The sequence below is a fragment of the Oncorhynchus keta genome, chromosome 30 (assembly GCF_023373465.1).
Source record: "Oncorhynchus keta strain PuntledgeMale-10-30-2019 chromosome 30, Oket_V2, whole genome shotgun sequence".
NCBI classification, from domain to species: domain Eukaryota; kingdom Metazoa; phylum Chordata; class Actinopteri; order Salmoniformes; family Salmonidae; genus Oncorhynchus; species Oncorhynchus keta.
Window position 1 is genome coordinate 45,304,046 of NC_068450.1, and position 139,585 is coordinate 45,443,630.

The following is a 139,585-nucleotide window of genomic DNA, read 5'->3' on the forward strand; positions in this document are numbered from 1 at the left end:
GTCGACACACCTTGCTGCTCTAGAAAATACAATTGTAAATCAAATCAAATGTTATTGGTCACATTCACATGGTTAGCAGATGTTAATGGGAGTGTACCGAAATGCTTGTGCTGCTAGTTCTGACCATGCAGTAATATCTAACAAGTAATCTAACAATTTCACAACAACAAATGAATGAATAAGAAAATGTACATATATATATGATGAGTGATGGCTGAACGGCATAGGCAAGATGCAGTAGATGGTATAGTATATACATATATGAGATGAGTACTGTATAGTATGTAAACATTATATGAAGTGGCAATGTTTAAAGTGACCAGTGATACATTTATTACATCCCATTTTTAATTATTAAAGTGGCTAGAGATTTGAGTCAGTATGTTGGCAGCAGCCACTCATTGTTAGTGATGGCTGCTTAACAGTCTGATGGCCTTGAGATAGAAGCTGTTTTTCAGTCTCTCAGTCCCTGCTTTGATGCACCTGCACTGACCTCGCCTTCTGGATAATAGCAGAGTGAACAGGCAGTGGCTCGTGTGGCTGTTGTCCTTGATTATCTGTTTGGCCTTCCTGTGACATTGGGTATTGTAGGTGTCCTAGAGGGTAGGTAGTTTGCCCCCGGTGATGCATTGTGTAGATCTCACTACGCTCTGGAGAGCCTTGCGGTTGTGTGCGGAGCAATTGCCGTACCAGGCGGTGATACAGCACGACAGGATGCTCTCGATTGTGCATCTGTAAAAGTTTGAGTGTTTTTGGTGTCAAGCCAAATTTCTTCAGCCTCCTGAAGCCTCTGTTGTAGTTATTGTTACATATAGAGACAGATATAATACTATTGAGCAAAGAAATGTGTACATGAGACCACACGAGGAAGAGAACACACTTAGTGTGCATTTGCCATTCTTGTAAAAACAGGAAACTTAGAAATAACAGACGTAATGGCCAAAGCCATAAAATGCATTATGTTTAGGGTAAAATGCATTGTCTATTGTACAGGACAGGAAACCAAAGTAAGGCCATGAGAGCATAGGACAGCTGGACATACCAAGGTCAGAGGGACACACAAAGAAGGGGGTCAGCCAACTGACCAACTAATGGAATATAGACATAGTACATATATTATTCTTAGGACAAGAAAGGGTCCTGCCACCATTGTAATCTAATCAAGAGCAGATACGGGCGTTATTGGGCATGAACAAATAGGAAGCCTGAACTGAAAGATAATGGTGGCAGATGACCTGAGGGAAGTAACTTCATAAACATATGGAATGGACTCATATGATGTGTGTGTATAAAGACAAGAGGGAGTGCTCTGGAAAAGTGTGTGTTCCGGGGACAATCTAGGCTTCTGATATGGTTGTATTAAAAGCCTAAATTGAATTCACAAGTTCTTGTAAGTTATATTTTGTAACGATACTCCACGACACCTCCAGCCTTCTTCACCACGCTGTCTGTGTGGGTGGACCATTTCAGATGTGTACACCTTCTCCACTACTGTCCCATCGATGTGGATAGGGGGGTGCTGCCTCTGCTGTTTCCTGAATTCCAAGATCATCTCCTTTGTTTTATTGACTTTGAGTGTGAGGTTTTTTTCCTGACACCACACTCCGAGGGCCCTCACCTCCTCCCTGTAGGCCATCTCGTCATTGTTGGTAATCAAGCCTAGCACTATAGTGCTGTCTGCAAACTTGATGATTGATTTGGAGGCGTGCATTGCCATGCAGTCATGGGTGAACAGGTAGTACAGGAGAGGGATGAGAACGCACCCTTGTGGGGCCCCAGTGTTGATGATCAGCGGGGAGGAGATGTTGTTTCCAAACCTCACCACCCGGGGGCGTCCCATCAGAATGTCCAAGACCCAGTTGCACAGGGCGGCAGGGTAGCCTAGTGGTTAGAGCATTGGACTAGTAGCCGGAAGGTTGCAAGTTCAATTCCATGAGCTGACAAGGTACAAATTCTCATTCTGCCCCTGAGCAGGCAGTTAACCCACTGTTCCTTGGCCGTCGTTGAAAATATGAATTTGTTCTTAACTGACTTGCCTAGTTAAACAAAGGTAAAAAAATATATATTTTAAAAAAGGGCGGGGTCGAGACCCAGTGTCTCGAGCTTAATGACGAGTTCGGAGGGTACTATGGTGTTAAATGCTGGGCTGTAGTCGATGAACTGTGTTCTTACATAGCTTTCCTCTTGTCCAGATGGGTTAGGGCAGTGTGATTGTGATTGCATTGTCAGTGGTCCTATTGGGGCTGTTAGCAAATTTGAGTGAGTCTAGGGTATCAGGTAAGGTGGAGGTGATCCTTAACTAGTCTCTCAAAGCACATCATGATGATGGAAGTGAGTGCTACTGGGTGATAGTTGTTTAGCTCAGTTACCTTAGCTTTCTTGGGAACAGGAGCAATGCTGGTCCTCTTGAAGCATGTTGGAACAGCAGACTGGGATAGGGATTGATTTAATATGTCTGTAAACACACCAGTCAGCTCGTCTTCGCATGCTCTGAGGACACGGCTGGGAATGCCATCTGGGCCGGCAGCCCTGCGAGGGTTAAAACGTTTAAATGTTTTACTCACGTTGGCTGCGGGGAAGGAGAGCCCGTAGGTTTTGGAAGCGGGCCATGCCGGTGACACTGTATTGTCCTCAAAGCGAGCAAAGTAGTTGTTTAGTTTGTCTGGGAGCAAGACATTGGGGTCCGTAACAGGGCTGGTTTTCTTTTTGTAGTCCGTGATTGATTGTAGACCCTGCCACATACCTTTTGTCTCTGAGCCGTTGAATTGCGACTCTACTTTGTCACTATACTGATTCTTAGCTTGTTTGATTGCCTTGCGGAGGGAATAGCTACACTGTTTGTATTCGGGTCATGTTTCTGGACGCCTTATCCTTGTTTAAAAAAATATACATTTTACCCCCTTTTCTCCCCAATTTCGTGGTATCCAATTGTTAGAACGGGCTCGGGAGAGACGAATGTGGAAAGCCATGCATCCTCCGAAATACAACCCAGCCAAGCCACACTGCTTCTTAGCACAGTGCGCATCCAACCCGGAAGCCAGCCGCACCAATGTGTCGGAGGAAACTCTGTGCACCTGGCGACCTTGGTTAGCGTGCACTGCGCCCGGCCTGCTACAGGAGTCGCTGGTGCGCGATGAGACAAGGATATCCCTACAGGCCTAACCCTCCCTAACCCGGACGACGCCGGACCTCCCGGTCGCGGCCGGCTGTGGAGGAGACCTAGACCACTGCGTCACCCGGGAGATCACCTTATCCTGATTTAAAGCAGTGGTTTGCTCTTTCAGTTTTGCACGAATGCTGCCATTCTGATTGGGGAAGGTTTTAATATTTGCCGTGGGTACAACATCACTGATGCACTTGCTAATAAACTCGCTCACCGAATCAGCGTATACATCAATGTTGTTGTTCGGCGCTATCTGGAACATATCCCAGTACACGTGATCGAAGCAATCTTGTCACGTTGAATCAGATTGGTCGGACCAGCGTTGAACAGACCTGAGCACGGGCGTTTCCTGTTTTAGTTTCTGTCTATAGGCTGGGAGCAACAAAATGGAGTCGTGGTCAGATTTTCCGAAAGGAGGGCGAGGGAGGGCTTGTATGCGTCGCGGAGGTTAGAGTAACAATGATCCAGGATCTTACGGCCCGGGTTGTGCATTCGATATGCTGATCAAATTTAGGGAGCATTGTTTTCAGATTAGTCTTGTTAAAATCCCAAGCTACAATAAATGCAGCCTCAAGACATGTGGTTTCCAGTTTACGTAGAGTCCAATGAAGTACTTTCAGGGTCATCTAGGTGTCTGCTTGGGGGGAATATACATGGTATAGTCGAAGAGAATTCTCTTGGTAGATAATGCGGTCGACATTTGATTGTAACGGATTCTAGGTCAGGTGAACAAAACGACTTGAGTTCCTGTATGTTGTTATGATCACACTACAACTTGTTAATCATGAGGCATACACTCCCGCCCTTCTTCTTACCAGAGAGATGTTTGTTTCTGTCGGAACGCATGAAGAAACCAGGTGGCTGTACCGACTCTGCTAACGTATCCCGAGTGAGCCATATTTCCGCGAAACAGAGAATGTTACAATCTCTGATCTCTCTCTGGAAGGCAACCCTTGCTCGGACTTCGTCTACCTTGTTGTCAAGAGACTGGACATTGGCAAGTAGTATACTCGGGAGCAAGATATCAGATTGTGGACTGTTGGCCACCATATCAACATTTGTCAATGACATCTTTGAGAGAATTACATAAAAATATACGCCATAATTCCAATAAAACCGGATTTATCTGGTTGAAATTTCTCTCATGTCCTCTTTACACATATAAAGGTTGCTAAAGGACTACATTGCAAGAAGCATGGGAGGTTTATTGGTGGTAGGAAATGAAATTGTCTAATATGTTGCTAGGGAGAACAGGCCTGTCCCTGTCCTGAGATTTACTTATAGGTACTTGAGTCTCAAATTACATTCAATAGGACAGAACACACTATAAGAGATATAGTCTGTAGTTATACAGCCAAGAGATTAATAATGATTGTTCCCTCATCTACCAATCAGCAAATCATCCACAGAAGGGAAATAAAACGGGAGCACTGCCACTTCCCGAATCCCGATCATCTAGCCGGCTCGCTCTTTAGCTCCCTCAGTAGATGCCTACTGGACAACTTGTTTGTATTGCTGTTCATCTTTTTAATGAATGTATCTAATTAACACTTTGTTCTAGCTAGCTATTAAGCAAATAGCACCCACCTAAGCAAATATTTAAAAAATGATGATGTGTTACAAATCTAACTAGGACAGGGTGGTGTGTGTGTGTGTGTGGCAGTAGGAGAGTCGGAGGAAACTGCTTGACATGCATTGCATAGATCTTTTGGACAGTGTTTCTTTGGCACCAGGGGGCTCATTTATTAAAGGTGCTTGCGCACCAAAAAATACTAAACCTTGCGTGCGCCAGTTGTTTTCCTCAAATGTTGATATTTACCCATTTTGAACTTGAAGGGAACGTGTGCGTATCACCACACAAATCTCAGACCATGCGTAAGCAAAATTTATTGTGGTTGATGAATTGTTCCGCAAGCAAATATTGTTATTTTTGGGGAAATGGAGGTGTTTGGACAGTATTTAGAATAATGGTAGGCTAATATAGACATTAAAACTTAGGCCTCTAGACCTAACCCTAATGATAGAACAGATGCATTTTCCGTTGGTAAGGAGATTGCATAGCAGCATGTCGCCTAATATATTTATTTTACTTTTATTATATATGTCACGACTCCTACCGAAGGTGGCTCGCCTTTCTGTTCAGGTGGTGCTCGGTGGTCGTTGTCACCGGCCTACTAGCTGCCACCGATCTCTTTTTCCCTTTTCTGTTGGTTTGGTCTGATTTGTTTCACCTGTTTCTTGTTTAGACTTTGGATAGTTAAGTCGGTAGGCCCGCCTGCTTTTCGTGCAGGCTTGTTTATTCCCACTTTGTATGTGTGGTAATGCGATCTTAGTTTGGTTCCTGTTTTGGGCACTTGTTTTATGAAGCTCAGTTTCGTTGTATAGACTATTTTGCCAGGCGCTGAATAAAGCGCTATTCAGAACTTTCTACCTCCTGCACCTGACTCCGCACCCACTACGCCTAAGATTGTTACAATATAGGCCTAAATCATAATAATTTTGCAGGGAATGTCTCTCCTTTTCTCAGTACTGGTTAATTTCTGCACAACAAATATTGGGCTAACATTTATCCATCGCTCATTCAATAGCCAACCATAATGAATGTAAATAGACCGGTAGCCTACAGTATGGATATGCTACAGTATTGCAATACTAAGGACAGCAACATGATAGCCTATTTAATCTCAGAACCTATACCAAGGCAGGAGATACACAATCATGTATTGATCAGCAAAAAAATTGAACAACAATTCATCTGTTGCATAAAAGTGTGGGCTGATGCAGTATTTACTTTTAAATTATAGAAACTGTCCTGGCCCAGTTCCAACATCTCCAAATCATACAGCAAGTTAGGGTGTTTTTGTAAAAGGGGAGTCCCATAATGCTGAGAAACTATAGCATCACCTCACAATGAGGTTATAGCCTGTGTCAGCAAATAGCTTTAGAGTTGTTATTCCCATTGTATCGGCAGGCTTATCAAACCCAACAAGCCAGCCCTTAGAGAGCTGGAAAGGTGAGATCATTCAGAGAGATCAGTGTGGGACAGAGAGGCAGAGACAAGGTGCAGTCTGCTGAGATCTGGCTCCCTGGGAAACACTCCACACTCCCCCCTCTCCTTAATGTTCTCATCCTTACCTGGCTGCTGAACTAAGCCTGTGGATGATTGCACTGAGACAGCACATCAACTACACTCTAATATTTTGTTTATTCTCAAACTACCAGAAACATCACATCTTCTCAACATCTAAGCTAGTTCATTCTCACAGCCACAAAAGTAAAGAACTTAAAATCAATGTTTAAATGATTCTCACACAAGAAGACACGTGTCCTTGAGTGGAGTTGTTACTGTAAGCCTGTTGCTATGCATTAGGGGCGCTATTACATTTTTGGGATGAAAAACGTTCCCGTTTTAAACAAGATATTTTGTCACGAAAAGATGCTTGACTATGCATATAATTGACAGCTTTGGAAAGAAAACACTCCGACGTTTCCAAAACTGTAAAGATATTGTCTGTGAGTGCCACAGAACTGATGTTACAGGCGAAACCCAGATAAAAATCCATTGTGACGTCTTTTTAGGCATTTCCATTGAAGAATGGCCGTAAGGGACCATATATAGCATGTGGTCACATGTTGTCTCCCGCAGAAAATCTCGCGTAAAATACTGAGGTAGCCATTTTTCCAATCGCTTCTTATGAGAAACCAATTGCCTCGACGGATATATTATTGAATATATATGTTAAAAACGCATTGAGGATGGATCCTAAACAACGTTTGCTGTGTTTCTGTCAATATTATGTAGCACATTTTGAAAAAGTTTGGCGTTATAGTTGTAGCATTTTCCGGTTGATTTCTCAGCCAAGCATGATAAAGAAACGGGAGCTATTTCGCCTACAAAAATAATCTTTTTGGAAAAAAGGAACATTTGCTATCCAATTGGGAGTCTCCTGAGTGAAAGCATCCGAAGTTCTTCAAAGGTAAATTATTTAATTTGGTTGCTTCTCTTATTTTCGTGAAAATGTTGCCTGCTGCCAGCAGAGCTAGCATAGCATTATGCCATGATAAACTTACACAAATGCTTGTCTAGCGTTGGCTGTAACGTATATTTAGAAAATCTGAGATGACAGTGTTGTTAACAAAAGACTAAGCTTGTGTTTGAATATATTTATTTCATTTCATTTGCGATTTTCATGAATAGGAAAAGTTTCTAGGGGTATTTATGTCCGCTGCGTTATGCTAATGCATTTGAGGCTATGATTACACTCCCGGATACGGGATTGCTCGTCGCAAGAGGTTAATTTAGCCCTGCTTACTGTTCTGTATGTCTGGAGCCGTACTGTAGCTGATATGCAGAGAGACCATGTCGGCTCCAAGTAACAAGCTTGCTCTCTGTGCAACACACCCCTCAAAGCTAAATAGGCAAAGCTATTTATTACTGTAAATGTCGACGAGAACAATAGCACATTACAAATCACTATAGAGGAGCAGAATAATAATTGTTTCAGGGGATTAAAAAGAGGGCATTATTTATTTATGGCATCAGCCAATGATGGCCCTGTCACTCCTCCACGTGATTTAGAGGCTCATCATGTAAATCAGGGCGGCACCATGCTGGGCAGAGAGAGAGAGAGAGGGGGGGGGGGGTGTATCAGTGTGGTACACCAGTCCCCTGCCCAGGGTCTGCACATCCTGTCCCTCCCAGCATCTCAGTCTGCACACCAGCCAACCAAACCAGCACCCAGGTGACTGTAGCAATTAAACTATTAAGGTTAATGAGAATCAATGGGGGTGTTAAAAGTATTTGCATTGCATCTTAGAAGGTGCTCCTGAGCTCTCGTTTTTTTTGCCTGTAAACAGAGTTCTGGGGCCTCATTTACAAAACTGTGCAGAGGATTCACGTCAAAAGGTGGCGTATGGACGAAACACAGAAAGTTCTTGCTTACGCACAAACATATTCTGATTTGTAACACAGTGCACATGCACGTCGGTTTCCCTTTAAAAATCACAAACAATTTGGCGCATGTGAGCGAGCGTCTTGTCCCACCCTTTTAACGCCCATAGTTGCCAAGTGCGTCTGCTAAACACTTTAACCTGTTACGACGAGCAATCCCGTATCCGGGACCTTAAATATAGCCTCAAGCTCATTAGCATAACACAACGTTAGCTATTCATGAAAATCGCAAATGAAATAAATATATTGGCTCTCAAGCTTAGCCTTTTGTTAACAACACTGTCATCTCAGATTTTCAAAATATGCTTTTCAACCATAGCAAAATAAGCATTTGTGTAAGAGTATTGATAGCTAGCATAGCATTAAGCCTAGCATTCAGCAGGCAACATTTTCACAAAAACAAGAAAAGCATTCAAATAAAATAATTTAGCTTTGAAGAACTTCAGATGTTTTCAATGAGGAGACTCTCAGTTAGATAGCAAATGTTCAGTTTTTCCCAAAATATTATTTGTGTAGGAGAAATCGCTCCGTTTTGTTCATCACGTTTTTAAATCCGTCATTGTATACCCAAAATGTCATTTGCTGAATACCGGTCTGATCCAGGAAAATGCCCCTTTGCAAGAGGCAACGTCACTTTTTAAAATGACAAAAGTTGCCTATGAACTTTTACAAATCACTTTTCTAAACCAACTTTAGGTATTAATAACAGTTAATAATCTATAAAATTGATCACGGGGCGATCTGTATTCGATAGCAGCAAGTCTTGAAATCATCGTCCATGTTTTCAATTTCACAACATCCTGTGGTGAGCCCCAAGAAAGGAAGTGCCTATACGTCATCTAACCAAGGATAAAGCAGCCAAAAAATGCCAGTACTGGCGACATCGTGTGGAAGCTGTAGGCATTGTAATGGTGGCCTCGTTTTTTTGTCTGTCACCTTAGACAATACATTGACTGGCGGATGAATATTTTTTTTGTGTTTTTGGAGAACAGTTTTCCCTGGGATTTTTACTCCTAAACACGTTCTGTTATAGCCACAGACACCAGTTTTAGAGACTTCAGAGTGTTTTCTATACACACATACTTATCATATGCATATACTATATTCCTGGCATGAGTAGCAGGATGTTGAAATGTTGCGCGATTTTTTACAAAAAGCTGCGAAAATTCGCATCATCCCTAACAGGTTTTAACAACCTTCAACACCACAGGTAGTATACTAATGGGCCTGTAGTTACTCGCGTCAGCAGGGTCGCCCAATTTAAATAATACTTATAACACACCAGTAGAGACGTTCTTCTGAAAGTAATATATGGGTTACTTGAAATAGTAGTTATGAGTAGTTATGAGTTATATTACTCATAAGATTAATATATTACTGTGAGCAAATATTATCCAAAACACTGGTCCCAAGTGAATATGTGAAATGTGTCTATTTTTCCACATTAAAACTTGGAAATTGAACTCTGTTGTGTATTGTTTTGGTATAACTGGAGCATCATCATTGCTTAAATGACAAATGTGAGAAAGTACATACATGCTGCTGTAAATATACTAATTTCTGAAATTCTGAGAATATGGTAATCATGTTCTGGGTATTTTTCTATCAGTAGCAACACTACCACTTGAGCCATGTTTTGGCAACATTTTAGGAATTTTACAGATAAAGCTGAGATGTGATTCCTTATAAGAGACGCATGTTTGTTCTACATGGTATAGATGGGTTGATTGTTCAGCAACACAACTGACGCCTGCGCAACTATGGGGAAAAACATACAGGGTTGGCTTAGATTGTTGACAACATATAAACTATATTTCTTCTCCAATGTTTATTCAAAGCATAAATACATTTGCACAATGAGTACTTTTCTCTAAAATACATTGTTACGGTTGAAATCAGTCTAAACACCTAAAAACACATGGTATCAGGAACAAGTTGAAACTAGCATAAACGAGTCACTTACGATTCCCCACATGGCAGTTTCTTATTATTGTTGGTAGTTACCTAGCCATTCAGAATCACAACGACTCACAGACTGCCCCATTTGAAGCGTGACAGTTACACTGAGTGTACAAAACATTAGAAACACCTGCTCCTTTCTACTACATCATAGACTGTAAGATACGTTAGGGAAGTCGAGAATTTAAGCAGCTTTTTGTTAAAAATCGCGCAACATTTCAGCGCCATGCTATTCATGCCAGGAATATAGTATATGCATTTGATTAGTATGTGTAGATAGAAAACACTCAGACATTTCTAAAACTGGTTAAATCACGGCTGTGACTATAACAGAACGTGCGTTTCATCGAAAAGTGCATGAAAATCTGATCACTGAAAATGGAAATAAATATCCATGCGCGACTTCAAGGAATTGTTCAAAGTGAACCGAATTAAATTAGGCCGAGGTTGCAGTACCTACAGCTTCCACACGTTGTCTAGAGTCTTGTCATTTGATTCAGCTTTGATTCTTGGTCTAACCGAATCAAGGGAACCGATTCCCTCCGGTCTCCGACCGGATGTTTTGGTTGAGCTCTATCCAAGACATTTTTTCGAGACGGACATCTATAGAATTTACATCGCCTCCTGATGAATTTTATCGCTTATTAACGTGTACTAATACCTAAAGTTGCATTACAAAAGTATTTCGAAGTGTTTTGTGAAAGTTTATCGTCGACTTTTTTAATTTAAAAAAAATTACGTTACGTTAGAAAAAGCTATTTTTTTCCGTTGATTCTTAGATCGATATCTAGGCTATATATGGACCTAATCGAAAAAATACCCTAAATGATGTTTATGGGACATCTAGGAGTGCCAAGAAAGAAGCTTGTCAAAGGTAATGAATGTTTTATATTTTATTTCTGCGTTTTGGTTTGCGCCGGCTAACGCAAAATCTGTCGTGTTAGGTGACGTTGCAGTATTTTGAGGGTGCATGGTATCAGATAGTAGCTTCTCATGCTTTCGCCGAAAAGCATTTTACAAATCTGACTTGGTGGATAGATTCACAACGAGTGTAGCTTTAATTCAGTACATTGTATGTCCATTTTAATGAAAGTTTGAGTTTTATCAACCTCTATAGGTGGCGCTCTTGAACATTTCCGCTGATTGATGTTCCCACCATGGGACCACGTCCCTAAATCTACTTCAATCAGTGTAGATGAAGAGGAGGAGACATGTTAGAGAAAGATTTTTAATAGGGGTGTGTCGAAGTTTGTCAAAACGAGCATCGTAACGGATATGGACAATTTTCCTGATACGATTATTATCAGACTATTTCAAGTTATTTTTGGGTGCCAGCGTGCAGCTTACAATCAAGTGTGAGGTGTATTATGGTCTAACTAACTCAACTGTCTAGAAAGGCTGGCTGTACATTGATCCTGCTGCTCTGATTGGATAAATTGAAGATGTATTTCTCCATCTACTCGCTATGCTCAATAATTTCACCCGATCATTTCTCCTCACATGTTTCGGTCTGATCATTTAGATTGCTACTGCCTCCTGTTACCATGATACTACGATAAATCAAAATTTGATGAGGACGTTTGCTAACCTAGTAAGCTATCAATGTGAATAATATCTATCAAGTGGGGTGAAGGTAGGGGGGGAAAAAATGAGCTGCTGATGCGCATTATGACAGTGACAGCAAACTTGTCATAAAAGCTGCTCCAAATCTGAAGATTATTTGGTCTATAAACACGCAGGGTGACAGGAATTTTGACAACATCTACTTAGGCATCTTAAAACACTTCAGATTTTTCCAGTCACGAGTATCATCCAATCTGATCTAACCATCAACCGTCGGATACGGATATTATTACAGTTTAGGCTACTACATGTTTAGGCTACTACTACTACATACATACATACATTTAGGCAACTAAATGTCCCCTATAAACATCATAAGGTTTCTACAACCTAGCCTATGACATTTTACAACGTAGGTGCACACAGGTCGAGAGACAAATTTGAAGTGACAGACAGTGACACATGGCCTGCATCTAGCCAATATAATAATGGCGCCGGAGGGGATGGCTGTTGTTTTACGGGCTCCTAACCAACTGTGCTATTTTGGATGGTGGACTTCTAGGTAGAGTCTGTCCAGTGTCTTTGTTCTTTTGCCCATCTTTTTATTGGCAGTCTGAGATATGGCCTTTTCTTTGCAACTCTGCCTAGAAGGACAGCATCCTGGAGTTGCCTCTTCAATGTTGATGTTGAAATTGGTGTTTTGCAGGTACTATTTAATGAAGCTGCCAGTTGAGGACTTGTGAGGCGTCTGTTTCTCAAACTAGACACTGTAATGTACTTGTCATCTTGCTCAGTTGTGCACCGGGGCCTCTCACTCCTCTTTCTATTCTGGTTAGAGCCAGTTTGCAGTTCTGTGAAGGGAGTAGTACACAGCGTTGTATGATATCTAAAGTTTCTTGGAAATATCTCGCATGGAATAGCCTTCATTTCTCAGAAGAAAGTTCTTTGTTTCTGGCCATTTGAGCGTGTAATCAAACACACAAATGCTGATGCTTCAGATACTCAACCAGTCTAAAGAAGGCCAGTTTATTGCCTATTTAATAAGCTCAGCTGTCCTAACATAATTGCAAAAGGGTTATCTAATGATCAATTAGCCTTTTAAAATGATAAACTTGGATTAGCTAACACAACGTGCCATTGGAACACAGGAATGATGGTTGCTGATAATGGGCATCTGTACGCATACAGTATGTATACATTCCATAAAACATCAGACATTTCCAGGTAAAATAGTTATTTACAACATTAACAATGTCTACACTGTATTTTTGAACAACCTGATGTTATTTTAATGGACCAAATATGTTCTTTACTTTAAAAAACTAGGACATTTCTAAGTGACCATAAACGTTTGAACAGTAGTGTACATATCCCAAACAGAAGCCATGGATTCCAAGCAACATCCAGACTGAGCTATAGGTTTGAGCTGATGCTTTTAAGGAGCGGGACACTATTATAAGAAATCCTGCTATGCCCACAGACAAACAATAAAACAAGCGAAGCATCAATACAGGACTAAGATTAAATCCCACTACACCGGCTCTGACGCTTGTCGGATGTGGCAGGGCTTGCAAACTTTTAACTACAAAGGAAAATCCAGCCGTGAGCTGCCCAGTGACACGAGCCTACCAGATGAGCTAAATGCCTTTTAGGCTCGCTTCAAGGCAAGCAACACTGAAGCATGCATGAGAGCACCAACTGTTCCGGACGAGAGTGTCATCATGTTCTCCGCAGCCGATGTGAGCAAGACCTTTAATCAGGTCAACATTCACAAGGCCGAGGGGCCAAAAGGATTACCAGGACGTGTACTTAAAGCATGCACGGACCAACTGGCAAGTGTCTTCACTGAAATTTTCAAACTCTCCCTGACCGAGTCTGTAATATCTACATGTTTCAAGCAGAGCACCGTAGTCCCTGTGCCCAAGAAAGCGAAGGTAACCTGCCTAAATGACTACCGCCCAATAGCCATCACGTCGGTAACCATGAAGTGCTTTGTAAGCCTGGTCATGGCTTACATCAACACCATCATCCCGGAAACCCCAGACCCAATCAAATTCACATACCGCCAACAGATCCACAGATGACGTAACCTCAATCGCACGTCACACTGCCCTTTCCCACCTGGACAAAAGGAACACCTTCTTTGCAGGTCCTCTCAAGCTCTGTCAGGTTGGATGGGGAGCGTTGCTGCACAGCTATTTTCAGGTCTTTCCAGAGATGTTTGATCGGGATCAAATCCGGGCTCTGGCTGGGCCACTCAAGGACACTCAGAGCCTTGTCCCGAAGCCACTCCTGCTTTGACTTGGCTGTGTGCTTAGGGTCGTTGTCTTGCTGGAAGGTGAACCTTCGCCCCAGTCTGAGGTCATGAGCACTCTGGATAAGATTTTCATCAAGGATCTCTCTGTTCTTTGCTCCATTCATCTTTCCCTCGATCCTGACTAGTCTTCCAGTCCCTGCCGCTGAAAGACATCCCCTCCGCATGCTGCCATCACCACCATCCCTAGGGATAGTGCCAGGTTTCACCCACACATGACGCTTGTCATTCAGGCCAAAGAGTTCAATCTTGGTTTCATCAGACCAGAGAATTTTGTTTCTCATGGTGTCTTTTGGCAAACTCCAAGCAGGCTGTCATGTGCATTTTACTGAGGAATGGCTTCCGTCTGGCCACTTTACCATAACGGCCTGATTGTCCCAAAGAAAAAAAATGGTCCCCCAAGAAAATTGTTGCACATCACCCCTTGTTACTGTTGACAAGCCAATCAAGGTCCTGATTGATAAACTACTGATCCCTGCACAGATCATTTTGTGTATTGGCAAGGTCAGGAATACTCACTCATGGTGCTTTTAACTTACATATTTGATACACTTTTAACTTACCTATTTAACACAGTTATCAGACCCCTTTACTTTGTCCACATTTTGTTACATTACAGCCATATTCTAAAATGGATTAAATAAGTACAAATCCTCAGCAATCTCCACACAATTCCCCATAATGACAAAGTGAAAGCAGGTTTTTATACATTTTTGCTCATGAAAATAAACGTATTTACATAAGTTTCAGACCCTTTGTATGAGACTCGAAATTGACGACTGCATTGACTGCATTGTCTGCAAAATGAAACAATCCTTAGTAATTTACTCTTTTGACGGACTGATTGTATTATTTGGTGTTAATAGACTGGTTTTACAGAGCACAAACTTTCTTTCCAAGCTGCAAGAGAGCTCGAGGACAACTAAAGTATGCTATTGGCCTACAGGACAGTTGTATTTAAAAAAAGTATATGTTTATTGGTTAATGATAAGTATGCTGTTGTATCAAAATTCATTTCACAATCTGCAATGTTTGAATTCCCCACTTGACTTTTTGAACAAGTAGGCTAAATAAATACATTATTGCCACCAGCCAGCATTCTAAATAACAGCTTTGCGACACTGTAGCTCTATAGCTTCGTGAAACATACACTTTAGGATTAGGGTGCTCATAGGGCGGCGCACAATTGGCCCAGCGCCATTCGGATTAGGGGAGGTTTTGGGCTGGGTGGGCTGTCAGTGTAAATACACATTTCCTAACTGATTTGCCTAGTTAAATAGACCCGCCACTAGAACGTAACTACGTGTTTTATGTTTTTTTTATGGTTTGAACCGAAGGCGTTGTGAATTTTGGGCCAGCTCTGAAGTATGTGATAGTTGGCTACTAAATTAGTTGGAAAAAGTGGGTTTGGTGTCAGTTTGTATCAGTTTGGTGTCAGAATGATATCTAATTGACTGATGGACTGTGACTTGCTGGTGACTCTTGTCCATTTGGAATATGTTTAAACAGTGAGGTACCATCACCAAAGTGACATTCTGAAATCAACCCTAACGAGCGATTGAGATGAACCAGAATCACTGCCCAGCCATCCCGAGTTCATCGGGCCAGTCAATTTCGCATTCCTGCAGGATTTTTATAGCATGACAAAATCGTGATGGTTCATGCCCATTGAACCATATTGCAAATGCACAGTGACTTTGCAAAAGTGAGAAAACATAAACAAATGGACATAATGAAATCAACACAACGAGCGATTGAGAAGACCCACTATCAATGCCCGGCCATCCCGAGTTCATCTGGCCAGTCAATTTTGCATTTCTGCAGGATTTTTGAGCATGTCAAATTTCTTATGGTAAATGCCAATTGAACCATATTGCAAATGCACGTGCACTTGCAATATGATTCAACAGTGAAAAAACATCACAAAATGGACATGATGAAGTCAACACAACGAGCGATAGAAAGGAGCAACTATCACTGCCAGGCCATCCTGTGTTCCCATAGCGGGCATTAATATCAGAATGACCTGTAAATGCATTTACAACCATATTTTTATTTTTGGGTTACCAGGTGCCTATTTTCAATCACCAGTTGCACAACAATGTGTATCGATCAGAATATTTTAAACAGTCCATAAAGCACTCAGGACGGCCCCCATAGATAGAGGGCCGTAGTAGGGTACTCCCGGAGCGGGCATGGACGATAGGAGTCCCGGTAAATGCATTTACAACCATATTTTTTATTTTTGGGTTACCAGGTGCCTATTTTCAATCACCAGTTGCACAACAATGCACGTGCATTTGCAATATGATTCTATAGTGAAAAAACATCACCAGGATTTTTATAGCATGACAAATTTGTGAGGGTACATGCCCATTGAACCATATTGCAAATGCAAAGTGACTTTGCAAAAGTGAGAAAACATAAACAAATGGACATGATGAAATCAACACAACGAGTGATGGATAGGTACAACTATCACTGCTCGGCCATCCTGTGTTCATCAGGCCAGTCAATTTTGCATTTCTGCAGGATTTTTGAGCATGTCAAATTTCTTATGGTAAATGCCCATTGAAACATATTGCAAATGCACGTGCATTTGCAATATGATTCTATAGTGAAAAAACATCACCAAATGGACATGATGAAGTCAACACAACGAGTGATGGAAAGGAACAACTATCTCTGCCCGGCCATCCCGAGTTCATCTGGCCAGTCAATTTTGCATTTCTGCAGGATTTCTGAGCATGTCAAATTCGTGATGGTAAATGATGTCAAATTTCTTATGGCATTTGGCCCCCAAAAAAGTGACTTTTGACTTCCTATGAAATCATATTGAAAATGGACAAAACATATTCCTTCTGCGCATGTAAAAAAAATAAAAAAATAATGATAATAAAATTTGACAAAAGTATATTCATACAGTTCTGTGTAATTGACAAAAAAATCGAAAGAATTTCGAAAAACGGTCCAGAAAGCACTTTTTTTGAAAATCATTTTTTCAAAATTTGGCTTTTGGATGTTGACTTGGGTTACATTTCCAATATGAAAAACCAAGGTGGAACGCATTCGCCACCTGTTGGATTTTTAAAGTGTTACAACCGGCAATTGCCATATGGCATTTGCAATACACTTTGCATGAATCAACGCCGAATTGGGTGGTATTGGACAATGTGTATATGGTTTCTCCGATGCCAATGACTTCCCATTCATTTTTGTCCAATACAGGGGGGTATTCCCTTACATACACTTAGGTTGGAGTCATTAAAGTTATTTTTTCACTCAACAAACTATAATTTTGGCAAGTCGGTTAGGACATCTACTTTTTGCACGGCGCAAGTAATTTTTTACAGACAGATTATTTCACTTATAATTCACTGTATCACAATTCCAGTGGGTCAGATGTTTACATACACTAAGTTGACTGTGCCTTTAAACAGCTTGGAAAATTCCAGAAAAGTATGTCATGATTTTAGAAGCTTCCTATAGGCTAATTGACATCATTTTAGTCAACTGGAGGTGCACCTGTGGATGTATTTCAAGGCCTACCTTCAAACACAGTGCCTCTTTGCTTGACATAATAATGGGAAGAAAAAAAAATCAGCCAAGACCTCAGAAACAAAATTTCCAAACTCCTGAAGGTACCACGTTGATCTGTACAAACAATAGTACGCAAGTACAAACACCATGGGGTACTGCAGCCAGAAAGGGGACCATACCGCTCAGAAAGGAGACGCATTCTGTCTCCTAGAGATTAACGTACTTTGGTGCGAAAAGTGCAAATCAATCCCAGAACAACAGCAAAGGACCTTGTGAAGAAGCTGGAGGAAACAGGTGCTAAAGTATCTATATCCATAGTAAAACGAGTCCTATATTGACATAATCTGGAAGGCCTCTCAGCAAGGAAGAAGCTCCAAACTAAAAGACTACGGTTTGCAACTGCACATGGGGACAAAGAATATACCTTTTGGAGAAATGTCCTCTGGTCTGATGAAACAAAAAAATAGAACTGTTTGGCAATAATGACCATCGTTATGTTTGGAGGAAAAAGGGAGACGCTTGCAAGCCAAAGAACACCATCCCAACTGTGAAGCACAGGGGGGGGCAGCATCATGTTGTGGGGGTGCTTTGCTGCAGGAGGGACTGGTGCACTTCACAAAATAGATGACATCATGAGGAGGAAAATTATGTGGATATATTGAAGTAACATCAGTCAGAAGTTAAATCTTGGTCCAAATGTACAATAACCCCAAGCATACCTCCAAAGTTGTGGCAAAATGGCTTAAGGACAACAAAGTCAAGGTATTGGAGTGGCCATCACAAAGCCCTGAGGTAAGTCCAAAAGAACATTTGTGGGCAGAACTGAAAAGCGTGTGTGAGCAAGGAGGCTTATTAACCTGACTAAGTTACACCAGCTCTGTCGGGAGGAATGGACCACAATGCACCCAACTTATTGTGGGATGCTTGTGGAAGGCTCAAAACGTTTGACCAAAGTTAAACAATTTAAAGTCAATGCAACCAAATACTAATTGAGTGTATGTAAACTTCTGACACAATGGGAATGCAATGAAATAAATAAAAGCTGAAATAAATCATTCTCTCTATTTTTCTGACATTTTACATTCTTAAAATATAAGGTGGGATCCTAACTCACCTACAACAGGGATTTTTTCCTAGGATTAAATGTCAGGAATTAAACTAAGTATGTAAACCTCCAACTTCAACTGTATATACACTGCTCAAAAAAATAAAGGGAACACTTAAACAACACAATGTAACTCCAAGTCAATCACACTTCTGTGAAATCAAACTGTCCACTTAGGAAGGAACACTGGAATAGACAACAGGTGGAAATTATAGGCAATTAGCAAGACACCCCCAATAAAGGAGTGGTTCTGCAGGTGGTGACCACAGACCACTTCTTAGTTCCTATGCTTCCTGGCTGATGTTTTGGTCACGTTTGAATGCTGGCGGTGCTTTCACTCTAGTGGTAGCATGAGACGGTGTCTACAACCCACACAAGTGGCTCAGGTAGTGCAGCTCATCCAGGATGACACATCAATGCGAGCTGTGGCAAGGTTTGCTGTGTCTGTCAGCGTAGTGTCCAGAGCATGGAGGCGCTACCAGGAGACAGGCCAGTACATCAGGAGACGTGGAGGAGGCCGTAGGAGAGCAACAACCCAGCAGCAGGACCGCTACCTCCGCCTTTGTGCAAGGAAGAGGAGGAGGAGCACAGCCAGAGCACTGCAAAATGACCTCCAGCAGGCCACAAATGTGCATGTGTCAGAAACAGACTCCATGAGGGTGGTATGAGGCCCGACGTCCACAGGTGGGGGTTGTGCTTACAGCCCAACACTGTGCAGGTGTTTGGCATTTGCCAGAGAACACCAAGATTGGCATATTCGCCACTGGCGCCCTGTGCTCTTCAGATGAAAGCAGGTTCACACTGAGCACGTGACAGACGTGCCAGAGTCTGGAGACGCCGTGGAGAACGTTCTGCTGCCTGCAACATCCTCCAGCATGACCGGTTTGGCGGTGGGTCAGTCATGGTGTGAGGTGGCATTTCTTTGGGGGGCCGCACAGCTCTCCATGTGCTCACCAGAGGTAGCCTGACTGCCATTAGGTACTGAGATGAGACCCTCAGACCCCTTGTGAGACCATATGCTGGTGCGGTTGGCCCTGAGTTCCTCCTAATGCAAGCCAATGCTAGACCTCATGTGGCTGGAGTGTGTCAGCAGTTCATGCAAGAGGAAGGCATTGATGCTATGGACTTGCTCGCCCGTTCCCCAGGCCTGAATCCAATTGAGCACATCTGGGACATCATGTCTCGCTCCATCCACCAACACCACGTTGCACCACAGACTGCCCAGGAGTTGGAGGATGCTTTAGTCCAGGTCTGGGAGGAGATCCCTCAGGAGACCATCCGCTACCTCATCAGGAGCATGCCCAGGCGTTGTAGGGAGGTCATACAGTCACATGGAGGCCACACACACTACTGAGCCTCATTTTGACTTGTTTTAAGGACATTACATCAAAGTTGGATCAGCCTGTAGTGTGGTTTTCCACTTTAATTTTGAGTGTGACTCATAAATCCAGACCTCCATGGGTTGATACATTTGATTTCCATTGATAATTTGTGTGATTTTGTTGTCAGCACATTCAACTATGTAAAGAAAAAAGTATTTAATAAGAATATTTCATTCATTCAGATGTGGATGTGTTATTTTAGTATTCCCTTTATTGTTTTGAGCAGTGTATATTTGTAAAGTAAATCTAGTACCTGATTTCGGGAACTGTCAGCTTGAGAAGTTTTTACGGACAGAAAGTGAGCATATTGATTCAGAGTTCCAGTATATTTTGCAGTTAATGAAACAAATGTGTATTGGAAATTCAGTCATCATGACATTGTTTTTCAGAGGGCAGAGATGGTGCATCTTCTCTGACAGAGAAGAACCGACTATAAAAGCTGCATATTGATTGGTCAGGATGGCATCTTCTCACATCTACATAAAGTATTTTTCTCATTTTGCAAAATGCCCTTGAGGGTCAACCAAGTGTCTTTGGTAATGAGATATGCCAAAACAAGGATTTACTCATTTTCAGCCAAAATGGGCAATAAATAGGGGTAATATTTCCAACATTGTATTTGCTAGCTAAGCATTGAATATGTTTGCCTGAGGCTGTGGAAATCTTGTTCCATTAAGGTCAGATCTGACCAAAACCCCAGAGTAGAGTGGAATATGACACAGACTAGAATAACACTGCAGTAAGGTTAATCCTACGATTGTGAAGAGAAGGAGGAGAACTCTGTAAATAACCCTCTCCAATAACAGTGACTTAAATAGTTTTGTTTTCATGAAAACTATAAAAAACTAATATGATTTGAAAACTTCAAGGTGGCAGAAAATTAGACCGTTAGCAACTGTGGCCTACCTGCTATTACATCAAATCAAGCATTATTTGTACAGCACATTTCAGACATAGAATGCAACGCAATGTGCTTCAAAGCATAAAACGAATATAAAACAATTAAAATAAAAACTGAAATATTTACTATACAACAAACACAAGATAAAAAAAGGAATGACAAACACTTATGACTAAAAAGCAGCCCAAAGGAAAAGCAAAGCTAAAAATCTAAGTTTTAAGATCTATTTGAAATATATTCATAGTTTCGGCCCTCCTCCGGTTCTCTGGCAGGCTGTTCTAGAGGCTGGAGGCGTAATAACTGAAGGCTGCCTCTCGATGCTCCTTGTTCTTAAAAGGCCAGTGCCAGAGGACCTGAGGGACCTACTGGGTACATAACTTAAAAGCATGTCTGACATATCGGGGTGCACAATCGTGGATTGATTTAAAACTCACAGGCAGCGAAGTGCAAAGACCTTCAAACCGATGTAATACGTGTTCTTCGTCTCGCCTTGGTCATTACCCATGCAGCAGAATTCTGTATGATTTGCAGTTGACCAATGGCTTTCTTGGGTAGACCAGACAAGAGGGCATTACAGTAGTCAAGCCTGCTTCTGAAACAAGCGTGGATGAGTCTCTCTGTATCAGCCTGAGAGAGAAACGACAAACGGACGCACCTTGGCAATGTTCCTGTTTTGGTCACATTCCTAATGTTTGAATTCAAATTTAATTCCGAATCTAAATGAACACCTAGGTTTTTACCTGGTGTTTTATCTTTATTGCCCTTGAATTAAAATGTGGGGTCAGATTTTCTTTCTGTGCTTTGGCTTCAAGAATAGGTACCTCGGTCTTGTATTGATTTAGCTGGACGAAGTTGTGAGCCACCCAAGTATTTACATTTACTAAAACAGTCTAATAATGTATCTGCGCACCTAAAATCCTCTGGTGATCCTATGATAAATCCTCTGGCTCTGCAATATGTTGTGTTTTGTACAATCACCAATGGCAGGTCAATAGTGCAGACGTCCACATCCTAGACTAATAATAAGACGCACGCTAACTGACACAGTCCTAATGGGTCAGCTGAGAAGTATCAGAGCTCTCTGTACAAGCCTCTCCATTACATATAAGTAACATGCATGGATTTCTGTGCTTGAGGAGACCCAGACCCACTGGAGTAGTTAGGGCTGCAGCACAAAGCAATATTCATCAGGGCTAATCCTCTGCTGCTGACAGTCTTACATCCCTCTATGAACTGACTTTAACTCACTGCATAATGCTACAGCGGCAGGCTAAATTTGTATGCAAAACTGACTGACATCCCACTTTCATCCCAATTTATAATGCTAATGCAAAGCCATCCACTACCTACTCTGAGAGAGAGTTACCTTACTCCTTTTGAACAGTGAGGATACCCAAACCAGTTGACAGAGCTGATATGCACTTCATATCCTAAATGTTAGAGTTGCTGAGAAGGACACAAATAAGTATCTTATCCAAATTTGATATCTAAATTCAGAAATTCCCCTTTCATTGATGCATGTCAGCATATCCTGGTTTAATAAATGAGAGAAGGGGTAATGCTTCTAATCCTGAAGGTCTGATTAAAATATTATGTTTATTCAGTCTCATATTGTCAGTTCAAACACAACCAGAGCTTTTGCGGAGTGACCTTTTGAAGTTGCAGAAGAAGTTATTCAGAACCTTGATTAAAATATTTTTCACTTCAATTTTATTGACAGTTAGGATGTGGAAAAGATAACAACAAAATGTACTGCATGTCGTTATGTCTCAAATCATTTTTAACAGGTTTGACAGCCTTTTTCATTATAAGTTTTACACCGACAATAGTAAAACTCAAGCACCGATTGTATTACTAGCTGCTAGTAAAGGTGAACAGAACTATGAAGGCCTAACCTTCCCATGGATACCTTAGGCATCACCCATAAGGGATCAAACATTTCCATGTTCTGAGCTGTCAATAAATTCATCCCATGCATCAACAAAGCAGTATATCCGGTGACATGCTGTCATGGATTCATGTGTTTTTCGTGCCGTATGAGGATTTTGGAGCCATCATTTAGAGAGATTCATGAAGCAGATCCTGCTGAAATGATGGATCCAGAGGCTCCCGTTACCTCCAGCTGCTGCAGTAACTGATCACTACTTAGCTCACATAGACATATTAAAATATACACATTTGAAACACTTGAAACATTACAGGACATTTTTCATGACGGAAACTTAAATATTCAATTTCTTGGGGGAACCATTTAAGAGCTAGAGTTATTTTACAGTCTGATAGCAGTGGGTAGAGTGGCGTTTCACAGGTTGTTTGAAATCGGCAGTTGTACAGGACAGTTTGTGGCTGTTTCTCAGGAGCCTGGTGGTGCAATTACCTCTTTTTGGAGGGAGCAGGTCATTAAGTGGATGGCCAAGAGTATGCATGTCCCAGCCTGCTCTGCAGTGAGGGGAGCTGTGGTTGGACTGCTCCACCTCTGGAGATGATACTCAAGCCCCTCCTCTGCACCCTGTCTAGTTGGGCCTACTGCCTTTTACTGCATCCAACTAACAACACTCCACTGTATTACAAATAAGACTTGGCCAGTTTAGTATAGACTGTGACCAGATCTTCATTTCTGTCAGGCGTTTTGAGGCCTTCCTCACTGACTGCTCCACATGTGTGGCACCACTGAGGTTAAGAGTCTAGATGAAAACCAAGATACTTAGTTGTTGTTACCACTGGTACTTCCTGTCCTCCTAGGATTAGTGGTGCAGGTTGTGGATGGTCTCTAGAAAAACATATCAGAATTTCAACAGACTTTTTCTCATTCTGGAGCATGTTGTTGGATGTGGCCCACTCTTCCAGCTGCTTTGCCTCCAAGCCCATGATACAGTGTCCTCTTTGATGCTGGTTAATGGTATGGCTCAGGACAGCCCTACATCATCTAAATACCCAGTGTCCAGAGTGTCACTGAAGACAACTTTTCGGGTGGACATGGTGCAGGTTGTGGATGGTCTCTAGAAAAACATATCAGAATTTCCACAGACTTTTTCTCATCCTGGAGCATGTTGTTGGAGGAGAAACAGATATGGTGAAACCACGCCCCCTTTTGGCACACCAGAGGTGACCTCTGACCAAGGGCTAAATGTGTCATTTGCCATCACACTATGCCTTCTTACGTTGGTGTAGCTGTGGTGCTAGGATAGTAACCTTGTACACAGTTCAATGTCAGATAGACGTTGCAGGAACTTTCAGTGATCTACTCAAAGGCTTTGGACATATTATCAAGTAACACCCTCAACATTGTCTATAGCTGTTAGACAGGAGAGTGTGGCTTTCACAAGGGCGGTATTCGTGCTGGGATTTAGTAGGTAGGCATATTGATATGTGCACTCAGATAAAACTGTAGGCATGAGTTTCTTTTTAATGAATTTTTTCCAAGGCATGAAGTTAGAGAGATGGGCCTTCTATCACTCATTGTACATGGTTTTGACACTTTAGGTATGGAACATTTACATTTACATTTACATTTAAGTCATTTAGCAGACGCTCTTATAGAGCGACTTACAAATTGGTGCATTCACCTTATGGCATCCAGTGGAACAGCCACTTTACAATAGTGCATCTAAATCTTTTAAGGGGGGTGAGAAGGATTACTTTATCCTATCCTAGGTATTCCTTAAAGAGGTGGGGTTTCAGGTGTCTCCGGAAGGTGGTGATTGACTCCGCTGTCCTGGCGTCGTGAGGGAGTTTGTTCCACCATTGGGGGCCAGAGCAGCGAACAGTTTTGACTGGGCTGAGCGAGAACTGTACTTCCTCAGTGGTAGGGAGACGAGCAGGCCAGAGGTGGATGAACGCAGTGCCCTTGTTTGGGTGTGGGGCCTGATCAGAGCCTGGAGGTACTGAGGTGCCGTTCCCCTCACAGCTCCGTAGGCAAGCACCATGGTCTTGTAGCGGATGCAAGCTTCAACTGGAAGCCAGTGGAGAGAGCGGAGGAGCGGGGTGACGTGAGAGAACTTGGGAAGGTTGAACACCAGACAGGCTGCGGCGTTCTGGATGAGTTGTAGGGGTTTAATGGCACAGGCAGGGAGCCCAGCCAACAGCGAGTTGCAGTAATCCAGACGGGAGATGACAAGTGCCTGAGTTCAAGACTACTGGGAACTTGGAAAAATTCGGGCCTCTTTCTAGAGCTCCGACCTGAAGATTACTGACGTCATCGTGATTTAACTTGTTTTCCCAGTTGTCTTGAAAGCACCATAAATCCAGAGAATCGGGCGACTTTGATGACAAAGTTTGATGACAAAATTTGCCCATGAAGGACCGCAGCGCCACCTTCCTGTTCAAGTGAGCACAGCACAACAATGTGAGTCTGAAAGTGTCTTGTATGCTGCTGCATAAATTATGTAATATGCCAGGGAGATAAGTATACTGTAACTAAGAAAGTAATACTAAATGTATGTTGTGCCTCACCCTTTTACTTCGGTCAATTTTCCCCTCATAATTTAGCCTACTATAGCCTGTTTTAGAGAAATGTTATCACGAATATTGGAAGAGCTTGTGGACGGAATTGCAGAAGACCTGAGACCTGGACGGAGTCTGAGGACAAAGTGAGGAAAATTATCTCTGAGAAATTGAAGATGGACCACAGGAAGATTGAGGTGGAGTGTGCCCACAGGACTGGAAAACCCACCACCGGCCCAGGTGGCCCGATAGTAGTCAAGTTCCTGAGTTTCAAGGACAAGGTAGCTGTTCTGGAAAGAGACAAGAACTTGAGAGGAATGTATATCTTTCCAAGGACTATCCTGAATCTGTGCGCCAGAAGAGGAAAGAACTGATCCCAGCCATGAAAGTTGCTAGAGCACGTGGGGACATTGCTTACATCCGCTATGACAGGCTCATTGTCAACCCTCCCTAAATGTACTACTGAATGAGAGAGGGTTCGTAGCTTCAACCCTGCAGCGCACACACACACACACCAATTGATTAAGGGATAGGCTTCCCGTGAGCAGGACACCAGCCGACAACATCCGGTGAAATTGGAGGGCGCGCAATTCAAATAAATAATCATAATATTAAACATTCATGAACATACAAATACTTCATATAATTTAAATTCTAAAATTATTGTTAATATAACTGCATTGTCCAATTTACAATAGGCTTTATGGCGAAGGCATACCATGCGATTGTCTGAGGACAGCGCCTCCACGCCAACGTATTTTTCAACCAGCACAGGCTTCATAAAATCACATATAGCGATTAAATAACTCATTAACTTTTGAAGATTCTCCTCTCTTTTCAATCCAATGGTCCCAGTTACAACATGAATGGTCAGTTCGTTAGATAAAATCCTTCTTTATATCCCAAAAAGTCAGTTTAGTTGGCGCCATCGATTTCAGTGATCCACTCGTTCAACAAGCTACCCCTAAACTTCATCCAATCAAGTCAAACAACGTTTCTATCCATACCTCATGTACTCTAAAATGTAAATAAACTATAACACTTCATACGGAAAATAGCATGTCCAATAGGAAAGCAAAATTAGTAAGCCCGCGCCCTCTCCCTCACTCGCCAAAATACTGATATTGTTCCGGTGCTCTCCACACCAAACCTTAAAATTCTTGCTTTTTTCAAAAAACAAGCCTGAAACCTTGAATAAAGACTGTTGACATCTAGTGGAAGCCATAGGAATTGCAATCTGCGAGACAGAATTACATAGGAACAACAGATTTCCATTATGAGCCCGGGACCTCAAAAAGGAAAGAAATGCTGGTTGGTTTCTCTCCGGCTTTGTGCCTGCCATATCAATTCTGGTATATTCTCAGAAACTTCAAAGTATTTTCATTCCAATGCTACCAATAACATGCATATCCTGGCTTCTGGGACTGAGTAACAGGCAATTTAATTTGGGCACGTCAGTCTGGCGGAAATTCAGGATTGGTTTGTAAGAAATTGATATTAAGAAGATAGTGGGAGCTGTACTGTTAGATTCCAGTGCAGCGTTTTATATTATTCACCATAACCTGTTGTTGAAAAAAAATGATGTTTTATGGCTTTTCAACCTCTGCCACATCGTGGATTCAGAGCTATCTATCTAATATAATTCAAAAGGTGTTCTTTAATAGAAGCTTCTCTAATGTCAAACATGTAGTGTGGTGTACCACAGGGCAGCTCTCTAGGGCCTCTGCTATTTTCTATTTTTACCAATGACCTACCACTGGCGTTAAAACAAAGTATGTGTGTCCATGTATGATGATGAATCAACTATATATGCATCAGCAACCACAGCTAATGAAGTCACTGAAACCCTTAACAAAGAGTTGCAGTCAGTTTTGGAATGCGGTCTCTAAAACTAAGAGCATTGTATTTGGTACAAATCATTCCCTAACTTATTGTCCTCAGCTGAATCTGGTAATGAATGGTGTGGCTGTTGAATAAGTTGAGGAGACTAAATTACTTTGCGTTACCTTAGATTGTAAACTGTCATGGTCAAAACATATAGATTCAATGGTTGTAAAGATGGGGAGAGGTCTGTCTGTAATAAAGAGATACTCTGCTTTTTAGACACCACACTCCAAAAAGCAACTTCTTCAGGCTCTAGTTTTGTATAATCTTGATTATTGTCCAGTCGTGTGGTCCAGTGCTGCAAGGAAAAACCTAGTTAAACTGTAGCTGGCACAGAACAGAGCGGCACGTCACTTACTTACTTACTGACCTCATTGTCTCCATTGGTAAATTTTGTTGCAGTGTCATGTACATGTTTAAAGTGGTGTTTAAATACAAAACAAAATTCACAATACAACTTTCATAACAGTTATATTCCAATAAAACATTTTTTATTAACTTCTTTGGGGTAGGGGGCAATATTGGGTTGATTGGATGAAAAACGTGCTCAAATTAACATGTAGTGACACCCTATCCCGTGAATGGGACCGTTATCATCATCTGACACTAATTAGCATAACGCAACGGACATAAATCTTCCTAGGAAATATTCCTATTCATGAAAATCACAAGTGAAATATATTGGAACAAAGCTTCGCCTTTTGTTAACTTCTTGTGTCGAGCCATCCCGGATCCGCGATCGTGACAACAGCCTCAAGCTCATTACCAAAACACAACGTTAACTATTCATGAAAATCGCAAATGAAATGAAATAAACATGCTAGCTCTCAAGCTTAGGCTTTTGTTAACAACACTGTCATCTCAGATTTTCAAAATAAGCTTTTCAACCATAGCAAAACAAGCATTTGTGTAACAGTATTGATAGCTAGCGTAGCATTTAGCATTAGCATTCAGCGGGCAACATTTTCACAAAAACAAGAAAAGCATTCAAATAAAATCATTTACCTTTGAAGAACTTCAGATGTTTTCAATGAGGAGACTCTCAGTTAGATAGCAAATGTTCAATTTTTCCAAAAAGATTATTTGTTTACGACAAATCACTCCGTTTTGTTCATCACGTTTAGCTACAAAAAAAACCTGTATCCCGGAGTGTAATTATCCCGCAAGCTCATTAGCATAACACAACGTTAACTATTCATGAAAATCGCAAATGAAATTAAATAAATATATTAGCTCTCAAGCTTAGCCTTTTGTTAACAACACTGTCATCTCAGATTTTCAAAATATGATTTTCAACCATAGCAAAACAAGCATTTGTGTAACAGTATTGCTAGCTAGCGTAGCATTTAGTGTTAGCATTCAGGGGGCAACATTTTCACAAAAACAAGAAAAGCATTCAAATAAAATCATTTACCTTTGAAGAACTTCGGATGTTTTCAATGAGGAGACTCTCAGTTAGATAGCAAATGTTCAGTTTTTCCTGAATGATTCTTTGTGTAGGAGAAATCGCTCCGTTTTATGCGTCACTTTTGGCTACCAAAAAAAAAAGAAAATTCAGTCATCAAAACGCTGAACTTTTTTCCAAATTAACTCCATAATATCGACTGAAACATGGTAAACGGTGTTTATAATCAATCCACAAGGTGTTTTTCACATATCTCTTCGATGATATGTCATTCGTGGAAGTCTCCTCTCTCCTCTCAATCACATGGAAGAATGCATGCAGCTGGAGATTACGCACCAATTTCGACAAAGGACACCGGGCGGACACCTGGTAAAAGTAGTCTCTTATGGCCAATCTTCCAATGATATGCCTACAAAAAAAGTCACAATGCTGCAGACACCTTGGGGGGAACGGCAGAATGTGTAGGCTAGTTCAGGGCGCATTCACAGCCATATAAGGAGACAACGGAAAACAGCGCCTCAAAAATTTTGCTCATTTCCTGTTTGAAGTTTCATCTTGGTTTCGCCTGTAGCATCAGTTCTGTGGCACTCACAGATAATATCTTTGCAGTTTTGGAAACGTCAATGTTTTCTCTCCAAAGCCGTCAATTATATGCATAGTCGAGCATCTTTTCATGACAAAATATATTGTTTAAAACGGGAACGTTTTTTATCCAAAAATTAAATACTGCCCCTAGAGCTCCAAGAGGTTAATCACCCTGTCATCTCAGATTTTCAAAATATGCTTTACAGCCAACGCTAGACAAGCATTTGTGTAAGTTTATCATAGCCTAGCATAGCATTATGCCTTGCTAGCAGCAGGCAAACTTGTCACGGAAATCAGAAAAGCAATCCAATTAAATCGTTTACCTTTGATGAACTTCGGATGTTTTAATCTTTTTGTTCCATAAAGATGATTTTTATACCCAAAATACCTCTGTTTGTTTGTCGCGTTATGTTCAGAAATCCACAGAAAAGAGCGATCACGACAACGCAGACATATATTACAAATGATATCCATATATCCACATGTCCACAGAAACATGTCAAATGTTGTTTTTTTATAATCAATCCTCAAGTTGTTTTTAAAATATATATTCGATAATATATCAACTGAGTGTGTAGCTTTTTCAATAACAGCGGGAGAAACAATGGCCGCTTACTCAGTTGCGCAAAACTCACTCTGAGAGCCCCCACATATCCACTTACGCAGTGTGATCCTTCACGCTCATTTTTCAAAATAAAATCCTGAAACTATGTCTAAAGACTGACACCTTAGGGAAGCCATAGAAAAGGGAATCTGGTTGATATCCCTTTAAATGGAGGATAGGCATGCATAGGAACAGAGTTTTCAAAATAAGAGGCACTTCCTGATTGGATTTTCCTCAGGCTTTCACCTGCAATATCAGTTATGTTATACTCACAGACAATATGTTTACTGTTTTGGAAACTTTAGTGTTTTCTATGCAAATCTAAAATTATATGCATATTCTAGTTTCTGGGGCTGAGAAATAGGCAGTTTCAAATGGCTACGTTTTTTTAGCCAAAAAATGAAAATACTGCCCCCTGCACGCAAAAGTTTAAAGTATTTGAGCTAATCACTTGTGTTGTGACTAGGTAGGAGTGGTATACAGAAGATAGCCCTATTTGGTAAAATTCCAAGTCCATATTATTGCAAGAACAGCTCAAACAAGCAAAGAGAAACGACAGTCCATCATTACTTTAAGACATGACGGTCAGTCAAGAACTTTGAAAGTTTCTTCAAGTGCAGTCGCAAAAACCATCAAGGGATGTGATGAAACTGGCTCTCATGAGGACTGCCACAGGAAAGGAAGACCCAGAGTTTCCTCTGCTGGAGAGGATATGAAACTGGCTCTCATGAGGACTGCCACAGGAAAGGAAGACCCAGAGTTTCCTCTGCTGGAGAGGATATGTTCATTAGAGTTACAAGCCTCAGAAATTGCAGCCCAAATTAATGCTTCACAGAGTTCAAATAAGAGACACATCTCAACATAAACTGTTCAGAGGAGACTTTGTGAATCAGGCCTTCATGGTCAAATTGCTGGAAAGAGACTTCTACTAAATTACAAAAATAAGAAGAAGAGACTTGCTTGGGTCAAGTAACACGAGCAATGGACATAAGACCGGTCGAAATCTGTTTTGGTTGCAACTGCTGTGTCTTTGTGAGATGCAGAGTAAGTGAATGGATGATCCCCACATATGTTGTTCCCACCGTGAAGCATGGAGGAGGACATGTGATGGTGCATTGTTGGTGACACTGTCAGTGATTTTATTTAGAATTCATGTTACAGTTAACCAGCACGGCTACCACAGCATTCTGCAGCGATATGTCATCCCATCTGGTTTGCGCTTAGTCCCACTATCATTTGTTTTTCAACAGGACAATGACCCAACACACCTCCAGGTTGTGTAAGGGCTATTTGACCAATAAGGAGAGTGATGGAGTGCTGCATCAGATGACTTGGCCTCCACAATCACCCGACCTCAACCCAATTGAGATGGTTTGGGATGAGTTGGACCGCAAAGTGAAATAAAATCAGCATAGGTGGGAACTCCTTCAAGATTGATGGAAAAGCATTCCAGGGAAAGCTGGTTGAGGGAATGCCAAGAGTGTGCATAGCTGTCAAGGCAAAGGGTGGCGACTTTGAAGAATCTCAAATAAAAAATATATTTTATTTAACACTTTTTTTCGTTGCTACATGATTCCATGTGTTATTTCATAGTTTTGATGTCTTCACTATTATTCTACAATGTAGAAAAAAAGTAAAAATAAAGAAAAACCCTGGAATGAGTAGGTGTCAACTTTTGATTGGTACTATATACTTAAACATTTTTCAATGAATCAATAAGTACTGTATGTAAAAAAAAAATACATTTTACATTTGACTCATTTAGCAGATGCTTTTATCCAGAGAGATTTACAGTTCATGCATTCATCTTAATTAAAATATTGTAGCTAATCCCAGGCTGTGTCATTACCAACCGTGACCGTGAGTCCAATAGGGAGGAGCACAATTGGCCCAGCGTTGTCCGGGTTAGGGGAGGGTTTGGCTGGGGTGCTTTGCTTGCCTCATCGTGCTCTAGCGACTCCTTTTGGAGGTCAGGTTGCCTGCAGGCAACCTGTTGAACCGTGTTTCCTATTAAATTACCAAAATATGAAATAGATATTGTAGCTAGGTGAGAACCACATCAGAGTAAAATACAGTCCATTCGGAAAATATTCAAACCCCTTCCCTTTTTCTACATTTTGTTGCGATACAGCCTCATTCTCAAATGGATTGAATACATTTTTTCCCTCAATCTACGCACAATACCCGATAATCACTATGTGAAAACAGGTTTTCAGACATTTTTGCACATATATTAAAAACATATTGGGGGGAAATTGATTGGACATGATTTGTAAAGGCACCCACATCTATATAAAGGTCCCACATTTGGCCAATTGAAAAATTGAGCAATTGAGGAGAAAGACCTTCGTCAGGGAGTTGACCAAGCACCCGATGGTCACTCTGACAAAGCTCCAGAGTTCCTCTGTGGAGATGGGAGAACCTTCCTGAAAGACAACCATCCTTGCAGCACCTATCAGGCCTTTATGGGAGAGTGGCCAGACAGAAGCCACTCGTCAGTAAAAGTCACAACAGTCTGCTTGTAGGCAAAAAGGCAGCTAAAGGAATGTAAAACCATGAGAAACAAGATTATCTGGTCTGATGAAACCAAGATTGAACACTTTGGCATGAATGCCAAGCGTCATGTCTGGAGGAAACCTGGCACCATCCATATAGTGAAGCAAGGTGGTGGCAGTATCATGCTGTGGGGATGTTTTTCAGTGGCAGGGACTGGGAGACTAGTCAGGATCGAGGGAAAGATTAACGGAGCAAAGTACAGAGATCTCCTTGATGAAAACCTGCTCCAGAGTGCTCAAGACCTCATACTGAGGCGAAGGTTCTCTTCCAACAGGACAACGACCCTAAGCACACAGCCAAGACAACGCAGGAGTGGCTTCGGGACAAGTCTCTGAATGTCCTTGAGTGGCCCAGCCAGAGCCCGGGATTGAACCCGATTTTACATCTCTAGAAAGACCTGAAAATAGCTGTGCAGCAATGCTCCTCATCCAACCTGACAGAGCTTGAGAGGATCTGCTGAGAAAAGTGGGAGAAACGCCCCAAATACAGGTGTACCAATCGTGTAGCGTCATACCCAAGAAGACTCAATGCTGTAATCGCTGCCAATGGTGCTTCAACAAAGTACTGAGTAAAGGGTCTGACTACTTATTGTAACAGTTTTCTTAGGGTGAAGGAGAGGCGGAGAGGTTATTCATTATCTTGAATATAGACACTATACATGAATAAACTAACAAAACAAAACATTTGAAAAAACCAAAACAGCCCTATCTGGTGCAAACACAGAGACAGGAACAATCACCCACAAACACACAGTGAAACCCAGGCTACCTAAGTATGATTCTCAATCAGACAACTAATGACACCTGCCTCTGATTGAGAACCATACTAGGCCGAAACATAGAAATACCCAAATCATAGAAAAGCAAACATAGACTGCCCACCCCAACTCACGCCCTGACCTTACTAAATAATGACAAAACAAAGGAAATAAAGGTCAGAACGTGACACTTATGTAAATGTGATATCAGTTTTTTTTGTTAAATACATTTGGCAAAAATGTCTAAAAACCTGTATTTGCTTTATCATATTGTGAGTAAATTGATGAGGGGGTAAAAACTATTTAATACATTTTATGCACTGCATACAGTAATCAAATGGTCCATTCCAGCAAAAAAGTTTGAGTTTTACAAAAAATATATATATGTAATAATACACGCACGCCTAAAATGTATGAATACATTTGTTTGGAACAGCAATATTTCACACACACACACACACACACACACACACACACACACACACACACACACACACACACACACACACACACACACGACCCATAAGCAATCTTGTATTGAAAAAGAAGAAAAAAGAGAAATTAGCGGACATAGCGTTTTGGAAATAAACTCTTAAAAGATTAACAAAGGGGTGAGAACAATTGGGATATAGAATTCTGATCATAAAAACTCATTTTGTGTGACTGAGCAAAGGAGCTCCGCCAAACACTGCTGTACTCAAACAGCATAGAGGCCATTTGAAATATACCCAGGAGGTTGCAGCAATGTAAATGGAACTGTTATATTGTCACTGAAAATATGCTATATTTAATGTTTGACATAATCAAACAAAATAATGACACTCTTTATTGATGCATGAATGACTGAATAACCTTCAAGTTTATTAGATTTTGCATTCTTATCTTCACTACTCAAAGAGCAGTGACCTAGTTTGTTTGAGATTACTCATTTGAAGGTAAACTCAGTTGACAAAAGCCTGCCTTCAGCCCTTCTGGCTGTCGTGAAAAAATAAAGAAACAGCGACAGTTGGAACAAGCTCCTGTTCTGTTTTTAGCAAGTGGGACTGAGGCAAAAACTAAGATAATTAACAGTGACAAAAACACTATTAAATAAGGAGATGGCACGAAGGGCTGTCAGGTTTGCACAGACTTTTGTTCAGAAATTATTTGGTTGTCCAAACACAGTTTCATCAGCTGTCCGGGTGGCTGGTCTCAGACGATCCCGCAGTTGAAGAAGCCGGATGTGGAGATCCTAGGCTGGCGTGGTTACACGTGGTCTGCTGTTGTGAGGCCAGTTGGACGTACTGCCAAATTCTCTAAAATGACGTTGGAGGCGGCTTATGGTAGAGAAACTTAACATTAAATTCACTGGCACTAGCTCCAGTGGACATCCCTGCAGTCAGCATGCCAATTATACACGACCTAAAATGTACTGTTTTGTTGCACAACACAATGCCCCATATTTCTCAAGTTTTGAGGGTGCATTTTATTGTCCCCAGCAAAAGGTGCACCTGTGTAATGATCATGCTTCTTGATATGCCACATCTGTCAGGTGGATTGATTAAGGAGAAATGCTCATTAACAGGGATGTAAACAAATTGTTTATTGAAATTAGCTTTTTGTGCATATGGAAAATGTCTGGGATCTTTTATTTCAGCTCATGAAATATGGGACCAACACTTTACATGTTGTTCAGTGTAAGAGGAACTCTGCTCTACATCCTTCAAGATCACGACCACCAGCACCCCACCCAGAGAGACCAGCATCACCCTACAGCACCGGGCCACATACAGATAGGCCAGCTCTTCCCTGCACCAACAGGCTCCATCCAGAGAGGCCAGCTCCATCCTACACCATCCAGGAATGGCCAACACCACCCTGTACCATCGGGCCCCTTCCAGAGAGACCAGCTCGACCCTACACCACCAGGCCCCATCCAGAGGCCAGCTCAACTCTTCATCAGGCCCCTTCCAGAGTGCACAGCACATTTTGTGACTAAACTAAAATAGATTATATTACCAAAACAAAATAAATGACAATGGGAAAAGACTTTGGAGCATCAAAAACCCAATTAATCTCCAACGTCATTTATAATGAAACCTTTTGATATAGCCAATTATTTTAAGGACTATTTCAACAGTAAACTGAACACACATAGAAGTGAAATGACAACATTGAACCATCATATTGGTGAATTGAAGATCTAATAATGAAAACAAAAGAATGCAGTTTAGTCTGTATGGAAGAGGTGGAAAAGGTTGTTATCCATCAATAAAGATAAGCCACCAGGTATAGACACCCAAGATATTTCTTGCCACTTGTGTTACAAGAAGCTAAAATGACTATGTATGCTGATGATTGTACATTCTACACATCAGCACCTACAGCCAGTGAGCTCATTGAGTTACAGTCAGTGTCTGAATTGGTAATTAACAATAAACTGGTCTTAAATACATAAAACCAAAAGCATTGTATTTGGTTCAAAGCATTCTCTTAGATCTAAACCTCAGGGTAGCCTCGTGGTTAGTGTTGGACTAGTAACCAAAAGGTTGCAAGTTCAAATCCCCGAGCTGACAAGGTACAAATCTGTTGTTCTGCCCCTGAACAGGCAGTTAACCCACTGTTCCTAGGCTGTCATTGAAAATAAGAATTTGTTCTTAACTGACTTGCCTAGTAAAATAAAGGTTAAAAAAACTGGAGTTGTGCATAAAGGGTGGTGAACAAGTTCAAGAAGCTGAATTCCTAAGAATCCATATTGGATGGTCATATTGGCAAAGTTGTTGTGAACATGGGGATAAACATGTTTGGTGTTTTTCACACAAAAATCAACTGTACTAGTTGTTCAGGCTTTGCTCTTGTCCAATCTTGACTACTGTCTGGTAATATAGTTAGTTGCAGCAAAGAAATACCTAGCAAAGCTGCAGCTGGCTCAAAACAAAGCAGCAAGCAGTCTTGCCCTTAACTGCACACACATAACTAACATCAACAACATGCATGATAGTCTTTCATGGTTGAGGAGAAATATACTACTTCTCTTCCGGTCTTAAGACATTTTTGGTTGAAAATGCCTGTTTCACAAGTGGTTACTTGTATAATCTATTTGCATACACTTCAAACAGACATACATGCCCGAACAGACAATCCACTATGGATTTCTTCATGGTACCCAAAACAAAAATAGATTTAATGTGTCGCTCCGTTATGTATAGAGCCATGTCATCATTGAATGCTCTAACACCAGAGGTTACTCAGGCAAAAAGCAAGTTTAGCTTTAAAAAACAGATAAAAAAAAACATGTATCACAGCGCCTCTCCTCTTTCTAAAGATCTAATTTAACTGTACGGTGTACAATAATAGGTATATATGATGTGGCGTATAACGGACAAGACACCAGGGGGAGACTTGTTGATACCTGGTGAAATATGGAGTCTACATCATGCGGCAGTGGCTCCCTCTGTTGGACATGTAAGGTCTCAACAGGTCCTCCAGCCAGGACTAATTGTGGCTGGTGAGTAATCAAGGAGCTGATTGCTCACCAGCCGTACGGGGCCATAAAGCTGCAAGGAGGGCAGCACACGGGAGGGTTGGCGGTAGTCTACCGGATAGACGTCCTCACAGTCTGCTACAACCGAAGGACTCGGTGTTCTACCCCAGAGGAGACAATAACCCGGAAGAGGTCTCCTGGGAGAACTGCTTCTTTAATTGTTCTTTATTGGTTTAAATAAACACCTTCGAAACTGAGGTATCACACTTGTGTCCATGTATGACCTGTATAAACGTCTAGCTCAAACCCCCTGGTCTGCCACAATGAATAGTCTGTAACATTTTATATATCATATTTTTTTTGTCACTTGGTGTCTCTCCTATACAACTCTTATCTTTATTTTGAATTTAATGTAATATCTCATGTTATTCTTGTTTATTAGTGTTTTGTACTTTGTCAAGTAGTTCTACGTTTTATGTGGACTCCAGGAAGAGTAGCTGCTGCATGTGCAGTAGCTAAATGAGGATTCTTGTAAACTAAACCTGTTAGAGAGGTGTGAACCTGTTCTTTATCTCCCTGCTCTGTTGTGGGCCAATGAGGGCTCTGCCTGAGAATGATGACTCTTTAAAATGCCCTTGTCCAGAGTGTATTTGAATAGCAGGCTCCCCAGAGGAGCAATGCTGCCCTGTAATGGCCCTCACATCTCCACACTTATTTTTACCTGCAGGCTATGAGCCTTATCACATTTACTACAATTTTTGTAAAAATACTGTCAGCAACACATACTGTATTACTCAAATGTAATCTTGAGTACTTGCTACGTCTCGAACGGTACCTCCGGAGGTAGCACACGACACTTCCCCAACAGTTGCCCCCCTTGAAGCAGGGCAGTGTACACCAAATTGTCTCGTTGAACCATCACTCATACAGTATAAATGGTAATAGCAGATCAATATTTATGAAACAGCGGAAATGTTTTTCCTAATATTTCAGACTTGTTTTATTTAGTTTTTACCCAAAATTGCAGTAACAGCCTGTTACATACTGACATTGTCACAGTAGCTACCGGCTGCACTGAACCAAGTGAAACTATCTCCACCACCAAAAACATGTTAAATGTAGATCATACAAATTTGTAACATTATTTCAGAGATTGCACCGAGGGATTGTTTTCCTGGTGCCCAGAGTTTTTTCTGATCTGGTAGTAGGCTAACCTGACCAACTCTGGACCCTAGTTGTAGTGTATGACATAATAAAAACTCAGCAATAAAAAAAACAGTTTTATATGGGATATAATATGGGCTGTGATGGGGTCAGATCATTTTCCTACTCAGGTCACATGACGTAAAAAAAACAACTCCTGGGCCTAGGGAGGATGAAACCATTAAAACCCTTTACACAGACAAAGGGACAAGAACTGCTTTTGGACAAAAATGAACAAAAAAACAAATAGGGCTGAGCTCACTCTTTGCAGGGTGGCATCATGTAGGCCTTTGCATCTGTAAATAAAAAGATCCCCATAAAGTATGTCATCACTATTGTGTTGATTGGTTAATTCCAATTCTGTATTAAAAAGGCCTAGGTGGCCTAGCCACCTGGAGTGTGAATTTAAACCACATTTTATCACAACACAAATAAATGGCCCAATTTAAGGCTATATATAAATAGCTTAGGCTATAAAAACAGGAAGTTACGTTTAGGGCTGTTGCGGTGACTGTATCACCGTCACACCGGCAGTCACAGTTCTGAAGGCAGTCAAATTCCACGTGAACACTTCGTCACGGTAATTAGGCTTCTTTAATATTTGATGCGGCTGATGGTGATAAGTAGCCTAACAAACTTGCTAACTGCCTGGTACTCAGCACTCCATTGACCCTCTAATCACTCTGACATCAATGCAAATTGAATCAAAAATTGTATCAAACACTTCATGAGAGCCCACGAGCTCATGGTGCACACAATTTCTATAGGCTATGCAATTGCGCAAGAAAACAGAGTGATATCCTTCACTTTGTAATAGAAGCCATCACTCCGTTCTCTATAGGCTAGGCCTGCTATATTTATTTCTCAACTTTATTAAGCACATTTGCATATCTTTACAACAGGAGTATAGCCTACCTTGCTGGCATGAAATTGAACCACGGGAAAAGCGTCCTCCTTTTGCTATTTAAGTGCATAGATGACATGTATTTTATTCCCTGTCCGTTTTGAGACAGGTGCATGATAATGGTCCATTCTATATCAAAACAAATCCCACACATTATTTAGTATATGCAAAGACAAGATTAAATCAAGAATATCCACATTGCGCAAAAAAAGTTAGGGATGCTAGTGGTTGTATTAATATGGGATATATTGTATCCCACAACAGTCCCAGACTATGTTGGGAGTATTTATTTCTCACACAGAATAGGTCAACTTTTGTAAAATGGGAATAGTAGGTTGACATAGGCTAGTGTTTTTGTTGTTCATTTAGGCCTACTCATCTTGTTGGCTGACAAAGTAAATGTGGACAGTACTTCCAATATCTTCAATATGCACCTTGGAAATGGACAATGACGCGTGCAGTTGCGTCCCCGATGTGTCTGTCTCCACTTGTAGCCTATGAGAGAGCCATGTGAGTGAGAAGTGCTTCGGGGCATGCAGAGCACAATGACAACAAAAGGCATGGATTATTTTCGGGTTCTTACGGCCAAACAAAGGGGACGCCGCCGTGAAATTCGATGCATTATCAAGTGCTTGTCAAATTGTGAATGAGAGACTGATGAAGTGTACAGTCCTTAAAAAAACAAAGCAGAGCTCATGCCTTTCAAGCAACTTTTTTCAAATCAGAGTCTCATAACGCAGCCTTACAATGTATTAAAAATCAAAACATATAGCCCGACGTTTGTAGAATAAATAAAGTTACATTAATAGCTCTAATTTAAGCATATAGGAGTACCTATTTCTTTGTTAACCTGTTACTCCTACCCCCTACTTTTTCGAATATTCTGTTAAAAATCGCGCAACATTTCAGCGCCCTGCTGCTCATGCCAGGAATATAGTATATGCATATGATTAGTATGTGTGGATAGAAAACACTCAGACGTTTATAAAACTGGTTAAATCACGGCTGTGACTATAAAAGAATGTGCGTTTCATCGAAAAGTGCAGGAAAATCTGATCACTGAAAATGGAAAAATATATCAATGCGCGACTTGAACCCATGATAAAGGTGAACCACATTTAATGGGGCTGAGGTTGCAATACCTACAGCTTCCACACGATGTCTAGAGTCTTGTCATTTGCCTACTATTTGTTTCTTGGTCAAACAGACGCAAGGCAGCGCAGTTCTTCCGGTCTCCGACCGGATATTTTGGTTGAGATTTACCCGGACATTATTTCCAGACGGACAGCTAAAGAATATACATTGCCTCGTGATCAATTTGGTCGCTTATTAACGTGTACTAATACCTAAAGTTGCATTACAAAAGTATTTCGAAGTGTTTTGTGAAAGTTTATCGTCGACTTTTTTAATTTAAAAAAATGACGTTACGTTATAAGACGCTATTTTTTTTCGTTTATCACACAGTCTTCATAGATCGATATCTAGGCTATATATGGACCGATTTAATTTAAAAAAAGACCCAATAGTGATTATGGGACATCTAGGAGTTCCAAAAAAGAAGATGGTCAAAGGTAATGAATGTTTTATATTTTATTTGTGCGGTTTGTGTAGCGACGACTATGCTAATTATTTTGTTTACGTCTCCTGCGGGTCTTTTGGGGTGTTACATGCTATCAGATAATAGCTTCTCAGGCTTTCGCCGAAAAGCATTTTAAAAATCTGACTTGTTGCCTGGATTCACAACGAGTGTAGCTTTAATTCAATACCCTGCATGTGTATTTTAATGAACGTTTGAGTTTTAACTAGTACTATTAGCATTTAGCGTAGCGCATTTGCATTTCCAGATGTCTAGATGGGACGCCTGCGTGTCAGGAGCAAGAGGTTAACCGCTCAACACAGAATAGCCGCATGTGCTCACTCCCTCAAAACATTGAGAAAATATACTTTCTATTTCATTCTGCTTTGTTCAATTGTATTCATTATACTATACCATGGAATTCCATAGAAATTTGGCATAGCCATATCATGTTTCTTTAGACCTGTCTAAAATAAAATAATGGATTTATTCTGAAGGTGTAGGCTATATAACATGGATTTATTAGACTTATGGCTTGTAGGCTATGTGAGGAAGCCAGGAGACACTAAATGTGTTTATGTTAATTACTATTTAGGGATAGGGGGCAGCATTTTCACTTTGGATGAATTGCGTGCCCATAGTGAACTGCCTCCTACTCTGTCCCAGATGCTAATATATGCATATTATTACTATTGGATAGAAAACACTCTGAAGTTTCTAAAACTGTTTGAATTATGTCTGTGAATATGGCAGAACTCATATGGCAGGCAAACTTCCAAACAGGAAGTGGAAATTCTGGGGCTGGTTGATTTTCAACTCATCGCCTATTCACATCCCAGTAAGATATGGATCTGTTCGCACTTCCTACGCCTTCCACTTGATGTCAACAGTCAGTAGAACGTGGAATGAAGCCTCTAGTGTGATGTGGGGCAGGATTGCAGCTATTTGAGTCAGTGGTCTGGCAGAATGCCAGTTCCTGGTTTCCCATTTTGGGGGGTTTTCTGGACTGTTTCACCTCTAAGAGCTACCCCCCTACTTTTTTCAATTTCCGCCTGAAGACATACCCAAATCTAACTGCCTATAGTTCAGGTACAGAACCAAGGATGTGCACATTCTTGGTACCATTTGAAAGAAAAAACTCTGAAGTTTGTGTAAATGTGAGTTGAATGTAGGATAATATAACACAATAGATCTGGTTTGGATCATACAATTAAAAAAACATTCATTTTTTCATTTTTATTGTTATATCATCATCTTTAAAATGAACAAGATAAAATAAACATTCAGATAGGAAGATGGGGACCATTTCAGTGAAAAACATAAGAGGGCAACAGTACTTGTGCAAAGTTTCAGAATGATAACTTCCAAAATGAGTGTGCTTACATTACATTTATCACGAAGTCACCCAGGTGTCCCACACAAGTAGCCCAAAAGTACCCAAGTGGCCAAATTGGTGAAGGTATACATTTTGAAACAAATAACTATATACAACCCCCCCCAAAAATATATATATATATATGAAGAAAAAAACATATACATTTACAAAATAACATGGCTAACGATTTACACACTTTCAATATTTGGAAGACCCTCAGTCCTCTATCAAATCAAATTTATTGATGTAGCCCTTCGTACATCAGCTAATATCTCAACGTGCTGTACAGAAACCCAGCCTAAAACCCCAAACAGCAAGCAATGCAGGTGTAGAAGCACGGTGGCTAGGAAAAAATCCCTAGAAAGGGCAAAACCTAGGAATAAACCTAGAGAGGAACCAGGCTATGAGGGGTGGCCAGTCCTCTTCTGGCTGTGCCGGGTGGAGATTATAACAGAACATGGCCGAGATTTTCAAACGTTCATAGATGACCAGCAGGGTCAAATAATAATAATCACAGTAGTTGTAGAGGATGCAACAGGACAGCACCTCAAGAGTAAATATGAACAGTTTAGGGTTCCATAACCGCAGGCAGAACATTTGAAACTGGAACAGCAGCAAGGCCAGGTGGACTGGGGACAGCAAGGAGTCATCATGCCAGGTAGTCCTGACGCATGGTCCTAGGGCTCTGGTCCTCTGAGAGAGAGAAAGAGACAATTAGAGAGAGCATACTTAAATTCACACCGGACACCGGATAAGACAGAAGAAGTACTCCAGATAGAAGAAGCCCCCCCCGACACATAAACTACTGCAGCATAAATACTGGAGGCTGAGACAGGAGCGGTCAGGAGACACTATGGCCCCATCTGATGAGACCCCCGCATAGGGCCAAACAGGAAGGATATGACATCACCCACTTTGCCAAAGCTCTACACAATATTATATAGGTATAAAAAACAGATTATATATATAGAGAGAGTACAGAGAACATAAGGTTGAATATATTATTATAGACCTGCTAGATCTGTCTTTTTTATATTATGACATTTCAGCTAGATCTACTGTCTTTATTATATTACAACAGACCAGCTGTATCTACTGTCTCCATTTCACTTTGGCCATTGTTGTGGGCCTGCCCTCCCCTCAACAGCCTGAAATAGGCTATTTCATGTGGGCTGGGGTGGGGTGACAGACACACGCATCTCAGATTTCATTACATTACATTTTTATATATTGTTTCTAAAATTAAAAAAAAAATCGAATAATATTTTATACTATTAATTTCAAACGAGGGCATTAGCATGAGAAGAACTTACCAGTCCAAAACGATGTCCTCTCCGGTCAAAAAATATTCCTCCACTTGGGAATCGCTAAATGAATCGTCCTACAACAATCTCTGTCTCACTTTTCCGATCAATTTCTTCGAAAATGTTGTGTACATCTGTATATCTAGACTTAGATTTAGCTTTCCTTGACTTAGTCGCCATACTGATTGATATATAAACAGCTGAATCTGAGTGTTTACCAAAACAATGCTGTGCGTAATATGCGTAGTTCCTTCCAGTATAAAACTTCAATAGTGAATGACTCTCTTTACGTCGGAGTTTACTACATGGGTTGGTCTTCCAACACATAACAATTGCATATTGCCATTTACCTCAGCTCATTGGCTATCTACCCAGCTAGATTTCAAGACGATCAGTGGTCATTGGGTTAAATTACAGTCAATCAACGAAACAGTGGTCATATCATTGGTGATGTCATTACTTGTTGTCTTCAAATCGGTTTCTTTCAGTCAATACGTCCCGTGAAATGGCCCATCACATTTGGTTGTGTCACAAACAAACCAGTTGATTTCAATGAAACCAAACACGACTGGAAAAGTCACGTTTTGTGTGGGTGTTTACCTCGAATGTGTCGTCGAAAATGGAATGAGACGGAATTCACGACACAAGCGTTTCACAGAATGTTTCGTGCTAGGCTATAAAAACAGATTTTATCAAAAAAAGATGATTCATTGTGTAACAATGAGCATTGGGGTTGCAAACGGATGAAGATCATCAAAGGTAAACAATTCATTTTAATGCAGTTTGTGATTTTTTTACGCCTGTGCTGGTTGAAATAATTTTTTTTATGGGGCTGTATCCTCAGATAATCGCATCGTATTCTTTCGCAGTAAATCCTTTTTTAAATCTTACAACACAGTTGGATTAGCAAGATTCTATGCTTTTGATACATGTGAGACACTTGTATTTTCATGAATGTTTAATATGACTATTCATGTAGCGATCACCATATGTTGTGGAATATCAGCCCGCTACCGGGTTCCGTGCGCAGAGAGGTTAAGTCCCCGTGTTTGTGGCATTTGTTTTGTTGTGCCCCCTCTGTTTCATGGGGTTGTCTTATGTTTGCCGTTTTGTGCATTAAATATAGCACTACCCTGAACTCTCTGCTTCCTGCGCCTGACTTCTCACCCACTACACCCAGTACGTTACAGGCATTTCATTTTTTGCATGGGCTTCCATATAAAACAGCTTGTCATGGTGAATTTACTTATACCCATGTTTTCAGTTGCAATGTGCTTTTAACACATGCAATGATTTGATAGATATTGATCAAAATTAAGCTTGGTTTGGTGTAATGTTGTAAGGTAGGCCTACCGTGCAATTATATTTGTGTGAGACGATTAATTGCTCATTTTTAAATAGGCTAATGTTACTTGAAGAAGATATGCTGTTATAGCAACTCTGTGGTTTTGTCTTGAAGCTGAAATGTTGAGTGTAGCCCACAGACAAGAAAATATATATTTTTATTGTCTGCATATGCTTGTGACTTGTAGCATTATTCAAGAGTGTAATATGTTTCAGAAAAAGTTTCTGAAAAAGTTTCTGAAACCTGGCTAGTGACTACTGTGATAGGTCAATTGGTGCTGCGGGCAAAGAATGCTCCTAATTCTGAAAATCACTCTGCTCTCGGTAGCTACTAGAGCAAATTATGGTCGATCTGCTGGGCAAACTTGCTCCAACTAGCAGCATAGTGCCATACGTTGGCATAAGTTTGCCAGCGTGTTGATGAAGTTGTAAGGCATGGTTGTAAGGCAAGGTTGTGGGACTCTTCACTGAAATCAGCATGTATTTTAAATACATTTTTATTTGTCACAGGCGCTGAATACAACAGGTTTAGTAGACCTTACAGTGAAATACTTACAAGCCCTTAAACAATGCAGTGAAGACAAATCTGGTCTGTGACAGGTGTGAAAACCCCCCGTCCTATCTTGGCTATTAGACTAAACTTTAGTAAAGTTTGCATAGTCTATTGTTCAGCTAATAACCCCCCTCCCCAACTCGTCTTTTTGTCGAGAGCAAAACATTTGTATTTTCAAATAAAACACAATTGTTATGAATGCAAAAACAAGGCTTCAAAGTAAAAAATAATGTTTGCAATCAAACATTTTGTAATAGAGGGCAAAATTGTCAGTTTGGCTACAACCAATACTGTTAAGCCTTTCTTCCCTACACAAAGGAAGTCATAGCGGACACCTACGAAGAAGGACAGTGTGATGATGGCATCTCAGAGAAGCAGCACTGGGCGTTCTTCCGTTCAACTTTTACATAGTTAGTAGTTAGCTCCTACGATTCAGTGTCGGTTCATAACATTGTACAATATGACATAGATACTTACAGTAGAATGATAAATCATGCAATTATTATTCTCAAGCTAACCAAAAATGTTTTGCTACAAATGCCTTTTCTCTCCATTTTCAGTTGAATTGAATCTAACTTTCTTTCATGGCAATTAATTTTAACTTGTACCTTTATTTAACCAGGTAAGTCAGTTAAGAACACATTCTTATTTTCAATGACGGCCTGGGAACAGTGGGTTAACTGCCTGTTCAGGGGCAGAACGACAGATTTGTACCTTGGCAGCTCGGGGGTTTGAACTCGCAACCTTCCGGTTACTAGTCCAACGCTCTAGCCACTAGGCTACGCTGCCGCCTCATAAGCAGGCCATGTCCTATTTGTTTCATTGTCGATATATAATCATATTTCATGACATTGTAACGGTTAGCTTTGTTTACAGAAGGATGAAAGAACACAATATGTCTGTCAGGGAATGCTATTCTGATATGTCAGATGAAGAGTTAGACCAGAAAGTCAGCGACATTAAGGCAAGGATGCCCCCATGCGGGCTTTACAATGATCAAAGGAAGTCGCAGAGCATTGGGCCATTGGGTACAAGTCTTTGCAGCGTGTAGATGATGCAGGTATAATTGCCAGAATGATCTAGCTTCGATGCATTGCTCAGCAAAATACTCTGTTCCTGCACCCCTGTCTCTCGTCCACTTTGATGCAAATTATAAATTGATCAGGACCTAAGGTATTACTACTGTGTATAATGTCTCCATCAAATCTGAGAAGTTATTTGAAAATGTTTATTTTTACTTTTTCCAAGGCAAATGTTTAAAATTGGAGTTGTTTTTCATCAACTGGTAATACATAAATAATGAAGCAGGTTAAGAGCGGGCGAGGTGGCGATGACGGAACTGGCTTCCTCTCTCACATCAAAACATACCTGCAGACGAGAGACGGATGGATAGAGATTTTTTTATTCTAACATGGTCAGTCATCATAATCATCAGGAGGTGAAATGCAAAACTGACCTTAGATCATTAACTCTGGGACTACTACATCTCTATTTCAATGTAAAGCATCTCTTTAATAATAGTTCCTGTTGATCTGACCTCTCACCTATGATCATGCTGTGCCATCTGTGTCAGCAGGTTCAGATGCGGGAGGGTTTCACCGACACAGCTGATATAACCTAGAGGATTGAGGGAGAAGGGGGAGAGGGATGAAGTGAAGGAGAGAGACTGTTATTGTGTGTATGTGTGATCTCACCTGGTGTCCAAACAAACACACAAAGACAAAACAATAGAAGATAATGTCATTATTAGACATAAATACCACTTGAAGCTTGATGATGACTTGATCATTTGAATCAGCTGTGTCGTGCTAAGGCAAAAACAAAAATGTGCACATGTGTTTGGAGCATTCCGATATGCCACAACTCATTTACATTTTTTTTTAAATTGTACCTTTATTTAACCAGGCAAGTCAGTTAAGAACAAAAATGTGCACAGGTGTTTGGAGCATTCCGATATGCCACAACTCAGGTTCGCCTCTGGACTTAAAGAGTGATTATTCCAACTCTCTGTGAAATGCTGCAGATCTGCCCGCAGACGAGGTAGGAACACATACCCCACACAGAAGAGGTGGATAGAATTCAACAGGTCAAGGTACCCTTCTTCCTCCAAACTGTGCATGTGAGACAGGTTCCATGTACAACAAGATAGACAGAGAGGAAGAGAGAATGAACACAGAACAGTCTAATTACCTCTGGTTATGGACATTTCTGCCAGCAATAAAGCTTCCACGGCCTGTTCCTGGGACAGTGAACATCTGACAATATCTACATTTTCAACCCCTGGATCAGCTCGCTGTCACGCCCTGACCTTAGAGAGCCTTTTTATGTATATTTGGTTTGGTCAGGGTGTGATTTGGGGTGGGCATTCTGTTTTGTTTTCTATGATTTTGTGTTTCTATGTTTTGGCCGGGTATGGTTCTCAATCAGAGACAGCTGTCTATCAACTAGCTGTCTCTGATTGGGAATCATACTTAGGTAGCCCTTTGTCCCTCCTTTCGTTGTGGGTAGTTAACTTTGTTTGTGGCACTAATGCCCTGTAAGCTTCACGGTTGTTTTTTTGTTTGTTGTTTTGTTGGCGACATTTTGAAATAAAAAGGAAAATGTACACTCACCACGCTAGACCTTGGTCTTCTTCCAGCAACGGCCGTGACACTCGCCATCTGAAATGAAAGAAAATAGCTTATTTTTTGTAGATATGAAAACAATAACTGAGATATGACAGTTCAATCTAAAGCAGCAGATGTTATTTTCAGGATATGTCAAAACAGCACAGAAAACTTAACACCAGACTGGTATTGTGGTTGTTCATTAGGTGACGGGAAATATGAAATATGTGTACAAAATAATGTACTTACGTATCTTGAAAAAAAGCGGTGAAATGTTTAACCTATTAACTCCTTGTGGCTCTCAAACCCGGATCCGGGAGCGTAATCATAGCCTCAAACGAATTAGCATAACGCAGCGGACATAAATCTTCCTACAAAATCTTCCTATTCATGAAAATAACAAGTGAAATATGTTGAGACACAGCTTAGCCTTTTGTTAATCATACTGTCATCTCAGACAAGCAATTGTATAAGTTTATCATGGCATAATGCTATGTAAGATATGCATATTATTAGTAGATTTGGATAGAAAACACTCTGAAGTTTCTAAAACTGTTTGAATCATGTCTGTGACTATGGCAAAACCCTGAGGACTAACCGTTCAGAATTTTGTTATTAAAGGTCTCTGTCTGTTCAGTGAGCTCTCATTGGGAAACGATATTTCTTTGGCACTTGTTTTCAGTTCATACCGCTTCCACTGGATGTCACCAGTCTTTGGAATTTGGTTGAGGTTATTCCTTTGTGCAATGAAGAAGTACAGCCATCTAGGAAATGGGTAACACTGTTGAGAGTTGACCAAGACTTGAAAAGTAGCGATAGTTTCCTCTCGTCCTCTATTGAAAACAGATAGACCTGTATTCAATTTGATCGATTATTAACGTTTACAAATACCTAAAGTTGTATTACAAAAGTAGTTTGAAATGTTTTGGCAAAGTTTACAGGCAATTTTGAGATATTATGTAGTGATGTTGCGCAATTTGGAAGCAGTTTTTTTCTGGATCAAACGCGCCAAATAAATTTACATTTTGGATATATATATGGACGGAATTAATCGAACAAAGGGACCAATTGTGATGTTGATGGGACTTTTTGGAGTGCCAACAAAACAAGCTCGTCAAAGGTAAGGCATGTTTTATATTTTATTTCTGTGTTTTGTGTAGCACCTGCAGGGTTGAAATATGCTACTCTTTGTTTAACCCTTTCATGCGTGAGTTCCAAATATCTCTAACGGTCGCCCCAGCATGAGTTTTTGTATGCACGTGATGTTAGAATGTTCTCTCCATTCCAGAATGTGATTGATACGTAACAGTACATTTTATCCTCGCTGCCCTCAAACTAAAGCACGCAGCCTGTTTATATTTATAGGTTGTTTTAACTTCAATTTCAAATGATTTTCAAACAAGTTTTTATTTTCTAAAAACAGTTTGAATTTAGGTGTGTTCCGCCTCCTCATTCATTCACATAAAAATAGTCATTTTTACTTTTGCGGATAATTACATTTTTGGGACATTTCTGACCCGGACAAAATTCCCCAAGCACTTCCCAATTGTTTGTGCAGTTCACGTCTGCAGACATTTGCTCATCTCCCGTCAGAACAGGATCTGCACACGTGTTCACATTTTCTATTCCACATTTCTATTGTAGCGTACTGTATGTATGGAGCATAATATATTTGTGTTTATTCTTTATCACCGCGCACACGTGAGGTAACGTTACTCATTTTATAACCTTTATGGTGTTATAGTCAATCGTGCTTATGTAGCCACATTCTTCTATTAGCTCTGTAAAACAATGCTAAATGCGTCAGAGAAGTATTATCTTGTGTTGCATTTTGAAGCTTCCATGGCCTTATGACTCTCAAGTGGTGCAGCGGTCAAAGGCACAGCACATCAGTACTAGAGGTGTCACTACAGACTCCCTGGTTCAAATCCAGGCTGCGTTTCCATCAAAGTAAGTGCCTTATTACGTTATAATAGTTATAATAATAGTTTCCGTATGCCGTTTCTGCTGTAGCTGTCACGACTTCCGCCGAGGTTGGCTCTCCTGCCCGTTCAGGCGGTGCTCGGCGGTCGTCGTCACCGTCCTACTAGCCACTACCGATCCCTTTTCGTGTATCTGTTGGTTTTGTCTGATTGTTTTCACCTGTGTGTTGTTTAGTTAATTAGTGTCTGTGTATAATGTAGGTTGTCCCGCCCTTGTTTTGTGCGGGATTGTTTATTTTGTCATTCGTTTCGTCTGTCGGTGTTTTTGTGTTTATTATTCTCCGGTTAGTCTGTTATCCTGTTTTGGATAATTTCACCCTGTTTGTATTTGGGTTGACCGTGTTTATTTTGTTCACCGGAGAATAAACTTATTATCACTATTTGCTCTCTGCGCCTGATTCCACCCACCTTGATTAGACGTGACAGTAGCTGTAGATCATAATATATTCCTTATAACTGCGGACACGTGAGGTAACGTTACACATTTTATAACCTTTATGGTGTTATTGTCAATCATGCTTACCAAGCTACATTATTCTATTAGCTCTGTAAAACAATGCTAGTTGCGTCAGAAAACTATTAGCTTGTGTTGTATTTTGAAGCTACCCTGGCCTTATGACTCCCAAGTGGCGCAGCGGTCTATGGCACTACAGACACCCTGGTTCAAATCCAGGCTGTGATTGGGAGTCCCATAGTGCAGCGCACAATTGGCCCAGTGTTGTCCGAGTTTGGCCGGTGTAGGCCATCATTGTAAATACTAATTTGTTCTTAAATTACTTGCCTAGTTAAATAAATAAAAAATATGACCATGTTTTGTTTATTTGGTCTATTCAGCATAGCTCTGTTCTGCCCTGCCTTGCCCCCTTGTGGAGCTCAAAAGTTAGTTTCTTACTGTTATAACTCAAATCTGTGATTTTGTCAATGCAATAAACTATTTTTTTATAGCAGTGTTTATTATGTTACTTCTTTGTAGTATTGTTTTATTGCTATATCCTTATATTGTATTCTAATGAATAATTCCTCTTTATTCTGTACTTTCAGAAACATTATTTGCCAATATCATAACTGGAGCTGGACATCTTTGGAGCTGAAGAATGAGGACAGCTTTTGTATGCTAACGTACACTCCTTAACAGTTGTACTGGATGAAAACACAGCAAGAAAACACATTTGCCAATAGGTAATATTCATCTATTTTATTGCAGTACTGGTAGTTGGTTCAACAACTTGTTTTACTAGAGGACAAGAAACTGAATATGCATAACCCATATTTAATATCCATGCAGTGACTGAACAACAACTGCATTTCCACCCCCATCTCTAAGGCATAGTATCATGGCTGGTGTCACGCCTTGGTCATAGTATTTTGTGTTTTCCTTAATTATTTGTTCAGGCCAGGGTGTGACATGGGTTTATTGTGTTGTCTTATTGGGGTTTTTGTAGGCATTGGGATTGTGGATGATTAGGGGTGTGTAGCATAGGTTTGGCTGCCTGAGGCGGTTCTCAATCAGAGTCAGGTGATTCTCGTTGTCTCTGATAGGGAACCGTATTTAGGTAGCCTGGGTTTCACTGTGTATTTCGTGGGTGATTGTTCCTGTCTCTGTGTAGTGTTCACCAGATAGGCTGTATTAGGTTTCACGTTCCGTTTGTTGTTTTTGTATTTATTTAGTTATTTCATGTATCGTCATTCTCTTCATTAAAGAACATGAGTAACAACCACGCTGCATTTCGGTCCGACTCTCTTTCGACGAACGAACGCCGTTACAGCTGGTCACCTGTCAAGTCACATGTCAGGTCAGTCAGTCACCTATTGCTGCAGATGTGCACAATATTGCTTAAGCATGTGATACTCCTCAAAGCATGGTGAAATACATAGAGGTGTATCACAAGCTAGACACATGTATTTTGTCATCTTCCTCTGCTTACTTCTCCTGGCGCCAGACAGGCAGACTTTGCAATGCCTCCGTGTGCGACTACCTTGAGAAGCAGTTTGAGGGACTTTGCAGGGAAAATGTCGTGCAGTGAGGTGTAGGGGATTGTCTACAGCAGGACGACCCCCAGTGGATGGGTGCCGAGGGGTGTGGTGCTCCTCCAGCAGCTCTCTCATGAGGTTCTCTCTGTATTTTTGGTAGGTTATTACTTTACCTATGAGGGAGTGGGGAGCATGAGGAAAGTTAGAGGATGATGAGGCAGTGGGTAGGTGGGTGAGATATTGTCACTATAATTGCATAATGGATTTGTATGTGAACTGTACATCCAATTACAAAAATACCTTGTTCAGTAATCATCTCACCTGTTAGTTGGCGGTGAACTATGCTGCCGTTGAGGACAGCAGTGTCGATCAGATGGAAAAATATCTTCTTATACCACTTGTTCGTTTTCCGTGTGCATTCCACAAAGCTGTTTATCATGTCTGCCTTATCCACGGCCCCCATTTTGAGGTTATAATCAAGCACACAATCTGGTTTGATCTTTCTCTCTCTCCGGTCAGGTGGTCCACCTTCCCTGTGGCCGACATGGTTGCTGTATGGACAGTGGAGAGGACATGGACGTCTCGCTTGTCATGCCACTTTACTGCCAGCTGTTGACCGTTCTCCTGGAATTCCACCTCCCCTCTCTGCATCTTCCCGCATCCGAATGCCGGCATCCCCTTCCGGTTCGACCTGACTGTGCCACAGGCCCCTGTGCTGTTGGAGAGCAGATGCTGGAAGAGTGTGGGACTGCTGTACCAATTGTCCACGTACAAAGTGTGTCCTTTGCCGAGATGAGGAGCCAGCATGGTCATCACCACGGACCCTGACAACCCAAGCCCCTCATAATGTTTGATGTCAGTGGTGGACCCTGTGTAAACTATAATATCCTGGACAAATCCTGTCTTCACGTCGCACATGACAAAGAACTTGACTCCAAACCTGTGCCTTTTGGAGGGAATATATTGACGGAACGCCAGCCTACCTTTCCATAACATCAGGGACTCATCAATGCATAGGTCCTTGTATGGCACAAAGACCCGACCAAATGCTGATTTCAGGCTGATAAGAACATTTCTTATTTTGTATAAACGGGTCACTTAGGATGGCATTAGAATTGTTGACAAAATGCAGGCTTCGCAGCAGAACTAGGAAGGGATCTTGGGAAAAGAGGGAGGCAAAGAAGGGAGTTGCAAGCATAGGATCTGTGCTCCAGTATTCTCTTAGGGAGTTCTTCTTTACTATTCCCATGAGAAGGACTGTCACCAGGAAGGTACACATTTCACTAATTGTGGTTGTCACCCATTTAGCGAGTTTCCCCCTCACTCCTGGCTCTCTCTTCTCCTGTAGCTCTAAGGCATAGCGATTGGTCTCCTCAACTATCTCTCCCACCAGCTCCTCTGTCAGAAACAACTTGAAGCACTCTGCCTCAGATGGAAATGGCAAGGGGCGTTGCACTCCAGACTGGGACTCGGCCCTGCTGTCTGCTTTGACAGGTGGGGTGAAATGACTGGTGGCCTTCCAGCTACCACAGAACTCATGTACTTCATCCACTGTCGGTCTGCCTCCATCACCACCAGCATCTTCAAAGGGACCTGGTACTTCCTCAGTTGACAAGGGAAATTCAGATTCAGGGTTCTCAATGGCTACAAGGTTGAGGGGCAGCTCCTCACTGTCACTGTCAGAATCTGATTCCTGACTTTCATACTAAGACTCATTGTCAGAATTTTTAAAAAATCTCCAGAATTTCCACATTTGTGAGTTGTCTCCTTTTGAAAGACATTGGTAATGCTACAGCTTAGCTCACTAGCTACATACATAAACAACAACACTGAATGGTGCAGAGTGGGAGGTTACGTGGTTGAATGCCGGCATGCGCCACTTGTATCAATAAATCACTATCAGAAAATGTTTTGTGTGGTAATTATTTGTGTATTTACGATTTTATTCACATGTTTTCAATTCTAGGTGACAACTCATGCATTCCGATTCTTGCACAGATTGTAATGGGCACATATTATGTGTGTAAAATACTTTTTTGAAGGTTGTACTGATTATGATGAGCTAAGCTAATTCCAGCTGTGTAGCCATGTTTGTTGACATACAATGCATTCTGGGATTCACGTCTGTTTGACCAAAGATGTTATAACAAAATGAGGTGAGTAAGAGTTCAAATTTTTTGAGGACTTCCGGAAATTAATGGGGGGATGTGAACGATGGTTTCTGTGAGGAAAAAATGCATGGCTGCGCGCTGAAACTAATCGTCGGATTACTTTCGATTTCTATAAAGTGTTTTACCTAGTTATTTCGATCAATGGTGAGCTCACCCGTGATGCGATTAATTATATATAGTAATTGCTATTAGCTAATTCATATTGTAGTTTACGTCAGCCGAGAGTTAGAAAATATGACTACTTGTGTTGGGTCAATCTTTCCTCAGCGCTAGGACAAATGTAGCCTACATTTTTCCGGTTAGGATGATTGTGTTATGCTATATTTACTTCTGTGAATATCTGAACAATGCATCCAAAAACAAACTGCTGACATTCTGAACATAACTTTGTAAGGACTGTGTTTGTGTAAATAGTTTCTGAAAAAAGTGTGGCCAGCTCAAACGATTGTTGCATCATTCGAAACTGCCGTTCTAAACGAGCATTCAAAATGAGTGTTCTAAACACACGGGTGTGATCGTACGCTTCAGGGACCACTGTAGAACGATCACACACGTGTGATGGTACGTGTGAAAGGGTTAATGTTGTAAGATCATCAGATAATAGCATCTTATGCTTTCGCCGAAAAGCCTTTTTTTAAATCTGACATGTTGGCTGGATTCACAACGAGTGTAGCTTTAATTTAGGATCTTACATGTGCGATTTAATGAAAGTTAGATTTTTATATTGTTTTATTTGAATTTGCCGCGCTGCAATTTCCCTGGCTTTTGGCCAAGTGGGTCGCAAGCGTCCCCTATACCATGAGAAGTTAAACTTAAAATATTATTTTAGGGAGCCTCAAAGACTGTGATTAAGACTGCATACCTTCTACTTATTCTGTTTACCTCTGAAGTTAGAGCAGAAACAGAGACGTCAGTAGTAATACAGACAGTCTATAGTTCAGTGTAGCTCCTTGTCTTCCTCCTGTACCAGTGAAAGGCTTATTTTTGTAAATATCATCTCCAATTAAAGCTGATATCATAATGGAGGGGGAAACGTCTCTCTGACCTATCAGAGAGACTTTTATTCCTCTGGTGTTTGGACGCAGATAGAAGTGTAAATCCTACACAGGGCCGTTCACAGACCTTTCCAGGGGCAGTTGCTCAAAATGAAAATGAGGCACCCCCATCTTGAAAAAGAAAATTGACTGTCATCATTAATTTCTCAAAATTCATAACATACTATCTGCCTCTGTAGTGGAAGAAAATAAATGTTAGTGTCCCGAGTGGTGCATTGGTGTAAGGCACTGCATCACAGTATTACGGTGTCACTACAGCCTGGGGTTTAACCTCTTGCTCCTACCTGACACGCAGGCATCCCATCTAGACATCTGGAAATGCAAATGTGCTACGGTAAATGCTAATAGTACTAGTTAAAACTCAAACGTTCATTACGTTGTGAATCCAGGCAACAAGTCAGATTTTTAAAATGCTTTTCGGCGAAAGCATGAGAAGCTATTATCTGATAGCATGTAACACCCCAAAAGACCCGCAGGGGACGTAAACAAAATAATTAGCATAGTCGGCGCTACACAAACCGCACAAATAAAATATAAAACATTCATTACCTTTGACCATCTTCTTTGTTGGCACTCCTAGATGTCCCATAATCACTATTGGGTCTTTTTTTAAATTAAATCGGTCCATATATAGCCTAGATATCGATCTATGAAGACTGTGTGATAAACGGAAAAAAATAGCGTCTTATAACGTAACGCCATTTTTTTAAATTAAAAAAGTTGACGATAAACTTTCACAAAACACTTCGAAATACTTTTGTAATGCAACTTTAGGTATTAGTAAACGTTATTAAGCGATCCAATTGATCACGAGGCGATGTATATTCTATAGGGGTACGTCTGGAAATAATGTCCGGGTAAATCTCAACCAAAATATCCGGTCCGAGACCTGAATAAATGGGCTGTCTCTTCTTCGTTTGACCAAGAAACAAAGCCTTGGCAAATGACAAGACTGTTGACATCGTGTGGAAGCTGTAGGAATTGCAATCTCGGCTCCAGGTAATTTGCTTTCAATACATGCAAGTGGCGCATTGATATATTTTCCAATTTTCAGTGATCAGATTTTCCTGCACTTTTCGATGAAACGCACGTTCGGTTATAGTCACAGCCGTGATTTAACCAGTTTTATAAACGTCTGAGTGTTTTCTATCCACACATACTAATCATATGCATATACTATATTCCTGGCACGAGTAGCAGGGCACTGAAATGTTGCGCAATTTTAACAGAATGTTCAAAAAAGTAGAGGGTCGACTTAAGAGGTTAATCCTGTGTCACAACCGGCCATGACCGGGAATCCCAAAAGGCTAGAGGAGGGTTTGGCCAGGGGACTTTACTTGGCTACTTGCGCAAAAGCAACTACTTGTGGAAGGCCAGGTGCCTGCAAGCTCACCTCGGTCGTCAGTTGAACAGTGTTTCCTCCAACACGTTGGTCTGGCTGGCTTCCGGGTTAAGCAATCGGGCGTTAAGAAGCACGGGTCATGGTTCGGAGGCTGCATGACTTTACCTTCACCTCTCCCAAGCCCATTGGGGAGTTGCAGCAATGAGACAGGGTCATAATTGGACATCACGAAAAACATGGTGAAATAAAATTATATAGAAACTACTGGTCAAAAGTTTGAGAGCACCTACTCATTCAAGGGTTTTTCTTTATTTGTACAATTTTCTACCTTGTAAAATAATAGTGAAGACATCAAAACTGTGAAATAACACACATGGAATCATGTAGTAACCAAAAAAGTGCTTTCCAAATCAAAATATATGTTACGGGTTTCTTCCTGGGAAGGAGAGGCGGACCAAAACGCAGCGTGGTTATTTAGAAACATCTGTAATAAAGATGATTACTTGAACATTGTATAATACAAAATAAGAAATCATGGAAAACCGAAACAGCCCTATCTTTTTTAAATAAAAATTAATGTATTACCTTCAATACCATTCATTCTTTACAACTCATAATTTTCATACATACTCCAATAATGGTATTTTAATTTAACTAAACAAAACCCCAAACAAAACCTCAGGGGAGCATCTTCCCTCCCTACAAAATACCTTTCCCTATCTCCCCGTCCCTAATCTATCCCCTTACAAATCTAAATGACACCCAGCCCTAAACCCCCCTTCCACCTCTCCCGAGCAGCATGCTGCCCCCAATTCCTCTCCTCCCTCTTCATCCTCCCCCTCAAATCTCCTTCCACCCTCCTCACTATCCCTTCCACCCCCCAATCTCTCCCCGTCTTCACCATGTTCTGCCTGGCTTCCCACAGCCCCCGTTTAAAGAGACTCATGAGAAGCCAGAGCAGAAACCTGTCCCTATCCGTCCCTCTCGCTCTCCCTACACCTCTCTCTAACCTGGTCCACGTCAATACAAAATCCCCCCTTACCAAACCTAACAACACCCGTGCCCTAGCCCATACTACTCCGGCAAAGGCACAGTCCCAAAAGAAATGGCGCACAGTCTCCTCCCTGGACAGGTGGGGGATTGCACCAAACTATACCGGTACATGATGGAACGTACCGGCAAGCACTTATGGAGGCTCAACCAATTCAGGTCCTTGAGCCTGTTGTCCAGACCCCGCGCCTGCACTCCCTCCCAGACCACTTCCGAGATGCCCACTACAGGCGCCGGACTCCCTGCCTTTCTGACCTCCTCGTACAGGTGCCTGTGATCTAAACCTACTCGGGCAACTTCAACCTCAGGGTTGAAGCCACTTGGCCGCATGACCAAAGTGCCACGGCAGCTGTTCCACCCAAGGACCCATGTTAGACCACACCATTACGCTTCTCGCCTGATACGAGAAGAACACCCGCAGGAGGTATGTGGTGTGTGGTATGTGTGTGTGTGGTATGTGGTACGGGTGTATCACTGGATGGGCAAGCTCCGTTAACAAGAAAGAAACAAAAATTGTGTCCAGCTTGAGGGGGAAATGTGGTACCCCCCTACCTCCCTCCCCGATGGGACAGATCATGCGTGCCCTGGCGACCCACTCGCACCTGCCACTCCACATGAACTGAAACACAAGCCTCACTAGAGGCCTCCTCAGACAAGCCGGCAATGGGTAGATGTATGCCAAATACAAAAGAGACGGCAACACATCCACCTTTAGGACCAGGACTTTGCCCATAAAAGACAAATACCTAGCCTTCCACATTGCTAGCTTCCTCTGTACCACTGCGATACGCATGTTCCAGTTTAGCGTCGCTGAGCCGGAGGTCTCAAAATGGACCCCGAGAATCCTCAGGCCCCCCTCACAGAGAGATAACCCCCCCAGGCACATCCGTTCTACTGCGCCATCTTCCGAAAAACTTAATAAGACTTTGCATGGTTGAGAACTGCTCCCAATGCTCGGGTGAAATCCCCAAAGATGGCAAGGGACCTTGTCAGGCACGAGTCCTTGCACAGCAGCAAGGAAGTGTCATCGGCGTACTGCGTCATCTTAACACGCAGCCCACCACTTCCAGGGATCAACAAGCCTTCCACCCCTGTGTCTGCCCTAATGGTAACCCCCAGAGGCTCCATGTACAGAACGAAGAGGAGAGCCGAGAGTGGGCACCCCTGCCTGACCCCAGACGAGAGGTCAAAAACGTCACCCAAGTGACTATTTACACTAACTCGGCACCCCACTCCGACATATAATGTACGAATCCATCCTATGAACTTCTCCCCAAAACCTAATCGACCTAACACTCTGAATAAAAAGGATCTATTCACGCGATCAAAGGATTTCGCCTTATCTAACGCTGCTACCATTAAAGGCAGTCCTCTATCTTCAACCCAAGCGATGGAGTCCCTGATTAACTGTAGGTTCCATCTAATAGAGCGGCCCTCTACCCCGCACGTCTGATCCTCATGGACGACGTAGGGAAGGGCTGTGCGCAACCGGCCTGCTAAAACCTTTGCAAGTAGCTTGTAATCTACACACAGCATGGTCAACGGCCGCCAGTTGCCAAGGTCTGTTACTTCCCCCTTCTTATATAAAAGTGACAGCACACCAACAGCCATTGATCCCCCCGGGAACCCCGTCTCAAGGATGGCCTTCAAGACTTCGAGGACCACTGGTCCAAGTATACCCCAAAACTTGAGATAAAACTCAACCGGCAGCCCATCCATCCCAGGCACCTTCCCTTTTCCCATCCTCCTAAGAGCGCTCTCAACCTCTTCTATTGAGATCTGGGCCTCCATCACTTCTCTAATGTCCTCCGGCAACCGCCTGGACAAGTGTTCTAAAAACACATTTTCCTCCTCTACATCTATTTCCCTTTCCTTAAATAAACCTTGGAAATGATCAGTTGTCACCCTGACCATATCCTCTGGTTCTCTAACTATACTACCATTTTCTTCCCTATGCCATGCATTACCTTCCTACTCTGTCTGGCCTTAACCGACTTAAAGAACATAGCAGAACAAGTCTCATTATGTTCTATAAAGCCACTATGCGCACGCTCCAGGAAAGCTCGAGCCTTCCGCTCCTGCAACTCCCTGAGCTGCGCCTTTAGGGTTGCGGATCTCTCCCAGTCAAACGACCCGCCGAGGTTGCCTGCCTCGTATTCGAGTTCAATTAACCTTTGGATACGATCCACCTCCCTCCTCTCCTCCCTTTTTTCCTCTTGCAATACCCTATTATAAAAGCCCTAATCCTCACCTTAACTAATTCCCACCACTCTAACACCCCCTCGTACATGGACCGGAGGCCTTCAAGCCTCCAAAAGAAACAATAAAACCCGTCAACAAAAGCCTGCTCCTCCAGCACTTCCCGATCTAACTTCCAGTACCCCCTACCAAAGAGGCAGACTGGCGACCCCACCTGCAGGAGCACCCCGTCGTGATCCGAAAAGAAAACAGGCAACAGCCGCCCAGACAACTTACCCAAAGACCTGGGTACAAAAATATAGTCGAGCCTCCGCTCAACCCCCCTGGAGTTGCGCCATGTAGGACCGGCCATTTTCGGAGTAGTGTGCAGACAACCATCTACCAGACCATGGCAAGCCATTAGCCCGGCATTGGCGCCTGCACTGCTATCCCCCCCTATTCCCAAATCTGTATTAAAATCCCCCCCTATCACTAATTTCCTATTTGTGACACACAGGGGCGTCAGACAGTCCACCATCTCCCTCCTGTCTGCCACCACCTGTGGCCCATACACCACCACTAATCTAAATTTACAATCCCTTATCGTGACATCCACCCCTATAACCCTCCCCTGCATTACCACAAAAGAATCCTCCACTTTTACCTCCCTGTGCCCACACAAAATCCCTACCCCCGATGAGTGCACCCCCCCAATACCCCAAACCGACTCCCCCTTGTCCCACTCCCTCTTAAACCTACTAACATCCCCTCCATCCCTCAGGTGAACCTCCTGTAAAAAACAAAAATCAAACCCCACACCCTCCAAATAACTAAAAACCGCCCTCCCTTAAACCCCATTCATTTAAACTAACAAAAGTAAATTTAGACCCCATGAAAGAATAAAATAAAAACATGTCAGGCACGTCAGACACTCAAATTCTAAACCCAGACAGAAAAAAAAAAAAAAAAAAACAGGAGACTCACCCGATGTTCCCCTGCTCCATATCTACTGGTGAGAACACCATCCGTACTCCCGACATCCCCCCCTCTTCCTCCATCTCACCAACCCAGGATGCAGGAATAGTGTTTGGCTCCGGGGTGCCCTGCCTCTCACCTCCCACTGCTCTTGCCCTTCTCAGGATATCGTCGTGTTTCTCCTCTGTATATAGTGCCACGTCGTATGCTCCCTCCAACGGGTTGCCTTGGAAACAAAACACGTCCTTCACCGTCAGCTTTAGAATCCCCATCAATATTATCCTTCCAAAAGTTTCCCGTCCTCAAGGCTCCAACTCATTTTCCTTCCAAGCAAACCGAATCGTGTTGGCCAGCCCAATCCCAGGGACCGACCGTGTTGATGGATTTAGCACCATCTCCGCAAGGAGAATGGCGCTCGTTCTCTTCTCTTCCAAAACAAGGAAAAAATAAAAACCAAAGTGACTGAGCCAACCTGGTGCAACAAACACAGAGACAGGAACAATCACCCACAAAACCCAACATCAAACAGGCTACCTAAATATGGTTCCCAATCAGAGACAATGACTACACCTGCCTCTGATTGAGAACCATATCAGGCCAAACAGAGAAACAGACAAACCAGACACACAACATAGAATGCCCACTCAGATCACACCCTGACCAACCAAAACATAGAATCATACAAAGAAAACTATGGTCAGGTTGTGACAGTACTTGAAATCAAGTACTTTATGGGTATGTTTTCAGAGAGGTGTTCATTATCAGTGTCACATTTTCAAATCCTGATGCCCCCTTAACATCAAGTGCTTTCAAAGAGTATTTTGAGTGTAGGGACTCTTTTTTAGAATATGTCACTCAGTGAAAAATGTCCCTTATTAGACAATTTCTCACGTTCAAATCCTGGCACCCCTTGAAATCAAGTGCTTTCTAAGTGTATCTTGAGAGAGGGAGTGCTGCTTTTTGGTTATGTTACTCAGTCTAAAATGTCCCTCATTCAATGGTTTTTCTCTGTCAGACAGTTCCTAACAGAGGTGGAAGTGCAACAGACTTCAGATCAATAGGTCTCAGATTGTAATTTTTTTGTCATCTTGAAATCAAATATTTTACCTAGGTATGTTTTCAGAAGGAAGGTGTTCTTTATCAGTTTTTGTTGATCTCCAGCTATAATGTCCCTTATAAGACAATTTTTCCACCTTTAGATAGTTTCTAGCAGAGGGGTATAGCTCAGTGGTAGAGCATTTGACTGCAGATCAAGAGGTCCCAGGTTCAAATCCTGATGCCCCTTAACATCAAGTGCTTTCAAAGAGTATTTTGAGTGTAGGGGAATATTTTTTAGAATATGTCACTCAGTGAAAAATGTCCCTTATTAGACAATTTCTCACGTTCAAATCCTGGCACCCCCTTGAAATCAAGTTCTTTCTAAGTGTATCTTGAGAGAGGGAGTGCTGCTTTTTTGGTTATGTTACTCAGTCTAAAATGTCCCTCATTCAATGGTTTTTCTCTGTCAGACAGTTCCGAACAGAGGTGGAAGTGCAACAGACTTCAGATCAATAGGTCTCAGATTGTAATTTTTTTGTCATCTTGAAATCAAATATTTTACCTAGGTATGTTTTCAGAAGGAAGGTGTTCTTTATCAGTTTTTGTTGATCTCCAGCTATAATGTCCCTTATAAGACAATTTTTCCACCTTTAGATAGTTTCTAGCAGAGGGGGTATAGCTCAGTGGTAGAGCATTTGACTGCAGATCAAGAGGTCCCAGGTTCAAATCCCGATGCCCCCTTAACATCAAGTGCTTTCAAAGAGTATTTTGAGTGTAGGGGAATATTTTTTAGAATATGTCACTCAGTGAAAAATGTCCCTTATTAGACAATTTCTCACGTTCAAATCCTGGCACTCCCTTGAAATCAAGTTCTTTCTAAGTGTATCTTGAGAGAGGGAGTGCTGCTTTTTGGTTATGTTACTCAGTCTAAAATGTCCCTCATTCAATGGTTTTTCTCTGTCAGACAGTTCCTAACAGAGGTGGAAGTGCAACAGACTTCAGATCAATAGGTCTCAGATTGTAATTTTTTTGTCATCTTGAAATCAAATATTTTACCTAGGTATGTTTTCAGAAGGAAGGTGTTCTTTATCAGTTTTTGTTGATCTCCAGCTATAATGTCCCTTATAAGACAATTTTTCCACCTTTAGATAGTTTCTAGCAGAGGGGGTATAGCTCGGGGGTATAGCTCAGTGGTAGAGCATTTGACTGCAGATCAAGAGGTCCCAGGTTCAAATCCTGATGCCCCCTTAACATCAAGTGCTTTCAAAGAGTATTTTGAGTGTAGGGGACTCTTTTTTTAGAATATGTCACTCAGTGAAAAATGTCCCTTATTAGACAATTTCTCACGTTCAAATCCTGGCACCCCCTTGAAATCAAGTTCTTTCTAAGTGTATCTTGAGAGAGGGAGTGCTGCTTTTTTGGTTATGTTACTCAGTCTAAAATGTCCCTCATTCAATGGTTTTTCTCTGTCAGACAGTTCCGAACAGAGGTGGAAGTGCAACAGACTTCAGATCAATAGGTCTCAGATTGTAATTTTTTTGTCATCTTGAAATCAAATATTTTACCTAGGTATGTTTTCAGAAGGAAGGTGTTTTTTTCAGTTTTTGTTGATCTCCAGCTATAATGTCCCTTATAAGACAATTTTTCCACCTTTAGATAGTTTCTAGCAGAGGGGGTATAGCTCAGTGGTAGAGCATTTGACTGCAGATCAAGAGGTCCCAGGTTCAAATCCTGATGCCCCCTTAACATCAAGTGCTTTCAAAGAGTATTTTGAGTGTAGGGGAATCTTTTTTAGAATATGTCACTCAGTGAAAAATGTCCCTTATTAGACCATTTCTCACGTTCAAATCCTGGCACCCCTTGAAATCAAGTTCTTTCTAAGTGTATCTTGAGAGAGGGAGTGCTGCTTTTTTGGTTATGTTACTCAGTCTAAAATGTCCCTCATTCAATGGTTTTTCTCTGTCAGACAGTTCCTAACAGAGGTGGAAGTGCAACAGACTTCAGATCAATAGGTCTCAGATTGTAATTTTTTTGTCATCTTGAAATCAAATATTTTACCTAGTTATGTTTTCAGAAGGAAGGTGTTTTTTCAGTTTTTGTTGATCTCCAGCTATAATGTCCCTTATAAGACAATTTTTCCACCTTTAGATAGTTTCTAGCAGAGGGGTATAGCTCAGTGGTAGAGCATTTGACTGCAGATCAAGAGGTCCCAGGTTCAAATCCTGATGCCCCCTTAACATCAAGTGCTTTCAAAGAGTATTTTGAGTGTAGGGGAATTTTTTAGAATATGTCACTCAGTGAAAAATGTCCCTTATTAGACAATTTCTCACGTTCAAATCCTGGCACCCCTTGAAATCAAGTTCTTTCTAAGTGTATCTTGAGAGAGGGAGTGCTGCTTTTTTGGTTATGTTACTCAGTCTAAAATGTCCCTCATTCAATGGTTTTTCTCTGTCAGACAGTTCCTAACAGAGGTGGAAGTGCAACAGACTTCAGATCAATAGGTCTCAGATTGTAATTTTTTTGTCATCTTGAAATCAAATATTTTACCTAGTTATGTTTTCAGAAGGAAGGTGTTTTTTTCAGTTTTTGTTGATCTCCAGCTATAATGTCCCTTATAAGACAATTTTTCCACCTTTAGATAGTTTATAGCAGAGGGGTATAGCTCAGTAGTAGAGCATTTGACTGCAGATCAAGAGGTCCCAGGTTTAAATCCTGGTACCCCCTTGACATCAAGTGCTTTCAAAGAGTATTTTGAGTGTAGGGGAATTTTTTTAGAATATGTCACTCAGTGAAAAATGTCCCTTATTAGACAATTTCTCACGTTCAAATCCTGGCACCCCCTTGAAATCAAGTTCTTTCTAAGTGTATCTTGAGAGAGGGAGTGCTGCTTTTTTGGTTATGTTACTCAGTCTAAAATGTCCCTCATTCAATGGTTTTTCTCTGTCAGACAGTTCCTAACAGAGGTGGAAGTGCAACAGACTTCAGATCAATAGGTCTCAGATTGTAATTTTTTTGTCATCTTGAAATCAAATATTTTACCTAGGTATGTTTTCAGAAGGAAGGTGTTCTTTATCAGTTTTTGTTGATCTCCAGCTATAATGTCCCTTATAAGACAATTTTTCCACCTTTAGATAGTTTCTAGCAGAGGGGGTATAGCTCAGTGGTAGAGCATTTGACTGCAGATCAAGAGGTCCCAGGTTCAAATCCTGATGCCCCCTTAAAATCAAGTGCTTTCAAAGAGTATTTTGAGTGTAGGGGACTCTTTTTTAGAATATGTCACTCAGTGAAAAATGTCCCCTATTAGACAATTTCTCACGTTCAAATCCTGGCACCCCCTTGAAATCAAGTGCTTTCTAAGTGTATCTTGAGAGAGGGAGTGCTGCTTTTTTGGTTATGTTACTCAGTCTAAAATGTCCCTCATTCAATGGTTTTTCTCTGTCAGACAGTTCCTAACAGAGGTGGAAGTGCAACAGACTTCAGATCAATAGGTCTCAGATTGTAATTTTTTTGTCATCTTGAAATCAAATATTTTACCTAGGTATGTTTTCAGAAGGAAGGTGTTCTTTATCAGTTTTTGTTGATCTCCAGCTATAATGTCCCTTATAAGACAATTTTTCCACCTTTAGATAGTTTCTAGCAGAGGGGTATAGCTCAGTGGTAGAGCATTTGACTGCAGATCAAGAGGTCCCAGGTTCAAATCCTGATGCCCCCTTAACATCAAGTGCTTTCAAAGAGTATTTTGAGTGTAGGGGACTCTTTTTTAGAATATGTCACTCAGTGAAAAATGTCCCTTATTAGACAATTTCTCACGTTCAAATCCTGGCACCCCCTTGAAATCAAGTTCTTTCTAAGTGTATCTTGAGAGAGGGAGTGCTGCTTTTTTGGTTATGTTACTCAGTCTAAAATGTCCCTCATTCAATGGTTTTTCTCTGTCAGACAGTTCCTAACAGAGGTGGAAGTGCAACAGACTTCAGATCAATAGGTCTCAGATTGTAATTTTTTTGTCATCTTGAAATCAAATATTTTACCTAGTTATGTTTTCAGAAGGAAGGTGTTTTTTTTCAGTTTTTGTTGATCTCCAGCTATAATGTCCCTTATAAGACAATTTTTCCACCTTTAGATAGTTTCTAGCAGAGGGGGTATAGCTCAGTGGTAGAGCATTTGACTGCAGATCAAGAGGTCCCAGGTTCAAATCCTGATGCCCCCTTAAAATCAAGTGCTTTCAAAGAGTATTTTGAGTGTAGGGGAATATTTTTTTTAGAATATGTCACTCAGTGAAAAATGTCCCTATTAGACAATTTCTCACGTTCAAATCCTGGCACCCCCTTGAAATCAAGTTCTTTCTAAGTGTATCTTGAGAGAGGGAGTGCTGCTTTTTTGGTTATGTTACTCAGTCTAAAATGTCCCTCATTCAATGGTTTTTCTCTGTCAGACAGTTCAGAACAGAGGTGGAAGTGCAACAGACTTCAGATCAATAGGTCTCAGATTGTAATTTTTTTGTCATCTTGAAATCAAATATTTTACCTAGTTATGTTTTCAGAAGGAAGGTGTTTTTTTCAGTTTTTGTTGATCTCCAGCTATAATGTCCCTTATAAGACAATTTTTCCACCTTTAGATAGTTTATAGCAGAGGGGTATAGCTCAGTAGTAGAGCATTTGACTGCAGATCAAGAGGTCTCAGGTTTAAATCCTGGTGCCCCCTTGACATCAAGTGCTTTCAAAGAGTATTTTGAGTGTAGGGGAATTTTTTTTAGAATATGTCACTCGGTGAAAAATGTCCCTTATTAGACAATTTCTCACGTTCAAATCCTGGCACCCCCTTGAAATCAAGTTCTTTCTAAGTGTATCTTGAGAGAGGGAGTGCTGCTTTTTTGGTTATGTTACTCAGTCTAAAATGTCCCTCATTCAATGGTTTTTCTCTGTCAGACAGTTCCTAACAGAGGTGGAAGTGCAACAGACTTCAGATCAATAGGTCTCAGATTGTAATTTTTTTGTCATCTTGAAATCAAATATTTTACCTAGGTATGTTTTCAGAAGGAAGGTGTTCTTTATCAGTTTTTGTTGATCTCCAGCTATAATGTCCCTTATAAGACAATTTTTCCACCTTTAGATAGTTTCTAGCAGAGGGGGTATAGCTCAGTGGTAGAGCATTTGACTGCAGATCAAGAGGTCCCAGGTTCAAATCCTGATGCCCCCTTAAAATCAAGTGCTTTCAAAGAGTATTTTGAGTGTAGGGGACTTTTTTAGAATATGTCACTCAGTGAAAAATGTCCCTTATTAGACAATTTCTCACGTTCAAATCCTGGCACCCCCTTGAAATCAAGTTCTTTCTAAGTGTATCTTGAGAGAGGGAGTGCTGCTTTTTTGGTTATGTTACTCAGTCTAAAATGTCCCTCATTCAATGGTTTTTCTCTGTCAGACAGTTCCTAACAGAGGTGGAAGTGCAACAGACTTCAGATCAATAGGTCTCAGATTGTAATTTTTTTGTCATCTTGAAATCAAATATTTTACCTAGTTATGTTTTCAGAAGGAAGGTGTTTTTTTCAGTTTTTGTTGATCTCCAGCTATAATGTCCCTTATAAGACAATTTTTCCACCTTTAGTTAGTTTCTAGCAGAGGGGTTATAGCTCAGTGGTAGAGCATTTGACTGCAGATCAAGAGGTCCCAGGTTCAAATCCTGATGCCCCCTTAACATCAAGTGCTTTCAAAGAGTATTTTGAGTGTAGGGGACTCTTTTTTAGAATATGTCACTCAGTGAAAAATGTCCCTTATTAGACAATTTCTCACGTTCAAATCCTGGCACCCCTTGAAATCAAGTTCTTTCTAAGTGTATCTTGAGAGAGGGAGTGCTGCTTTTTTGGTTATGTTACTCAGTCTAAAATGTCCCTCATTCAATGTTTTTTCTCTGTCAGACAGTTCCGAACAGAGGTGGAAGTGCAACAGACTTCAGATCAATAGGTCTCAGATTGTAATTTTTTTGTCATCTTGAAATCAAATATTTTACCTAGTTATGTTTTCAGAAGGAAGGTGTTTTTTTCAGTTTTTGTTGATCTCCAGCTATAATGTCCCTTATAAGACAATTTTTCCACCTTTAGATAGTTTCTAGCAGAGGGGGTATAGCTCAGTGGTAGAGCATTTGACTGCAGATCAAGAGGTCCCAGGTTCAAATCCTGATGCCCCCTTAAAATCAAGTGCTTTCAAAGAGTATTTTGAGTGTAGGGGACTCTTTTTTAGAATATGTCACTCAGTGAAAAATGTCCCTTATTAGACAATTTCTCACGTTCAAATCCTGGCACCCCCTTGAAATCAAGTTCTTTCTAAGTGTATCTTGAGAGAGGGAGTGCTGCTTTTTTGGTTATGTTACTCAGTCTAAAATGTCCCTCATTCAATGGTTTTTCTCTGTCAGACAGTTCCTAACAGAGGTGGAAGTGCAACAGACTTCAGATCAATAGGTCTCAGATTGTAATTTTTTTGTCATCTTGAAATCAAATATTTTACCTAGGTATGTTTTCAGAAGGAAGGTGTTTTTTTCAGTTTTTGTTGATCTCCAGCTATAATGTCCCTTATAAGACAATTTTTCCACCTTTAGATAGTTTCTAGCAGAGGGGGTATAGCTCAGTGGTAGAGCATTTGACTGCAGATCAAGAGGTCCCAGGTTCAAATCCTGATGCCCCCTTAACATCAAGTGCTTTCAAAGAGTATTTTGAGTGTAGGGGAATCTTTTTTAGAATATGTCACTCAGTTAAAAATGACCCTTATTAGACAATTTCTCACGTTCAAATCCTGGCACCCCCTTGAAATCAAGTTCTTTCTAAGTGTATCTTGAGAGAGGGAGTGCTGCTTTTTTGGTTATGTTACTCAGTCTAAAATGTCCCTCATTCAATGTTTTTCTCTGTCAGACAGTTCCTAACAGAGGTGGAAGTGCAACAGACTTCAGATCAATAGGTCTCAGATTGTAATTTTTTTGTCATCTTGAAATCAAATATTTTACCTAGTTATGTTTTCAGAAGGAAGGTGTTTTTTTCAGTTTTTGTTGATCTCCAGCTATAATGTCCCTTATAAGACAATTTTTCCACCTTTAGATAGTTTCTAGCAGAGGGGGTATAGCTCAGTGGTAGAGCATTTGACTGCAGATCAAGAGGTCCCAGGTTCAAATCCTGATGCCCCCTTAACATCAAGTGCTTTCAAAGAGTATTTTGAGTGTAGGGGAATATTTTTTAGAATATGTCACTCAGTGAAAAATGTCCCTTATTAGACAATTTCTCACGTTCAAATCCTGGCACCCCCTTGAAATCAAGTTCTTTCTAAGTGTATCTTGAGAGAGGGAGTGCTGCTTTTTTGGTTATGTTACTCAGTCTAAAATGTCCCTCATTCAATGGTTTTTCTCTGTCAGACAGTTCAGAACAGAGGTGGAAGTGCAACAGACTTCAGATCAATAGGTCTCAGATTGTAATTTTTTTGTCATCTTGAAATCAAATATTTTACCTAGTTATGTTTTCAGAAGGAAGGTGTTTTTTCAGTTTTTGTTGATCTCCAGCTATAATGTCCCTTATAAGACAATTTTTCCACCTTTAGATAGTTTATAGCAGAGGGGTATAGCTCAGTAGTAGAGCATTTGACTGCAGATCAAGAGGTCCCAGGTTCAAATCCTGGTGCCCTCTTGACATCAAGTGCTTTCAAAGAGTATTTTGAGTGAGGGGAATTTTTTTTAGAATATGTCACTCAGTGAAAAATGTCCCTTATTAGACAATTTCTCACGTTCAAATCCTGGCACCCCCTTGAAATCAAGTTCTTTCTAAGTGTATCTTGAGAGAGGGAGTGCTGCTTTTTTGGTTATGTTACTCAGTCTAAAATGTCCCTCATTCAATGGTTTTTCTCTGTCAGACAGTTCCGAACAGAGGTGGAAGTGCAACAGACTTCAGATCAATAGGTCTCAGATTGTAATTTTTTTGTCATCTTGAAATCAAATATTTTACCTAGTTATGTTTTCAGAAGGAAGGTGTTTTTTTCAGTTTTTGTTGATCTCCAGCTATAATGTCCCTTATAAGACAATTTTTCCACCTTTAGATAGTTTCTAGCAGAGGGGGTATAGCTCAGTGGTAGAGCATTTGACTGCAGATCAAGAGGTCCCAGGTTCAAATCCTGATGCCCCCTTAAAATCAAGTGCTTTCAAAGAGTATTTTGAGTGTAGGGGAATATTTTTTAGAATATGTCACTCAGTGAAAAATGTCCCTTATTAGACAATTTCTCACGTTCAAATCCTGGCACCCCCTTGAAATCAAGTGCTTTCTAAGTGTATCTTGAGAGAGGGAGTGCTGCTTTTTTGGTTATGTTACTCAGTCTAAAATGTCCCTCATTCAATGGTTTTTCTCTGTCAGACAGTTCCTAACAGAGGTGGAAGTGCAACAGACTTCAGATCAATAGGTCTCAGATTGTAATTTTTTTGTCATCTTGAAATCAAATATTTTACCTAGTTATGTTTTCAGAAGGAAGGTGTTTTTTTCAGTTTTTGTTGATCTCCAGCTATAATGTCCCTTATAAGACAATTTTTCCACCTTTAGATAGTTTCTAGCAGAGGGGTATAGCTCAGTGGTAGAGCATTTGACTGCAGATCAAGAGGTCCCAGGTTCAAATCCTGATGCCCCCTTAACATCAAGTGCTTTCAAAGAGTATTTTGAGTGTAGGGGAATTTTTTAGAATATGTCACTCAGTGAAAAATGTCCCTTATTAGACAATTTCTCACGTTCAAATCCTGGCACCCCTTGAAATCAAGTTCTTTCTAAGTGTATCTTGAGAGAGGGAGTGCTGCTTTTTTGGTTATGTTACTCAGTCTAAAATGTCCCTCATTCAATGGTTTTTCTCTGTCAGACAGTTCCTAACAGAGGTGGAAGTGCAACAGACTTCAGATCAATAGGTCTCAGATTGTAATTTTTTTGTCATCTTGAAATCAAATATTTTACCTAGTTATGTTTTCAGAAGGAAGGTGTTCTTTTTTTCAGTTTTTGTTGATCTCCAGCTATAATGTCCCTTATAAGACAATTTTTCCACCTTTAGATAGTTTCTAGCAGAGGGGTATAGCTCAGTGGTAGAGCATTTGACTGCAGATCAAGAGGTCCCAGGTTCAAATCCTGATGCCCCCTTAACATCAAGTGCTTTCAAAGAGTATTTTGAGTGTAGGGGAATCTTTTAGAATATGTCACTCAGTGAAAAATGTCCCTTATTAGACAATTTCTCACGTTCAAATCCTGGCACCCCTTGAAATCAAGTTCTTTCTAAGTGTATCTTGAGAGAGGGAGTGCTGCTTTTTTGGTTATGTTACTCAGTCTAAAATGTCCCTCATTCAATGGTTTTTCTCTGTCAGACAGTTCCTAACAGAGGTGGAAGTGCAACAGACTTCAGATCAATAGGTCTCAGATTGTAATTTTTTTGTCATCTTGAAATCAAATATTTTACCTAGTTATGTTTTCAGAAGGAAGGTGTTTTTATCAGTTTTTGTTGATCTCCAGCTATAATGTCCCTTATAAGACAATTTTTCCACCTTTAGATAGTTTCTAGCAGAGGGGTATAGCTCAGTGGTAGAGCATTTGACTGCAGATCAAGAGGTCCCAGGTTCAAATCCTGATGCCCCCTTAACATCAAGTGCTTTCAAAGAGTATTTTGAGTGTAGGGGATCTTTTTTAGAATATGTCACTCAGTGAAAAATGTCCCTTATTAGACAATTTCTCACGTTCAAATCCTGGCACCCCTTGAAATCAAGTTCTTTCTAAGTGTATCTTGAGAGAGGGAGTGCTGCTTTTTTGGTTATGTTACTCAGTCTAAAATGTCCCTCATTCAATGGTTTTTCTCTGTCAGACAGTTCCTAACAGAGGTGGAAGTGCAACAGACTTCAGATCAATAGGTCTCAGATTGTAATTTTTTTGTCATCTTGAAATCAAATATTTTACCTAGTTATGTTTTCAGAAGGAAGGTGTTCTTTATCAGTTTTTGTTGATCTCCAGCTATAATGTCCCTTATAAGACAATTTTTCCACCTTTAGGTAGTTTCTAGCAGAGGGGTTATAGCTCAGTGGTAGAACATTTGACTGCAGATCAAGAGGTCCCAGGTTCAAATCCTGATGCCCCCTTAACATCAAGTGCTTTCAAAGAGTATTTTGAGTGTAGGGGACTTTTTTAGAATATGTCACTCAGTGAAAAATGTCCCTTATTAGACAATTTCTCACGTTCAAATCCTGGCACCCCTTGAAATCAAGTGTTCTTTCTAAGTGTATCTTGAGAGAGGGAGTGCTGCTTTTTTGGTTATGTTACTCAGTCTAAAATGTCCCTCATTCAATGGTTTTTCTCTGTCAGACAGTTCCGAACAGAGGTGGAAGTGCAACAGACTTCAGATCAATAGGTCTCAGATTGTAATTTTTTTGTCATCTTGAAATCAAATATTTTACCTAGTTATGTTTTCAGAAGGAAGGTGTTTTTTTCAGTTTTTGTTGATCTCCAGCTATAATGTCCCTTATAAGACAATTTTTCCACCTTTAGATAGTTTCTAGCAGAGGGGGTATAGCTCAGTGGTAGAGCATTTGACTGCAGATCAAGAGGTCCCAGGTTCAAATCCTGGTGCCCCCTTAACATCAAGTGCTTTCAAAGAGTATTTTGAGTGTAGGGGAATATTTTTTAGAATATGTCACTCAGTGAAAAATGTCCCTTATTAGACAATTTCTCACGTTCAAATCCTGGCACCCCCTTGAAATCAAGTTCTTTCTAAGTGTATCTTGAGAGAGGGAGTGCTGCTTTTTTGGTTATGTTACTCAGTCTAAAATGTCCCTCATTCAATGGTTTTTCTCTGTCAGACAGTTCCTAACAGAGGTGGAAGTGCAACAGACTTCAGATCAATAGGTCTCAGATTGTAATTTTTTTGTCATCTTGAAATCAAATATTTTACCTAGTTATGTTTTCAGAAGGAAGGTGTTTTTTTTCAGTTTTTGTTGATCTCCAGCTATAATGTCCCTTATAAGACAATTTTTCCACCTTTAGATAGTTTCTAGCAGAGGGGTATAGCTCAGTGGTAGAGCATTTGACTGCAGATCAAGAGGTCCCAGGTTCAAATCCTGATGCCCCCTTAACATCAAGTGCTTTCAAAGAGTATTTTGAGTGTAGGGGAATATTTTTTAGAATATGTCACTCAGTGAAAAATGTCCCTTATTAGACAATTTCTCACGTTCAAATCCTGGCACCCCTTGAAATCAAGTTCTTTCTAAGTGTATCTTGAGAGAGGGAGTGCTGCTTTTTTGGTTATGTTACTCAGTCTAAAATGTCCCTCATTCAATGGTTTTTCTCTGTCAGACAGTTCCTAACAGAGGTGGAAGTGCAACAGACTTCAGATCAATAGGTCTCAGATTGTAATTTTTTTGTCATCTTGAAATCAAATATTTTACCTAGTTATGTTTTCAGAAGGAAGGTGTTTTTATCAGTTTTTGTTGATCTCCAGCTATAATGTCCCTTATAAGACAATTTTTCCACCTTTAGATAGTTTCTAGCAGAGGGGTATAGCTCAGTGGTAGAGCATTTGACTGCAGATCAAGAGGTCCCAGGTTCAAATCCTGATGCCCCCTTAACATCAAGTGCTTTCAAAGAGTATTTTGAGTGTAGGGGAATATTTTTTAGAATATGTCACTCAGTGAAAAATGTCCCTTATTAGACAATTTCTCACGTTCAAATCCTGGCACCCCTTGAAATCAAGTTCTTTCTAAGTGTATCTTGAGAGAGGGAGTGCTGCTTTTTGGTTATGTTACTCAGTCTAAAATGTCCCTCATTCAATGGTTTTTCTCTGTCAGACAGTTCCGAACAGAGGTGGAAGTGCAACAGACTTCAGATCAATAGGTCTCAGATTGTAATTTTTTTGTCATCTTGAAATCAAATATTTTACCTAGGTATGTTTTCAGAAGGAAGGTGTTCTTTATCAGTTTTTGTTGATCTCCAGCTATAATGTCCCTTATAAGACAATTTTTCCACCTTTAGATATTTTCTAGCAGAGGGGTATAGCTCAGTGGTAGAGCATTTGACTGCAGATCAAGAGGTCCCAGGTTCAAATCCTGATGCCCCCTTAACATCAAGTGCTTTCAAAGAGTATTTTGAGTGTAGGGGAATATTTTTTAGAATATGTCACTCAGTGAAAAATGTCCCTTATTAGACAATTTCTCACGTTCAAATCCTGGCACCCCCTTGAAATCAAGTTCTTTCTAAGTGTATCTTGAGAGAGGGAGTGCTGCTTTTTTGGTTATGTTACTCAGTCTAAAATGTCCCTCATTCAATGGTTTTTCTCTGTCAGACAGTTCCTAACAGAGGTGGAAGTGCAACAGACTTCAGATCAATAGGTCTCAGATTGTAATTTTTTTGTCATCTTGAAATCAAATATTTTACCTAGGTATGTTTTCAGAAGGAAGGTGTTCTTTATCAGTTTTTGTTGATCTCCAGCTATAATGTCCCTTATAAGACAATTTTTCCACCTTTAGATAGTTTCTAGCAGAGGGGGTATAGCTCAGTGGTAGAGCATTTGACTGCAGATCAAGAGGTCCCAGGTTCAAATCCTGATGCCCCCTTAACATCAAGTGCTTTCAAAGAGTATTTTGAGTGTAGGGGAATCTTTTTTAGAATATGTCACTCAGTGAAAAATGTCCCTTATTAGACAATTTCTCACGTTCAAATCCTGGCACCCCCTTGAAATCAAGTTCTTTCTAAGTGTATCTTGAGAGAGGGAGTGCTGCTTTTTTGGTTATGTTACTCAGTCTAAAATGTCCCTCATTCAATGGTTTTTCTCTGTCAGACAGTTCCTAACAGAGGTGGAAGTGCAACAGACTTCAGATCAATAGGTCTCAGATTGTAATTTTTTTGTCATCTTGAAATCAAATATTTTACCTAGGTATGTTTTCAGAAGGAAGGTGTTCTTTATCAGTTTTTGTTGATCTCCAGCTATAATGTCCCTTATAAGACAATTTTTCCACCTTTAGATAGTTTCTAGCAGAGGTGGTATAGCTCAGTGGTAGAGCATTTGACTGCAGATCAAGAGGTCCCAGGTTCAAATCCTGGTGCCCCCTTAACATCAAGTGCTTTCAAAGAGTATTTTGAGTGTAGGGGAATATTTTTTAGAATATGTCACTCAGTGAAAAATGTCCCTTATTAGACAATTTCTCACGTTCAAATCCTGGCACCCCCTTGAAATCAAGTTCTTTCTAAGTGTATCTTGAGAGAGGGAGTGCTGCTTTTTTGGTTATGTTACTCAGTCTAAAATGTCCCTCATTCAATGGTTTTTCTCTGTCAGACAGTTCCTAACAGAGGTGGAAGTGCAACAGACTTCAGATCAATAGGTCTCAGATTGTAATTTTTTTGTCATCTTGAAATCAAATATTTTACCTAGTTATGTTTTCAGAAGGAAGGTGTTTTTTTCAGTTTTTGTTGATCTCCAGCTATAATGTCCCTTATAAGACAATTTTTCCACCTTTAGATAGTTTCTAGCAGAGGGGGTATAGCTCAGTGGTAGAGCATTTGACTGCAGATCAAGAGGTCCCAGGTTCAAATCCTGATGCCCCCTTAACATCAAGTGCTTTCAAAGAGTATTTTGAGTGTAGGGGACTCTTTTTTTAGAATATGTCACTCAGTGAAAAATGTCCCTTATTAGACAATTTCTCACGTTCAAATCCTGGCACCCCCTTGAAATCAAGTTCTTTCTAAGTGTATCTTGAGAGAGGGAGTGCTGCTTTTTTGGTTATGTTACTCAGTCTAAAATGTCCCTCATTCAATGGTTTTTCTCTGTCAGACAGTTCCTAACAGAGGTGGAAGTGCAACAGACTTCAGATCAATAGGTCTCAGATTGTAATTTTTTTGTCATCTTGAAATCAAATATTTTACCTAGGTATGTTTTCAGAAGGAAGGTGTTCTTTATCAGTTTTTGTTGATCTCCAGCTATAATGTCCCTTATAAGACAATTTTTCCACCTTTAGATAGTTTCTAGCAGAGGGGGTATAGCTCAGTGGTAGAGCATTTGACTGCAGATCAAGAGGTCCCAGGTTCAAATCCTGATGCCCCCTTAACATCAAGTGCTTTCAAAGAGTATTTTGAGTGTAGGGGAATCTTTTTTAGAATATGTCACTCAGTGAAAAATGTCCCTTATTAGACAATTTCTCACGTTCAAATCCTGGCACCCCCTTGAAATCAAGTTCTTTCTAAGTGTATCTTGAGAGAGGGAGTGCTGCTTTTTTGGTTATGTTACTCAGTCTAAAATGTCCCTCATTCAATGGTTTTTCTCTGTCAGACAGTTCCGAACAGAGGTGGAAGTGCAACAGACTTCAGATCAATAGGTCTCAGATTGTAATTTTTTTGTCATCTTGAAATCAAATATTTTACCTAGTTATGTTTTCAGAAGGAAGGTGTTTTTTTTCAGTTTTTGTTGATCTCCAGCTATAATGTCCCTTATAAGACAATTTTTCCACCTTTAGATAGTTTCTAGCAGAGGGGGTATAGCTCAGTGGTAGAGCATTTGACTGCAGATCAAGAGGTCCCAGGTTCAAATCCTGATGCCCCCTTAAAATCAAGTGCTTTCAAAGAGTATTTTGAGTGTAGGGGACTCTTTTTTTAGAATATGTCACTCAGTGAAAAATGTCCCTTATTAGACAATTTCTCACGTTCAAATCCTGGCACCCCTTGAAATCAAGTTCTTTCTAAGTGTATCTTGAGAGAGGGAGTGCTGCTTTTTTGGTTATGTTACTCAGTCTAAAATGTCCCTCATTCAATGGTTTTTCTCTGTCAGACAGTTCCTAACAGAGGTGGAAGTGCAACAGACTTCAGATCAATAGGTCTCAGATTGTAATTTTTTTGTCATCTTGAAATCAAATATTTTACCTAGTTATGTTTTCAGAAGGAAGGTGTTTTTATCAGTTTTTGTTGATCTCCAGCTATAATGTCCCTTATAAGACAATTTTTCCACCTTTAGATAGTTTCTAGCAGAGGGGTATAGCTCAGTGGTAGAGCATTTGACTGCAGATCAAGAGGTCCCAGGTTCAAATCCTGATGCCCCCTTAACATCAAGTGCTTTCAAAGAGTATTTTGAGTGTAGGGGAACTTTTTTAGAATATGTCACTCAGTGAAAAATGTCCCTTATTAGACAATTTCTCACGTTCAAATCCTGGCACCCCTTGAAATCAAGTTCTTTCTAAGTGTATCTTGAGAGAGGGAGTGCTGCTTTTTTGGTTATGTTACTCAGTCTATAATGTCCCTCATTCAATGGTTTTTCTCTGTCAGACAGTTCCTAACAGAGGTGGAAGTGCAACAGACTTCAGATCAATAGGTCTCAGATTGTAATTTTTTTGTCATCTTGAAATCAAATATTTTACCTAGTTATGTTTTCAGAAGGAAGGTGTTTTTTTCAGTTTTTGTTGATCTCCAGCTATAATGTCCCTTATAAGACAATTTTTCCACCTTTAGATAGTTTCTAGCAGAGGGGTATAGCTCAGTGGTAGAGCATTTGACTGCAGATCAAGAGGTCCCAGGTTCAAATCCTGATGCCCCCTTAACATCAAGTGCTTTCAAAGAGTATTTTGAGTGTAGGGGAATATTTTTTAGAATATGTCACTCAGTGAAAAATGTCCCTTATTAGACAATTTCTCACGTTCAAATCCTGGCACCCCCTTGAAATCAAGTTCTTTCTAAGTGTATCTTGAGAGAGGGAGTGCTGCTTTTTTGGTTATGTTACTCAGTCTAAAATGTCCCTCATTCAATGGTTTTTCTCTGTCAGACAGTTCCTAACAGAGGTGGAAGTGCAACAGACTTCAGATCAATAGGTCTCAGATTGTAATTTTTTTGTCATCTTGAAATCAAATATTTTACCTAGTTATGTTTTCAGAAGGAAGGTGTTTTTTTCAGTTTTTGTTGATCTCCAGCTATAATGTCCCTTATAAGACAATTTTTCCACCTTTAGATAGTTTCTAGCAGAGGGGGTATAGCTCAGTGGTAGAGCATTTGACTGCAGATCAAGAGGTCCCAGGTTCAAATCCTGATGCCCCCTTAAAATCAAGTGCTTTCAAAGAGTATTTTGAGTGTAGGGGACTCTTTTTTTAGAATATGTCACTCAGTGAAAAATGTCCCTTATTAGACAATTTCTCACGTTCAAATCCTGGCACCCCCTTGAAATCAAGTTCTTTCTAAGTGTATCTTGAGAGAGGGAGTGCTGCTTTTTGGTTATGTTACTCAGTCTAAAATGTCCCTCATTCAATGGTTTTTCTCTGTCAGACAGTTCCTAACAGAGGTGGAAGTGCAACAGACTTCAGATCAATAGGTCTCAGATTGTAATTTTTTTGTCATCTTGAAATCAAATATTTTACCTAGTTATGTTTTCAGAAGGAAGGTGTTTTTTCAGTTTTTGTTGATCTCCAGCTATAATGTCCCTTATAAGACAATTTTTCCACCTTTAGATAGTTTCTAGCAGAGGGGGTATAGCTCAGTGGTAGAGCATTTGACTGCAGATCAAGAGGTCCCAGGTTCAAATCCTGATGCCCCCTTAACATCAAGTGCTTTCAAAGAGTATTTTGAGTGTAGGGGAATATTTTTTAGAATATGTCACTCAGTGAAAAATGTCCCTTATTAGACAATTTCTCACGTTCAAATCCTGGCACCCCCTTGAAATCAAGTTCTTTCTAAGTGTATCTTGAGAGAGGGAGTGCTGCTTTTTTGGTTATGTTACTCAGTCTAAAATGTCCCTCATTCAATGGTTTTTCTCTGTCAGACAGTTCCTAACAGAGGTGGAAGTGCAACAGACTTCAGATCAATAGGTCTCAGATTGTAATTTTTTTGTCATCTTGAAATCAAATATTTTACCTAGTTATGTTTTCAGAAGGAAGGTGTTTTTTTCAGTTTTTGTTGATCTCCAGCTATAATGTCCCTTATAAGACAATTTTTCCACCTTTAGATAGTTTCTAGCAGAGGGGGTATAGCTCAGTGGTAGAGCATTTGACTGCAGATCAAGAGGTCCCAGGTTCAAATCCTGATGCCCCCTTAACATCAAGTGCTTTCAAAGAGTATTTTGAGTGTAGGGGAATATTTTTTAGAATATGTCACTCAGTGAAAAATGTCCCTTATTAGACAATTTCTCACGTTCAAATCCTGGCACCCCCTTGAAATCAAGTTCTTTCTAAGTGTATCTTGAGAGAGGGAGTGCTGCTTTTTTGGTTATGTTACTCAGTCTAAAATGTCCCTCATTCAATGGTTTTTCTCTGTCAGACAGTTCCTAACAGAGGTGGAAGTGCAACAGACTTCAGATCAATAGGTCTCAGATTGTAATTTTTTTGTCATCTTGAAATCAAATATTTTACCTAGTTATGTTTTCAGAAGGAAGGTGTTTTTTCAGTTTTTGTTGATCTCCAGCTATAATGTCCCTTATAAGACAATTTTTCCACCTTTAGATAGTTTATAGCAGAGGGGTATAGCTCAGTGGTAGAGCATTTGACTGCAGATCAAGAGGTCCCAGGTTCAAATCCTGATGCCCCCTTAACATCAAGTGCTTTCAAAGAGTATTTTGAGTGTAGGGGAATCTTTTTTAGAATATGTCACTCAGTGAAAAATGTCCCTTATTAGACAATTTCTCACGTTCAAATCCTGGCACCCCCTTGAAATCAAGTGCTTTCTAAGTGTATCTTGAGAGAGGGAGTGCTGCTTTTTTGGTTATGTTACTCAGTCTAAAAGGACCCTCATTCAATGGTTTTTCTCTGTCAGACAGTTCCTAACAGAGGTGGAAGTGCAACAGACTTCAGATCAATAGGTCTCAGATTGTAATTTTTTTTGTCATCTTGAAATCAAATATTTTACCTAGTTATGTTTTCAGAAGGAAGGTGTTTTTTTCAGTTTTTGTTGATCTCCAGCTATAATGTCCCTTATAAGACAATTTTTCCACCTTTAGATAGTTTATAGCAGAGGGGTATAGCTCAGTAGTAGAGCATTTGACTGCAGATCAAGAGGTCCCAGGTTTAAATCCTGGTACCCCCTTGACATCAAGTGCTTTCAAAGAGTATTTTGAGTGTAGGGGAATTTTTTTTAGAATATGTCACTCGGTGAAAAATGTCCCTTATTAGACAATTTCTCACGTTCAAATCCTGGCACCCCCTTGAAATCAAGTTCTTTCTAAGTGTATCTTGAGAGAGGGAGTGCTGCTTTTTTGGTTATGTTACTCAGTCTAAAATGTCCCTCATTCAATGGTTTTTCTCTGTCAGACAGTTCCTAACAGAGGTGGAAGTGCAACAGACTTCAGATCAATAGGTCTCAGATTGTAATTTTTTTGTCATCTTGAAATCAAATATTTTACCTAGGTATGTTTTCAGAAGGAAGGTGTTCTTTATCAGTTTTTGTTGATCTCCAGCTATAATGTCCCTTATAAGACAATTTTTCCACCTTTAGGTAGTTTCTAGCAGAGGGGTATAGCTCAGTGGTAGAGCATTTGACTGCAGATCAAGAGGTCCCAGGTTCAAATCCTGATGCCCCCTTAACATCAAGTGCTTTCAAAGAGTATTTTGAGTGTAGGGGAATCTTTTTTAGAATATGTCACTCAGTGAAAAATGTCCCTTATTAGACAATTTCTCACGTTCAAATCCTGGCACCCCTTGAAATCAAGTTCTTTCTAAGTGTATCTTGAGAGAGGGAGTGCTGCTTTTTGGTTATGTTACTCAGTCTAAAATGTCCCTCATTCAATGGTTTTTCTCTGTCAGACAGTTCCTAACAGAGGTGGAAGTGCAACAGACTTCAGATCAATAGGTCTCAGATTGTAATTTTTTGTCATCTTGAAATCAAATATTTTACCTAGGTATGTTTTCAGAAGGAAGGTGTTTTTTCAGTTTTTGTTGATCTCCAGCTATAATGTCCCTTATAAGACAATTTTTCCACCTTTAGATAGTTTCTAGCAGAGGGGTATAGCTCAGTGGTAGAGCATTTGACTGCAGATCAAGAGGTCCCAGGTTCAAATCCTGATGCCCCCTTAACATCAAGTGCTTTCAAAGAGTATTTTGAGTGTAGGGGAATATTTTTAGAATATGTCACTCAGTGAAAAATGTCCCTTATTAGACAATTTCTCACGTTCAAATCCTGGCACCCCTTGAAATCAAGTGCTTTCTAAGTGTATCTTGAGAGAGGGAGTGCTGCTTTTTTGGTTATGTTACTCAGTCTAAAATGTCCCTCATTCAATGGTTTTTCTCTGTCAGACAGTTCCGAACAGAGGTGGAAGTGCAACAGACTTCAGATCAATAGGTCTCAGATTGTAATTTTTTTGTCATCTTGAAATCAAATATTTTACCTAGTTATGTTTTCAGAAGGAAGGTGTTTTTTTTCAGTTTTTGTTGATCTCCAGCTATAATGTCCCTTATAAGACAATTTTTCCACCTTTAGATAGTTTCTAGCAGAGGGGGTATAGCTCAGTGGTAGAGCATTTGACTGCAGATCAAGAGGTCCCAGGTTCAAATCCTGGTGCCCCCTTAACATCAAGTGCTTTCAAAGAGTATTTTGAGTGTAGGGGAATATTTTTAGAATATGTCACTCGGTGAAAAATGTCCCTTATTAGACAATTTCTCACGTTCAAATCCTGGCACCCCCTTGAAATCAAGTTCTTTCTAAGTGTATCTTGAGAGAGGGAGTGCTGCTTTTTTGGTTATGTTACTCAGTCTAAAATGTCCCTCATTCAATGGTTTTTCTCTGTCAGACAGTTCCTAACAGAGGTGGAAGTGCAACAGACTTCAGATCAATAGGTCTCAGATTGTAATTTTTTTGTCATCTTGAAATCAAATATTTTACCTAGGTATGTTTTCAGAAGGAAGGTGTTCTTTATCAGTTTTTGTTGATCTCCAGCTATAATGTCCCTTATAAGACAATTTTTCCACCTTTAGATAGTTTCTAGCAGAGGGGGTATAGCTCAGTGGTAGAGCATTTGACTGCAGATCAAGAGGTCCCAGGTTCAAATCCTGGTGCCCCCTTAACATCAAGTGCTTTCAAAGAGTATTTTGAGTGTAGGGGAATATTTTTTAGAATATGTCACTCGGTGAAAAATGTCCCTTATTAGACAATTTCTCACGTTCAAATCCTGGCACCCCCTTGAAATCAAGTTCTTTCTAAGTGTATCTTGAGAGAGGGAGTGCTGCTTTTTTGGTTATGTTACTCAGTCTAAAATGTCCCTCATTCAATGGTTTTTCTCTGTCAGACAGTTCCTAACAGAGGTGGAAGTGCAACAGACTTCAGATCAATAGGTCTCAGATTGTAATTTTTTTGTCATCTTGAAATCAAATATTTTACCTAGTTATGTTTTCAGAAGGAAGGTGTTTTTTTCAGTTTTTGTTGATCTCCAGCTATAATGTCCCTTATAAGACAATTTTTCCACCTTTAGATAGTTTCTAGCAGAGGGGGTATAGCTCAGTGGTAGAGCATTTGACTGCAGATCAAGAGGTCCCAGGTTCAAATCCTGATGCCCCCTTAACATCAAGTGCTTTCAAAGAGTATTTTGAGTGTAGGGGAATATTTTTTAGAATATGTCACTCAGTGAAAAATGTCCCTTATTAGACAATTTCTCACGTTCAAATCCTGGCACCCCCTTGAAATCAAGTTCTTTCTAAGTGTATCTTGAGAGAGGGAGTGCTGCTTTTTTGGTTATGTTACTCAGTCTAAAATGTCCCTCATTCAATGGTTTTTCTCTGTCAGACAGTTCCTAACAGAGGTGGAAGTGCAACAGACTTCAGATCAATAGGTCTCAGATTGTAATTTTTTGTCATCTTGAAATCAAATATTTTACCTAGTTATGTTTTCAGAAGGAAGGTGTTTTTTTCAGTTTTTGTTGATCTCCAGCTATAATGTCCCTTATAAGACAATTTTTCCACCTTTAGATAGTTTCTAGCAGAGGGGGTATAGCTCAGTGGTAGAGCATTTGACTGCAGATCAAGAGGTCCCAGGTTCAAATCCTGATGCCCCCTTAACATCAAGTGCTTTCAAAGAGTATTTTGAGTGTAGGGGAATATTTTTTAGAATATGTCACTCAGTGAAAAATGTCCCTTATTAGACAATTTCTCACGTTCAAATCCTGGCACCCCCCTTGAAATCAAGTTCTTTCTAAGTGTATCTTGAGAGAGGGAGTGCTGCTTTTTTGGTTATGTTACTCAGTCTAAAATGTCCCTCATTCAATGGTTTTTCTCTGTCAGACAGTTCCTAACAGAGGTGGAAGTGCAACAGACTTCAGATCAATAGGTCTCAGATTGTAATTTTTTTGTCATCTTGAAATCAAATATTTTACCTAGTTATGTTTTCAGAAGGAAGGTGTTTTTATCAGTTTTTGTTGATCTCCAGCTATAATGTCCCTTATAAGACAATTTTTCCACCTTTAGATAGTTTCTAGCAGAGGGGTATAGCTCAGTGGTAGAGCATTTGACTGCAGATCAAGAGGTCCCAGGTTCAAATCCTGATGCCCCCTTAACATCAAGTGCTTTCAAAGAGTATTTTGAGTGTAGGGGAATACTTTTTAGAATATGTCACTCAGTGAAAAATGTCCCTTATTAGACAATTTCTCACGTTCAAATCCTGGCACCCCCTTGAAATCAAGTTCTTTCTAAGTGTATCTTGAGAGAGGGAGTGCTGCTTTTTTGGTTATGTTACTCAGTCTAAAATGTCCCTCATTCAATGGTTTTTCTCTGTCAGACAGTTCCTAACAGAGGTGGAAGTGCAACAGACTTCAGATCAATAGGTCTCAGATTGTAATTTTTTTGTCATCTTGAAATCAAATATTTTACCTAGTTATGTTTTCAGAAGGAAGGTGTTTTTTTTCAGTTTTTGTTGATCTCCAGCTATAATGTCCCTTATAAGACCATTTTTCCACCTGTAGATAGTTTCTAGCAGAGGGGGTATAGCTCAGTGGTAGAGCATTTGACTGCAGATCAAGAGGTCCCAGGTTCAAATCCTGGTGCCCCCTTAACATCAAGTGCTTTCAAAGAGTATTTTGAGTGTAGGGGACTCTTTTTTAGAATATGTCACTCAGTGAAAAATGTCCCCTATTAGACAATTTCTCACGTTCAAATCCTGGCACCCCCTTGAAATCAAGTTCTTTCTAAGTGTATCTTGAGAGAGGGAGTGCTGCTTTTTTGGTTATGTTACTCAGTCTAAAATGTCCCTCATTCAATGGTTTTTCTCTGTCAGACAGTTCCGTTCCAGTTTTTAGAGCATTTGACTGCAGATCTCAGGTTCAGCCCCTTAACAGAGGTGGAAGTGCAACAGACTTCAGATCAATAGGTCTCAGATTGTAATTTTTTTGTCATCTTGAAATCAAATATTTTACCTAGTTATGTTTTCAGAAGGAAGGTGTTTTTTTCAGTTTTTGTTGATCTCCAGCTATAATGTCCCTTATAAGACAATTTTTCCACCTTTAGATAGTTTCTAGCAGAGGGGGTATAGCTCAGTGGTAGAGCATTTGACTGCAGATCAAGAGGTCCCAGGTTCAAATCCTGATGCCCCCTTAACATCAAGTGCTTTCAAAGAGTATTTTGAGTGTAGGGGACTCTTTTTTAGAATATGTCACTCAGTGAAAAATGTCCCTTATTAGACAATTTCTCACGTTCAAATCCTGGCACCCCCTTGAAATCAAGTTCTTTCTAAGTGTATCTTGAGAGAGGGAGTGCTGCTTTTTTGGTTATGTTACTCAGTCTAAAATGTCCCTCATTCAATGGTTTTTCTCTGTCAGACAGTTCCTAACAGAGGTGGAAGTGCAACAGACTTCAGATCAATAGGTCTCAGATTGTAATTTTTTTGTCATCTTGAAATCAAATATTTTACCTAGTTATGTTTTCAGAAGGAAGGTGTTTTTTTCAGTTTTTGTTGATCTCCAGCTATAATGTCCCTTATAAGACAATTTTTCCACCTTTAGATAGTTTATAGCAGAGGGGTATAGCTCAGTGGTAGAGCATTTGACTGCAGATCAAGAGGTCCCAGGTTCAAATCCTGATGCCCCCTTAACATCAAGTGCTTTCAAAGAGTATTTTGAGTGTAGGGGAATATTTTTTAGAATATGTCACTCAGTGAAAAATGTCCCTTATTAGACAATTTCTCACGTTCAAATCCTGGCACCCCCTTGAAATCAAGTTCTTTCTAAGTGTATCTTGAGAGAGGGAGTGCTGCTTTTTTGGTTATGTTACTCAGTCTAAAATGTCCCTCATTCAATGGTTTTTCTCTGTCAGACAGTTCCTAACAGAGGTGGAAGTGCAACAGACTTCAGATCAATAGGTCTCAGATTGTAATTTTTTTGTCATCTTGAAATCAAATATTTTACCTAGTTATGTTTTCAGAAGGAAGGTGTTTTTTTCAGTTTTTGTTGATCTCCAGCTATAATGTCCCTTATAAGACAATTTTTCCACCTTTAGATAGTTTCTAGCAGAGGGGTATAGGGGTATAGCTCAGTGGTAGAGCATTTGACTGCAGATCAAGAGGTCCCAGGTTCAAATCCTGATGCCCCCTTAACATCAAGTGCTTTCAAAGAGTATTTTGAGTGTAGGGGATATCTTTTTTAGAATATGTCACTCAGTGAAAAATGTCCCTTATTAGACAATTTCTCACGTTCAAATCCTGGCACCCCTTGAAATCAAGTTCTTTCTAAGTGTATCTTGAGAGAGGGAGTGCTGCTTTTTTGGTTATGTTACTCAGTCTAAAATGTCCCTCATTCAATGGTTTTTCTCTGTCAGACAGTTCCTAACAGAGGTGGAAGTGCAACAGACTTCAGATCAATAGGTCTCAGATTGTAATTTTTTTTGTCATCTTGAAATCAAATATTTTACCTAGTTATGTTTTCAGAAGGAAGGTGTTTTTTTTCAGTTTTTGTTGATCTCCAGCTATAATGTCCCTTATAAGACAATTTTTCCACCTTTAGATAGTTTCTAGCAGAGGGGGTATAGCTCAGTGGTAGAGCATTTGACTGCAGATCAAGAGGTCCCAGGTTCAAATCCTGATGCCCCCTTAACATCAAGTGCTTTCAAAGAGTATTTTGAGTGTAGGGGAATATTTTTTAGAATATGTCACTCAGTGAAAAATGTCCCTTATTAGACAATTTCTCACGTTCAAATCCTGGCACCCCCTTGAAATCAAGTTCTTTCTAAGTGTATCTTGAGAGAGGGAGTGCTGCTTTTTTGGTTATGTTACTCAGTCTAAAATGTCCCTCATTCAATGGTTTTTCTCTGTCAGACAGTTCCTAACAGAGGTGGAAGTGCAACAGACTTCAGATCAATAGGTCTCAGATTGTAATTTTTTTGTCATCTTGAAATCAAATATTTTACCTAGTTATGTTTTCAGAAGGAAGGTGTTTTTTCAGTTTTTGTTGATCTCCAGCTATAATGTCCCTTATAAGACAATTTTTCCACCTTTAGATAGTTTCTAGCAGAGGGGTATAGCTCAGTGGTAGAGCATTTGACTGCAGATCAAGAGGTCCCAGGTTCAAATCCTGATGCCCCCTTAACATCAAGTGCTTTCAAAGAGTATTTTGAGTGTAGGGGAATCTTTTTTAGAATATGTCACTCAGTGAAAAATGTCCCTTATTAGACAATTTCTCACGTTCAAATCCTGGCACCCCTTGAAATCAAGTTCTTTCTAAGTGTATCTTGAGAGAGGGAGTGCTGCTTTTTGGTTATGTTACTCAGTCTAAAATGTCCCTCATTCAATGGTTTTTCTCTGTCAGACAGTTCCTAACAGAGGTGGAAGTGCAACAGACTTCAGATCAATAGGTCTCAGATTGTAATTTTTTGTCATCTTGAAATCAAATATTTTACCTAGTTATGTTTTCAGAAGGAAGGTGTTCTTTTTCAGTTTTTGTTGATCTCCAGCTATAATGTCCCTTATAAGACAATTTTTCCACCTTTAGATAGTTTCTAGCAGAGGGGTATAGCTCAGTGGTAGAGCATTTGACTGCAGATCAAGAGGTCCCAGGTTCAAATCCTGATGCCCCCTTAACATCAAGTGCTTTCAAAGAGTATTTTGAGTGTAGGGGACTCTTTTTTTAGAATATGTCACTCAGTGAAAAATGTCCCTTATTAGACAATTTCTCACGTTCAAATCCTGGCACCCCTTGAAATCAAGTTCTTTCTAAGTGTATCTTGAGAGAGGGAGTGCTGCTTTTTTGGTTATGTTACTCAGTCTAAAATGTCCCTCATTCAATGTTTTTCTCTGTCAGACAGTTCCTAACAGAGGTGGAAGTGCAACAGACTTCAGATCAATAGGTCTCAGATTGTAATTTTTTTGTCATCTTGAAATCAAATATTTTACCTAGTTATGTTTTCAGAAGGAAGGTGTTCTTTTCAGTTTTTGTTGATCTCCAGCTATAATGTCCCTTATAAGACAATTTTTCCACCTTTAGATAGTTTCTAGCAGAGGGGTATAGCTCAGTGGTAGAGCATTTGACTGCAGATCAAGAGGTCCCAGGTTCAAATCCTGATGCCCCCTTAACATCAAGTGCTTTCAAAGAGTATTTTGAGTGTAGGGGAATATTTTTTAGAATATGTCACTCAGTGAAAAATGTCCCTTATTAGACAATTTCTCACGTTCAAATCCTGGCACCCCCTTGAAATCAAGTTCTTTCTAAGTGTATCTTGAGAGAGGGAGTGCTGCTTTTTTGGTTATGTTACTCAGTCTAAAATGTCCCTCATTCAATGTTTTTTCTCTGTCAGACAGTTCCGAACAGAGGTGGAAGTGCAACAGACTTCAGATCAATAGGTCTCAGATTGTAATTTTTTTGTAATCTTGAAATCAAATATTTTACCTAGGTATGTTTTCAGAAGGAAGGTGTTTTTTCAGTTTTTGTTGATCTCCAGCTATAATGTCCCTTATAAGACAATTTTTCCACCTTTAGATAGTTTCTAGCAGAGGGGGTATAGCTCAGTGGTAGAGCATTTGACTGCAGATCAAGAGGTCCCAGGTTCAAATCCTGATGCCCCCTTAACATCAAGTGCTTTCAAAGAGTATTTTGAGTGTAGGGGAATATTTTTTAGAATATGTCACTCAGTGAAAAATGTCCCTTATTAGACAATTTCTCACGTTCAAATCCTGGCACCCCCTTGAAATCAAGTTCTTTCTAAGTGTATCTTGAGAGAGGGAGTGCTGCTTTTTTGGTTATGTTACTCAGTCTAAAATGTCCCTCATTCAATGGTTTTTCTCTGTCAGACAGTTCCGAACAGAGGTGGAAGTGCAACAGACTTCAGATCAATAGGTCTCAGATTGTAATTTTTTGTCATCTTGAAATCAAATATTTTACCTAGTTATGTTTCCAGAAGGAAGGTGTTCTTTATCAGATTTTGTTGATCTCCAGCTATAATGTCCCTTATAAGACAATTTTTCCACCTTTAGATATTTTCTAGCAGAGGGGGTATAGCTCAGTGGTAGAGCATTTGACTGCAGATCAAGAGGTCCCAGGTTCAAATCCTGATGCCCCCTTAACATCAAGTGCTTTCAAAGAGTATTTTGAGTGTAGGGGAATATTTTTTAGAATATGTCACTCAGTGAAAAATGTCCCTTATTAGACAATTTCTCACGTTCAAATCCTGGCACCCCCTTGAAATCAAGTTCTTTCTAAGTGTATCTTGAGAGAGGGAGTGCTGCTTTTTTGGTTATGTTACTCAGTCTAAAATGTCCCTCATTCAATGGTTTTTCTCTGTCAGACAGTTCCTAACAGAGGTGGAAGTGCAACAGACTTCAGATCAATAGGTCTCAGATTGTAATTTTTTTGTCATCTTGAAATCAAATATTTTACCTAGTTATGTTTTCAGAAGGAAGGTGTTTTTTTCAGTTTTTGTTGATCTCCAGCTATAATGTCCCTTATAAGACAATTTTTCCACCTTTAGATAGTTTCTAGCAGAGGGGTATAGCTCAGTGGTAGAGCATTTGACTGCAGATCAAGAGGTCCCAGGTTCAAATCCTGATGCCCCCTTAACATCAAGTGCTTTCAAAGAGTATTTTGAGTGTAGGGGAATATTTTTTAGAATATGTCACTCAGTGAAAAATGTCCCTTATTAGACAATTTCTCACGTTCAAATCCTGGCACCCCCTTGAAATCAAGTTCTTTCTAAGTGTATCTTGAGAGAGGGAGTGCTGCTTTTTGGTTATGTTACTCAGTCTAAAATATCCCTCATTCAATGGTTTTTCTCTGTCAGACAGTTCCTAACAGAGGTGGAAGTGCAACAGACTTCAGATCAATAGGTCTCAGATTGTAATTTTTTGTCATCTTGAAATCAAATATTTTACCTAGTTATGTTTTCAGAAGGAAGGTGTTCTTTATCAGTTTTTGTTGATCTCCAGCTATAATGTCCCTTATAAGACAATTTTTCCACCTTTAGATAGTTTCTAGCAGAGGGGTATAGCTCAGTGGTAGAGCATTTGACTGCAGATCAAGAGGTCCCAGGTTCAAATCCTGGTGCCCCCTTAACATCAAGTGCTTTCAAAGAGTATTTTGAGTGTAGGGGAATTTTTTAGAATATGTCACTCAGTGAAAAATGTCCCTTATTAGACAATTTCTCACGTTCAAATCCTGGCACCCCTTGAAATCAAGTTCTTTCTAAGTGTATCTTGAGAGAGGGAGTGCTGCTTTTTTGGTTATGTTACTCAGTCTAAAATGTCCCTCATTCAATGGTTTTCTCTGTCAGACAGTTCCTAACAGAGGTGGAAGTGCAACAGACTTCAGATCAATAGGTCTCAGATTGTAATTTTTTGTCATCTTGAAATCAAATATTTTACCTAGGTATGTTCTCAGAAGGAAGGTGTTTTTTTCAGTTTTTGTTGATCTCCAGCTATAATGTCCCTTATAAGACAATTTTTCCACCTTTAGATAGTTTCTAGCAGAGGGGGTATAGCTCAGTGGTAGAGCATTTGACTGCAGATCAAGAGGTCCCAGGTTCAAATCCTGATGCCCCCTTAACATCAAGTGCTTTCAAAGAGTATTTTGAGTGTAGGGGAATGTTTTTTAGAATATGTCACTCAGTGAAAAATGTCCCTTATTAGACAATTTCTCACGTTCAAATCCTGGCACCCCCTTGAAATCAAGTTCTTTCTAAGTGTATCTTGAGAGAGGGAGTGCTGCTTTTTTGGTTATGTTACTCAGTCTAAAATGTCCCTCATTCAATGGTTTTTCTCTGTCAGACAGTTCCTAACAGAGGTGGAAGTGCAACAGACTTCAGATCAATAGGTCTCAGATTGTAATTTTTTTGTCATCTTGAAATCAAATATTTTACCTAGGTATGTTTTCAGAAGGAAGGTGTTCTTTATCAGTTTTTGTTGATCTCCAGCTATAATGTCCCTTATAAGACAATTTTTCCACCTTTAGATAGTTTCTAGCAGAGGGGTATAGCTCAGTGGTAGAGCATTTGACTGCAGATCAAGAGGTCCCAGGTTCAAATCCTGATGCCCCCTTAACATCAAGTGCTTTCAAAGAGTATTTTGAGTGTAGGGGAATCTTTTTTAGAATATGTCACTCAGTTAAAAATGTCCCTTATTAGACAATTTCTCACGTTCAAATCCTGGCACCCCCTTGAAATCAAGTTCTTTCTAAGTGTATCATGAGAGAGGGAGTGCTGCTTTTTTGGTTATGTTACTCAGTCTAAAATGTCCCTCATTCAATGTTTTTTCTCTGTCAGACAGTTCCGAACAGAGGTGGAAGTGCAACAGACTTCAGATCAATAGGTCTCAGATTGTAATTTTTTTTGTCATCTTGAAATCAAATATTTTACCTAGTTATGTTTTCAGAAGGAAGGTGTTTTTTTCAGTTTTTGTTGATCTCCAGCTATAATGTCCCTTATAAGACAATTTTTCCACCTTTAGATAGTTTCTAGCAGAGGGGGTATAGCTCAGTGGTAGAGCAGTTTCTAGCCGAGGGGGTATAGTTCAGTGGTAGAGCATTTGACTGCAGATCAAGAGGTCCCAGGTTCAAATCCTGATACCCCCTTAACATCAAGTGCTTTCAAAGAGTATTTTGAGTGTAGGGGAATGTTTTTTAGAATATGTCACTCAGTGAAAAATGTCCCTTATTAGACAATTTCTCACGTTCAAATCCTGGCACCCCCTTGAAATCAATTTCTTTCTAAGTGTATCTTGAGAGAGGGAGTGCTGCTTTTTTGGTTATGTTACTCAGTCTAAAATGTCCCTCATTCAATGGTTTTTCTCTGTCAGACAGTTCCGAACAGATGTCGAAGTGTAACAGACTTCAGATCAATAGGTCTCAGATTGTAATTTTTATGTCATCTTGAAATCAAATATTTTAACCAGGTATGTTTTCAGAAGGAAGGTGTTTTTTTCAGTTTTTGTTGATCTCCAGCTATAATGTCCCTCATAAGACAATTTTTCCACCTTTAGATAGTTTCTAGCAGAGGGGGTATAGTTCAGTGGTAGAGCAGTTTCTAGCAGAGGGGGTATAGTTCAGTGGTAGAGCATTTGACTGCAGATCAAGAGGTCCCAGGTTCAAATCCTGATGCCCCCTTAACATCAAGTGCTTTCAAAGAGTATTTTGAGTGTAGGGGAATCTTTTTTAGAATATGTCACTCAGTGAAAAATGTCCCTTATTAGACAATTTCTCACGTTCAAATCCTGGCACCCCCTTGAAATCAAGTTCTTTCTAAGTGTATCTTGAGAGAGGGAGTGCTGCTTTTTTGGTTATGTTACTCAGTCTAAAATGTCCCTCATTCAATGGTTTTTCTCTGTCAGACAGTTCCTAACAGAGGTGGAAGTGCAACAGACTTCAGATCAATGGGTCTCAGATTGTAATTTTTTTGTCATCTTGAAATCAAATATTTTACCTAGTTATGTTTCCAGAAGGAAGGTGTTCTTTATCAGATTTTGTTGATCTCCAGCTATAATGTCCCTTATAAGACAATTTTTCCACCTTTAGATAGTTTCTAGCAGAGGGGGTATAGCTCAGTGGTAGAGCATTTGACTGCAGATCAAGAGGTCCCAGGTTCAAATCCTGATGCCCCCTTAACATCAAGTGCTTTCAAAGAGTATTTTGAGTGTAGGGGAATATTTTTTAGAATATGTCACTCAGTGAAAAATGTCCCTTATTAGACAATTTCTCACGTTCAAATCCTGGCACCCCCTTGAAATCAAGTTCTTTCTAAGTGTATCTTGAGAGAGGGAGTGCTGCTTTTTTGGTTATGTTACTCAGTCTAAAATGTCCCTCATTCAATGGTTTTTCTCTGTCAGACAGTTCCTAACAGAGGTGGAAGTGCAACAGACTTCAGATCAATAGGTCTCAGATTGTAATTTTTTTGTCATCTTGAAATCAAATATTTTACCTAGTTATGTTTTCAGAAGGAAGGTGTTTTTTCAGTTTTTGTTGATCTCCAGCTATAATGTCCCTTATAAGACAATTTTTCCACCTTTAGATAGTTTCTAGCAGAGGGGGTATAGTTCAGTGGTAGAGCAGTTTCTAGCAGAGGGGGTATAGTTCAGTGGTAGAGCATTTGACTGCAGATCAAGAGGTCCCAGGTTCAAATCCTGATGCCCCCTTAACATCAAGTGCTTTCAAAGAGTATTTTGAGTGTAGGGGAATATTTTTTAGAATATGTCACTCAGTTAAAAATGTCCCTTATTAGACAATTTCTCACGTTCAAATCCTGGCACCCCCTTGAAATCAAGTGCTTTCTAAGTGTATCTTGAGAGAGGGAGTGCTGCTTTTTTGGTTATGTTACTCAGTCTAAAATGTCCCTCATTCAATGGTTTTTCTCTGTCAGACAGTTCCGAACAGAGGTGGAAGTGCAACAGACTTCAGATCAATAGGTCTCAGATTGTAATTTTTTTTGTCATCTTGAAATCAAATATTTTACCTAGTTATGTTTTCAGAAGGAAGGTGTTTTTTTCAGTTTTTGTTGATCTCCAGCTATAATGTCCCTTATAAGACAATTTTTCCACCTTTAGATAGTTTCTAGCAGAGGGGGTATAGTTCAGTGGTAGAGCAGTTTCTAGCAGAGGGGGTATAGTTCAGTGGTAGAGCATTTGACTGCAGATCAAGAGGTCCCAGGTTCAAATCCTGATGCCCCCTTAACATCAAGTGCTTTCAAAGAGTATTTTGAGTGTAGGGGAATCTTTTTTAGAATATGTCACTCAGTGAAAAATGTCCCTTATTAGACAATTTCTCACGTTCAAATCCTGGCACCCCCTTGAAATCAAGTGTTTTCTAAGTGTATCTTGAGAGAGGGAGTGCTGCTTTTTTGGTTATGTTACTCAGTCTAAAATGTCCCTCATTCAATGTTTTTTCTCTGTCAGACAGTTCCTAACAGAGGTGGAAGTGCAACAGACTTCAGATCAATAGGTCTCAGATTGTAATTTTTTTGTCATCTTGAAATCAAATATTTTACCTAGGTATGTTTTCAGAAGGAAGGTGTTCTTAATCAGTTTTTGTTGATCTCCAGCTATAATGTCCCTTTTTAGACAATTTTTCCACCTTTAGATCATTATTATTTCTAGCAGAGGGGGTATAGCTCAGTGGTAGAGCATTTGATTGCAGATCAAGAGGTCCCAGGTTCAAATCCTGATGCCCCCTTAAAATCAAGTGCTTTCAAAGAGTATTTTGAGGGTAGAGGACTCTTTTTTAGAATATGTTACTCAGTGAAAAATGGCCCTTATTAGACAATTTCTCACGTTCAAATCCTGGCACCCCCTTGAAATCAAGTGCTTTCTAAGTGTATCTTGAGAGAGGGAGTGCTGCTTTTTTGGTTATGTTACTCAGTCTAAAATGTCCCTCATTCAATGTTTTTTCTCTGTCAGACAGTTCCTAACAGAGGTGGAAGTGCAACAGACTTCAGATCAATAGGTCTCAGATTGTAATTTTTTTGTCAACTTGAAATCAAACACTTTATGGGTATGTTTTCAAAGAGAGAGTTTTCTGTATTAGGTTATGTTGATCACAAGCTAAAATCTCCCGTATTAGACAATTTCTCAGGATCAAATCCTGGCACCCCCATGAAATGAAGTACTTTCTCAGTGTTTCTTGAGAGAGGGAGTGCTCTGCTAAAATGTCCCTCATTAGATGGTTTTTCTCTCAGTTGAACAGTTCCTAGCAGAGGTGGAAGTTCAATAGACTTCACATCAAGAGGTCTCAGGTTCAAATTATTTTGTCAACTTGAAATCAAATACTTCAAGGGTATGATGGGTTGACAGGTGTCCCGCTGGCACCTGGCCCTTATTTCATGCAATTCCACTCATTTTGCCATGGGGTGAAGATCATTATTTTTCAGTTTTAAAGCAAATTTCCTGCAACACTACACATTTCGCCATGATTTATGTTAATATGATATCTGAGAGTGACTAACAACATCAATGTGGGTCCCCTGGAGGTCATGGCCACTGGGCATGTGCACCTTCATTCCCGATCAATAATTTGACCATGAGTACTACAAGTTGAGAAAGCTGGCTAAGTTAATTTGCCAATCTAAAAATGTTTTTCTGACAGTAGTGACTGTCTGATTTAGTGACTGTCAATGACTGACATAAAAAGAGAAAAACTGCTGATGCACAACACATTTTCAAAATGGCACCTTCCATATTCTAACTTTCAACTGTAAGTTGAGACACCGACTGAGTCCCCCCCCCAAAAAAACGTAGAAATATATATATATTGGGTCATGGGCCCTTAAACGACCGCTTATGTTGCTTATGCCCAAGACCGGCCTGGTAAAGGCCATCGAGTGCAGTAGGTATTTTAGCATGACAGTCCTGAAGTTAAGAGAAAGGCTAGGTTATGTACATTCAATGTGTCTATTTAGGAGCCTTGGATTTGGCTAGCTCTCTTTGGGAGAGAAATAGACAATGGCTGCGTTCCAAACATGTAAAAGACAACCCTCTCCCCTCAGCCCTCAAATTAAGTGGACACTTCTGATTGCATATCATGATGTATGATGAGTTGACACTTTCAGGCCAAGGGGCGAGGGAAGAAGGAAGGAAATTCAAATGGACCACCCTTGCCTGGAAATTCATCACTTCACAGTTGTGTCAACACTTCACAGTTGTGTCAACGTTTCAGTCAACATGGATCCACGGGTAGCTGTTGTGTGTGTGCTTTATGTGCCCTACAGTTAAATATTATTGCATTTCATATCTTGGCTAGAAGACAACACATCCGCAGACATCGAAAGTAGCCATCCGATGATATCAGGTAAATCCAAAATGACATTGTCTGATTTCAGGGAAAGTAGTATGCTCTAGCTATCGTTTCCAAAAGCTAACCAAACAAAAACAACATTACTTTTACGATACGTGTTTGTACCATCGTGCATTAGTTGCACAATTTGTAACTGATTTACATTAGTTTTTACTTACACTTGTATGTTGACTTCTCCATATTGATGTTAGTTTTAAGTTTTGGCTGTGGATGTAAAATCATTGCAAATTGAATTATGGGGTGTTTTAGGCCCCAAGTGAGAGAGCACAACACACAAGGAAGAACGTCTTGTGAACAGATGACATGATGGTAAGGGAGAACTTTGCTGCCCTCTAGTGTTCCGCTGGAAGACATGTCATGTCAAATGTACTCTTGACGATGTCCTCGCCAAGACTTTGGCTGCATCTCAAAAGTGGCTGTCTCTAATCCTCTTTCCTGCACAGATGCAAAAATAATTGTCAAATAACTACTACTACTACTACTACTTCTACTACTACTACTATGACTGCTTTAACCTATCCTGTGTCTTCACGTGAATTCAGATGGAGAGAAGAAGTATTTAAAAAAAAAAATATATATATATATATATATATATATATATATATATATATATATTATTAAAAAAACATTTTAGAGGTGGATCAGCTTTAATATCGCAGATTGTTGCTTCCATCTATGTAATTGTCGGCATTATTTCCAATCCACCAATATATTTTTGAGGTAAATATATTTACAGTTGAAGTCGGAAAGTTTACATACACTTAGGTTGGAGTCATTAAAACTAGTTTTTCAACCACTCAACAAATTTCTTGCTAACAAACTATAGTTTTGGCCAATCGGTTAGGACATCTACTTTGTGCACAACACAAGTAATTTTTCCAACAATTGTTTGCAGACAGATTAATTCACTGTATCACAGTTCCAGTGGGTCAGAAGTTTACATACAATAAAGTGACTGGGCCTTTAAACAGCTTGGAAAAATCCAGAAAATGATGTCATGGCTTTAGAAGCTTCTGATTGACATCATTTGAGTCAATTGGAGGTGAAACTGTGGACGTATTTCTAGGTCTACCTTCAAACTCAGTGCCTCTTTGCTTGATATCATGGGAAATCAAAAGAAATCAACCAAGACCTCAGAAGAAAAATAATTGTAGACCTCCACAAGTCTGGTTCATCATTGGGAAGGCCAGCATCCCGGTGTTGCCTCTTCACTTATGACGTTGAGACTGGTGTTTTGCGGGTACTATTTAATGAAGCTGCCAGTTGAGGACTAGTGAGGCGTCTTTTTCTCAAACTAGACACTAATGTACTTGTCCTTTTGCTCAGTTGTGCACCAGGGCCTCACACATCTTTCTATTCTGGTTAGAGAGAGTTTGCTCTGTTCTGTGAAGTGAGTACCACATTTCGCTGTACGAGATCTTCCGTTTCTTGGCAATTTCTCGCATGGATTAGGCTTCATTTCTCAGAACAAGAACGGACTTTCAGAAGAACGTTATTTGTTTCTGGCCATTTGGAGCCTGTAATTGAACCCACAAATGCTGATGCTTCAGATACTCAACTAGTCTAAAGAAGGCCAGTTGTATTGCTTCTTTAATCAGAACAAGTTTTCAGCTGCGCTAACATAATTGCGAAATGGTTTTCTAAAAATAATTTAGCCTTTTAAAGTGATAAACTTGGCTTAGCTAACACAATGTGCCATTGGAAGACACAGGAGTGATGGTTGCTGATAATGGGCCTCTGTACGCTATGTAGATATTCCATTAATAATCAGCCGTTTCCAGCAACAATAGTCATTTGCGACATTAACAATGTCTACACTGTAATTCTGATCAATTTGATGGTATTTTAACGGACAAAAAATGTTGCTGTTCTTTCAAAAACAAGGACATTTCTAAGTGACCCAAGCTTTTTAACGGTAACACTAGACTCTATTGTTATTATAGTGAGAGATTTTAATACCGTTTTAAATACCTCTTTTGACTGTAAAGGAAATCACACTACAAACTTTCACCCTCGGACACTAAAGGAAATCATGAATGTCATGGATATATTGGAATTAGTGGATATATGGTGGCTTAAATACCCTGACCTAGTGAGATATTCATGGCGGAGGCTTAATCAAGCTAGTAGTCTTTCTTATGTCATTCTCTCTGGTAGAACACGGTGTACTACTCCCTTCGCAGAACAGTGCAAACTGGCTCTAACCAGAAAGGAAAGAGGGCACAACTGAGCAAGAGGACAAGTACATTAGAGTGTCTAATATCTGTGAAAATTAGACCATAAAGAAATATCAAATCTAGAAAGGTTATTCCTCAACTTTCCATCAGTGTTTAGTTCAAGTGGGCTGGGATGTTCTAGCGGTGTAAGATGCCGTGTTCAGTTCACTACAGGTACATTACGACTTTGTGTGTATCAGAGCCGCGTGTTATTTTCTCAATAGGTTTTCAAGTGTTTGTTTCAGGCTCCAACATAGAACTTCAGTCATTATTTTTTTTAAATTAAAAGCAATATTTGATAGCGTAGCTTAATATTCCTTAATCTTTTCTCAGTAGGAATGACAAAATGCCATAGTCCTTTATGGTAACATGACGTGATACATAGTGATTGAAATGTTATGTAGTTACTGTTTTACTCAGTCAAATTTATGCAAAACTTGGCTTTGAGTGAATGACCTTAGAGTGTCAGTCGGCTGCCTTGTACAGTGCGTCCGTATTGTGACAAGAACTGAAATAATGAGATGGGACATTCAAGCCAGCTCAATTGTTACTGTCAGATTTCAGCCTTGAATTAGCATATTTGGTCATTTTCATGTATTAGAGAATTACAATGCCAGGTGAGAATTGTATGATTCGCTTGGTGAAGAGATTGGCTCCGTTTGACTCCTATAAATACTTGGGAGTTATAGTGGACAATAAGCTGAACTGGAAAGAGAATTCCCAGAATATCAACAACAAAAAAGAAATCACAATCCAGACTGTACTTTTTAAGGAAGCTCTGATATTCTAATGTGTGTGACAAAATGTGGTGCATTTTTGACAGCAGTGTAGTGGCTTATGTGATGTATTATGCCAAATAGGTCCAATGACGATGCAATCTCAACCGCACTGCACACTGCCCTAACCCATCTGGACAAGAGGAATACCTATGTGAGAATGCTGTTCATCGACTACAGCTCGGCATTTAACACCATAGTGCCCTCCAAGCTCGTCATCAAGCTCGAGACCCTGGGTCTCGACCCCGCCCTGTGCAACTGGGTACTGGACTTCCTGACGGGCCGCCTCCAGGTGGTGAGGGTAGGCAACAAACTCTCCACCCCGCTGATCCTCAACACTGGGGCCCCACAAGGGTGCGTTCTGAGCCCTCTCCTGTACTCCCTGTTCACCCACGACTGCGTGGCCACGCACAACAGTGGTAGGTTTGATTACCAACGACGAGACGGCCTACAGGGAGGAGGTGAGGGCCCTTGGAGTGTGGTGTCAGGAAAATAACCTCACACTCAACGTCAACAAAACTAAGGAGATGATTGTGGACTTCAGGAAACAGCAGAGGGAACACCCCCCTATCCACATCGATGGAACAGTAGTGGAGAGGGTAGTAAGTTTTAAGTTCCTTGGCGTACACATCACAGACAAACTGAATTGGTCCACCCACACAGACAGCATCGTGAAGAAGGCGCAGCAGCGCCTCTTCAACCTCAGGAGGCTGAAGAAATTCGGCTTGTCACCAAAAGCACTCACAAACTTCTACAGATGCACAATCGAGAGCATCCTGTCAGGCTGTATCACTGCCTGGTACGGCAACTGCTCCGCCCAAAACCGTAAGGCTCTCCAGAGGGTAGTGAGGTCTGCACAACGCATCACCGGGGGCAAACTATCTGCCCTCCAGGACACCTACACAACCCGATGTCACAGGAAGGCCATAAAGATCATCAAGGACAACAACCACCCGAGCCACTGCCTGTTCACCCCGCTATCATCCAGAAGGCGAGGTCAGTACAGGTGCATCAAAGCTGGGACTGAGAGACTGAAAAACAGCTTCTATCTCAAGGCCATCAGACTGTTAAACAGCCACCACTAACATTGAGTGGCTGCTGCCAACACACGGACTCAACTCCAGCCACTTTAATAATGGGAATTGATGGGAAATGATGTAAAATATATCACTAGCCACTTTAAACAATGCTAGCTAATATAATATTTACATACCCTACATTATTCATCTCATATGTATACATGTATACTGTACTCTATATCATCTACTGCATCTTTATGTAATACATGTATCACTAGCCACTTTAACTATGCCACTTTGTTTACATACTCATCTCATATGTATATACTGCACTCAATACCATCTACTGTATCTTGCCTATGCCGCTCTGTACCATCACTCATTCATATATCTTTATGTACATATTCTTTATCCCCTTACACTGTGTATAAGACAGTAGTTTTGGAATTGTTAGTTAGATTACTTGTTGGTTATCACTGCATTGTCGGAACTAGAAGCACAAGCATTTCGCTACACTCGCATTAACATCTGCTAACCATGTGTATGTGACAAATACAATTTGATTTGATTTGATGCTGTTGTGTGCTGGAAAGGAGACTTAGCAAAGTAGGAAGTAAATAAACTGGGCAAAATGATAAAGAAAGCAAGTGCAACAATCAGACGCAGTCTGGAGTCAATGCAGGACATGTTCGTAAAAAGGCTGCCAGGTAAAACACGTAATCATGGGCAATGCCACACACCGACTCCACAGGGCTTGAATGCAATACAGAAGCAGCTTCAGTAGCAGGTTCGTCTTGCCCAAAAGCTCCAGAGAGGTTTAGGGAAGGTCATTTTTACCCACAGCCATGAGGCTTTTTTTAATGAGTGTAAATTACTATTTATTATGCCTTTTTTAATGAGTGTTGTTGCTGCCGTTTCCCAGGAGGACGGACAACTGATCTTTTTCTTATCTCTTTATGGCTGTTAACGTGCAGGGGTCTGTGTCTTCCTACATGTTCTATCATGCGTTTGCCCACCGATACGGCTCATGCCTTTGGAATGGTATTGAGTGATGATGCTGAACAATTTCCCAAGTTGGGATTTCTAAAGTACTACTCTGCCTTAGCTTGTTACCGGGGTCATCTCAGCTAATATCGGTGCTCGTTAGGAACTTACCCCCTTCTAACGAGTCAGAATCTCGATGGACAAATGTATGTGCCAGTTACCTCAAATGTATGGAGAAATTAACATGGGAAATCACCTATTGAGGGCCGAACTTGAACACAATGTTCCAGACAACTTTTAGTCATTTATTACCTTGTCTATCTATCATAAGCCCCCCTACCCTCTCCCCTCTGAACCCAGTCAACCTGTTTCCCTTGGTACCTTCCTTTGAGTCAAGTGGCCAGAGTCTGATGAATGAGCCGAAGTAACATTTGGACAGGACAAAGGAAGTTGTGAAGCCTTCTCCCACCTAGGGGAAAGCAGAGAATAATAACATTCAGCTCTCCGATAGAGGAGAGAAGAAAAAAAACTTGTCACAACAATGTGGTGCTCTGTGGTTCATGTATTGAACGTGACAGTCAGCATAGCATAGCCCCAGGATTCGAGGTAAGGAACGTACATCCATCAAGGACATGTCAAGCTGAGATTGTTTACTCCCACGGTTCCAAACGCCATGTGCAACTGCGTGATATCATGTTTCCATTTGCATGCTGCAAATACAGCTGAAGGCTGAGGATGTTGAGTGGTTCGGGAATTGATTCCATCCACGTAGACATAACATTGCCTCCTTACCATTCTGACATGGGGGGGGGAAGCCATTTGCTCTCTCTTTTTGAAATATTGAATGTGACACAAAAAGCTTTGAAAATCACAGATATGAGCAATCACTTTTTTTCTCATTGTATGCGAGAAAATTGCTGTCTTTGTAACGGCGTTCTTCGTTTGTCGAAAGAGAGTCGGACCGAAATGCAGCGTGGTGGTTACTCATGTCTTTAATGAAACAAATGACGATACATGAAATAACTTAATAAATACAAAAACAACAAACGGAACGTGAAAACCTATTACAGCCTGTCTGGTGAAACTACACAGAGACAGGAACAATCACCCACGAAATACACAGTGAAACCCAGGCTACCTAAATACGGTTCCCCATCAGAGACAACAAGAATCACCTGACTCTGATTGAGAACCGCCTCAGGCAGCCAAGCCTAAACTAGACACACCCCTAATCAACCACAATCCCAATGCCTACAAAAAACCCAATACGACAACACAATAAACCCATGTCACACCCTGGCCTGAACAAATATATAACGAAAACACAAAATACAATGACCAAGGCGTGACAGTCTTAAATAAAATAACAGGTGTCTAACTTCTATCAGATGTTTTTCTCTCCATGATGTCATTATGACACCAATTTGATTCAGGAAATGAATGACATTCCGTTTGAAAATGATGACATTTCGATAATGACTCGTGCAGGATTTTAAAGAAAATAGATGTGAAACGTTGCAGAAACGTTGCAGAAACGTTGCATAAAGCCACTGGATAAATATTTTATGTATTAAAGAGCAACAACTCATCAACACAGACGGAGGTAGGACATTTGGAGAGGGAGAGAGAGGTGTGTGTGGGTGGGTGAGTCCGTATTTGTGTATGGCAGGCGTGAGAAGAGATGGTACATGGAGAGAGAGAGAGAATGGTACATAGAGAGAGAGAGAGAGAGGAGTAAAGAGAGACAGGGGAGAACAAGAATAATTGAGAGATCAGATCACACCCATAACTCTGCTTTACTTCATAAAACTTCCAGCCAGTGTCTGATACACTCTAAACCACTGGAGGGCAACGTTGTCCTGCATTTCATTACCCTACAGATGGTTACTTTGGTAACACGTGTAGGGTGGGGGAGCTATCACAATTGACATGTTTTCAAATATTTAGATATAGTCAGATTGCTTATCTCTACAGTTAAGGGAGGCAATGAGACATTCCTGCAAATAAAAAAAATACTGAGGGTACACCTTGTCACATACCATATAGGTAGATGTGCAAGATGCTGTGATGAAAAACAATTAAATTAATTTACTATACATAGATGTATCACAAAGTCTTTGTCTCTAGTGAAGAATTATCGTTGAGAGTACAGAGAGAGGGACTAGGATACCAGTGGGTGGTGATGGGAGTGTGAGGAAGTCTAGACAAAGCCTTTACCACCAAACGATTGCATAAACAAGGAAAAAACGGAGTGAACCAGGCCGTGTGTATCTTGTTGAAAGCCACGTGCGCTTGTCGGAATGAAGGCAGAGGAAATTTGCTTGAAATGAACAGCGTCGCACGGCTGCCGTCAAAACGCTAAAAGCTGTGGGTCGAATCAAAGTTTAATGCCACAGCATAAGTAATGAGACGAGCTCGCCTCGTTCTACTAATACATTATACAAAAGAAAATTGCTGCCACTCCCTGGGGATCTTTTTTTCTTCAAGATATGAAAAAGGGGGATCTAAACATAGAGAGAACAGCTAATACAGATCAAAAGAATGTGGAAAATGGAAATATGACGCAAAGGGGCAAGCAAATCACATCCCTGTTTCTCGAGGAAGCGAGTCCAATTTTGGTGTAGACTCAAGCCCACTAATTGCGCCCTGTGTTGTGGCATCAAGAAAGCTCCTCACTTTTGTTCCGTTACTCCATGGAATAGTGAATGCTTCTGCTCTTACCCAAAAAATAGTTTCGAAACGACAGTAAAAGTGCAGTAACTGCAGTTGACTGTGGTATTTTGGATGCAGTAATCGCAGAATAACTGCACTGTGAATAACAATTACACTGCGAAATGACTGTAGTAAAAAAAAAAAGTGCTATTTTGGAGGCAGCATTTGCATCATACTGCAGTGTACTGTATTTATACTACACTCTGACTGCAATAATTTTTTTGTAAGCGTGGGAAGCAGTTCAGTGTCCCTTTCCTGAAAAAAAAACCTATAGCCATTGAAAAACCCTGTTTCCAGACGAGTAAATGATGTCTATTCCCGGGTTTGGCATTTGATATGGGTTAGGCTGAGGGGGGTGGGTAAAAAATGGAGTTGTACACCGACAAGTATATCTCCTATATCTACACAAACCCTATAAGCCCACAATAGTGAAGTGAGGAGGATAGTGGAAGCAAGCCATACTGGCAAAACTAGACTCCTTAATGCATTCCAAAGCACATTCTTATCTGGAGAGGTGGCTATATCCAAACCCCCCTCTGACACTTGTCATTCTGAGTGCATTCCGCCCGGGGTGACTAGAGGCTAAAACGAAGCCGGTAATGATCCAGTCGCGGCCCACGTACCTTTCACTCTCCATCTACACAGTCGGGGGGTTGGCGGGGGTGAGAGCAGTATAGAGGCGGAGAGGATATTACACAACGGCATACTGGGTAATTACTGACACTCTGCTTACAGTAGGACAGGCGCCACAGAGGCTCACGACAGCCCCTCTCCATCCCCTGGCTGCCGCCATCGTCATCTTTGCCACTGCCTGTGCCATCAGGGCTCAGCTGGCCAGGGCAAGCACATTTTCCCATAATCCCCTGGGGTATTCCCAGATACCCAGGCTGCCAGATCCAGTGATAAGAGGGAAGAGGGGGAGAAGTAAAGGGGAATAAAGTGGGAGGGTTTTCTTTCCCTAGGGATTTGTGAGGTACAAATCAACTACTGCTGAAAATGTCCTGCATCCACATTCACGAACGGGTGTGCACGTGTGCAAGCATACATACGGCACATTCGCACGCACACACACAAACACACACCTACCCATCCCCCATACATCTCTCCTCCACTTCGACCAGAGGTCGGCAAGTCTGTCTGCTGAGAAATGGCTGTCTTGCTCCTGCGTGATGCTTTTTAAATTCCACCCCTCCAACTCTCAGTGCAGCCCTCGCTCATTAAAGCTATGCTGAAGAACAAAAAACCTCCCCTCTGATCACGTTAGGATCTGAAGCAATGGTAGTAGTGGGCAACACAGTGATGGTAATGGGTGGTAGCTAGGCTATCTTCCCTCTTTTAATACGGAGGTACCTGAATATAATAGAGATTTATTGAGTGGGTGTCATCCGGATCAGTTAGAGTTACGAGTTATGATGCTGGAACCTTGGTGAATACTGAGTACTGTATCTTAGCCCACTCACTTTTAAAGCAGGAATGGAAATGCACTGGCACTAGAAGGGGGGGGGGGGATACCCAGTCAGTTGTACAACAAAGTATTCAACTGAAATCCTCTGAATCAGAGGGATGTTGCCATAATCGACATCCACGTCATCGGCGCCTGGAGAACAGTGGGTTAAATGCCTTGCTCAGGGGAAGAACGACAGGTTTTTACCTTGTCAGCTCGGGGATTCGATCCGGTTACTGGCCCAACGCTCCTACCCGCCAGGCTACCCGTCGCCTTTAGAGTCCCTTCCACTTTGACACAGTAACTGAAAGGCCAAAAATGTAAAGTAAAAAAAAAACAGTGCAAGTGCCATATTGGATTATCCATAATACTGTGTTATCCTTATATATATTGCATTGTTTCACTCTAATGCTTTGTGGACCCATGCCGGGTTTACAGCACTTCCTTATTTCAACAGACACGTAGTCATATCTGAAAGCCCCAAGCACAGTTTGAATGAGAGCAAAGATTATCGTGAGACTTCCAGTGTTATTGGCAATGTCAAGTTGGCAGTGACTGTTAAGTCACAAAAGTAGCATTGAAATCAACTTCCTGCATGGCAAAGTTCAGTTATTCGAAAGGAAGCATACATGTGAGAACAAGTGCAAAGTAACGCAGCCCAACCGCTCGGATTCAGCCATTTGAAATTACTAGACTTCCACCAGAATGCAAACCCCTTTCAAGGTTGGTGCAAGCAAAGCATATTGTAGGCCCAAGTATACTGTGCTGTTTGTGGTGTCTTCTGACAGACGCTAGCCAGCACACAGGATTTGGTTCTGGGTGCCAAATTGATCTAAATAGGAGTGAGGCCGTAACTTTTATTTATTTTCTGACCGTATCAAAGATGAACAGAGATAAAGTGGGAGTTTTCCCAAAGTGGCCTTAAAGATCATCACCAATGTTTAAGCCTACGTAGAGTCAACGAAGAACAGCCAACAGCATTATAGAGATCATAGTGGTGTGTCAGACACTTTTTGTTGGTAATATATCTAAGAGCTGCATGATACACGGAATGAAGTGATATTTTAAGTAGAAACTGTGGACCAATATTTAATTTTAAAAGCCTGTTATATTAAATGAAGTTAGGGCCGGGCATTATACCGTATTTTACAATATACCTGTTTTGATGCACATACTGGTTTGGTTTTTTTGCTTTACCTTCGATAATGGTATTCCAATGTTTGGTTTGGTAATTGTGATACGCAACTCTGGCACGTGTAATGTCTGTTGTTATAGTTCACTCCGTTTGCTACTTGAAGTCTATTACAGATGGTAAGCGGCAAAGGTCTCAGACTTCAATGGGAGTAGGGCGGTTGTTGGCAAAACACAAGCAGTTTGTGGTGTTGTAAATAAGCCTTATTTTCTGAACAGCGATCAGTTACTTTAGACATGGCACCTTTAATAGGATGCCACCTTTCCAACAAGTCAGTTCATCAAACTTCTGTCCTTTTAGAGCTGCCCCGGTCAAATGTAAGTGATGTTATTGTGAAGTGAAGACATCTAGGAGCAACAACGGCTAAGCCGCAAAGTGGTAGGCCACACAAGCTCACAGAACATTTACATTTACATTTAAGTCATTTAGCAGACGCTCTTATCCAGAGCGACTTACAGAACGGGACTGCCGAGTGCTGAAGCGCGTAAAAATCGTCTGTCCTCGTTTGCAACGCTTACTACCGAGTACCAAACTGGCTCTGGAAGCAACGTGAGCACAAGAACCGCACACAAGCCTAAGACCACCATGGGTATAATGCCAAGCGTCGGCTGCAATGGTGTAAAGCTTGCCGCCATTGGAGTCTGGAGCAGTGGAGTGTTGAATCATGCTTCACCATTTGGCAGTCCGACGGACGTATCTCGTTTTGGCAGATTCCAGGAGAACGCTACCTGCCCCAATGCATCGTGCCAATTGTAAAATTTTGGGGAGGAGGAGTAAGGGTTTGGGGCAGTTTTTCATGGTTCGGGCTAGGTCCCTTAGTTCCAGTGAAGGAATATCTTAATGCACAGCGTACAATGACATCCCAGAAAATTCTGCACGTGCCTGAAGACCCTGCAGCAATTTTCTAACATCTAGTGGAAAGCCTTCCCAGAAGGGTAAAGGCTGTTATAGTAGCAAAGGGGGGCTCAACTCCATATTAATGCCCATGAATTTGGAATGATATGTTCGACTAGCAGGTGTCCACATACCTTTGACTATACTTTTGTGCTTCGTTCATTAAAGAGGGGATCGGCGATAAAGGATGGTAATAGAATTATGTAGGAATAGGGCTAACATTATAATAATTAACTTATATAACCCTCTCGTACAGCACAGTTAGAAGGGACTGATGGGGTGTAGGGGTAGGAAGGTAATATGGTGTGGTGATTTAATGCCCATAAATGAACTCTGTGGAAGTACATGTAAAGACAATAATGGAATATAGTGGCAACAATTGGGTACCCGTATCGCTGTCCTCTGTCAGAAACGTGGGATTAGTGTGTGTCAACTATGGGAAGGCGGGCGAGACACAGTGGCGAGGGGTAGAGAGTCATGCTTGGACATGACATTGGTATCTGGTATCAATGGAGGGGCCTGTGGAGGAGTTTTTTACATTTTTTAATTTTATTTAACCTTTATTTAACCTTTATTTAACCTTTATTTAACCTTTATTTAACCTTTATTTAACCAGGCAAGTCAGTTAAGAACAGATTCTTAAGAACAGATTCTTGACGGCCTGGGAACAGTGGGCTAACTGCCTGTTAACTGGGGCAGAACAACAGATTTGTACCTTGTCAGCTCAGGGGTTTGAACTCGCAACCTTCCGGTTACTAGTCCAACGCTCTAACCACTAGGCTACGCTGCCGCCCCAAGGAAGTAATGTCAGTAATCATATTAGCTGCAGATGTGACTTCCAGTGTGTTGGGGGGTGGAGGAAGACGGCGGGTGGTGCCATGGTGGACAGGCGCAGGAAACGGATATAGCTCTACGGGTACTTAAGAATGGCTAGACAAAAAGGAATTTCATGGAGCATCAAGAATGATTAAGACAGCGAAAAGTCATGGTGGGATTTGGTCCGTTATTGGTAGAGGGACTGAAATTGGTGCAGTTTGGATATTATTATTTTTTACGTGAAAGTGCTGGAATTCCAGTGTTGGTGGAAGGAAACGTCACGGTAAAGAAGTGATAAACGTCCGAGGCGCTGTGTTCTCAGTGATTCATAGATGTGAGCATCTGTGTGATGAGACGTAGGGAAAAGTTCAAGGAGCTCGGAGATGTCTTAAAGAGAAAAGGGGAGTCAGGAGAAGCTATGGATGATGAGTTCTCTATTTTTGAGATGGCAAGTGCGTTGGAGGGTTGTGGGTGGGCAGACTGCTCATGGAGAAGACAGGGTGTGTTATGTGATGTTTAAGCATGCTGTGGGGGACATTCTAAAGAAGAGAGAGACTGTAGATTCTTCCAGCACACTTTATTATAAGATTTGTAAAAATGGAGCAACCAGCATCACTCAAGTAGTTCTATGCTGAAAGCCCATCAAACAAGAGTTAGGTCTCCACTTTTTTATAGAAAGGTCCATCTTCTTTTGTCTACGTGGTTGTGAAGCAGATGTGTGGAAACAGGGGCGGAACATTGTGTAAAAGGCGATTGGCTTGTCTGTGCAGATTAAGATAGCAAGAGGCCTCAACCGTATAACTGCGTTTTTGTCACAGTTCACAGTATAATGTGATCCTTCCTGCAAGGTTCCATACAGCTGACAACCGGCAGATAGTAAACCCACGGGATGTCACATGTTGAGGTCGCACCCAAACGGATCTTAGCTTATACGCCCAGTCTTATGACAGTGTCACACAGACAAGTTTGCATCAGGTTAGAAAAAAACACTAGCATATAACGAGACAATTATTTAAATAGTAAAACACGGGATAGCATGACTAATTATGTAGTTTTCCAAGACAATGCACTGGACAGTGTGTTGGTAGCAGTGTTAGGGTTGTATAATAAGGTGTGGAGGACTCGGGTGATACCTGCTGCTTTTGTATTGCGCTGTCATCCAACATGGAAAAAATTATAGTGAGTAGGATGATGTACTGTATCTCTTGAAGATTAGGGGTTTGATGAGCATAGCACAGAGTGGGATCAGGAGAGAGAGGTCTACCATGAATGCCCTGGTGACAGTTAGTACAGAGATAGTCAAGGCCATGACAATAAAAGAGGTGATGAGTGTTTTGTATTTTGACATTGCGAAAGCTTACGATACCATGTGGAGGGAAAAGTTGTTGATCAAGTTGAGGGCATTGGGGGACGTCTGTATAACTGGATCATGGACTTCCTGTTCGATCAAGTCATACGGGTGAGGTCAAAATTGTCAATGGGTTTGAAGTGGACAATGGTACTCCCCAGGGAAGTGTGGTTAGTCCGGTGTTGTTCACCCTGTTGATAGATGACATAACGTAATGAGCAATGAAGATAATTTAATGTAGGTAGAACATGACTGGCCCCACACTCCAGTACAGTAGGTGGCGGTGTATGCACCTTAAGTTGGATGTTATCCGCCAACCCAATCCCAAAGAAGTGTGACATGTAGCAGTACGGTCTAACTCTACAAAGTGTTCTCATTTTGCTAGATACAAAATGGCCAGTCCAATATGGCATATATGTCAAAAACCTGCAATGCTGGTTCGTAAATGACAAATAGACAACCATAAATACATAACGTTGTCATGATGTACTGATGACGAAATGACAACGTAATCAACTAACATTGTACCAACCAAAATGGGTCTTTCATGTTGACGATGTAGATTTGTAACTAGTATGGAACCAGTACGAAACTCACATGAAAACATAACATTGTTTGGTGGGTTAGCGCACAGATTATACATTATATTGACCGGCCACTTTAACAATGAAAATAAATGTATTCGCAAATGGAAGGCAGTCGGGAGGAGGCAAGATCAGCTGGGACTATTCTAGCCAATGAGAGGGAACAACAGGCATAACTTGGATATAAAGTGTTTTTTCTCAAAGTCGCCAGGATGTCTCGTGTCTCGTGTCATACTTAAATAAGTACACTCGTAACTTATATTTGATGAAATAAGCCTTACGTAGCAAATAAGCCATAACATTTTGTGATGACCAGATTCGACACTCTCATTTTACCTCCATACAAAAACTCCTTGCCTGGGGAATGAAAAAAAATGACAAAATGCCCCCTGCTGGAGAAGACAGATTTTTGGGCACAGTTATCCCTCTCGTCTTCGCCTCTTCCTCTCTCGGAAGCGCATTGAGTCATCTTTCTCCCTCTTCTCCTGCTCCATGCTGCTTCCCACACCAACCCTACACCCTGTCACTCAAGAAGAGAGCACTTTATTATTGCCATGCAATCAGCTGCAAAAATATGTTGGTGAAATCAATACTGCTTTCCACATGCGTTCTGTAATTACACTACTTGCCTGTACCTTAGTCTGCTAAATATTGTCTGCTAGTTTGTCTTTTCTTAGCAAGCTGTGGCTAAAATAAAATGTGTTAAATGACTTCATAAATGTACTAAGAGTCACAGCTGACTAATACAACCTATTGTTTGTGCAAGGGTGTTAGCTAGCTAGCTACACGGGGTAAGAAAACATGTAATGTAACATCTAATTAGGGTCTCCTGGAAACAATAACCAACACTTTGGTTCCAGCCCTGTCAATAATTACTCCCTGGCTTATTCATTTGTTGTCATGTCAAACAACAAAGTATGCAAGGTGCTACGCTCTATATTCCCTATAGTGTGATATACACCACGTTATTATTCCGACTCTACAGTTATTTAGAATAATAATTGTATTTCCATGATTCCAACAGTTCACAAATGAACTAGGCATATGTTTTTTTGCCCATATCATGCAGCCCTGCGTGGCACAATATGTAAATGATAAAAGTGCATGAGATGCAGAGTACGACCCTGCCTCACACAGGAAGCGGCGCAGGTCCTAATCCAGGCACTTGTCATCTCCCGTCTGGATTACTGCAACTCGCTGTTGGCTGGGCTCCCTGCCTGTGCCATTAAACCCCTACAACTCATCCAGAACGCCGCAGCCCGTCTGGTGTTCAACCTTCCCAAGTTCTCTCACGTCACCCCGCTCCTCCGCTCTCTCCACTGGCTTCCAGTTGAAGCTCGCATCCGCTACAAGACCATGGTGCTTGCCTACGGAGCTGTGAGGGGAACGGCACCCCAGTACCTCCAGGCTCTGATCAGTCCCTACACCCAAACAAGGGCACTGCGTTCATCCACCTCTGGCCTGCTCGCCTCCCTACCACTGAGGAAGTACAGTTCCCGCTCAGCCCAGTCAAAACTGTTCGCTGCTCTGGCTCCCCAATGGTGGAACACACTCCCTCACGACGCCAGGACAGCGGAGTCAATCACCACCTTCCGGAGACACCTGAAACCCCACCTCTTTAAGGAATACCTAGGATAGGATAAAGTAATCCCCCCCCCCCTTAAAAGATTTAGATGCACTATTGTAAAGTGGCTGTTCCACTGGATGTCATAAGGTGAATGCACCAATTTGTAAGTCGCTCTGGATAAGAGCGTCTGCTAAATGACTTAAATGTAAATGTAAATGTAATGCAGAAAGTGCTAAATGTATGTGTAGCCACCCTAGCATATTTTGAACTTTTATTTTTCAAAAAGACAAAATATGGTCAAATACCGTCAAAAGTAAAAAATATGATATGATATTTTGGCCATATCGCCCAGCTTATAAGTGCCTTATAATATGCACCACATGGAGAATTCAAATACATCACATTTTTTATATAAAGACTTGCTAAAGTGCCAAAATTCTGCATTTTGACATGTCCCTCAGTCAACCCGGTGTCATTTATATGAATATTTAAACCCAATTGATCCCAAATGTTCTGCAAGTTTTACCATCATTGTAAAGCTTAAGTTATTTTTTTGCTTTGACAAAATCATTTTTGAAGATGATTATTTATTTAAATGTGATTAGTGATTCATTTAAGTCTGTACCTCATTTTAAGATCAACCCTGTTACGTGAACTGAACTCTCATTTTAATATGGTGAATAATTATTTTCAAAAGACATATTGAACATCTAATAGTCAAATCATAGTGTAAAAGCAGGTGAGCTGGTTCTACTCTTTTTGCCCGTTTAGTGGTGGAAAACCTGTTATCCATAAATAGACACGCTAAAAATATTTTAGAAATAAGTAAATAAAATGTGAAGCTTGCTTTCAATTGCCACTCCCTGTTGCACACAACAAGCTTTCATTCCCCGTCACAAGGGAATTTGTCTGATTTCATATGAAATCGTCAACTCTGTTACGGTCAACCCTGTTACTTTATTTGACACTTAATATAGCCTCTTTTTTTTACCTCTTGTGACGGGAAAACATGTTTTTTATTAAGTTAAAACATGCTCTCTTTATGACATAATGTGAAAAGGAGGTGAAATCGAAAGTTTGTTTTGACCAAGTTACTCTTCTCAAAAGATACCAACTGTTCTCATGATAAATAATCACATTGTCAAATTACATCAGTTAACACACAAGTGCGCTGTTCACATGAAGGTTACTGTCTACGTCTGCTGTGCTGTTAAGTGTCTTGTTCGTTCCCTACAGGACTGTATTTATCCAATGCTATATGTCATGAAGAGTATTTTCACACACTGTACAAGCTAATTAAATACCGTATGCATCGCTAACTTCCTCTCCTCAAAGTTGTCATCTCTACGACTTCCTCTCCTCTGCCTGAGGTCTACTTTACAGACTTATTATTTTTTCCCACATGCACAGTAGATATGGAATATACTAAAACAGTTCTAGTGCAGTAGGCAGCCCACAATTTCCAGACATTTTCTTGTTGTAGTCTATTGCTAATGACAGCACACACTGTTCGTTTGGAAGTGCAATGTCTGGGTAACCATTGAATTAGAACAGCCTAACTACTTCTAGTGCGAGCCAGTGTTTGTTTTTATCGTCTCAACAAGACTGTCTGTCATATTGGTTAATGGGACACAAAAGCAAGGAGTAGACAAACTTACATTTATTTTGTTATAGTTTGATGCTGAAAGGCAACCACAAACTGAAGTCATTATCACGTATTTAGTAGTGGCTGGCTTATTAAGGAAACTATGGCCACAATTTCTGACAGCTGGTACTTTAGCGGTCTCCTGGCATCCCACCTGTCTTGGAGCTTAGTTATGGCAAATATCACATTTCCAATGTCTCAGGGTGCTGCCAAAAAGACAATGAGATTCAATTAGGGCTCAATTATGCTCCAACTGGGTGTATGCAGCAGACAAGTGCTCGAGCCAGTAAGTATCTCACACACACACACACACACACACACACACACACACACACACACACACACACACACACACACACACACACACACACACACACACACACACACACACACACACACACACACACACACACACACACACACACACACACACACACACACACACACAGATATTTGCAAGCATGGACATACACAAAAACCAAACACAGACCTTAATGTAATTAGACAAGTCAGTTAAGAAAATATTCTTACTTACAATGACTGGCTACCCTGGCCAAACCCTAAACCGGACGACGTTGGGCCAATTGTACGCCACCCTATGGGACTCCCAATCACGGCCAGTTTTGACACCTCTTAGTACTGAGATGTAGTGCCTTAGACCACTGCGCCACTCGGGAGCCATCCGGGCTTTGTAATATGAAAGGATTTTTATTGTTGTTGCAAAAGCTGTCACACCTCTGGGTAACTTCTGAACTGTAGCACTTGTGCACAATGTTGAGCATGAGCAACTCTGACAGTGAAATGGCTTTCTGTGAGTCGTTCAATGTCACCCAGGTCTAATCTTTCGCTCTTTCCTCTTTGCAGAGAAACATAAACGTGTCACTGTCCCAGATTAGGACTGAACGGATGGTTGAACGCACAACCAATTTGCATCAAGTTTAAATGCCATTCGGGATAACCACCTGTGTGTGTGTGTGATGCATATCACCCTCATATCAGGCATTTCTCAAAAGTGTCTGAGTGTGTCTTTCTGTGTACACACCATACAGCTTAGTAATGCTAATCCATCTGATAACTATCTTTTCTCCCAAATCAAAGAAAGTAAGAATGACAAACCAGAAAGGCACAAATGTTGATGGTTTCCCACCAAAGGGAGAAAATTCCTTGTTTTTTTTATTTAACTAGGCAAGTCATTTAAGAACAAAATCTTATTTACAATGATGGCCTATCATGAAGCCTGTAATGATTGCTCTAACATTGAACTGAGTGAATGGAATATGAATGACATTCATTAATTATGAGGACCATTTAAGGACATACTCATGAAAAAAATAATGGTCCTCCCTCATCTTAAATGGCACTGACCACCACTGCTATCAGTGTACCACACTGCAAAACATTCCCCTGACCCCATCTCTTCTCAATACTTCCACACAATAAACCTGAGCTCCAACAGCACAGAAGAGAGCCACGGCTAATACTGCTACTCTATTGGACAACTCCACTAACCATAATCCCCCTTGACACAGATGAGGTGGAATCTAAAAGTATACAGGCAGCCACCAAAGCTGCTATTGTCACGGTATTAAGCTTGTACGCCTCAAAGGTTGGTGTCTTGAATAGGGGGAGGAGAGTGAAGGTTGCTGGAGTGTTCCACTGTCTCAGGAAGTGTTGTGAGGAAAAGCTCATGGGATGTGGGATCAATACTGCCGCATCTTGGAGTGAGAAGAGAACAATGGAAGGGAAAGGTCTACTAAGCCAAATAAATGCTGGTAGCACTACATTTTTTTCAATTCTACCGAAATGTTGAAGCCTGTGAACAAGACAACATCTCAATACCAAATTGAAATAGTGGAAACACCCCGATATACAACATTAAAACCACACAGACAAACTAAACTTAGGCACATTTAGAGAATGTGTAAAATCTATACATACCGTTTGTCTCAAAATGAAACAATGGAAATGTTGGATTTAATACAGAGATCTACAGTTGAATGTGTGCTTCAGCTTATGGAAACGGATTTTCCTCCCAGTCTTGAGTGTTCCGATTTCTTCATGGAAGAAAAAAAATATATATTTAAAAAATGTATTATTATTTTCCAGGTGACACATTTATGTCTCCATAACAACTGCAGAGATGTGATTCACAGTACAAAGCTAGATATACGGTATGTACAGTAGCTTTGATTGGACTGATCATGTCAACATCATACTTTCAAAATCTTAGCTAGCAGTCATTATTATGAATGAAGTCGACAATCGTCTGGCAAATCCTTTTTAATCCTTGTCTTATGAAGAGAAATTATAGATCAAATGTACTGGTGCTCATCCGCCATTGGACTTAAATATTACACAAGTTGGGAATCGAAATTCAACAATCGTTGGTTTGCAAGGAATCAGTGACAGTGTCTAACTGCAAGCATTGCAAAGCAATCACTAGCCTGCTATTCAGTGGAGTAGCTGTTTATAATGATAAACATTCAACATTGGCCATGTTGTCAATGAAGCATGATTTTTGCCACGCTCAAAACAACTGTTAACTTGGAACTGTGAAGTCTTGAATTCACTGAAGTCAAGTCAACTGGGAAGTCAGGATTAAATGAGCTCCGACGAGGAAAATAAGTTTTGAATGGTCGTCCAACTCGTAATTGAAAATACAGCCACTTTCTAGAGCTACGACCTAAAGGTCAATGACGTCATCGTGATTCAACCTTGTTTTTTTCAGAGTATCCAGTTCTTTCGAAAGCTCCATAAATCAAGAGAAAGCCAGACTTTGATGATAAAATTTGCTCACGAAGGACCGCCTCACCACCTTCCTGTTCAAGTGAGTACAGCACAACAAGGTGAGTCCAAAAAATGTATTGTATGCTGCTGCATTAATTATGTAATATGTCAGGAAGACATGAATACAGTAGCCAAGAAAGTAATGGTAAGTGTACAGTATCTTGTGTAGTAAGATGTTAGTAGCCCATGTGCCTCACCCTAATCATTTTGTCTATTTACCCCTCTTAATTTCACCTACTGTTCTGACTATGTGGTGCACACGTATACTTTAACCTGTTTTAGAGAAATGTAATCTTTGAATATTATAAGAGGTTTCATTGTCTGCTTATACGCCCCCTTTATTTATCCTACGGTTATGACTTGTGTACAGGGAGAACACTAAGAACGGCCCATGTTCTGAATTATGTTGCGGTACATTTCAAAAGTTCTAAACAGTTATATTGACTACGTCCGTCTTAGCTCGACCATTAATGTCTTAATCGAAATTATGGATTGCCTCTTATCCACGTGTCTTTCCCTTAGGCCATAGTTTTTACTTCTCAATTGTCATTAGAAACCACATTTGTTTAAGCAAGTCAGTCATATCAGTTATGTTTTTTTGTAAAGACCGTAAATGAGGCTGAATGAACTGTTTTGCTGCCAGACAAGGCTCAGCTGATAGCAGTGGTAAAATATTGGGACTGCTATTGGGACAGCTTTTTAAGTAGGCTCTAACAGTTTGTGGGCACTGTTTGTCACTGTTTTAGTGCAAATAATGTATTGTTTAGTGTTGTGTTGTGTAGTGGCTTTGCTGGAAATCAACAATGATGAAAATGTGAATTTACCTATTTATTTTAGAGGACAATTGACCGTTATGGATGTGACATTCTCTGTTATGGATGTGTCACTGCAAAATGTGTGTTTGTATATTAAAGATTTCTTCACCAAACTTCATCGTAATACTTTTGTTGCCATCCGAAAATGCAGATGGTACACCGCAGAGGTACTCAAAGAGCCAAGAAATCACTAGTGTCTTTAATAGTTATTGTATAGGCTATGTCGTGGAAATTGCAAGATTATGTTATAATGCTTGTATTGTATTATAATGGTTGTTTTATTCGACAGAATAGAGTATTCTGTTAACTATTGTGTATGTGTTTTACTGAGGAGGGCCTCTATGAGATAGCACTGACCGAGGAGATGTACGATGTCTTTGGGTAACAAAGCCTAAAGAACATTCCAGAGAACATGAGCTAATGGTTCTGTTCTACACCGTACCAGGGAGAGACGGCTCCAGTTTGGAGTAGGAGGGCCAGACACTGGTCTTTATAATAAAGACTGTTGACACTGCAGTAACTGTCTGCAACGTTTTATAGATATCTTTCATACAAATCTTGACCTTGTGACCATTCTGTGTATCTTTTGTTCGTCATATAGGTTGACAGGGGTGTATCTTGGCTATCAAAGATCTTTGTACTTTTGTGTTGTCACTTTCAATAGTTCATTAGAAATGGCGCATCATTGAAAGTCAAATTGCTATTGCCATGCTCTTATTATTAAAAATGTAGTTTAAGTATAACTCTGACTGCTGTGTGAAGTTTGTTTCTCCTCATTTGGTAATGCAGAAATTAGCCACCACAGCTATCAAAGTGCACTCATGGGTCCCGTGTTAACCAACCAAAAATCCACAAATGTGGATAAGTGGGCTTCATACCTCAATAACAATTATATAAATATTTGCACTTTCATAATAACACCAAAGGAACATTTTGTGTTATGAATGTGACATTCTGCATTATGCATGTGACAGGGTCCTAAAATACAGACAGCAAATTATGACACTATACTCTATTTCAAATGTACAACGTTTTAGTAATTTCTTTCTAGATCATTAAGAAGTTGTTTCAAATATTAAATGTTATTATTAATCACATACTCAGAGAATTAACATCAACAAACTCATCAATTCAAATGTTATTTTTTATAAACTCATGTTTTGTATTAATCTCACACCCTTTAATCTCCCATCTCAGGCTCTGTGAAATGGTACCCCCCTCCCTGATGTCCACAAAAGAACACAGGGACCGGGCAACTTGCCCTGCTGCCACCCAAACCTTGTCCTCCTTGGCTGGCAAGATGTACACAGGATTTGTAGTAGTTTCTCCTCAAAAACTGCATTTCAACACCATCAGTCTATCTGTTACCAGACCCACAAACTTCCTGTTGGATCTTGTTGTCATGTATATGACAAAAAGGCAGTCCCCTGCTTTAATGTTCACGACTGTGGATCTGGACAAGGACTGGTCGTCAGGCGATTGGTGTGTTTGGCTGGCAGTACACTGCTCTCGAGGACACTGCACAAAAGTGTGATCAGCTGATTGACATGCAGGTGAATAAGCTCCCGTCTCACTTTTCCCCATGAGGTGGGCTCAACATGAGGGATGGCTTGAGTTCCTGGAACAGGTCTCACATCTTTCCACAGGTCCTCCAGGTGATGCTTCTGGGTGAAGTCTTCAATCTCTTCCAATGTAATCAGCTTCATTTGTACATTCGGGCAGCTCCATTTTGACACAGCTGGAAAGGCTGCAGCATCATTGACCACCTTTACCTGATGACTGAGTACACTCCATCCACTGCACCTTTTCCATGGCTTGTGGCAAAGTAGTGCCAGTCAATGCGCATTGTTGGGAACAGCTCTTTTAGTGTTGTTGACATGTTTTTCCAGTTAAACTTGTTCTTCCACTGCAAGGCAGCCCCATCGCTGAAGATGTGCTACTGTTTTACCTGAGGATGTTTTTCCTGTATATCTTGAATGATCATATTTAATTAAAAAGGTTGCCACAGTATTCTTGTCATGTTTCAAGCTGTCACCCATGATGACACATGATAGGGGGGTTAACAATCAAGCACAAACTAAATAAAAATAGTTATCTACCTCTGATGCCAGTGTGCAGACTGGATCTCACCCTGACATGGAGCAGTGTAGTTCTCCGCAAAGTCCACATGCACCACAGAATCCTCAACACCTTCCTTCACCCGAAGGAGGCACTTTGCTTTCTCTTCACAACAGTGCCCCAAGAACTTTGGGCCTGTACACTCAAGAACACCCCCAGCACCCCATTCCTCTGGAATTTCACCTGCACTCCCTCTGACTCAAAGGCATACCAAGATGTTTGTGTTTGCTTGTCTTCTTCAGGAATGTTCTTAAGAATATGCATGTCAAGCTGTTTGGCGTTGCTGCAGTCCAAGGTACTCAGCATTGAGGGCTTTCAACACAGCAGCCCAAGGCCTCAACGAACTCTGATTTGCTGTGAAATGCCTTCCGTGGTACATGATGGCGCACACAATCCAGAGGCAGCTTGGTGCACTTGTGGTAATGGCACACATTTCTTGGTGTGTCTGAGCACCAGAGAACATTGGGGTGTTGCAGCTCTGCAAACTTAGATTTCCCAATAACAGCCTCTGGATTTTCTCCCTTGAAGGATCGATATGCCTCCAACACCGACATTTTTTCATCCTCCCTCTCTGATGGGCATTACATCCCTGGTGCCTGCCTGCCTCATTTCTAATATAAAACCTATTTACCAATCATTAGGTTTTGTCAGAGAGTTCAGTGTTAATGTTTTTTCTTCTTGTTCTTAAGAAAGCACAATAAGATTCCCAGCTTCTGAAACAACAGCCTTTTTATTTGGACTTGCTGGCAAAGCTTTTAGTCCCCCGTTTAACTGCCTTTCCAAGAGGCTGCTTGAACCTAAAAGGCTGAGGATTGGGATGAGTTGGTTGGTGGGGTCTTTAGCAATAACATTGCCTCTTTTGACCCAATGCTTTTTCTCTCTGCTTTTGCTCGTTCCATCTCTGCCTCATGCTCTGTTTGTTTTCTTGATTCATCTCTCAGCTGGCTTCCTTTTTCAACCCTTTTCTTTGAATGAGCCATCACTTATTGTCCTCTATCTATATGCCTTTTGGTGCTCAGCATTTGTTTTAACCATTGCTGAAATTAGTTAATAACCTTGTATTATTTTCAGGCCTAATGTCATCACATCTCTCTTTAACATATCAATTTTTAGGATGTTGAAATAAATTAACTGATTTTACATGTTAAAGGGATGGGTTAAAGGGATGCTTTGGGATTTTGGCAATGTTTGGCAATGTCTGTGTGTCCAGTATGAAGGAAGTTAGAGGTAGTTTCACGAGCCAATGTGAACTAGTGTTAGCGCAATGCCTAGTGGCATATGGGTATCTGCCCTCCGCATGACTGGTGAAAGTTTTGCATGGATTTTTCAGACCTTTATTATGCCATGCTCTGGTTAGCAGAACATCACATGATTGCAGTTCATATGAATTAATGTGAGTACACCCGAAATGGATCACTCACACAGATAGAGTAAGATTGCCTGCTTGCTAACGTAAACACAATACAGAAGCAGTAGGAAGTGCATGAACATTAACATAAAATATATTTTGATTTGTTTAACACTTTTTTTGGTTACTAAAATGATTCCACGTGTTATTTCATAGTTTTGATGTCTTCACTATTATTCTACAACGTGGAACATAATAAAAAATAAACAAACAACCCCTGCAATGAGTAGAGTCCAAATTGTTGACTGGTACTGTACATACCCCACCAGACATGCCAGTATGGGTTTTTCATGTACCCAAACCAAAAACAGATTTAATGTGTCACTCATGTGTATATGAATAGTGTATAAATAGTATTTTTGTCTTTTGGTGTCTTTCCTATATATAACTATTTTTTTAATGTAACATTTTAATTGAATGTAATATCAGTCGATTACTGTTCTGTATTTTGTCATGAATTTGTACGTTTTATGTCAACCCCAGGAAGAGTAGCTGCTGCATGTGCGGTAGTTAACGGGGATCCTAATAAATAAAACTAAACTTTACTTGTGTAACGCCTGTCGTCGGAAGGAGTGGACCAAAGCGCAGCGTGAAAAGTGTTCATGATTTTTTTTTATTAGCAAAAAACACTTGAACAAAGTAACAAAACGAAAGTGAACAGTTCTGTAAGGTAACGGAGACTAACCAGAAAAGAACAACCCACAAACACAGGTGGGAAAAAGGCTGCCTAAGTATGATTCCCAATCAGAGACAACGATAGACAGCTGCCTCTGATTGGGAACCCTATTCGGCCAAAACAAAGAAATAGACAACATAGAATGCCCACCCCAAATCACACCCTGACCTAACCAAATAGAGAAATAAAGGTCAGGGCATGACAAATTTCATACAATCTGTGGTTGGTATAGTAGCTACCTGCTGTCAGCTTGGCTAAACACAATGTCAGCGCAGGTTTTAGCCTACACATCGAACTCAATTAGCTGACCATCTGAACTTAAAAACCTCTCTCCATAGCAAAGATGGATTAGTTTACCTCACTGTTACTAATCACTACTTCCCTTGTTTGTTGTTGTTCTTCTTCTTCTTATGTGGTTTTTATATGGAGGTTGGCAACGAACTTTAAGGTGTATCACCGTGACCAACTGGACTGGAGGCTGAATCAGAGACAGGGAAGGTCTAAATCCTACCCATTATTCTCGTCTCCTTAAGGAAACAAAAAATACATAATTAAATACCACATACTCTGAAGATTTTCTCAGCAGTTCACTTACGCTTGGTTCTTCAACACAATTACTCCTTAAATCTGATAAGAATCTTGCCCTTTCCCTCCCATATTGCTGGCACTGAAATATAAAGTGTTCCACTGTCTCCATCTACTCCTGACAGTGATCACACCTCAATGTAGTGTTGAGCCTTGTGTGTCCCAGTCTCAGCCTTGTGATTAAACTTTCCTCCATTTTTTCCTCGACCCGAGGACCTCCCTGCCCCACCTTTTCCTTGGATCTTATACAAGCATCTACCCTTTCCTTCCCTGTTCAACAACTCTTGACATTTGTTTTTAACCATTTTTCTTATTAGCCCTTTGGCTTCTGCTTTACTGATTGACATTTCCATTCAAAAACTAGGATCTTGTAGATTATGCTTGGTGAGAATATCCACCACCTCATTCCCCTCTACTCCCACATGAACTAGGTACCCAGAGGAACCAAAAAAATATCCCCATCTGTCTCAGCACTGCAAAATCTCATACAATACATCCTGCCTGCTCGGTGACACAAAATAATTTAAGTTCCTCAGTGCTGCACACGAGTCAGAGCAGATGACTACCTTGTCTGGCCTCACCCCCTCCACTCACTGAGCAGCCAAGAGTATGGCCAGCAACTCCATTGTGTATATGCATAAACAATCCGTCGCTCTATTTGTCACTGCCACCTTAAACTCAGGGACACTAAAAGCTGCACCTGTCTTCCCTGCAGGGTCCTTAGATCCATCAGTGAATATATTAAAGACCGCATAGTACTGAGTTCTGAAATGTTCACTTACAATATTTACTGGATCTACTTCTTACTCACCAGCTCTTACCGTCTCAAGCAACCCTAGGTCTATAATTGGCTGAAGGAGCAACCAAGGTGGGATAGCAGGAAGGACCACAGAAGGGCTGTTTCCCAAACAGTCCCATTTCTCTCACCATCCACACAACTTCAGATCTAGTTCATACTTTTAGCACTCTAGGAGCACATTTTTTTGTAGGATGATAAACCGTATGTCCTTGAAAATGTACCCAATATGTCATGGTTAGTTGTTGTCTTCTTAGCATTAATGGCATCTCTCCCAACTGTACCTGCAGTGCTGCCACCAGGGAGATCCTTACTGCTCCACGTCATATTCTTAGAGTTTGCGCTTGGATTACATCTAGCTTTTTAAAGATGTTGGAGCTGCTGATCCATATGCTACACTACCATAGTCCAGTGATGACCTTGACACCGTTATATACAATGTTTCAATGCCATTCTATCCTCCCCCACTCTGTTCTGCCCTTTTAATTTGACGATTAAACCAGATCTCCAGTAGCCCAAACACTCCCACCCTCCCCAAATACCTTATGCACAGCTTCAGGCATTGTTTCTCCCCAACCTTCTTTCTAGTAAAACATTTCTTGTAAAATGTTTTCTCAACTAAGAACTTAAATCTCCACCTGAGGGAGGACTGCTCAACTTCTCCGATCGTTTCTTGAACTCTTCCGGCTGTATGGGGAATATTTTTCCCTCTCTTCCAAAGCGCCCTGTCATCCGCAAACAATGACCTCCCAATATTGGTTCTCACATGGGAGAATACAATATCAATCAAAATGGAGAACAGGAAAGGACTAATTACACTTCCCTGGGGGTACCATTATCTCCCTCATAATACAAGTGAGTGTGGGACAGAGCTTCCCACACTCGCTTGTATTGATCATCCAAAAAGAAAGTTCTTTATCCAGTTAAAAACCCGACCTCCCAGTTTGATAAGCAGGCCCTCCTTCAAAACATCTCTACATCGAAGAAAATGGCTAGCACCACCTCCTTAATTGCCTGTACCTTCCGTATGACTGACTTTAGACACAGTGCAGGGTACGTCATTCCCCTGCCTTTCCTGAGCCTACTTTGACCTTTTGGCATTTGGCCTTTGCTTTCCAGGAAGTACATCCGCCTTTCCATAAGTGTACAGACATGAGATGTCAACGCTATTGCTCTATAACTTCATGGATTAGTGGGGTCGTTGCCTGGTTTCTGTATCGGTACCACGACTACCTGCTTTCAACTGTCATGCAGCTTCCCTTCCTGCCACACCTTTTTGTAAAGGCCCAATATTTTTTTCCCATTGCAATGTCACTGAGATGAGCCATCATCATGTAAAACAACTCATACTTTCTCAGAGACGTTACTCCAGCTTTAGCTATCGCTCTCCTCATCTCATCCAATGTAAAAGGGGCATTCAATGCATCCTCCACCATTTTTCTCTGAACCAGAATCCATGGATGCTCTCTTTCGCACGCTGTCCCTCCCTCATTCGTTTATTTGAGCTGTGCACCTTCACAGATGCCTGGGTTAACAACTCTGCCTTCTCCATGTCTCTCACTGCAGTCTCCTCACTTTTCAGCACAGGGAGATCCCAATCTCGTCTGACCCGACTCATCTTCTTAATTATCCCTCTCCAGTACATTGGGCGTCACGTAAGGGGCCGAATTATCCCACGTACCTCTCCCTCACTCCTCACCTGCTGCACTTCCACCTGTCTTTTCATCACTGCAGAACCTCCATAAGCCACATTATGGGCACCCCCACAGTTACAGCACTTGAACTGGACCCCATTTCCACATTTCCCATATGCATGTTCTTCCTCACATATCCTTTTGCCCACATGCCCAAACCTTTGACAGTTATAGCAACGCAATGGTTTTATAACATCAGCTCGCACATAGTAACTAGTATACCCAATCCTAACTTTCCTTGGCAGTGCCTGATCCTCAACGTTTAGTAGCACTGGCAGGCTATCAACTTTCTTCCCTATTTCTTTCATGTTAAAGAGGAACTGAAATGCTCAAAACCAGTCACAAGTTTGAACACCCCTACTAATTCAATGGTTTTTTCTTTACTTTTACAATTTTATAAGTTGTAGAATGTTACTGAAGACATTAGAACTATTAAATGACACATATGAAATCATGTAGTAAACAAACAAACAAGTGTTAAACAAATCAAAATATATTTTATATTTGAGATTCTTCAAAGTAGCCACCCTTTGCCTTGATGACAGCTTTGCACACTCTTGGCATTCTCTCAACCAGCTTCATGAGGTAGTATCCAGGTATGCATTTCAATTAACAGTGTACCTTGTTAATTTATGGAATTTTTTTCCTCCTTAATGTGTTTGAGCCAATCAGTTGTGTTGTGACAAGGTAGGTAAATGTCAAGAACTTTGAAAGTTTCTTCAAGTGCAGTCGCAAAAACCATCAATAGCTATGATGAAACTGGCTCTCATGAGGACCACTATGGGAAAGGAAGTCCCAGAGTTACCTCTGCTGCAGAGGATAAGTTCATTAGAATTTCCAGCCTCAGAGACACATCTCAACATCAGCTGTTCAGAGGAGACTGCGTGAGTCAGACCTTCATGGTCGAATTGCTAATAAAAGAAACCACTACTAAAGTACACAAATAGGAAGAAGAGACTTGCCTGGGCCAAGAAACACCAGCAATGGACATTAGACTTGTGTAAACCTGTCCTTTTGGCCGAGTTCAAATTTGAGATTTGTGGTTCCAACCGCAGTGTCTTTGTGAGACGCAGAGTAGATGATCTCCACAGGTGTGGATCCCACCATGAAGCATGGAGTGTGATGGTGTGGGGGTGCTTTTCTGGTGACACTGCCTGATTTATTTAGAATTCAAGGCACACTTAACCTGCATGGCTACCACAGCATTCTGCACTTAGTGGGACTATCATTTGCTTTCAACAGGACAATAACCCAAAACACCTCCACAATGGAGTGGTGCATCAGATGACATGGCCTCCACGATCACCCAGCCTTAACCCAGTTGAGATGGATTGGGATGAGTTGGACTGCAGAGTGAAGGAAAAGCAGCCAACAAGTGCTCTACATATGTGGGAACTCCTTCAAGATGGTTGGAAAAGCATTCCAGGTGAAACTGGTTGAGGAAATGGCAAGAGTGTGCAAAGCTGTCATGAAGGCAAATGGTGGCTTCTTTGAAGAATCTCAAATCTGAAATATTTTGATCACTTTTTGCTTACTATATGATTGTGTGTTACTTCATAGTTTTGATGTCTTCACTTATTATTCTACAATGTAGAAAATAGTAAAAAATAAAGAAAAACCCTTGAATGAGTAGGTGTGTCCAAACTTTTGACTGGTACTCCCAGACTAACTGCAGGAAGCTAGCGTGCACACCATTCCTTTACAGAAACGCAGCATTAACCTCTCGAGTGTATGTGGGATGCTAGCGTCCCACCTGGCCAACATCCAGTGAGATTGCATAGCGCCAAATTCAAATACAGAAATACTCATAAAAACATTTTCTGAAAATATACAACTATTTTACATTGGATTAAAGATTAGCTTCCTGTGAATCCAACCACGGTGTCAGATTTAAAAAATGCTTTACGGGGAAAGCATACCTTACGATTATTTGAGAACATAGCCCAGCAGACAAATCATTACAAACAGTAACCAGCCAAGTAGAAGAGTTACACAAGTCAGAAATAGAGATACAATTAATCCCTCCCTTCCTTACCTTTGATGATCTTCATATGGTGGCACACATTTTACAAATAGTTCCATCTTGGTTTCATCAGTCCAGAGAATCTTGTTTCCCATGGTCTGAGAGTCATTTGGATGCCTTTTGGCAAACTCCAAACAGGCTGTCATGTGCCTTTTACCGCAGAGTGGCTTCCATCGGGCCACTCTACCATAAAGGCCTAATTGGTGGAGAGATGGTTGTCCTTCTGGAAGGTTCTCCCATTTCCACAGAGGAACTCTGGAACTCTGTCAGTGACCATCGGGTTCTTGGTCACTTCCCTGACCAAGGCCCTCCTCCCCCGATTGCTCAGTTTGGCCAGGTGGCCAGCTCTATGAAGAGTCTTGGTGGTTCCAAACTTCTTGCATTTAAGAATGATGGAGGACACTGTGTTCTTGGGGACCTTCAATACTGCAGCAATGTTTTGGTACCCTTCCCCAGATCTGTGCCTCGACACAATCCTGTCTTGGAACTCTACAGATAATTCCTTCGACCTCAAGGCTTGGTTTTTGTCAACTGTGGGACCTTATATAGACAGGTGTGTGCCTTTCCAAATCATGTCCAATCAATTGAATTTAGCAAAGATTGACTCCAATCAAGTTGTAGAAACATCTCAAGGATGATCAATGGAAACAGGATGCACCTGAGCTCAATTTCAAGTCTAGTAGTATAGCGTCTGAATACTTATGTAAATTAAGTATGTTTATATATTTTTAACAAATTTGCAAACATTTAAAAAAAACTGTTTAAGCTTTATCATTATGTGTGTAGATTGAGTATACATTTTATTTAATCAAATTTAGAATAAGACTAACATAACAACATGTGGAAAAAGGGATAGGGTCAGAATACTTTCTGAATGCACTGTAACTCATGCAGCAAGACACATCTCCTTTTCAGAGAGTTGATCGGGTTGTTGATTGTGGCCTTTTGGAATGTTGTCCCACTCTTTTTCAATGGCTGTGCGAAGTTGCTGGTTATTTTGGTGGGAACCTGAACACTCTGTCGTACACGTCGATCCAGAGTGTTTGAAACATGATCAATGGCTGACATGTCTGGTGAGTATGCAGACCATGGAAGAACAGAGCCATTTTCAGCCTCCAGGAATTGTGTACAGATCTTTGGGACATGGGGCCATGCATTATCATGTTGAAACATGAGGTGAAGGCGGTGGATGAATGGCACAACAATGGGACTCAGGATCTCGTCATGGTATCTCTGTGCATTGAAATTGCCATCAATAAAATGCAATTGTGTTCCTTGTCCGTAGCTTATGTCTGCCCATACCATAACTCCACCGCCACCATGAGCACTTGCCAACTGAAGTCGGTGACGACGACGACGACAAACTGCAATCAGGTCAAGACCCTGGTGAGGATGATGAGCGTGCAGATGAGCTTCCCTGAGATGGTTTCTGACAGTTTGTGCAGACATTCTTCTGTTGTGCAAACCTACAGTTTCATCAGCTGTCCAGGTGGCCTTTTATTGTCCCCAGAACAAGGTGCACCTGTGTAATTATCATGCGTTATAATCAGAATCTTGATATGCCACACATGTCAAGTGGATGGATTATCTTGGCAAATGATACATGCTTTTGCTTATAATTTTTTTTAAATATACATTTTATTTCAGCTCATGGGACCAACACTGTACATGTTGCGTTTATATTTTTGTTCAGTGTATTTTGGGACCTCGGTATCATTAAAAGAATGTAAACACACTCTCGCATCGATGTCAGTCTTTCATCAAGTGTTGAGCCTAATTGAGACCCATGGGAGGTAGATGGATTGGTGGCAAGAGGAACTTCTGATGCAGCACTGGAGGCAACCAGTAAACAAGAACAGTACAATAAGATGTTGTTATTCCACCTGATAACTTCAAGTATCTGATGGTAAAATTGCCCCATCATCTTTCTATTGGAAATTGTGTCACATATATTTGATCAATACATAAGGTTCAGAAAGGAGGTCATTCTCCGTAAACCAATACATACCCATCCAAACTGTCAGAGTAATACTTTAGTGTTTTTGATTAAGTCTAGATAAAATCCTCTTAGATGTAAAGTCACCTATTTAGACGACCAGCGTGGTTCTGGTACCGGGTACAACAGTTATTTCCGCTTGTAAATCGATCTGTGGACAGCATAGATCGAAATGGCTTGCATTGAGCGATAGCCCTGGTTCCCATGCACACATAGTATATTCTGAGTCTGTGTGACGTAGGATGTGAAATCTGAAACCACTTGAAGCTGGGAAGTCAATCCTACCATTTGTTTTGCTTTTCTGACTGGCCATCAACTCCTGGCTGAATCCTACATCACAGCCATTGACAAAGCACATGCCTGCAAATGAGTGGTTTCATCACAGTAGTACATTCAGAGCTCAATTTATAGCTATTAATCTAAAATAATTAATAGATTATAAACAAAATTCACTTAGACGTACAATATTAAAAGGACACTATGAGATGAAAGGTGAGTTTCTAATGAGTTCAGGATGCCAAGATAAAGCTATGCGAGACATTTCACAGCAATGGGGGCAGAGGTTTTGATCAAGATCACTTTTTGAAAATATGCACATTTTCTCTCACGCTAAATATACAAATATGTATTTTTCAATTTAAAAATGGTGAAATCTTGTAGTTAATCATTTTATAATTGATTTAGGCTAGATTTTGAAAGTACATGTAATTGCAAGACATGTTCAGTTTGGTTGAATAGGAAATGCATCACATAAAATATTTCATAGTTCCATATTTTTATCATATTTGTAGTGTACTTGAGCTTGTGTCCGCAAAAGTGACTACCCCTCAGCAATTTCTAGCTTTCTTTTACCAGAAAGGTGACATTTTAACTTTTGACTATGCAGCATTACTAGTTATTTGTTATGGGCCCCTCATGATAAATAATTACTTTTGGGGATTACATAGATTACATTTTCGATTACCTTTAGTTGCATACAACTGGATAAAACAAAACACACTCTGAACAATCTTTGCAGTAAGAGGTGTATGCATCTTCGTGGCTCAAAACGTGATCTCTGAAGTCACTTTTGTTAATGAATTCTAGGACGCTACCCAAGAGTAAATAAACCATCTCATTAATTCTAAAAATATACCTGGTGGCTCTAGGCAGAGATACAATTTTTTAGGGGAGATATAATGTATGTTATTAAGACAAGAACACTCTGAGGAACACATTACGAAACGCAGTGAGTCTGATCCGTTTTTATGACTTGCATTGGCATCCTGAAGTTCAACCAAGCGGTTCAAAAGGAACATGTCTACAGTCTGTCATAGTCATTCAAACTCACAAACAATTCATAATAGTTAGCAGTATAGAACAATTATGTGGAGGTATGAAATCATTCTCCTAAAAAAATCAAGTTCATAAATGTGTATCGCATGTATTTTTCTAAATGTACCGTGAACAAATCACAAGGCTGAGGGTCAGAGATATTGTACAGTATGAAAACTTTAAAGAGAGAAAATACAACTTTTTTTTGGAAACAGTGCTTCTGAATATAACAGATTGAGTATAATATACCAGGGAGTGTTATGATAGACAGTGAATCCAAAACCAGTCTCTTCCCCTCTGCCCATTTGCACGTTCTAGCGGGCCTCCACCATATTCACAGATATCCCAAAGCTGAGGTAGTGAAAATGTTAGAGTAGGGACTAGTTAGACCATACAATAGCCATTTCAATGGATTCTACAGATTTTCTGGCTCTAGGGGGGAGCGCTATCCTAACGTGCACTGCGATATGTTAGGTTGTGCAAATTTTTTTTAAAGAACGGAAGAGCGTGCCTAAATGCAACATACAAAAATGTCTGTTTTTACTGATTTACAGTTCATATAAGGAATTCAGTCAATTGAAATGAATTAAATAGGCCCTAAACTATGGATTTCATATGACTGGGCAGGGGCGCAGGCATGGGTGGGCCTGGGAGCGTGTGCAAAACTGTCATCAAGGCAAAGGGTGTCTACTAAAGAAGTATCTAAAAAATGTATTGAACACTTTTTTGGTTACTACATGATTCCATTCGCGTTATTTCTTTGTATTTTGTGTCATCACTATTATTTTACAATGTAGAAAATAGTAAACAAAAAGAAAAACCCTTGAATGAATACTTTTGCACGCCCAATTTTTCAGTTTTTGATTTGTTAAAAAAGTTTGAAATATCCAATAAATGTCATTCCACTTCATGATTGTGTCCCACTTGTTGTTGATTCTTCACAAAAGAAATACACTAATAAAATTACTCAGAGAAAGATACTTTGCTTAAGAAGTAAAGATTCTTATAAAGTAGTCAAAAGTTTAGTATATGGTCCCATGTTCCTACCACACAATGACTACATCAAACTTGTGACAACAACAAGCTTTGAAATAAGAATATAATATGTTTCTGAACACTTCTACATGAATTAATGTGAATGCTACCATGATGACAGAGAATCATGAATAATAATGAGTTACAGAGGGTCAAATATCATATCCCAAGACATGCTAACCTCTAAAAATGACCAATGATGGGAGGCTAGTATGTCTTGGGTGTATGATCTTGGACCCTCTAACTTTCTCACTCATTCAAAATATGAAACTATTTTTTACAATGAAAGTGACTCTAAAATTACACAATAGATTATTTGCCATTGATTTCTATTGGGAACAAAATAATCTTCAACACAACCTAAACAAACTGAAAATGCATCCAATAAGTTTGTAGAGCCACAAGACTGAAGTAGTCATTGCGTGCTAGGAATACGGTTCCAAATACTGAAGTATTGACTACTTTAGTTTTACTGTAAGAATCTTTAGGAGTGTCAATAATTTTGAAAAAAAAAATGCATTACTTGTTAAACAAAATATATTTCTCTGAGTGTAACGGTTCTCCTCTTCTGAGGAAGATGTGTCCATGTTAATATTTAATAAAATTAACTGAACACTGAATAACAAAACAACAAAGAGAGTGAACGAAACAGTAAGGTGCAAACACACAAAATAGAAAACAACTACCCACAAATCAAGTGGGAAAAACAGGCTACCTAAGTATTGTTCTCAATATGAGACAACGATTGACAGCTGCTTCTGATTGAAAACCATACCAGGCCAAACACATAGAAAACCAAAACTAGAACAACAGATAGAATGCCCACCCCAACTCACGCCCTGATTAACCTAAATCAGAAACATAACAAAGGAACTAAGGTCAGGACGTGACACTGAGCAAATGTATTAGTATAAAATAATATAATTTTCCCAAATTTTTTGGAGCATACTTTAAAGCTCAGTATTTAAATTATTTATTTTATACAGTCATAATCGCTCCTCTTTATCAACGGTGTCAACAATGTTGTAACGGATTTCCTCCTCTTCGTCTGAGGAGGAGTAAGGTTCGGACCAAAGCGCAGCGTGGTAAGTGTTCATGATGATTTTTCATTCAAATTCAGAACACTAAACAGAAAATAACGACGTGAATTTACAAAACCGAAACAGTACCGTGTGGCCAAAACACTCACACGGAAACAAACAACCACAACCCAAAAGTGGAACCCAGGCTACCTAAGTATGATTCTCAATCAGAGACAACTAACGACACCTGCCTCTGATTGAGAACCATACGAGCCCGAACACAAAAACCAACATAGAAAAACAAACATAGACTGCCCACCCCAACTGTACATGTAATGCTTTTATTATGAAGGTCCATTTTTATGGTGAAAATTATCTTCCCCAAACTTGAAACTCACATGCTGCTTATATATTCCAGTTCGGCTCCACACCCCATGTAAAGCAGATTTACCTCTTAAAGGATCCACCCTTTTTTTCAATTTTCGCCTAAAATGACATACCCAAATCTAGCTGAAATAAATCATTCTCTCCACTATTGTTCTGACATTTCACATTCTTAAAATAAAGTGGTGATCCTAACTGACATGAGACAGAGAATTCTTTGTAGGATTAAAAGTCAAGAAGTGTGAACAACTTAGTTTAAATGTATTTGGCTAAGGTGTATGTAAACTTCCGACTTCAACTGTATATAATTCACAAGTGATACCCATCAGACTATTTTTGATTTAATCTCGTCTTTTCATATACTAAATAATATATGTGTGACATTTGTTTCAATTTAGAATGGGCCAAACAGGGGAAGCGGGAAAAAATACATGTTATCTATGCATTTAAATAGCGTATGGAAGATGCTTTTCCCTGTGGTTTATTTTCATGCCAGCCAGGTAGGCTATACTTCTGTTGTAAATATAAGAAACATGCTTAATATTAGTATTAGTAAATAAAAATAGCAGGCCCTATAGAAAGTTGATGGGTTCCTCGTCTTTTTATTAGCGGCCATCACCCACAATTGCATAGCCTATAGCAATGCTGCGCAACATGAGCTTATGGGCACTCATGAAGTGTTTGATTAGATGAAATAGACTACATTTGCATTGATGTCAGATTGATTAGAGGGACAATAGTGCACTGAGTACCAGGCAGTTCACAAGTTTGGTAGGCTACTAATGACCATCAGCAACATCAGAGTTTGGAGAAGCCTAATTACTGTGACTAAAGGGTCATGTGGAGTTTGACTGCCTTCATGACTCATGACCGCCAGTTTGGCAATAATACGGTCACTGCAACAGCCTTAGGTATACTACATTATTGAAGCCTCTACTACATTTTCCTTGATAATAATACAAAAAATGCACATCTGTAGCTATTGGATAATGGCTGGAATGAAATTATTCCATTCCAGCCATTATTAGGAGCACGTCCTCCCCTATTAAGGTGCCTGTGTCTCCCTCCTAGCCAACTGGGTCTTAGGAATGCTTCACAGCTGTATATTCTCCTCTCTCAGCCAGACCACAGGCCCCATGCAGTGCTACCCAACAGCACCCTCTCATGTTTTAAAGGGGGACATGATTAATCTCTGTGTTGAAGGCTCCATGTTGACAGCCATTGCCGTTGCCCTAAAATGGCCACGTCAATAGCTACACAAAGTATTCGCTTTTTGGAGAGGTTTAGTGGAAACGTTAGTAAAATCCTTGTGAGTGTCACGCCCTGACCTTAGAGAACCTTTTTATGTCTCTATTTTGGTTTGGTCAGGGCGTGAGTTGGGGGGGGGGGCATTCTATGTTTTGTGTTCTATGTTTTTTATTTCTGTGTGTTTGGCATGATGTGGTTCTCAATCAGAGGCAGCTGTCTATTGTTGTCTCTGATTGAGAACCATACTTAGGTAGCCTTTTCCCACCTGTGTTTTGGTGTGTAGTTATTTTCTGTTTTTGTGTCTGCACAAGACACAACTATTTCGGGTTTGGTCGTTCTCTTTGTTATTGTTGTTATTTCAGTGTTCAGTTAATACAAATCACAAACACATACCACGCTGCACCTTGGTCCACACCTTCTTCAAACAGCCGTTACAGTGAGATAAGAAATGCAAGATACTTTTGTCTGGTTGTGTTTTTTTATCACTGTAGTGGCAAATTGTGACTGTTCACTAACAATTTTTTTTTTTAAATCTAAAGACAAGATAGGATATTATCTAATATTTTGCATGTTATCAGGGGCATCATGCACCCATTATTATTTTACCTTTATTTAACTAGGCAAGTCAGTTAAGAACAAATTCTTATTTTCAATGACAGCCTAGGAACAGTGGGTCAACTGCCTGTACGGGGGCAGAACAACAGATTTGTACTTTGTCAGCTCGGGGATTTGAACTTGCAACCTTTCGGTTACTAGTCCAATGCTCTAATCACTAGGCTACCCTGTCCCCCCCATTACTTTAGAGGGAGTACAAAGTATGTGAGGATCGGGGAGCGGTGGTGCCTGGAAGTCGTAGAATTTTGCATTTTTCAAATACCTGACTCATAATCATTGTCTAATTCTATGTAAAAAAATATGTCTAAGAATAACTCTTTACCTGTTCAATTGTTATTTGAATGATGGATTTATTCTTTAAGAACTTTTATAGTGTGCCCTTGTGCCCCCTTTGGGCATGAGGCCTCTGCATGTTATGTTGCATGTTATGAAATGGAAATAAATGTATACTGTATAGCAAATAAAATCCTGCCCTTATTACAAACTGAACCTGCTGTATCTCCCTGTCAATATGACCAGCCACAATAATATCCACACAACATCGCAGATCCACCCACACACGCCAATAGCATACACATTCTTATAAACACGCAAACAACACCTACAAGCCATGTTCACTTTAATATTACCTTTCCAACCATGGAATCCATGTAGCAATTCCATACCCCACCTACACAAACATACTACCAGCATCTCACATTTACAGTTGAAGTGGGAAGTTTATATACACCTTAGCCAAATACATGTACATTAAGTTTGTAATAATTCCTCACATTTAATCCTCTCAAATATTCCCTGTCACAGGTCAGTTAGGATCACCACTTTATTTTAAGAATGTGAAATGTCAGAATAACAGTAGAGAGAATGATTTCTTTCAGCTTTTATTTCATTCATCACATTCCCAGTGGATCAGAGGTTTACATACACTCAATTAGTATTTGATAGCATTGCCTTTAAATTGTTGAACTTGGGTCAAACATTTCGGGTAGCCTTCCACAAGTACCCCACAATAAGTTGGGTGAATTTTGGCCCATTCCTCCTGACAGAGCTGGTGTAACTGAGTCAGGTTTGTAGACCTCCTTGCTCATACACACGTTTTCAGTTCTGCCCACAAATGTTCTATAGGATTGAGTTCAGGGCTTTGTGATGGCCACTCCAATACCTTGACTTTGTTGTCCTTAAGCCATTTTGCCACAACTTTGGAAGTATGCTTGGGGTCATTGTCCATTTGGAAGACCCATTTGTGACCAAGCTTTAACTTCCTGACTGATGTCTTGAGATGTTGATTCAATATATCCACATAATTTTCGTCCCTCATGATGCCATCTATTTTGTGAAGTGCACCAGTTCCTCCTGCAGCAAAGCACCCCCACAGCATGATGCTTCCACCGCCGTGCTTGGGATGGTGTTCTTCGGCTTGCGAGCATCCCCCTTTTTCCTCCAAAAATAACGAGGGTCATTATGGCCAAACAGTTCTATTTTTGTTTCATCAGACCAGAGGACATTTCTCCAAAAATTACGATCTTTGTTCCTATGTGCAGTTGCAAACCATAGTGTGGCTTTTTTATGGAGGTTTTGGAGCAGTGGGTTCTTCCTTGCTGAGCGGCCTTTCAAGTTATGTCGATATAGGACTCATTTTACTGTGGATATATATACTTTTGTAACTGTTTCCTCCAGCATCTTCACTCTCTTCACTCTTTCTCTCTTTTGTTGTTGTTCTGGGATTGATTTGCACTTTTTGCACCAAAGTACATTCACCTCAACGAGACAGAACGAGTCTCCTTCCTGAGCAGTATGATGGCTGCATGGTCCCATGGTGTTTATACTTGCATTCTATTGTTTGCACAGATGAACGTGGTACCTTCAGGGGTTTGGAAATTGCTCCCAAGGATGAACCAGACTTGTGGAGTTCTGCAATTTTATTCTGAGGTCTTGGCTGATTTCTTTTGATTTTCCCATGATGTCAAGCAAAGAGGCACTGAGTTTGAAGGTAGGCCTTGAAATACATCCACAGGTACAACTCCAATTGACTCAAATGATGTCAATTAGCCTATCAGAAGCTTCTAAAGCCATGACATATTCTTCTGAAATTTTCCAAGCTGTTTAAAGGCACAGTCAACTTAGTATATGTAAACTTCTGACCCACTGGATTTGTGATACAGTGAATGATAAGTGAAATAATCTGTCTGTAAACAATTGTATGAAAAATTACTTGTGTCATGCACAATGTAGATGTTCGAAACGACTTGCCAAACTATAGTTTTTTTTTAAAGAAATGTGTGGAGTGGTTGAAAAACGAGTTTTAATGACTTCAACCTAAGTGTATGTAATCTTCCCGACTTCAACTGTACTTCAAAACACAATACAACAATGACAATGCAAGTAACATCATACAACCGTAAAACTTATGAAAATACATTTTGGGGAATGTGGCGTTGCTGCAGATGTAGGATCTTAATTTGAACAGTTTTCTACAGCAAGAAAATAATCTTGCAGCGACAGGAAATCAGAATTATTAAGTGGCTTATAATTAATGGCAATTTTTGTAGGGGTTAATATATTTTTCAAAGGAAAATTCAAGTCTGACACTTTAAAGTGGAAATTACAAACTTCAGAAACCTGTTTAAACCTCAAAGTTTTAAAGGAAAGTTATGCTGCAACAGGTTGACCAAATTAAGATCCTTCATCTGTAAATTGCTGTGTTGCTAAATGATCCTTTACGTTTCCCCCTACCGGCTTGTAATGAATAGCCTTGGCGTGTTGCTGTATTGGGCTGTAACAAGGCATGCAAGGCCTCCAGCACTCATATATTTGGCCTTTTGATCTATCAGCCCCATTTGGAGATGTTCATACCAACACGCCCTCATGGCTTGACTGAAGCTTATTGCTTCAGATAAACTGTATCCATCTTCCTCCGTAATAGATTACTGAAGACGTGTTGGTGGTACACTCTGTTTTCTCCATGGAGCGATCTGATAGTAGGGACAAGGTCGAATGGGATGTAATGCCGAATGGGAAGCTTGTAAAGTCACACGTGAAGATTGAGGGCAAATATTGTGATTTTAGATGGAGTTACTGCATTGAGGATTTCTTTACTTGTTTGCGGAATGAATAAGTTATTCATTAATAAAGGAATATGTGTGTCAATGCCAAATAGCACGGTTCAAGGGGATACTAAAAAAGCTAAGCAGAGACCCATCTACCTCAATACAATTTGCTACTAGGCTACATGTAATGAAAGGATCTATCAATATTCAAATGAAAAAAGGCCAAATCTCTAAAACAATACATTTGATACATAATTAAGCTTTCAGAGCTTTCAGAGACTTTCAGAGACATCCTGGACATACAGTATAGCGTAGACAGACCGTGTGGACAGATCAGCTAGCTTGAGAGTCTGTTACTCACAGCTCAACACTTCTGGTGGGACTGTTCAGAACAATAGCTTTGAAACCCCTTCGTCCTTTGGGGCCAGAACGGACTGTGGCGACAGGTGCTGCACTGCTCTTTTAAATGGCTAGCTTCTGGTTCTCTCATGCTCCATCTCTATTTTACTTTACCTACGTCCGGGACTAACCGTTGCTACCCAACCCTGGAGAAAGTCAAGTGCCAAAGTACCTCTAAAGTATTGCATTTATTTGCTATTTTTTTCCCTCTACTGTACTATCCCTTGCTCTCTGTGCAATTATCACTGTCATTATACGGTTGGATGAGTAAAGATTGCCGGTGGCAAACAGGGAGAGAGGCAAACATGGAGACCCAGCTGAGTGAGTGTGCATGTGTGTGTGTGTGTATTTGTGTCCAGTCTGAGCACATGATGTGCCCTCTACATTTGTAATGTGAAACTTTCTATTGCATTTCCTAAATGTTGCACATTTAATAACATATGTGACCGACCACCTTGATTTATGTCTTATGTAGCAACATTTGAAATGGTGTTTTTTACATTGGATAAAAGCAGAGACACAAAGCTACAACATTGAATATCATACACTGCATTTTTGAGGAACAATGGGAAAGGTATTCTGCTTTGAAAGTTAAAATAAATGTGTAACCTCAATTTTGAGAAAATGGCCCTTGAATGTTTGAGTACTGGAGAGCTCTCCTTTGTCTACACCCAATCAGCATTGTTCCCATCCTCTTAAGCCAGCCCCATCAGGGGTAAAGTGGCTAAGCAGCGGGATTAAAAAAATAGTAGCAGCAACATATGGCTTGTGTGTTAGGAGAGAATCATGTGAATAGAGGCACTGCAGATAGTGCTGATGACTGATCCGTCCGAACTATGCATGAACAAGGGGGAATCTATTTCTGTCCAGCCCTTGACTTTGGTGCAGGGCATGTGACGTCCATAGCCTCTTCGTCGCAAAATTCCCTGATCTTCTCAAAAAGATACGTTTGCCGAGCTGTGTTCAGTCCAGGTGGTGCTTGTATAGGCAAACCATCTATGGGAGGAAGGATGTCAACTTTGCGCAGTAGCTGTAACCTGCTCCCCACTGAGTCCATATTGTCCTTGGTGACAACAACACCAGGCTCCAGAGCATAAAAGCTGTAAAACAGGAAATAAAAAATAAAAATTTGAAGATATTACAACCTTGCACAACATCAATTCACCTCACAAGTTTTGATAAGAAGGTTAACCTCATATAATACAATGAAAATGATATTCACCTGAAGTGCTGGTACTGCTTGATCTGTGGCAGCGGCCTGAAGTACGGAGTCAGGTGTCGTTGCCAACCATAGCTTAACTTGTTATGTCTGCAATCCTGCTAACGGGATCGATATGACAACTACCAGTGAAAATAGAGGGTGCCAAATTCAAACCAAAAATCTCATAATTACAATTCCTAAAACATACATGTATTTTATATAATTTTAAAGGTAATCTTGTTGTTAATCCCACCAAAGTGTCTGAATTCAAATATGCTTTTCAGCAAAAGCACTACAAACAATTATGTTAGGTCTCCACCAAACCACAATAAGCACAGCCATATTCCAGCGAAATATAGCATTCACAAAAAGCAGAAATAGAGGTAAATGAATCACTAAATGAATCACTATCAGATGACACTCATAGGACTTCATGTTACACAATACATGCATGTTTTGTTTGATAAAGTTCATATTTATATCAAAATATCGGAGTTTATATTGGCGTATTAGATTTACTAGTTCCAAAAACATCAAGTGATTTTGCATAGCCACATCGTTTCAACAGAAATACTCGTCATGAATGTAGATGATAATACAAGTTATACACATGGAATTATAGATATACCTCTCCTTAATGCAACCGCTGTGTCAGAATTTTAAAAAAGTTTACGGAAAAAGCAACCCATGCAATAATCTGAGACGGAGCTCAGAACAGTAGCCAAATTAGCCTCCATGTTGGAGTCAACAGAAACCAGAAAATACATGATAAATGGTTCCTTACCTTTGATGAACTTCATCAGAATGCAGTCCTAGGAATCCCAGATCCACAATAAATGCTTGTTTTGTTCGACAATGTCTGTTATTTATGTCCAATTAGCTACTCTGATCTGCGCGTTTGGTAAACAATTCCAAAGTCACAAAGCACGTCCACTATAATGTGACGAAATGTCCAAAAGTTCAGTAACAGTCAGTAGAAACATGTCAAATGATGTACTGAATCAATCTTTAGAATGTTGTTTATATATATCTTGAATAACATTCCAACCGGAGAATTAGAATGACTTCAGATAACCGGTGTAACACAGGTCCTTCCCCTGTGAACGCGGTGACTGTTTCCTGTCTCATTCGACCCCCCTTCACATTAGAGTCATCAGACAAAGTTCCATTGACTGTTTACATCTAGTGGAAGGCGTAGGAAGTGAAAACTCATCCATATGTCGCTATAATTTCAATGAGAGCTTGGTTGAAAATCTGCCACCCCCAGAGAAAATACAAACAGGAAGTGGAATTTCTGTCTGTTATACTCACAGACATAATTCAAACAGTTTTAGAAACTTCAGAGTGTTTTCTATCCAATACTACTAATAATAATATGCCTATATTAGCAACTGAGACTGAGGAGCTGGCCATTTACAATGGGCACCTTTTCAGCCAAGCTATTCAATACTGCAGCCATAAAAGATTAATCACCATCGGACACACCTGGCTAACTTGATTGGTCGTCAGCTAACAGTAAGCTTTAACTTGGCGTGTTGTAGGTAGCTAGCTAACAATAAACCATAATCCTAATCCATAGAGTACTAGCAATAACAAACAAAAAACAATTGTCATAGCTATCTTAACTTATCCAAACAGGTCCAATGTAAGCTCGTTAGCTAGCTAACAATAGGCTATAACTAGCAATGCAAAATGGCATTCTGAGATATCACCACACACAGATCCTACCGGTAATGTTAGCTAGCAAGTCAGCCATCTAATGTCAGCTAGCTAACAGTAAGTTTTAACTTGCAATGAAAACATCTTTCTTACAAAATTAGAAACATATAATATCTGAAACTGTAGCTAGACTCTTAAACATATACATGGTTGACCGCTTCATGGCAGACTGCAACTCCTTTAATTAAATAAGACGTCCTGTGTCATTTATTTTTTGTTTGTACAGCTTGCTTGGCCCGTTGTGTTAAATCACTCTGGTTCACACTGACCGTGTGCAATGCCATAAGAATCATCTTAAGCTTTAGCACCCACCCAAAATAAAAATTTTACTCGCCCTATCAGAGCTGGTTTGGCTGTTTTCATGTTATCCAGAGCATTGGTGACTGTAACTGTGTTCCTGGCAACAATTGAATTACGCATTTTTGCCAACGTTTACTGACACCGGGTGATGAGCGTTCGTAAATTAATCAGTTATTCTGCACAGTTGTTGCAGTGACATTCTATTGAAATGGACACTTGCATAGTGGAATCGTCTGTTCCGTTTTACTACGCGATACATTAAAAAAGGCGCGTTAGACAGGATTACCTACACAAACTGACCAGCTCAAAGAGGCAGAAGCGTGCTATATGGCAGACCAATCCAATCTCATCTCTTGGCATGTCCAGCCCACTCATTATCTCAGCCAATCACTGTGAGTGCCCTAGAACAAAAGCTTCAGGCAAAACCAAGATGTTTCTGCAACCAGGAAATGAACAGGATTTCTGAGGCTACGTTTTGCATTATCTCCTTATATGGCTGTGAATGCGACAGGAATGAGCCTACCCTTTCTATCGTTTCCCCAAGGGGTTTGGAGCATTGTGACGTATTTGCAGGCATATCATTGGAAGATTGACCATAACAGACTACATTTGCCAAGTGTCCGCACGGTGTCCTGCGTGGAAATTGGTGCGCAAAACTCAGCTGCTGTTATTTTTCCATGGGATTCTGAGAAAAACCATGCTTCCACGAACGGCATATCAATGAAGAGATATTTGACAAAACACCTTGAGGATTGATTCAAACAACGTTTGCCATGTTTCGGTCGATATTATGGAGTTAATTCGGAAAAAAGTTTGACGTTTAGGTGACTGAATTTTCGT

At 40.5% G+C, this 139,585-nt stretch overlaps 64 non-coding genes across 64 annotated transcripts; all 64 read left to right on the forward strand.

The window, feature by feature from the left end:
- The first annotated feature begins 61,377 nt into the window (after positions 1–61,377).
- Positions 61,378–61,449, forward strand: trnac-gca (transfer RNA cysteine (anticodon GCA)). Its single transcript has one exon. It is a non-coding gene; the product is annotated as a tRNA-Cys (tRNA).
- A 422-nt stretch (positions 61,450–61,871) lies between these two features.
- Positions 61,872–61,943, forward strand: trnac-gca (transfer RNA cysteine (anticodon GCA)). Its single transcript has one exon. It is a non-coding gene; the product is annotated as a tRNA-Cys (tRNA).
- Positions 61,944–62,378: 435 nt separating this feature from the next.
- trnac-gca (transfer RNA cysteine (anticodon GCA)) lies at positions 62,379–62,450 on the forward strand. The gene has a single exon. It is a non-coding gene; the product is annotated as a tRNA-Cys (tRNA).
- Positions 62,451–62,873: 423 nt separating this feature from the next.
- trnac-gca (transfer RNA cysteine (anticodon GCA)) lies at positions 62,874–62,945 on the forward strand. Its single transcript has one exon. It is a non-coding gene; the product is annotated as a tRNA-Cys (tRNA).
- Positions 62,946–63,364: 419 nt separating this feature from the next.
- trnac-gca (transfer RNA cysteine (anticodon GCA)) lies at positions 63,365–63,436 on the forward strand. The gene has a single exon. It is a non-coding gene; the product is annotated as a tRNA-Cys (tRNA).
- Positions 63,437–63,854: 418 nt separating this feature from the next.
- Positions 63,855–63,926, forward strand: trnac-gca (transfer RNA cysteine (anticodon GCA)). Its single transcript has one exon. It is a non-coding gene; the product is annotated as a tRNA-Cys (tRNA).
- Positions 63,927–64,348: 422 nt separating this feature from the next.
- Positions 64,349–64,420, forward strand: trnac-gca (transfer RNA cysteine (anticodon GCA)). Its single transcript has one exon. It is a non-coding gene; the product is annotated as a tRNA-Cys (tRNA).
- Positions 64,421–64,842: 422 nt separating this feature from the next.
- Positions 64,843–64,914, forward strand: trnac-gca (transfer RNA cysteine (anticodon GCA)). The gene has a single exon. It is a non-coding gene; the product is annotated as a tRNA-Cys (tRNA).
- A 423-nt stretch (positions 64,915–65,337) lies between these two features.
- On the forward strand, positions 65,338–65,409 carry trnac-gca (transfer RNA cysteine (anticodon GCA)). The gene has a single exon. It is a non-coding gene; the product is annotated as a tRNA-Cys (tRNA).
- Positions 65,410–65,831: 422 nt separating this feature from the next.
- On the forward strand, positions 65,832–65,903 carry trnac-gca (transfer RNA cysteine (anticodon GCA)). Its single transcript has one exon. It is a non-coding gene; the product is annotated as a tRNA-Cys (tRNA).
- Positions 65,904–66,326: 423 nt separating this feature from the next.
- trnac-gca (transfer RNA cysteine (anticodon GCA)) lies at positions 66,327–66,398 on the forward strand. The gene has a single exon. It is a non-coding gene; the product is annotated as a tRNA-Cys (tRNA).
- Positions 66,399–66,818: 420 nt separating this feature from the next.
- On the forward strand, positions 66,819–66,890 carry trnac-gca (transfer RNA cysteine (anticodon GCA)). The gene has a single exon. It is a non-coding gene; the product is annotated as a tRNA-Cys (tRNA).
- Positions 66,891–67,311: 421 nt separating this feature from the next.
- trnac-gca (transfer RNA cysteine (anticodon GCA)) lies at positions 67,312–67,383 on the forward strand. Its single transcript has one exon. It is a non-coding gene; the product is annotated as a tRNA-Cys (tRNA).
- A 422-nt stretch (positions 67,384–67,805) lies between these two features.
- On the forward strand, positions 67,806–67,877 carry trnac-gca (transfer RNA cysteine (anticodon GCA)). The gene has a single exon. It is a non-coding gene; the product is annotated as a tRNA-Cys (tRNA).
- A 421-nt stretch (positions 67,878–68,298) lies between these two features.
- trnac-gca (transfer RNA cysteine (anticodon GCA)) lies at positions 68,299–68,370 on the forward strand. Its single transcript has one exon. It is a non-coding gene; the product is annotated as a tRNA-Cys (tRNA).
- A 419-nt stretch (positions 68,371–68,789) lies between these two features.
- Positions 68,790–68,862, forward strand: trnac-gca (transfer RNA cysteine (anticodon GCA)). The gene has a single exon. It is a non-coding gene; the product is annotated as a tRNA-Cys (tRNA).
- Positions 68,863–69,283: 421 nt separating this feature from the next.
- trnac-gca (transfer RNA cysteine (anticodon GCA)) lies at positions 69,284–69,355 on the forward strand. The gene has a single exon. It is a non-coding gene; the product is annotated as a tRNA-Cys (tRNA).
- A 421-nt stretch (positions 69,356–69,776) lies between these two features.
- Positions 69,777–69,848, forward strand: trnac-gca (transfer RNA cysteine (anticodon GCA)). Its single transcript has one exon. It is a non-coding gene; the product is annotated as a tRNA-Cys (tRNA).
- Positions 69,849–70,269: 421 nt separating this feature from the next.
- trnac-gca (transfer RNA cysteine (anticodon GCA)) lies at positions 70,270–70,341 on the forward strand. Its single transcript has one exon. It is a non-coding gene; the product is annotated as a tRNA-Cys (tRNA).
- A 418-nt stretch (positions 70,342–70,759) lies between these two features.
- trnac-gca (transfer RNA cysteine (anticodon GCA)) lies at positions 70,760–70,831 on the forward strand. The gene has a single exon. It is a non-coding gene; the product is annotated as a tRNA-Cys (tRNA).
- Positions 70,832–71,252: 421 nt separating this feature from the next.
- Positions 71,253–71,324, forward strand: trnac-gca (transfer RNA cysteine (anticodon GCA)). The gene has a single exon. It is a non-coding gene; the product is annotated as a tRNA-Cys (tRNA).
- Positions 71,325–71,745: 421 nt separating this feature from the next.
- On the forward strand, positions 71,746–71,817 carry trnac-gca (transfer RNA cysteine (anticodon GCA)). Its single transcript has one exon. It is a non-coding gene; the product is annotated as a tRNA-Cys (tRNA).
- Positions 71,818–72,239: 422 nt separating this feature from the next.
- On the forward strand, positions 72,240–72,311 carry trnac-gca (transfer RNA cysteine (anticodon GCA)). Its single transcript has one exon. It is a non-coding gene; the product is annotated as a tRNA-Cys (tRNA).
- Positions 72,312–72,731: 420 nt separating this feature from the next.
- trnac-gca (transfer RNA cysteine (anticodon GCA)) lies at positions 72,732–72,803 on the forward strand. Its single transcript has one exon. It is a non-coding gene; the product is annotated as a tRNA-Cys (tRNA).
- A 420-nt stretch (positions 72,804–73,223) lies between these two features.
- trnac-gca (transfer RNA cysteine (anticodon GCA)) lies at positions 73,224–73,295 on the forward strand. Its single transcript has one exon. It is a non-coding gene; the product is annotated as a tRNA-Cys (tRNA).
- A 423-nt stretch (positions 73,296–73,718) lies between these two features.
- Positions 73,719–73,790, forward strand: trnac-gca (transfer RNA cysteine (anticodon GCA)). Its single transcript has one exon. It is a non-coding gene; the product is annotated as a tRNA-Cys (tRNA).
- Positions 73,791–74,213: 423 nt separating this feature from the next.
- trnac-gca (transfer RNA cysteine (anticodon GCA)) lies at positions 74,214–74,285 on the forward strand. The gene has a single exon. It is a non-coding gene; the product is annotated as a tRNA-Cys (tRNA).
- A 422-nt stretch (positions 74,286–74,707) lies between these two features.
- On the forward strand, positions 74,708–74,779 carry trnac-gca (transfer RNA cysteine (anticodon GCA)). The gene has a single exon. It is a non-coding gene; the product is annotated as a tRNA-Cys (tRNA).
- A 424-nt stretch (positions 74,780–75,203) lies between these two features.
- Positions 75,204–75,275, forward strand: trnac-gca (transfer RNA cysteine (anticodon GCA)). Its single transcript has one exon. It is a non-coding gene; the product is annotated as a tRNA-Cys (tRNA).
- A 423-nt stretch (positions 75,276–75,698) lies between these two features.
- Positions 75,699–75,770, forward strand: trnac-gca (transfer RNA cysteine (anticodon GCA)). The gene has a single exon. It is a non-coding gene; the product is annotated as a tRNA-Cys (tRNA).
- Positions 75,771–76,191: 421 nt separating this feature from the next.
- trnac-gca (transfer RNA cysteine (anticodon GCA)) lies at positions 76,192–76,263 on the forward strand. Its single transcript has one exon. It is a non-coding gene; the product is annotated as a tRNA-Cys (tRNA).
- A 419-nt stretch (positions 76,264–76,682) lies between these two features.
- On the forward strand, positions 76,683–76,754 carry trnac-gca (transfer RNA cysteine (anticodon GCA)). Its single transcript has one exon. It is a non-coding gene; the product is annotated as a tRNA-Cys (tRNA).
- Positions 76,755–77,176: 422 nt separating this feature from the next.
- trnac-gca (transfer RNA cysteine (anticodon GCA)) lies at positions 77,177–77,248 on the forward strand. Its single transcript has one exon. It is a non-coding gene; the product is annotated as a tRNA-Cys (tRNA).
- Positions 77,249–77,669: 421 nt separating this feature from the next.
- trnac-gca (transfer RNA cysteine (anticodon GCA)) lies at positions 77,670–77,741 on the forward strand. Its single transcript has one exon. It is a non-coding gene; the product is annotated as a tRNA-Cys (tRNA).
- Positions 77,742–78,163: 422 nt separating this feature from the next.
- trnac-gca (transfer RNA cysteine (anticodon GCA)) lies at positions 78,164–78,235 on the forward strand. Its single transcript has one exon. It is a non-coding gene; the product is annotated as a tRNA-Cys (tRNA).
- Positions 78,236–78,655: 420 nt separating this feature from the next.
- Positions 78,656–78,727, forward strand: trnac-gca (transfer RNA cysteine (anticodon GCA)). Its single transcript has one exon. It is a non-coding gene; the product is annotated as a tRNA-Cys (tRNA).
- Positions 78,728–79,149: 422 nt separating this feature from the next.
- trnac-gca (transfer RNA cysteine (anticodon GCA)) lies at positions 79,150–79,221 on the forward strand. Its single transcript has one exon. It is a non-coding gene; the product is annotated as a tRNA-Cys (tRNA).
- A 422-nt stretch (positions 79,222–79,643) lies between these two features.
- trnac-gca (transfer RNA cysteine (anticodon GCA)) lies at positions 79,644–79,715 on the forward strand. The gene has a single exon. It is a non-coding gene; the product is annotated as a tRNA-Cys (tRNA).
- A 417-nt stretch (positions 79,716–80,132) lies between these two features.
- Positions 80,133–80,204, forward strand: trnac-gca (transfer RNA cysteine (anticodon GCA)). The gene has a single exon. It is a non-coding gene; the product is annotated as a tRNA-Cys (tRNA).
- Positions 80,205–80,625: 421 nt separating this feature from the next.
- trnac-gca (transfer RNA cysteine (anticodon GCA)) lies at positions 80,626–80,697 on the forward strand. Its single transcript has one exon. It is a non-coding gene; the product is annotated as a tRNA-Cys (tRNA).
- A 422-nt stretch (positions 80,698–81,119) lies between these two features.
- trnac-gca (transfer RNA cysteine (anticodon GCA)) lies at positions 81,120–81,191 on the forward strand. The gene has a single exon. It is a non-coding gene; the product is annotated as a tRNA-Cys (tRNA).
- A 422-nt stretch (positions 81,192–81,613) lies between these two features.
- trnac-gca (transfer RNA cysteine (anticodon GCA)) lies at positions 81,614–81,685 on the forward strand. The gene has a single exon. It is a non-coding gene; the product is annotated as a tRNA-Cys (tRNA).
- A 421-nt stretch (positions 81,686–82,106) lies between these two features.
- On the forward strand, positions 82,107–82,178 carry trnac-gca (transfer RNA cysteine (anticodon GCA)). The gene has a single exon. It is a non-coding gene; the product is annotated as a tRNA-Cys (tRNA).
- A 422-nt stretch (positions 82,179–82,600) lies between these two features.
- Positions 82,601–82,672, forward strand: trnac-gca (transfer RNA cysteine (anticodon GCA)). Its single transcript has one exon. It is a non-coding gene; the product is annotated as a tRNA-Cys (tRNA).
- Positions 82,673–83,095: 423 nt separating this feature from the next.
- Positions 83,096–83,167, forward strand: trnac-gca (transfer RNA cysteine (anticodon GCA)). The gene has a single exon. It is a non-coding gene; the product is annotated as a tRNA-Cys (tRNA).
- A 469-nt stretch (positions 83,168–83,636) lies between these two features.
- Positions 83,637–83,708, forward strand: trnac-gca (transfer RNA cysteine (anticodon GCA)). Its single transcript has one exon. It is a non-coding gene; the product is annotated as a tRNA-Cys (tRNA).
- Positions 83,709–84,129: 421 nt separating this feature from the next.
- Positions 84,130–84,201, forward strand: trnac-gca (transfer RNA cysteine (anticodon GCA)). The gene has a single exon. It is a non-coding gene; the product is annotated as a tRNA-Cys (tRNA).
- A 429-nt stretch (positions 84,202–84,630) lies between these two features.
- On the forward strand, positions 84,631–84,702 carry trnac-gca (transfer RNA cysteine (anticodon GCA)). Its single transcript has one exon. It is a non-coding gene; the product is annotated as a tRNA-Cys (tRNA).
- A 424-nt stretch (positions 84,703–85,126) lies between these two features.
- Positions 85,127–85,198, forward strand: trnac-gca (transfer RNA cysteine (anticodon GCA)). The gene has a single exon. It is a non-coding gene; the product is annotated as a tRNA-Cys (tRNA).
- A 420-nt stretch (positions 85,199–85,618) lies between these two features.
- trnac-gca (transfer RNA cysteine (anticodon GCA)) lies at positions 85,619–85,690 on the forward strand. Its single transcript has one exon. It is a non-coding gene; the product is annotated as a tRNA-Cys (tRNA).
- A 419-nt stretch (positions 85,691–86,109) lies between these two features.
- trnac-gca (transfer RNA cysteine (anticodon GCA)) lies at positions 86,110–86,181 on the forward strand. The gene has a single exon. It is a non-coding gene; the product is annotated as a tRNA-Cys (tRNA).
- A 420-nt stretch (positions 86,182–86,601) lies between these two features.
- Positions 86,602–86,673, forward strand: trnac-gca (transfer RNA cysteine (anticodon GCA)). Its single transcript has one exon. It is a non-coding gene; the product is annotated as a tRNA-Cys (tRNA).
- Positions 86,674–87,094: 421 nt separating this feature from the next.
- Positions 87,095–87,166, forward strand: trnac-gca (transfer RNA cysteine (anticodon GCA)). The gene has a single exon. It is a non-coding gene; the product is annotated as a tRNA-Cys (tRNA).
- Positions 87,167–87,588: 422 nt separating this feature from the next.
- trnac-gca (transfer RNA cysteine (anticodon GCA)) lies at positions 87,589–87,660 on the forward strand. Its single transcript has one exon. It is a non-coding gene; the product is annotated as a tRNA-Cys (tRNA).
- Positions 87,661–88,081: 421 nt separating this feature from the next.
- Positions 88,082–88,153, forward strand: trnac-gca (transfer RNA cysteine (anticodon GCA)). Its single transcript has one exon. It is a non-coding gene; the product is annotated as a tRNA-Cys (tRNA).
- Positions 88,154–88,573: 420 nt separating this feature from the next.
- trnac-gca (transfer RNA cysteine (anticodon GCA)) lies at positions 88,574–88,645 on the forward strand. Its single transcript has one exon. It is a non-coding gene; the product is annotated as a tRNA-Cys (tRNA).
- Positions 88,646–89,062: 417 nt separating this feature from the next.
- trnac-gca (transfer RNA cysteine (anticodon GCA)) lies at positions 89,063–89,134 on the forward strand. The gene has a single exon. It is a non-coding gene; the product is annotated as a tRNA-Cys (tRNA).
- Positions 89,135–89,556: 422 nt separating this feature from the next.
- trnac-gca (transfer RNA cysteine (anticodon GCA)) lies at positions 89,557–89,628 on the forward strand. Its single transcript has one exon. It is a non-coding gene; the product is annotated as a tRNA-Cys (tRNA).
- A 460-nt stretch (positions 89,629–90,088) lies between these two features.
- On the forward strand, positions 90,089–90,160 carry trnac-gca (transfer RNA cysteine (anticodon GCA)). Its single transcript has one exon. It is a non-coding gene; the product is annotated as a tRNA-Cys (tRNA).
- A 459-nt stretch (positions 90,161–90,619) lies between these two features.
- trnac-gca (transfer RNA cysteine (anticodon GCA)) lies at positions 90,620–90,691 on the forward strand. Its single transcript has one exon. It is a non-coding gene; the product is annotated as a tRNA-Cys (tRNA).
- Positions 90,692–91,114: 423 nt separating this feature from the next.
- Positions 91,115–91,186, forward strand: trnac-gca (transfer RNA cysteine (anticodon GCA)). The gene has a single exon. It is a non-coding gene; the product is annotated as a tRNA-Cys (tRNA).
- A 458-nt stretch (positions 91,187–91,644) lies between these two features.
- trnac-gca (transfer RNA cysteine (anticodon GCA)) lies at positions 91,645–91,716 on the forward strand. Its single transcript has one exon. It is a non-coding gene; the product is annotated as a tRNA-Cys (tRNA).
- A 460-nt stretch (positions 91,717–92,176) lies between these two features.
- Positions 92,177–92,248, forward strand: trnac-gca (transfer RNA cysteine (anticodon GCA)). The gene has a single exon. It is a non-coding gene; the product is annotated as a tRNA-Cys (tRNA).
- A 429-nt stretch (positions 92,249–92,677) lies between these two features.
- trnac-gca (transfer RNA cysteine (anticodon GCA)) lies at positions 92,678–92,749 on the forward strand. Its single transcript has one exon. It is a non-coding gene; the product is annotated as a tRNA-Cys (tRNA).
- The last annotated feature ends 46,836 nt before the right edge of the window (positions 92,750–139,585 follow it).